A 141,045-nucleotide genomic window follows, 5' to 3' on the forward strand; every position below is an offset into this window, starting at 1 on the left:
TTTTTCCCTTAATATCTCTTAATATAAATAGACTCAATTACCCCACTAAAAAGACATAAAGTAAAAAACTGGATACTTAAACAGGACCCAACATACTACTGCATACAGGAAACCCACTATTGTGACAGAGACAGACACTACCTCAGGTTAAAAGGCTGGAAAGGAAATTCCAAGCAAATGGTTCCAATAAACAAGCCAAAGCAGCCATTCTGATATTGAATAAAATCGATTGTCAACATAAAGCAAGGAATAAAAAGTGAAGGAAGGGTACTTCATACACATCAAATGAAAAATCTACCAAGAAAAACTCCCTATTCTGAATTTTATGTTCCTATGCAAGGGACCCACATTCATGAAAGAAACTTTACTAAATCTCAAAGCTCACATTACATCACACACAATATTATTGGGAGACTTCAACACCCTACTCTCAGCAATGGACAGATCATGGAAACAGAATCTAAACAAATACACTGTGAAACTAACAGAAGTTATGAAACAAATAGATTTAACTGATATCTATATAAATTTTTACCTTAAAACAAAAGAATATACCTTCTTCTCAGCACCTCATGGTGCCTTCTCTAAAACTGACCATATAATTGGTAACAAAACAGGCCTCAACAGATACAAGAAGATTGAAATAACCGCATACAGCCTATCAGATCACCATGGACTGGACCTGGTCTTCAGTAACAACATAAACAATAGAAAAGCCACATTTAAGTGGAAGCTGAACAATGCTCTACTCAATGACAACTTGGTCAATTAAGAAATAAATAAAGAAATTAAAGACTTTTTAGAGTTTAATGAAATTAAGCCACAATGTACCCAAACTTTTGGAACACAATGAAAGCAGTGCTAAGAGGAGAACTCATAGATATGAGTGCTTAAAAAAGAACCTGGAGAGAGCATACACTAAGAGCTTCACAACACATCTGAAAGCACTAGAATAAAAAGAAGAAAATTCACCCAAGAGGAGTAGATGGCAGGAAATGATTAAACCCAGGACTGAAATCAACCAAATGGAAACAAAAAGAAGAATACAAAGAATCAACCAAAACAGGAGCTGGTTATTTGAGAATCTCAACAAAATAGATATACCCTTTGCCACTCTAAATAGAGGGCACAGAGAGAGTATCCTAATAAACAAGGTCAGAAATGGAAAGGGAGTCACAAGAGAAAATGAGTAAATCCAAAAATCATCAAATCCTACTGTAAAAGCCGAAACTCAACAAAACTGGAAAGCCTGGATGAATGGACAATTTTCTAGACAGATACCAGGCACCAAAATTAAATCAGAATTAGATTAATGAAATTCCATATCCCCTAATGAAAAAGAAACTGTCATTAATAGTATCCCCCCTCCCCCAAAAAACCCCTGGACCAGATGAATTTAGTGCCAAGTTCTATCAGACCTTCAAAGACCAAACTCAAACTATTCTACAAAAAAGAAACAGAAGGAACTCTACACAATTCCTTCTATGAAGCCACAATTATTCTGAGACCTAAACCAAACAAAGACCAAACAAAGAAAGAGAACTTTACAGCAATTTCTATATGAGCACCCATGCAATAATACTCAATAAAATTCTCTCAAACCAAATTCAAGAACGCATCTAAATGATCATCCATCATGATCAATTAGGCTTCATCCCAGAGATGCAGGGATGGATAATATACAGAAGTCCATCAACATAATCCACTGTATAAACAAACTCAAAGAAAAAAAACATGTGATCATTCATTAGATACTGAGAAAGTCCTAGTAAGAGCAATTAGGCAACAAAAAGAGATCAATGCGATATAGATTGGAAAGGAAGAATACAAGATTATACTATTTGCAGATTATATGACAGTATACTTAAGTCACCCCAAAAGTTCCACCAGAGAACTCCTGAACCTGATAAACAACTTCAGAAAAGTAGCTGACTATAAAGTGGACTCAAACAAACCAGTAGCCTTTCTCTACACAAAGGATAAGCAGACCGAGAAAGAAAATAGAAATATAACAACTTTCACCATATTCACAAATAATATAGGATACCTTTCCATGACTCTAACTAAGTCTCTGAAAAAAAGAAATTGAAGATATCAGAAGATGGAAAGATCTCCCATGCTCATGGATTGGCAGGATTAATATAGTAAAAATTACAATCTTGCTGAAAACAAAATATAGACTAAACGCAATCCCCATCAAAATTCCAACTCAATTCTTCACAGACCTAGAAAGAGCAATTTCCAAATTCATATGGAATAACAAAACACCCAGTATAGTGAAAACTATTCTCAACAATAAAAGAACCTCTGGTGGAATTACCATGCCTAACCTCAAGCTTTACTACAGAGCAATTGTGATAAAAACTGCATGGTATTGGTACAATGACAGGCAGGTAGATCAATGGAATAGAAATGAAGTCCCAGAAATGGACCGACACGTATAGTCCACTTGATGTTTGACAAAGGAGCTAAAACCATCCAGTGGGAAAAAGACATCCTTTTCAACAAATGGTGCTGGCTGTACTAGTGGTATGATTTAGAAGGATGCAAATTGATCCAAGTCCAAGTGGATCAAGGATCTCCACATGAAACCAGATACACTGAAAGTTATAGATGAGAACGTGGGTAACAGTGTAGAGCACATTGGCACAGGATTAAATTTCCTGAACAGAACACCAATAACCTATGCTTAAATAATCAAAAATTTAAAAATGGGACCTCATAAAATTGCAAAGCTTCTGTAAGGCAAAGGACAGTGTCAATGAGACAAATCTGCAACCCAGAGATTGGGAAAAGATCTTTACCAGTCAAACACAGGTTATAGGGCTAATATTCAATATATACAAATAACTGAAGAAATTAAAATCCAGCAACCAAATAATCCTATTTAAAATTGGTTACAGAGCTAAAAAATGAGTTTTCAACCAAGGAATATCACATGACTGAGAAGCACCTAAAGAAATGTTCAACATCATTAATCATCAGGGAAATTCAAATCAAAACGACTCTGAGATTCCACCTCACACCAGTCAGAATGGCTAAGATCAAAAACTGAGTTGACTGCAGATTCTGGCAAGAATGTTGAGAAGGAGAACACTCCTCCATTGCTGGTGGGATTTCAAGCTTGTACTACCACTCTGGAAATAAGTTTGGTGCTTCCTCAGAAAATTAGACAAAGTACTACCTGAGGACCCAGCTATACCACCCCTGGACATATACACAAAAGATGCTCCAACTGATAAGGAGGATACATTGGGGGTTTTCAGAGGGGAAACCTGTAAAGGGGATAACACTTGAAATGTAAAGACAATATCATATATATATGTCATATATATATATGATATATATATATATTGCTCTAGATGATATAACTCAGATCCCAATCTCACAATCATGGTTTGTACTCATTTATATGTGGATATTATATATAAAGTACATGGTACTTTCCAGAAAACCAAAGAAGCTTTAAAATAAGTCCCAAATGATGATGCTTGAATTTCTTTCACAAAGTGAAATAAAATAGACAAATAAGGCAGGTGAAGGAAGGGAACATGATGGTAGGAAGAAGGGGGTGGGGAGTTGGGGATGTTCATGACTAGGTATGGGAAGTTACAGAAGTGAGGGCCAGAAGGCTGGCATAATGAATGAAAATCAGCTTTTGAAATGGGATGGGGTTTGGGGCGCATTTTTAGGAGGTGCCAGAGACCTAGGATTGGGAAGGCACCTAAGAGTCTATGGGTTTGACTTTAGTTGGTACTCCTAGTGGTTGGTACATAGATTCTGAAATAGCCATTTCCTGTAAACAGTCCAGACACACAGTGATGTTATACAGACACAGGTGTACCCACAAAATTTATGACATGAAATTTGTCCTGTATAGGAGAAATGCAGAGACAAAGATGGACTAAAGATGAAGAGATTGGGCATCCAATAACTGGCCCAACTTGAGACACATCCCATGGGCATGTACCAGTATCTCACAATATTAATGATTCTTTGTTATGCTTACAGACAGGAGTCTAGCATAACTGTATTCTGAGAGGATCCTCCAAGCAGCTGACTGAAACTGATTCAGAGCCCCACAGCCAAAGACAGTTCTGAGCTTGAGGAGTCTCATGGAAGAGTTGGGGAAAGTAGTGAGGCTCCTGAAAGGGAGAGGAACTCCACAGGAACAGGAAGACTGACACAGTCAAGTAACTTGGATAATTGGGGTTTCTTGAAGAATGAAACAGTAACCAAAGAGGATATTGGGATTGAATCTAGACCCCTCACACACATAGATAGCAGATGTGAAATGTGGCCTTCATACAGATCCACCCAACAACTGGAACAGGAACAGTTCCTAAATATGTTGCCTGCCCGTGGATCCTGTTTCCAAAACTGGGCTGTCTTGTGGGGCATTTTGTGGAAAACATGCACCAAGCCCATCAGAAAATTAATGTGCCTGGTTTAGGAGATACCAAAGGAAAGGCCTTCAACTTCTCAAAGGAGAAGGGGAGGGATGATAGTGGGTTGGATTTTATGAAAGGAGACTAGGCAGTGTGAGGTAGCATTATGATGCAAACTGGGCAAATATATTAATTAACAGAAAAAAGGAGAAAGAAAATGAAAACTAGGACTTAGTTTTCATTTTCAGTGATAAAAAGCAAAATTCATGGGAAAAGAAGCAAGACTTTCTTTAGCATTGTAAATGCACCTGTATGCATGAGAAGCAAGTTTCATTGTATAGTATATTTTCCTAAGTAACATGCCAGCATTTGGGATTAATACATGTGGAAATAAGCACAAAATGCAGCATAATATATTATTTTTGTTCAGGTATTTTATTTTGTTCTAGGTCAAACACACATCTCCTTTTTCTACTAAAATTTGTGTCTGACAATTGACATTAAATGTGGATTATTAGCCCCATGGATTTGAGATAAAATGTCTAAAAATACCTCAAATAAAAAGAATTATTTTGTTCAAGATAGCAGCCCTATGAAAAGGAAAAGATTATCAAGAATATGTACTTTAGTATTATCTTTCATCTTCTAACACAGCAAAACTAAAGCAAATACTTCTTAAAATAATTTGAATTTTTGTGATTACTGGCTTCTGTTGTCATTTCTTATTTCCTTTCTCAAGGAGCAGAGAAATATGAAACAGTTTCTCTGCATCAGAGGCTCATCTGGATATGCAGCTATAGTATGAGCAGCAAAATATTGCACGGCAATCTAAAAACCTCAAACTCCATAGTGCTCATATTATACTAGTGGGCTGTATTGGTAATTCTGCAACCCAAATATGCCCCAGCAATGAAAGCACTACTCAATTAAAATGAATACAAACTGTGCACCTAGATTGGGCAAATCTACCAATTCACTACCATCTTTCCTATCTATGAGACCCCTTATAACTTGCAGTTTCTCCAGGCCATATGCTTCTGCTCTACTTTCCTTCATCCCTTCCTTCCTCCTCCTCCTCCATCCTTCTCTCTCTCTCTCTCTCTCTCCTCTCCTCTCTCCCAACCCTCCTTCTTCTCTCTCCTAAAATTCAGCTCCACATTCCCTTCCTCTGCTCATCACTAGCTATAGCCTTTATTTTACCTATTAAAATGGGAAAATGGTTTACAGGAAACCACCTGAGTGCTGACTCATCGCTTGTTCACAACCCTTCCCAAGAGAACAGAATTAACATCAAATTACATACAGCACTAAGGCTCTCGGCAACAGTTGGCCAAGAAACATGTTAAATGCATTCCACCAGAACATTGATGGCTGTTAGGAGAGTTATGAGGAATGTTTGTCACTTGGACTGTCATTTTCAGCAGCTGAATAGCAGAGAACAAGGATCCTTGGGATCCCTAAAGATCAACAGTAATGGAGAAAAGGTAGGGAAGCTTACAGCCAAAATTTGTTTGACACGTCTCAACCAGAGCCGAGAGTTCACAAAAGAAATGTGACAGAACGTACAAATACAGTCTAGAAGATAACAGGTCACAAATGTGACTACCAGCATCAGGATGGTGTGGGATGCTCTAGTCTCAGCATGAACTCTGAGCTTCTGATTGGGGGATTGAATATGCTGCAGTCTTTGGTGGTGTCTGTTCAGGAGAATCACCATGGAGACACTGCTCCAGATGATGATGCTGATGAACACCGCATCATGGGCAAATGACAAGATGTGCATGCCTATACTGAAACCAGAGGTGGAGCAAACCCATTTGTTTTTAGTATTGGTATCATTGTATGTTTTCTGAGGACCACTGACTTTCATTGGAATGTGAGCATTATTTACGACACTGAACAACCAACAACTATAACAAGTATACCTCACAATTTTGGGGGCTCTTCCATGGAGCATCACCCTACCCCAGGTACCAGGAGCAAGAGTGACAAACTGATAAGTGCTCAGAGAGCAGGTGGAGCACATGTTTGTACTTCGAGCCACCAGGCAAATGAAGTACCCAAGTTTACATTTTAGATCAGTTGGGGGCTCCTTTGGAACAAAAACTGTCATATTGTTTGGAAATGCAAAGAAGAGAATCAAGATATTGCCCACAGCCAAGTTGGCTAGAATGACTTTTATGGGTCTCTGTTGAGATCCATTCAAGATTGGAGATAAATTGTGAACAATCAGAAAAATGTTGACTGCAGTCCCAACCCCAACCTGGCAAAGCAAGAGGATCTGAAGAGCCACTTCCTCTGTGATTTTCACAGATTTATTCTGAAGCAACATGGAGACAACTTCATTGGACAACAGAATAGTGATTAGGTTGGCAGTGCTGGTTGAGTCTTCTCAAATCCTGACCTTTTAGATTTATTTGAAGTCATTTTCCCCAACGAAGGGCAGCTCTACTTTATCTGTATGGTCATGTTGACTGCAAACACTGCATGAACATTGATCCAGAATATCAACTTTACAACTATTTTACTTTGTCTTTCCTTATGATGGGTCTGTGTGTATGATGCAACACTATCTCTATTGGTCAATAACATGACCCACATTTTAACCCATATGGGATCTTCATATTTATAAATTAACATTTATAGACAAGCATGTATTTTTGCTTGGTTGGAATTCAGCATTTTTCCTCATGTTATAATAATGTGTTAAGAAGAACAAATTTGGTTTTTGATAGTTGGTTCTGGATCTAATGGTGTCTATTGACTTTTATGGCACTTTTTTCCTGTATTTCCTGTAATTCACAATAGCGAAATATTTATATACATAAAATAAAATAAGTATACCGCAAAATAATAATAATAATAGGCTGGAGAGATGGCTCAGCAATTAAGGGCACTGTTTGCTGCTCCAGAGGTCCTTAGTTCAATTTCCACCAACCATATGACATCGTCCAACTGTCAGTAAATCCAATTAAAGGGGATGTGGTATTTACTGCTATACCTGCAGGCAAAACACAAATTTTTGAAATACTAAATGAATAAAACTTTAAAGAACAAAATACAAATTTAATCGTTATAATTTTAAAAAAGAATGAAACTGAAGAATGTCCCCCTAAAATAATCCATCTAGTTTTAATAAATTTTTACAATCTTTACCATAATGATAGAATGCAAAATGATTCTGAAAATGTCACTATTATTCTGCTCACATAGAAGAAACTTGAATTACACATATATCATATATGTAGGATAAAAGTGTCTGGAACCCAAGCATATCATTAATTTATAAATATCTGAACTTTATCTATTTTTCTAAGGAATTAGGAATCATTAATTTATAAATATCTGAACTTTATCTATTTTTCTAAGGAATTAGGTGCTGTACACAAAACTGATTAATCTACAGTTTTTGTCATACACAACTGAAATCATTGAAACAATTACAGTTTAAGTGTTTACACACACAGATTCTTTTTTGAAACTCAGTTTCAGATAGATCATGTTTACTCTGAAACTTACTTTGTTTATTTTGCTGTCCATAGGAAAAAATAAGCCATCATCCTACATTTAAAAACCTGTCCTCTCACATATAGTCGTCAGGTGGAAGAAATTTTTCAATGAATCCTGAGCCATGGAATAGACATTTTTTACACAAAGGAAATGACTGACATGATTAGGTAAACTCTGGAGATAAAAAGGAAGTCATTCTAATGATTAATGTTGGTTCTACAAAACACCATTGATTGCATAAGTAATCTAGTCTAAGCAAAAATCTACAATTGCAGGAATCTCACCTACATTTATCAATGATGGAGATGCTCACAGGGATGAAGGCCTACTTCTGAGAGTTACTGCAGAAACAGAGTTCTGAATTCCACTCTGTTTGATGACCTTTTCTGTGTAACTATTTCCGAAGACAGGTCCAAAAGAAATCCTTACCTGCCACATATTTTCCATGAAGTGATTCACTGATCACTGACTGAGACCCACTATCAGAGCTCATGAAGAGACAGTGTGTGGCCCTGACATCACTCAGAGAGCCCATTACTGTGTTATCTGTGATATTATTTATTGTGTCTGTGTGGGGATGTTGCAATACCTCTAATGAAATAAAATACATTTATCCCCAGAGCAAATCATCATTTTCACTTTCTGGTAATTAAGGATGATGCCAAGAGTTTGTTAGATCTTAATGACTAGTCAAGTTTCCTTTAAAAGATCTAAGTTCTGAATTGATGTTGTCATCAAGAGTAGAAAGAAACACTCCAGAGGAGATCAAGAGATTTCTTACATGCATTTCCTGGGGGAGTGGGGGGTTGGTACATTGCACCATATGCTTTCCTTTTTGCAAAATCATGCTAAAATCAAGTACTTCCAGACAGACAATATGTGTCTGGAAATGTGATCTGGTGTCTTGTATATTCTCATGTACAGACAAGGACATTTTAGTATGACAAAGTGGGTTTTTAGTCATTCCAGATGAATTTGTAAATTGCCCTTTCTAACTTTATGAAGAATTGAGTTGGAATTTTGATGGAGATAGCATTGAATCTGTAGATTGCTTTCAGCAAGACAGTCATTTTTACTATACTAACCTGGCCAATCCATGAGCAGGGAAGAGGTTTCCATCTTCTGAGAACTTCAGTTTCTTTCTTCAGAGACTTGAAGTTCTTGTCATACAGATCTTTCACTTGCTTAGTTAGAATCACACCAAGATGTTTTATATTGTTTGTTACTATTATGAAACATGTCATTTTCCTAATTTATTTCTGAGCCTGTTTATTCTTTGAGTATAGAAAGGGTAATCTTTTTTAAGTTAGTTTTTGCTGCGGTTATCAGTTGTAGGAGTTCTCTGGTTGAATATTTGTGATCACTTCAATATACTACTATATCATTTGCAAATAGTGATATTTGACTTTTTACTTTCCAGTTTGGATCCCTTTATACTACTTTTGTTGTCAAATTGCTTTAGCTAGAAATTTAAGTACCATATTCAATATATAGGCAGACAGTGGGAAGCCTGGCTTTGTTCCTGATATTACTGGGATTATTTTAAGTTTTTCTCCATTTAGCGTGATGTTGGCTACTGGTTTGCTTTATATTGCTTTTACTATGTTCATGTATGGGCCTTGATTTCCTGATCTTTCCAAGACTTTTAACATGATGGGATGTTGAATTTTGCCAATTACTTTTCAGCACCTAATAAAATAATCATGTGGGCTTTTTTCTTAGAATTTGTTTATGTAGTGGTTTAAGTGGATAGATGTCCATATATTGAACTACATTTGGATCCCTGGAATGAGAGGATATGATATCCATGTACAGGTTTTCACTACTCTGCTGCACTTGGGGGAGCCCTATAGCAGTCCCAAAGTATGCTGGGATGGCTCCACACCCTATTGTGCAGTGCATCTAGAATTCTAACTGTAGTGGATACACTAGTTGTTAGCATTGGAAATTGTAGGTATAGAGCAAAACACAGAGAAATAACCTGATATTCTTGTTATAGCTTTTTCTATCTCTAATAGTCACGGCTACTCGTAAATCACTCCTGCTTTTTTATTAACTTAATAGGATTCCCAGAACATATTGATAACCATTACCCTAATGAAAAATGAGTTTCTATTCTTCCTTACTTGTGGTTATTTCCCCACCCCCAGGCTCTTTACAAAGATATCCATCACCAGGGTCTCCTCAATATTTAATGACAAAAATGCCACTCCCTAGAAAATGAACACCTCTGGTATCCTATTCAAGTGTTGTTCTATCATTTCTTCCAAATTAAGGACCTATATGCTATATGTTTTAGCTCTAAAAGAAATCCCTATTCCATTTAATCTTTTAGATACAATGTAAATTCTCTTAATTTGACTCCCTGGTTATGAAGTTTTTTCTGTCAAATTAGACACAATCCACTCCCCCCATTCATACTAAAGATTCATTTTCCCCTTACCAGCAACATGCCAGATCTCATAGTCCCCTTCCAGATCAGATATCTGATGGAAACTTCCTTGTTGATCAGACTGCCTCTACAGAAATGTTCATTGCCTCTGTTGAGCAAGCAGATAAATCCCATTCATATACAGAAACAAATATAAAATGGTTGCATGTCCCTCTGGCTCAGACTCAAAGAAGAATAAAAACATTTTCCTGTTGTGCATCCCTATTACTACGGAAACTTTACAAGCTATGGACACCAAACTCTGGACTCTCATACCCAATGCCCTATGGCAAATTGATATCATACCCATTCCCAATTCCATGGACAAAAATGTCTTTCTTATTTTTGATTCATACTACCATTCTATGTGGGCTATTGCTCAAATGAATAAAAAATCAATAAGGTAAATTCAACTTATGTTCTCCACCTTTGCCCTTATGGGCATTCTCCAACAGATAAAAACTGACAATGGCCCTGCTTTCTGTTCACAATGTGAAATTGCCCACCACACAGGGATTCTTGAACAACAAACAGAGCCAAGCAAAGGATAATAGAAAGAACAGCAAACCCTAGAATCTAACTTATAAAACAAAACAAAACAAAACAAAACAAAACAAAACAAAACAAAACATCCCACCTACCCACTGAACAAGATGGATCTTACTACCCTAAATCTATTTAACATTTACAAGAGCTCCAAACACCCTCCAATCTCCTTCCATTGGCATTTACCAGGAGTAATTCCTCCCATCTGGTACAATGTTAAGATACAATGGAATTTATTTGGAAGGTAGGAAATCCCCTCACACACACACACACACAAAAAAAAAAATGTGTAACAACTTTGGCTGTGTGTTTCCACAGAACCAGCATAGGCCTATTTAGGTTCCTACTATAAATGTCCAACATAACCACAACAACCAAGGAGATTTCCCAACTCTCTGTGGAGGCAGAGGATAAGCCATCCACAATAGAACAACAAGATCTCCTGGAAAGGCATCAATGATCTGTGTCTACTGCCAAGCCATGTACCCTCCTCTCTCTTCCCTTTCCTTTATTCTTATGGGTGTTTTTGTTATTCTTCATTCTAACACTGCTACTTCCCAGCTTACTTATATCCCTCTCAATATACACCACTGGAGATGCTTTATAATTGACTTAAAAAATATAAGAACACAGGACTCTCAGACCAGAATAGAGATCTCTCTATAACACAATTTCATCTACTCTATCCCCAGCTCTTTCCCTGTATTCCTTACTGAAACACAGGTGACTGCATGCAGGAGACCTTCATATATGGATCTTGCAGACATTAGGGATTAAAAATTGAATCCATTGGTCATGATGGTAACATGCTATCGAAACTTAAAACTCACATTCACAATTCCATTAGTGATATATGGGAGTAGTAATGTTGTCTAGGAATCATGAGTAATCACTGCCCCAATGGATACACTAAATAACCTGTAGCTGATCAATGTTTCTTGCCAGCCTTCACTTGCTTTCCAGTTGTTTTTTATCAACATTAACATCCTTCAACAGGAGGTCAAACCCAGAGGGAGATCCAAGCCACTTTCTGCTAGCTTCACTTGTGATGAACTTTTTACCATGTGATTATTTATTCTGATAGATGTATAAATGATGAGGGCAGATAAAGAAAAACAACCTTATTCCCCCCTTTCTAACCAGAATCCTGTTTTCTTAGATGACTCTCATATGAATCATTTAGAGACAATTTAGAAATAATGATTAAAATCACTTTTTAATGTGTCCCTTTTACTGCCTGTAACTTCAACTAGCAGGTTTGAAGTTAGAGCCCTGTAATTTCTGTGGAGATTGACAAAGGCTACTTACCTTAATCTCCTGCTGTCTTATGATGAGGTGATGAACAGTATCTCACCTAAAAGGAGCTCAGGCAGGTCAGCAAAAATAGGAAAGTGTCATAGACTTAAGATAGGTAAATGATTTTCTGGTTTTTTTCTTGTTTTTTTGTTTGTTTGTTTGTTTGTTTGGGTTGTTTTTTGGTTTTTGAGACAGGGTTTCTCTTTATATCCATGGCTGTCCTGGAACTCACTTTGTAGACCACGCTGGCCTCGAACTCAGAAATCCACCTGCCCCTGCTTCCTGAGTGCTGGGTTTAAAGGCATGCACCACCATGCCCAGGGTAAATGATTTATTGTTAAACAGTAGTTCCAAATAACTTGTAAGACCAAGTCTTACTCCTTGCAGATGTGTTTCCTCATTGACTGCCTCCAGAGGAACCAACACAAAAGAAGAACCACTGGGCCTGGCCCCTAGCAGCTGCAATCTCACCTTCATAAAAAAGGAAGAGGGATATGAAGCCAGAAAGCTTTAAGAATGGGAAAGTCAGTCCAGAGCAGGAATGAAGTTGAGTCATGTTCAACCCTAAAAATCTCATGATGTGTCTGGCAGATGTAGGACTGTTTCCTCCATGTTCTGTTTCTGGATATACATGCACATGTAGTCTGTACAACACCATATCTGTCATCGTTAAGTTAGTCACATAACCTGGTAGCCAGTTTTTAGATCAGACTTCCTATCTGATTTATGAAGACATGTCTAACCAGCATCTGGAATTCTTCTTTATGCAAATTAGGGATGCCTAGCACTTCAGCCTCTGCCAATGATATAAACTCACACAAACACTTACACAGTCCCCAATGTTTATATATTACTTGTTCACCCCAAAGCAAAAGAGTTGTTTCACCCAAAACTGTCTACAAAGATTATTATTTCCCTGTATTCATGTCAGTCAAGATCCTCCTAACTCATCCAACCAGATAAGGTTCGTTTATTCCAATACAGCCCAGTGCACAATGGTGATTGGATATGCTGAGGGCAGAAACCAACGCAGACTGATACTTCAGCTGCTACAAATCACAATCCAAATGTCAAACCCAATGATAACTTTGCTAAAAGCCATTAATATTCTATTGTTTAAAAATACATTTGGGAAGCCATCATTCCCTTAGGAACCCATGGAGGCCATGATCTCTACACTCACAGCAGCAGAGGGGTGAGCTACCCTGGCCTGGCTCTTTCTGAAATTGTAAGCTCTGCTCAGGTGTGCTCTCCTGTGCTGAGCTAGGGAAATCAGCAGCACAGTGGTGGGACCCATAGCCCAGTGACCCTGGAACCTCCCAGATATGTTAATAGGCACCTAAGTTAGGAGTTTCTTTTAGACCTAGTAAGATCTTGGCCAGACTGGTATGCATGCGGTCTCCCACTGTTAAGCCAGATCTGCTCACCTGTGAATGAGAACTAAGAGCCCTGGGTGATGAGGACAGGGGAGACAGTAGCAAAGGGTCCATGTCGGCACCAGCCCCAATCAACCTTGGGCATGAACTCAGCAGAGGGTTGCATGGTCCCCAGAGGACTCTCCACACAACAGGTGCCCTAATACACCCAGGATCTTGAGATCTCTGGTGAGTGGATCACAACATTTCTTCCAAGACAGTGGGGGGAGGGTTCTGTGCCAGCAGGAAGCATGCACAACCAGTAGCTCTGGATCCTTCTGGTTGGCTCCGTCCAGCCCAGGTCCACCTTGGGCACAAATTCAGTGCATGGTCCCATGGTCCCCAGGGGACTCCCCAAGCCACAAGTGCCCTAGCATGCCCATGATCTTCAGATCACTGAGGAGTGTTAGCCTCCAGAGAGGTCTCTGACCCGGGACTCAGGTGAGAGCACCATCTTGTATCCTGGGTCACTTGGAGACCAGTCCATGCAAGAAAGCACGTGGGGTACAGAAGCAACAGAGCTTATTTAACAGGGTCTCTTCTGGCCTTCATCCTCAGCCAGGAGACAGAGCTGAGACCCAGACCTCTGGGCATCTTCCCTGCTGGAGGAGAGTCGGCCTCCAAGGAGGGCTCTGTCCCTGGGACTCAGGTGAGAACACCATCGTGTATCCCAGGTCTCTTGGAGACCAGTCCATTCAAGAGAGCATGTGGGCCGCAGAGGCAACGGAGCTTCTTGAACAGGGTCCCTTTAGGCCTTCATCATCAGCCAGGAAGTGAATCTGGGTGCCAGACCTCTGTGCATCTTCCCTGCAAGAGGAGGGGTTGCCTGCTCTGACCACTGGAACACAGGAGAGAGTTGGACTTCCAGGAGTGCTGACAAAGCTGGCAGAATCACAAGAGGAACAATCTCCAGCCAGAGACAGCTGGAATATGTAACACCAGAGATTATCAGATGACAAAAGGCAAACGTGGGAATCTTACTGGCAGAGACCAAGACCACTCAGCATCATGGATGAGAACATCAGCAACAGAGTACGGGAGATGTAAGAGAGAATCTGAGGTGCAGAAGATTCCATGGAAGGCATGGACACAACAACCAAAGAAAATGCAATACGCAAAGAGATCCTAATTCAAAACATCCAGAAAATCAAAGACACGATGAGAAGACTAACTTGGGATAAAGAGTATGGATGAGAACGAAGGTTTTCAACTTGAAGGGCCAGTGAATACCTTCAACAAAATTATAGAAGAGAACTTCCCTACCCTAAAGAAGAAGATGCCCATGAACATGCAAGAGGCCTGCAGAACTCCAAATATACTGGACAAGAGGAGAAATTCTTCCTGACCCATAATAATCAAACCAATAAATGCACTAAATAAAAATGGAGGTTGAAGGCAGTAAGGGAAAAAGGTCAAGTGGTATACAGAGGCAGACTATTGGAATTGCACCAGACATTTCACCAGAGACTATGAAGGCCAGAGATTCCTGGACAGATGTTATACAGAGCACAAATGTTATAGGAGAGCACAAATGCCATCCCAGGCTACAATGCCCAGCAAAACTTTCAATTACCATAGATGGAAAGGCCGAAGTTTTCCATGACAAAACCAAATTCACACAATATCTTTCCACAAATCAATCCCGTCAAAGGATAATGAATGGAATAGTACAACACAAGGAGGGAAATTGTGCCCTAGAAAGAGCAAGAAGGTAATCTTTCAACAAACCTAAAAGAGGATACCCGCAGGAGAGGAATCCCCACTCTAACAATAACAATGGCAGGGAGCGACAATTACTTTTCCTTGGTGGCTTTTGATATCAATGGATTTGATTCCCCAATAAAAAGACATGGACTAGCAGACTGGCTACATAAGTAGGACAGGCAGATGTGGCAGCCCGCCTAGGGTTGAGTGGAAAAGATCTGGCAGACCTCCTGCATCCGCCTGCCCAGTGTATAGGAGGAACTCTGGTCAGTTGCAGGCTTTCTTCCCTCCTCCCTCCTTTCCCAGAAACCCCTTTAGTTCCCACAAAAGGGCATCCACAGTCATTAAGGAAACTGTACAGAAGCTCAGAGCACACAATGCACCTCACACAATGATGATGGGAGACTTCAACACCCCACTATCATCAAGGAACAGATCTTGGAGGCAGAAACTAAACAGAGAAACATTGAAATTAACAGAAGTTGTGAAGCATATGGATTTAACAGATATCTACAGAACATTTTATCATAAAAAGCAAGGATGAACCTTCTTCTCAGAACCTCATGATGCCTTCTCCAAGACTGACCACAAAATTGGTCACAAAGCAGGCCTCAATGGAAACAAGAATATTGAAATTATCCCATGCATCCTGTCAGATCACCACAGAATAAGGCTGATCTTAAATAACAGCATAAAAAATAGAAAGCCAACATTTTCATGGATGCTAAACAGCACTATACTCAATTATAACTTGGTCAAGGAAGAAATAAAGAAAGAAATTAAAGACATTTTAGAGTTTAATGAAGCCACAATATATTCAAATTGTGGGACACAATGAAAGTAGTTCTAAGAGGAAAACACATAAGTATGAGTGCCACCAAAAAGAAATAAGAGAGAGAATACATTAGCAGCTTGACAGCACACCTAAAATCTCTAGAACAAAGGAAAGCAAATTCACACAAGAGGAGTAGATGGCAGGAACTAATCAAACAGTGGAATGAAATACATGAAGTGGAAACAAAAAGAACTATTCAAAGAACCAACCAAACTAGGATCTGTTTTCTGTTTTTTGGGTTTTTTCTTGTTTTTTTTTTTTTTTGAGAAAATCAACGAGATAGATAAACCCTTACCTAGACTAACTAGAGGGCATAGGAACAGTTTTCTAATTAACAAAATCAGAAATGAAAAAGGAGACATAACAACATAACCTGAGGAAATCGAAAGCATCACCAAAACCTCCTCTAAAAGCCTATACTCAACAAAACTGGTAAACCTGGATGAAATGGACAATTTTCTAGACAGATACCAGGGACCAAAGTTAAATCAGGATCAGGTTAATGATGTAAACAGTCCATATAACCTAAAGAAATAGAAGCAGTCATTAATAGTCTCCCATTCAAAAAAAAAGCCCAAGACCAGATGGGCTTAGTGAAGAATTCTACCAGACCTTCAAAGAAGTCCTAATTCCAATTCTCCTCAAACTATCCCAATGAATAGAAACAAAAGGTACTCTACTCAATTCATTTTATGAAGCCACAATTTCTCTGATATGTAAACCACACAAAGATCCAACAAAGAACGAGAACTTCAGACCAGTTTCCCTTATGAATATCGATACAAAAATACTCAATAAAATTTTTGGAAACCGAGTCCAAGAACACATTAAAATGATCATCCATCCTGATTAAGTAGGCTTCATTTCAGGGATGCAGGGAGGGTTTAATATACAGAAATCCATCAATGTAATGCACTATAAAAACAAACTCAAAGACAAAAACCACATGATCGTCTCCTTAGATGCTGAGAAAGCATTTGACAAAATCCACCACCCATTCATGATAAAAGTCTTGGAAAGATCAGGAATTCAAGGCCCATACCTAAACATAATAAAAGCAATATATAGCAAACCAGTAGCCAACATCAAACTAAATGGAGAGACACTTGCAGCAATCTCACTAAAATCTGGGATTAGAAAAGGCTGTCCACTTCCTCCCTACCTATTCAATATACTACTTAAAGCCCTATCCAGTTCAATTAGACAACAAAAGGAGATCAAATGAATACAATTTGGAATGGAAGAAGTAAAATATCGCTATTTTCAGATGATATGATAGTATATATAAATGATTCTAAAAATTACAACAGAAAACTCCTAAACCTGATAAACAGCTTCAGTGAAGTAGCTGGATATAAAATTAACTCAAACAAATCAGTGGCCCTTCTCTACACAAAGGATAAACAGGATGAGAAAGAAACTAGGGAAACAATACCCTTCACAATACTCACAAATAATATAAAATATCTGAGTGTGATTATAACTAAGGAAGTGAAAGTTCTGTATGCTAAGAATTTCAACAGATTGGGAAAGGATCTTTACCTTTCCTAAATCAGATAAGGGACTAATATCCAATATATATAAAGAACTCAAGAAGGTGGACTCCAGAAAATCAAATAACCACATTAAAAAAAGGGGCTGAGAGCTAAACAAAGAATTCTCACCTGAGGAATACCGAATGGCTGAGAACCACCTGATTCAGCATCCTTAATCATCAGGGTAATGCAATTCAAAACAACCCTGAGATTCCATCTGACACCAGTCAGTATGGCTAAGATAAAAAATTAAGGTGACAGCAGATGCTGATGAGGATGTGGTGAAAGACGAACACTCCTCCAGTGTTGGTGGGATTGCAAGCTTGTACAACCACTCTGGAAATCAGTCTGGCGGTTCCTCAGAAAATTGGACATAGTACTACCGGAGGATCCATCAACACCTCTCCTGGGCATTTATCCAGAAGATGTCCCAACCGGTAAGAAGGACACATGCTCCACTATGTTCATAGCAGCCTTATTTATAATAGCCAGAAGCTGGAAAGAACCCAGATGTCCCTCAACAGAGGAATGGATACAGAAAATGTGGTACATTTACACAATGGAGTACTACTACTCAGCCATTAAAAAGAACGAATTTATGAAATTCCTAGGCAAATGGATGGACCTAGAGGGCATCACCTGAGTGAGGTAACCCAATCACAAAATAACTCCCACAATATGTACTCATTGATAAGTGGATATTAGCCCAGAAATTTAGAATACCCAAGATATAAGATACAATTTGCTAAACACATGAAACTTAAGAAGAATGAAGATCAAAGTGTGGACACTTTGCCCCTTCTTAGAATTGGGAACAAAACACCCATGGAAGGAGTTACAGAGACAAAGTTTGGAGCTGAGACGAAAGGATGGACCACCTAGAGACTTCCATATCTGGGGATCCATCCCATAATCAGCTTCCAAATGCTGACATCATTGCATACACTAGCAAGATTTTGCTGAAAGGACCCAGATCTGGCTGTCTCTTGTGAGACTATGCTGGGCCTGGCAAACACAGAAGTGGATGCTCACAGTCAGCTATTGGATGGATCACAGGGCCCCCAATGGAAGAACTAGAGAAAATATCCAAGGAGCTGAAGGGATCTGCAATCCTATAGGTGGATCAACAATATGAACTAACCAATACTCCCCTGGAGCTCGTGTCTCTAGCTGCATATGCATCAGAAGATGGCCTAGTCGGCCATCACTGGAAAGAGAGGCCCATTGGTTGTGCAAACTTTATATGCCTCAGTACTGGGGAAAGTCAGGGCCAAGAAGTGGGAGTGGGTGGGTAGGGGAATTGGTGGGGGAGCGTGTGGGGGACTTTTGGGATAGCATTGAAAATGTAAATGAAATAAATACCCAATTAAAAAAATAAAAAGTGAAAAAACAAAAACAAACAATAAAACTTGTAGTTTCAAGAATAATTTTGTTTAACTAGAGATCTGTTTATCCTTAATCTTCTACAATTAGTTGTACTTCTTTTTATCAGTTGGCATTCTTTATTGTGTGAGTAAATACTGTCATAATATATTAGCTTCATTACAACTTCAGAAAGTTAAAATGGTATGTTTTCCAAATATAACAAAAATACTACCTGTTTACATTTTCTTATTTATTTTGGAATCTACCCACCGTCTGTCACCTCATGCAGTTTTTAGTCCTACAAAATGTCTGTGATGATCCCATTATTCCTATTGTTTCAGAAGAAAATCCCATCTGAGGACAATCCTCTCCCAATGGCTTATTAAATTAGGTTTGTATGTATAATCTAAGCCTAGTGAATGAGGCTATTCCATGAGAATTTGAACTTAGAACTCAGACTGCAAATCAGTCTCTCTCAAGGACTCTTGAACTGCTGTGATAAGCAGAACCTCGAACAAAATTGATTTCTCTCTACTGAGCAGATTAGGATCCCCTAGGATTGTGTAAAATGGGATACTTGTAGAGAGCCTGGCACATGCTGGTTGGTGCCCATGGTTGTTATTTTTAATTTATTATTTATTGAGATAATTGTAGATCAAATTTTAGAAGAATGTAATCTGGAGTTAGAAAAAGATGAATTTGAAAATAAAAGGCCACCTTTATTTGTCTTTAACATGTGGTGATGACTTGAATAAGCATGGCTCTCACTGGCTCAAATATATGAATTTTTGGTCCACAGTTGGTAGAACTATTTGGAAAGGATAAGAAGGGATGGCCTTTTTGGAGGTGTGTCATTGGTTACATCTCAACATGTAAGCTCTCCAATACTGCTTCAAATCCATGCATACCTATCTGTTACCATGATCTCTTCAATGACGGTGCAGAATTTCCACCTGAAACCATAAGCTTCCTTCCATAAGTTGCTTTGGTCATGGTCTCTTAGTACAGCAGTAGATAATGAGTCATTGCATTTGTTTTATAATAACATTTATTTATATTGAAAGTATTTTGTAGTGTATCTATTTCCATGGAAAAAAAAACTTTAGTTAATATGAGTGTCTTATATGCACCCCACATACTTTATTATTTCTTTTCAACTTTTATTATTTTTGAGGAAATACATTATGTCTTATAAAGTTTATTACATGTTAGCATTATTAAAATTATTTCTAAATTTTGTTATGAGGTTACTTGATATCCTCTTTGTTAATAAATCTATGCTGTATAAAAACAAAACAGACTTCTTAGTCAAGTTTCATTGACATTGTCCCAGTGGAACTACTAGCATATGGAAACATGTGATGGTGTGAAATAATTCTGCAGCCTACATGATTTTAATAAACACTTCATTTTAAACCTTCGGGAAGAAAAAAGAATTTCAAGTCTCTGAAAAAAGACATTGAAGAAGATCTCAGAAGATGGAAATATCTCCCATGCTCATGGATTGGCAGGGTTAATATCGTAAAAATTTCTATCTTGCCAAAAGCAATCTACAAATTCAATGCAATCCCCATCAACATTTCAACTTAGTTCTCCACCTAGTAAAAAAGGGCAATTTGCAAATTCATCTGGAATAACAAAACCCTAGAATAGCAAAAACTATTCTCAACAATAAAAGAACTTCTGTTGGAATCACCATGCCTGACCTCAAGTTGTACTACAGATCAATTGTGATTAAAAAAAAATGCATGGTACTGGTAGAGCAACGGACTGGTAGATCAATGGAATAGAATTGAAGACCCATAAATGAACCCACACACCTATGGTCACACATCCGTAGATGGAGAAACCAAAGTATTCCATGACTTAACCAAGTTCGAACATTATCTTTCTATGAATCCAGCCCTTCAAAGGATAATAACAGAAAAAAACCAATACAAGGACGGAAACCGCACCTAGAAAAAGCAAGAAAGTAATCCTTCAACAAACCAAAAAGAAGACAGCCACAAGAACAGAATGCCAACTCTAACAACAAAAATAATAGGAAGCAAAAATTAATTTTCTTTAATATCTCTTAATATCAATGAACTCAATTCCCCAATAAAAAGACATAGACTAACAGACTGGCTACACAAACAGGACCCAACATTCTGCTGCTTACAGGAAACCCATCTCAGAGAAAAAGATAGACACTACGTCAGAGTGAAAGGCTGGAAAACGAATTTCCAAGCAAATGATCTGAAGAAACAAGCTGGAGTAGCCATTCTAATATCAAATAAAATTGACTTCCAAAACAAAGTTGTAAAAAAAAATGCAAGGAGGGGCACTTCATACTCATCAAAGGTACAATCTTCTAAGAGAAAATCTGAATTCTGAATATCTATGCTCCAAATGCAAGGGCAGCCACATTCATTAGAGACGTTAGTAAGGCTCAAACCAAATATTGCACCTCATATAATAATAGTGGGAGACTTCAACACAACACTCTCATCAATGGACAGATCGTGGAAACAGAAAATAAACAGGGACACAGTGACACTAACAGAAGTTATGAAACAAATGGATTTATCGGATATCTACAGAACATTTTATCCTAAAACAAAAGGATATACCTTCTTCTCAGCACCTCATGGAACCTTCTCCAAAATTGACCATATGATTGGTCACAAACAGGCCTCAACAGATTCAAAAATATTGAAATTGTCCCATGCATCCTATCAGATCACCATAGACTAAGGTTGATCTTCAATAACAACATAAATAATGGAAAGCCAACATTCACGTGGAAACTGAACAACACTCTTCTGAATGATACCTTGGTCAAGGAAGGGATAAAGAAAGTAATTAAAGACTTTTTAGAGTTTAATGAAAATGAAGCCACAACATACCCAAACTTAAGAGACACAAAAAAAGCATTTCTAAGAGGAAAACTCACAGCTCTGAGTGCATCCAAAGAGAAACTAGAGAGATCACACACTAGCAGATTGACAACATACCTAAAAGCTCTAGAAAAAAAGGAAGCAAATTCACCCAAGAGGAGTAGACAACAGGAAATAATCAAACTCAGGGGCAAAATCAACTAAGTGGAAACAAGAACTATTCAATGAATCAACCAAACTAGGAGCTGGTTCTTTGAGAAAATCAACAAGATAGATAAACCCTTAGCCAGACTCAATAGAGGGCACAGGGACAGAATGCTAATTAACAAAATCAGAAATGAAAAGGGTGACATAACAACAGATTTGAAGAAATCCAAAAGACCACCAGATCCTTCTACAAAAGGCTATACTCAACAAAACTGGAAAACCTGGAAGAAATGGACAAATTTCTACACAGATAAAAGGTACCAAAGTTAAACCAGGATCAAGTTAACGACCTAAACAGTCCCATATCCCCTAAAGAAATAGAAGCAGTCATTAATAGTCTCCCAGCCAAAAAAAGCCCAGAAAAAGATGGGTTTAATGCAGAGTTCTATGAAACCTTCAAAAAAGATCTAATTCCAGTTCTGCACAAACTATTCCACAAAATAGAAGTAGAAGGTACACTATCCAACTCATTCTATGAAGCCACAATTACTCTGATACCTAAACTACAGAAAGATCTAACAAAGATAGGAGACTTCAGACCAATTTTCCTTATGAATATCGATGCAAGAATACTCAATAATATTCTCGCTATCCGAATCCAAGAACACATTAAAACAGCCATCCATCCTGACCTAGTAGGTTTTATTCCAGGGATGCAGGGATGGTTTAATGTATGGAAATCCATCAACGTAATCCATTATATAAACAAACTCAAGGACAAAAACCACATGATCATCTTTTTAGATGCAGAGAAACATTTGACAAAATCCAACACCCATTCATGATAAAAGTCTTGGAAAGATCAGAAATTTAAGGCCCATACCTAACCATGATAAAAGCAATCTACAGCAAACCAGTAGCCAACATCAAAGTAAATGGTGAGAAGCTGGAAGCAATCCCACTAAAATCAGGGACTAGACAAGGCTGCCCACTTTCTCCCTACCTATTCATCATTGTCCTTGAAGTCAAATGAATAAAAATTAAAAAGGAAGAAGTCAAAATATCACTTTTTGCAGATGATATGATAGTATATATAAGTGACCCTAAAAATTCCACCAGAGAACTCCTAAACCTGATAAACAGCTTTGGTGAAGTAGCTGGATATAAATTAACTCAAACAAGTCAATGGCTTTTCTCTATACAAAGAATAAACAGGCTGAGAAAGAAATTAGGGAAACAACACCCTTCTCAATAGTCACAAATAATACAAAATGCCTTGGCGTGACTCTAACTAAGAAAGTGAAAGATCTGTATGATAAGAACTTCAAGTCTCTGAAGAAAGAAATTAAAGAAGATCTCAGAAGTTGGAAAGATCTCCCATGCTCATGGATTGGCAGGATCAACATTGTAAAAATGGCTATCTTGCCAAAAGCAATCTGCAGACTCAATGCAATCCCAATCAAAATTCCAACTCAATTCTTCAATGAATTAGAAAGAGTAATCTGCAAATTCATCTGGAAAAACAAAAAACCTAGGATAGCAAAACTTCTCAAGGATAAAAGAACCTCTCGTTGAATCACCATTCGTGACCTAAAGCTTTACTACAGAACAATTGTGATAAAAACTGCATGGTACTGGTATAGTGTCAGTCAAGTAGACCAGTGGAATAAAATTGAAGACCCAGAAATGAACCCACACACCTATGGTCACTTGATCTTCGACAAGGGAGCTAAAACCATCTAGTGGAAGAAAGACAGCATTTTTAACAAATGGTGCTGTCACAACTGGTGGTTATCATATAGAAGAATGGGAATTGATCCATTCCTATCTCCTGGTACTAAGGTCAAATCTAAGTGGATCAAGGAGCTCCACATAAAACCAGAGACACTGAAACTTATAGAGGAGAAAGTGAGGAAAAGCCTCGAAAATATTGGCACAGTGGAAAAATTCCTGAATAGAACAGCAACGGCTTGTGTTGTAAGATCGAGAATTGACAAATGGGACCTCATGAAACTGCAAAGTTTCTGTAAGGCAAAAGACACAATCAATAATACAAAAAGGTCACCAAAAGATTGGGAAAGGATCTTTACCTATCCTAAATCAGATAGAGGACTAATATCCAATATATATAAAGAACTCAAGAAGGTGGACTCCAGAAAATCAAATAACCACATTAAAAAATGGGGCTCAGAGCTAAACAAAGAATTCTCATCTGAGGAATACCGAATGGCTGAGAAACACCTGAAAAAATGTTCAGCATCCTTAATCATCAGGGTAATGCAAATCAAAACAACCCTGAGATTCCATTTCACACCAGTCAGAATGGCTAAGTTTAAAAATTAAGGTGACAGCAGATGCTGACGAGGATGTGGAGAAAGAGGAACACTCTTCCATTGCTGGAGGGATTGCAACCTTGTACAACCACTCTGGAAATCAGTCTGGCAGTTCCTCAGAAAATTGGACATGGTACTACCGGAGGATCCCGAAAAACCTCTCCTGGGCATATATCCAGAAGATTTTACAAGTAATAAGAAAGAAACATGCTCCCCTATGTTCATAGAAGCCTTATTTATAATAGGCAGAAGTTGGAAAGAACCCAGATGCCCCTCAACAGAGGAATGGATACAGAAAATGTGGTACATTTAACAATGGAGTACTACTCAGCTATTAAAAAGAATGAATTTTTGAAATTCCTAGGCAAATGGATGGACCTGGAGGGCATTATCCTGACTGCAGTAACCCAATTACAAAAGAACTCAAATGATATGTACTCACTTATAAATGGATATTAGGCCAGAAACTTAGAATACCCAAGATATAATTTACAATTTGCAAAACAAATGAAACTCAAGAAGAATGAAGGCCAAACTGTGGACACTTTGCCCCTTCTTAGAATTGGGAACAAAACACCCATGGAAGGAGTTACAGAGACAAAGTTTGGAGCTGAGACGAAAGGATGGACCATCTAGAGACTGCCATATCCAGGGATCCATCCCATAATCAGCTTCCAAACGCTGACACCATTGCATACACTAGGAAGATTTTGCTGAAAGGACCCTGATATAGCTGTCTCTTGTAAGACTATGTCGGGGCCTAGCAAACATATAAGTGGATGCTCACAGTCAGCTATTGGATGAATCACAGGGCCTCCAATGGAGGAGCTAGAGAAAATACCCAAGGAGCTAAAGGGATCTGCAACGCTATAGGTGTAAAAACATTTTGAACTAACCAGTATCCAGGAGATCTTGACTCTAGCTGCATATGTATCAAAAGATGGCCTAGTCGGCCATCACTGGAAAGAGAGGCCCATTGGACTTGCAAACTTTATATGCCTCAGTACAGGGGAACGCCAGGGCCAAAACGTTCAAATGGGTGGGTAGGGGAGTAAGGGGGAGGGTATGGGGGACTTTTGGGATAGCATTGGAAATGTAAATGAGGAAAATACCTAATAAAAATTTTTATATATTGAAAAAAAGAAATGGGATAGGGCTTAGGGGAGAATCTTTAGGTGGTGCCAGAGACCTAGGATTGGGAAGCCTCCCAAGAGTGTATGGGTTTAACTTTAGCTGGTACTCCTAGGGGTGGGTACATAGATTCTGAAATAGCCATTTTCTGTAGCCAGACCTGACTCACAGTGAAGTTATAAGAATACAGGTATACCCACAAAACTTATGACATGAAATTTGTCCTGTATAGGAGAAATGCAGAGACAAAGGTGGACTAAAAATGAAGAGATGGGGCATCCAATAACTGGGCCAACCTGAGACACATCCCATGGGCATGTACCAGTAGCTCATAAAATTAATGATTCCTTGTTATGCTTACAGACAGGAGGATAGCATAACTGTCTTCTGAGAGGATCCACCAAGCCGCTGACTGAAACTGATTCAGAGCCCCACAGTCAAAGTTTGGCCTGAACTTGAGGAGTCTCATGGAAGGGTTGTGGAAAGTATTGAGGCTCCTGAAAGGGAGAGGAACTCCACAGGAAAAGGAAGACCAACACAGTCAAGTAACCTGTATAAGTGGGGTTTCTTGGAGAATGAAACACTAACCAAAGAGCATAAAGGGATTGAATCTAGGCCCCTCACACACATAAATAGCAGATGTGAAACTTGGCCTTAATATAGATCCCACCAACAAGTGGAAAAGGAATAGCCCCCCAATGTGTTGCCTGAAGTTTATCCTATTTTTCTAACTGGGCTGTCTTGTGGGGCCTCTTTGGGAAAACATGTGCCAAGTCTAGCACAGACTTAATGTGCCAGGTTTGGGAGATACCAAGGAAAGGCCTTCAACTTCTCAAAGGAGAAGGGGAGGGGTGATAGTGGGTTGGACTATATGAGAGGAGACTAGCCAATGTGAAGCAGCAATGGGATGTAAATTGAGTAAATAAGGTAATAAATGGAAAAAAGAGAAAGAAAAAGAAAACTAGGAACTTAGATTGGATTTTCAGTGATAAAAAGCAAACCTTCCTGGGAAAAGATGCAAGACTTCCTTTGGCAAAGTAAATGCACCTGTATGCATGAGAAGCAAGTTTCATTGTATAGTATTTTTCCTAAGTAACATGCCAGCATTTGGGACTAATACATGTGGAAATAAGACACAAAATGCAGCATAATATATTATTTTTGTTCAGGTATTTTATTTTGTTCTAGGACAAGTACACATCACCTATTTCTACTAAAATTAGTGTCTGACAGTTGACAATTAAATACGGGTTATAAGCCCATAGATTTGAGATAAAAAATGTCTGAAAATTCTTCAAATAAAATGAATTATTTTGTTTGAGACAGCCACTTCATTAAAAGAAAAAAAAATAATCAAGAACATGGACATTTGGATCTAATTTGATCCTCCATCACATCAAAAATACAGCAAATACTTCTTGAAATAATTTGAGTTTTTGTGATTACTGGCTTCCTTTATCATTTCTTGTTTCCTTTATCAAGGAGCAGAGAGATGTGAAACAGTTTCTCTGCATCATAGGCTCAACTTGATATGCAGCTATAGTATGAGCAGCAATGTATTGCATGACAATCTAACCACCTCAAACTCCATAGTACTCATATTATACTAGCGGGCTGTTTTGGTAATTCTCCAACCCAAATATGCCCCAACAATGAAAGCACAACTCAATTAATATGAATACAAGCTGTGTACCTAGATTAGCCAGATCTACCACTACAGTACTATCCTCTCCATCTGAGACCCCTTATAACTTGTGGTTTCTCAAGGCCATGTGCTTCTGCTCTGCTTTCCATCCACCACTTCCTGTGTCATCCTCTCTCTCTCTCTCTCTCTCTCTCTCTCTCTCTCTCTCTCTCTCTCTCTCTCTCTCTCTCTCTCCAACCCCTCCTTCTTCTCTCTCCCAACATTCAGCTCCATATTTCCTTCCCCTGCCCATCACTAGCTCAAGCCTTTATTTTACCAATCAAGATGAGACTGTGGTTTACAGGAAATCACCTGAGTTCTGACTCATTCCTTGTTCATAGCCCCTCCCCTATTTGTAACATCAAATTACAAATAGCACTAGGGCTATCCTCAACAGTGGGTTAAAAAAGATTTTAAACATATTCCAAGAAAACGGAATATTGATGGCTGTAAGGAGAGTTATAAGGAATGTTTGTCACTTGGACTGTCATTTTCAGCAGCTGAATAGCAGAGAACAAGGATCATTGGGATCCCTAAAGATCAACAGTAATGGAGAAAAGGTAGGGAAGCTTACAGCTAAAATTTCTTTGACACGTCTCAACCAGAGCCGAGAGTCCACAAAAGAAATGTGAAGAAAACTACAAATGCAGTCTAGAAGATAACAGGTCACAAATGTGACCACCAGCATCAGGATGGTGTGGGATGCTCTAGTCTCAGCATAAACTCTGAGCTTCTGATTTGTGGATTGAATATGCTGCAGTCTTTGGTGGTGTCTGTTCAGGAGAATAACCATGGAGACACTGCTCCAGATGATGATGCTGATGAACACTGCATCATGGACAAATGACAAGATGCGCATGCCTATACTGAAACCAGAGGTGGAGCAAACCCACTTGATTTTAGAATTGCTATCATTATGTGTTTTCTGGGGACCACTGACTTTCATTGGAATGTGAGCATTATTTAAGACACTGAACAACCAACAACTATAACAGGTATACCTCACAATTTTGGGGGCTCTTCCACGGAGCATCACCCTACCCCAGGTACCAGGAGCAAGAGTGAAAAATTGATAAGTGCTCAGGGAGCAGGTGGAGCACATGTTTGTACTTCGAGCCACCAGCCAAATGAAGTACCCAAGTTTACATTTTAGGTCAGTTGGGAACTCCCTTGGAATAAAAACTCTTATATTGTTTGGAAATGCAAAGAGGAGAATCAAGGTATTTCCCAAAGCTAAGTTGGCTAGAATGACTTTTATAGGTCTCTGTTGAGAACCATTCAAGAATGGGGATAAATTATGGACAAACAGAAAAATGTTGACTACAGTCCCAACCCCAACCTGGCAAAGCAAGAGGATCTGAAGATCCACTTCCACTGTGGTTTTCACAGATTTATTCTGAGACAACATGGAGACAACTTCATTGGACAATGGAATAATGATCAGGTTAGCAGTGCTGTTTGACTATTCTCAAATCCTGACCTTTCCAAGTGATTTGAAGCCTTTTTTCCCCAAGAAGATACTACTTTATCTATATGATCATGTTGACTGGAAACACTGCATGAACATTGATCCAGAATATCAACTTCACAACTATTTTACTTTGTCTTTCCTCATGATGGATCTCTGTGTTTAATGAAACACTATCTCTGCTGGTCAACAACATGACACACATAACATAGTATGGGCTCTGCATATTTATAAATGGACATTTATAAACAAGAGTGCATTTTTGCTTGACTTGAATTCAGCATTTTCCTCATGTTATAATAATGTATTAAGAAGTACAAATTTGTTTTTGGAAATGTGGTTCTGATCTAATACCATCTATTGACCTTTATAACACTTTTTTCCTGTATTTCCTGCCATTCATGCCAGCAAAGCATTCATACACACAAAATAAAATAATTATATTTTAAAACATATAATACAGGGCTGGAGAAATGGCTCAGCAATTAAGGGCACTGGTTGCTGCTCCAGATGACTTTAGTTCACTTTCCACCACCCACATCACAGCTCACAACTGTTAGTAAGTCCAATTAAAGGGGATGTGGTATTCTCTACCATACCTGCAGGCAAAACACAAATGAATAAAGAATTAAATAAATAAAAATTTAAAGAACAAAATACAAATTTAATAATTATACTTCATAAAAAATATGACTGAAGTACTTCCCCTAAAATAATCCATTTAGTTTTGATATTTTTTTTACATTCTTTACCATATTGATAGTATGTAAAATATTTCTGGAAATGTCACTATTATTCTGTCCATATAGAAGAACCTTGATTTACACATATATCATATATGTGGGACAAAAGTCTGTGGAACCCAAGCATATTATTAATTTATAAATTTCTAACTTCATCTGTTTTTCTAAGGAGTTAGGTGCTGTACACATAATTGATTCATCTGCAGTTTTTTTCATCCACAACTGAAACCATTAAAACAATTACAGTTTAATTCTTTGCACACAAAGACTTTTTGAAACTCAGTTTTAGAAAGATCATGTTTAGTCTGAAACTTACTTGGTTTATTTTGCTGTCCATAGGAAAAATAAGCATTCATCTTACAGTTAAAAACATGTCCTCTCACATATACTCGTCAGATGGAAGGAATTTTTCAGATGAATCCTGAGCCATGGAATACACATTTCCTTAGACTAAGGACATGACTGACAACATTAGGTAAACTGTGGAGACAAAAATGAAGTCAATCTAATTATTAATGTTGGTTCTATAAAACACCATTAATAGCAGAAGAAAGAAATGAAGTCTAAGCAAAAATCTACAATTGCAGGAATCTCACCTACATTCATCAATGATGGTGATGCTCACAGGAATGAAGGCCTGCTTCTGAGTGTTACTTCAGAAACACAGTTCTGAATTCCATGCCCTTTGATGAACTTTTCTGTGGAACTATTTCCTAAGACAGATCCAAAGAAATCTTTACCTGCCCTATATTTTCAATGAAGTTGTGTGCTGATCACTGATTGAAGCCAGATATCAGAGCTCATAAAGAGACAGTGTCTGGTCCTGACATCACTCAGAGAGCCCATTACTGTGTTACCTGTTGTATTATTTATTGTGTCTGTGTGGGGATGTTGCAATACCTCTAATGAAAGAAAAAACGTTTATCCCCAGAGCAAATCATCATTTTCACTTAGTGGTAATTAAGGATGATTCCAGGAGTTTGTTAATGATTAGCCATGTTTCCTTTGAGAGATTCTGAATTGATGTTGTCATCAAGAGTAGAAAGACACACTCCAGAAGAGATCAAGAGATTTCTTACATGTATTTCCTGGGGGGCAGGCGGCAGTGCATTATACCTTATCCTTTTCTTCTTGCAAAATCATCCTAATATCACATTCTTCCAGATGGACCATCAATATGTGATCTGTAGTCTTGTATATTCCCATTTATACTCAAAGACTTTGTAGTGTGACACACTGAAAAATTGAAGCCCATGTTTCCTTTGTAAGTCCTTGGATTATTCCAGTATCTATTTGTTTTCAGATAGATCATGATTCATTTTATGAGAAACTCATGGAGAGTTATTAGAAGCATAATAGACTGTGAGGTTTTTTTCTATGTATTTTATAGGTACTAAATGAATTATTCACATATAGGCAAGTATAGTACTAACTAGTAATCAATTAATATTGAGAATTAGCCATTTTTGTTGTAGCTGTATTCACAACATTCATGATATCAAAAGACCTTAAAGATCAATCAGGTGATGTATGGATAATGATAGTATATTATGTATATATCATGGAATATTATTTATCTGTTAAGCAAAATGAAATTATGAAGTTTGTAAGTAATGGATGGTTGAGAAGTCATCATTCTGCATCTCGTAACCCACAACTTAATACAAACATTTCTCGTAAAAGGAACTTTTATTTGTTTCAGGTAACAGTCATGCTTCTGTCTGTTACACTAGGCATTGTTATGGAAACTTCCAGCCTTTATACAGTCTTATCTAGGCCTAGAATATTTAAGCCTCTGAGACTTACTGCTTTTGCTGTTCTTCTTGTTCTTTGTGCTTTTTTTTTTTTTTTTTTTTTTTTTTTTTTTTGTTGTTGTTTCAAATCAACCATTCCAGCTCAAATTTCTCTTCAAACTGATTTATTCAATCTTGTTTCTCCTGAATTACTCTGTCTGGCCTCAAACTAAATCGGATAATATATTCTAATCTTCAGGCTTCTCATTTTCTGTCTCATTCTGTCTTCACCTATGTCTAACATATTCATTGTTTTTTTTTTCAATTTTTTTATTAGATACTTTTTCATTTACATTTCAAGTGCTATCCCAAAAGTATCCTTTACTCTCCACACACTCGCCTCCAATACCCACCCACTCCCACTTCTTGGCCCTGGCATTCCCCTGTACTGGGGTATATAAAGTTTGCAAGATCAAGGGGCCTCTCTTCCCAACGATGGTCAACTAGGCCATCTTCTGCTACATATGCACCTAGAGATATGAGCTCTGGGGGTCCTGGTTAGTTCATATTGTTGTTCTACGAATAGAGTTGAAGACCCCTTCAGCTCCTTGGGTACTTTCTCTAGCTCCTTCACTGGGGGCTCTATGTTCCATCCTATAATGACTGTGAGCATCCACTTCTGTATTTTCCAGGCACTGGCATAGACTCACAAGAGATAGCTACATAAGGGTCCCTTCAGCAAAATCTTGCTGGCATATGCAATAGTGTCTCTGTTTGGTGGCTGATTACGGGATGGATCACCAGGTGGGGCAGTCTCTTGATGGTCCATCTTTTGTTTCAGCTCCAAACTTTGTCTCTGTAACTCCTTCCATGGGTGTTTTGTTCCCTATTCTAAGGAGAAACGAACTATCCATACCTTGGTCTTCCTTCTTATTGATTTTCTTGTGTTTTGCAAATTGTATCTTGGGTATTCTAAGTTGCACTTATCAGTAAGTGCATAGCAAGTGACTTCTTCTATGATTGGGTTACCTCACTCAGGATGATATCCTCCAGATACATCCATTTGCCCAAGAATTTTATAAATTCATTGCATTAATAGCTGAGTAGTACTCCCTTGTGTAAATGTATGACATTTTCTGTATTCATTCCTCTGTTGAGGGATATCTGGGTTCTTTCCAGCTTCTGGCTATTCTGGGTTCTTTCCAGCTATTATAAATAAGGCTACTATGAACATAGTGGAGGATGTGTCCTTATTACCAGTTGGAACACCTTCTGGGTATATGCCCAGGAGAGGTATTGCTGTATCTTCTGGTAATATGTCCAATTTTCTGAGGAACTGCCAGACTGATTTCCAGAGTGGTGGTAAAAGCTTTCAATCCCACCAGCAATGGAGGAGTGTTCCTCTTTCTCCACATCCTCGCCAGTATCTGCTGTCACCTGAATTTTTTATCATAGCTATTCAGAGTGGTGTAAGGTGGAATCTAAGGGTTGTTTTGATTTGCATTTCCCTGGTGATTAAGGATGTTGAACATTTTTTCAAGTGTTTCTCAGCACTTTGGTATTCATCAGTTGAGAATTCTTTGTTTAGTTCTGTACCCCATTTTTACTGGGGTTGTTTGAATTTCTGGAGTACAGCTTCTTGATTCTTTGTACATATTGGATATTAGTCCCCTATCAGATTTAGGATTGGTAAAAATATTTTCCCAATCTGTTGGTGGACTTTTTGTCTTATTGACAGTATCTTTTCCCGTAAAAAAGATTTTTAATTTTATGAGGTCCCATTTGTCAATACTTGTTCTTACAGCATAAGCCATTACTGTTCTGTTTAGGAATTTTTCCTCTGTACCCATATCTTGGAGGCTTTTCACCACTTTCTCCTGTATAAATTTCAATGTCTCTGGTTTTATGTGGAGTTCTTTGATCCACTTAGACTTGAGCTTTGTACAAGGAGAAAAGAATGGATTAATTCACATTCTTCTACACGATAACCACCAGTTGTGCCAGCATCATTTGTTAAAAGGGCTGTCTTTTTTCCACTGGATGATTTTAGCTCCCTTGTCAAAGATAAAGTGACCATAGGTATGTGGGTTCATTTCTGGGTCTTCAATTCTATTCCATTGATATACCAGTCTGTTGCTGTACCAGTGCCATGCAGATTTTATCACAATTACTCTGTAATACAGCTTGAGGTCAGGCATGGAGATTCCACCAGATATTCTTTTATCATTGAGAAGAGTTTTTGCTATCCTAAGTTTTTTGTTATTCTAGATGAATTTGCAAATTGCCCTTTCTAACTCAGTGAAGAATTGAGTTGGACTTTTGATGGGGATTGCATTGAATCTGTAGATAGCTTTTGGCAAGATAGCCTATTTGACTATATCAATCCTGCCAACCCATGAGCATGGGAGATCTTTCTATCTTCTGAGATCTTCTTCAATGTCTTTCTTTAGAGACTTGAAGTTTTGATCATACAGATATTTCACTTTCTTAGATAGAGCCACACCAAGGTATTTTATATTATTTGTGACTATTGTGAAGGGTGTTGTTTCCCTAATTTCTTTCTCATAATGTTTATCCTTTGTGTAGAGAAAGGCCATTTATTTGTTTGAGTTAATTTTATTACCAGGTACTGCAAGTAAGCTGTTTATCAGGTTTAGGAGTTCTCTGGCGGAATTTTTAGGGTCACTTATATATACTATCATATCATCTGCAAATAGTGAAATTTTGACTTCTTCCTTTCCAATTTGTATCTCCTTGACCTCCTTTTGTTGTCTAATTGCTCTGGCTAGGACTTCAAGTACTATATTTAATAGGTAAGGAGAAATTGGCAGCCTCCTCTATTCCTTGATTTTAATGGGATTGTTTCAAGTTTCTCTCCATGTAGCCTTCTGTTGGCTACTGTTTTGCTATATATTGCTTTTATTATATTTAGATATGGGCCTTGAATTCCTGATTTTTCCAAGACTTTTATCATGAAGTGGTATTGAATTTTGTCAAACACTTTTTCAGCATCTAAGGAAATGAACATGTGATTTTTGTCTTTGAGTTTGTTTATATAGTGGATTATGTTGATGGATTTATGTATATTAAACCATCCATGCATCCCTGGGATGAAGCCTACTTGGTCATGATGAATGATCATTTTGATGTGTTCTTGGATTCAGTTTGCGGGGATTTTATTGAGTATTTTTTCATCGATATTCATAAGGGAAATTGGTCTGAAGTTCTCTATCTTTGTTGGGTCTTTCTGTGGTTTAGGTATCAGAGTAGTTGTGCCATCATAGAATGAATTGGGTAGAGTACCTTCTGTTTCTATTTTGTGGAATAGTTTGAGAAGAACTGGAATTGGGTCTTCTTTGAAGGTCTGATAGAACTCTGCACTAAACCCATCTGGTCCTGGGCTTTTTTTGGTTGGGAGACTATTAATGACTGCAACTATTTCTTTAGGGAATATAGGAGTGTTTAGGTAATTAATCTGATCCTGATTTAACTTTGGTACCTGGTATCTCTCTAGATATTTGTCCATTTCATCCAGGTTTTCCAATTTTGATGAGTATAGCCTATTTTTGAAGGATCTGATGGTATTTCAGATTTCCTCAGGATCTGTTGTTATGTCTCCCTGTTCATTTCTGATTTTGTTCATTAGGATGCTGTCCCTGTGCCCACGTGAATGTTGGCTTTGTGCTATTTATGTTGTTTTTGAAAATCAGCCTGAGTCCTTGATGATCTGATAGGATGCATGGGATAATTTCAATATTTTTGTATCTGTTGAGGCCTGTTTTGTGACCAGTTATATGGTCAGTTTTGAAGAAGGTACCATGAGGTGCTGAGAAGAAGGTATATCTTTTTGTTTTAGGATAAAATGTTCTGTAGATATCTGTTAAATCTATTTGTTTCATAACTTCTGTTAGTTTCACTGTGTCTCTGCTTAGTTTCTGTTTCCAGCATCTGTCATTTGATGAGAGTGGGGTGTTAAAGTCTCCCACTATTGTTGTGTGAAGTGTAAAGTGTGCTTTGAGTTTTACTAAAGTTTCTTTAATGACTTTGGCTGCCCTTCAATTTGGAGCATTGATATTCAGAATTGAGTTCATCTTGGAAGATTTTAACTTTGATGAGTATGAAGTGCCCCTCCTTGCATTTTTTGATAACTTGGGGTTGGAAGTCGATTTTATTTGACATTAGAATGTCTACTCCAGCTTGTTTCTTCAGACTGTTTGCTTGGAAAATTATTTTTCAGCCTTTCACTCTGAGGTTGTATCTGTCTTTTTCCCTGAGATGGGTTTCTTTAAGGAGCAAAATGTTGGGTCCTGTTTGTGTGGTCAGTCTGTTAGTCTATGTCTTTTTATTGGGGAATTCAGTCCATTGATATTAAAAGATATTAAGGAAAAGTAATTGTTGCTTCCTGTTATTTTTGTCGTTATCATTGGGATTCTGTTCTTGTAGCTGTCCTATTTTAGGTTTGTTTAAGGATTACTTCCTTGATTTTTCTAGGGCATAGTTTCCGTCCTTGTATTAGTGTTTTCCCTTTATTATCCTTTGAAGGGTTGGATTTGTGGAAAGATATTGTGTGAATTTGGTTTTATCATGGAATACTTTGGTTTCTCGATCTATGGTAATTGAGAGTTTTGCTGGGTATAGTAGTCTGGGCTGGCATTTGTGTTCTTTTAGATTCTGTATAACCTCTGTCCAGTGGAAATGTGACTGTTTAGATCATTAATCTGATCCTGATTTAACATTGGTCCCTGGTATCTGTCTAGGAAGTTGTTCACTTCATCCAGGTTTTCCAGTTTTGTTGAGTACAGCCTTTTGTAGTAGAATCTGATGATGTCTTGGATTTCCTCAGGATCTGTTGTTATGTCTCCTTTTTCATTTCTGATTTTGTTAATCAGGACACTGTCCATGTGCCCTCTAGTTAGTCTGTCTAAGAGTTTATCTACCTTGTTGATTTTCTCAAAGAACCAGCTCCTTGTTTGGTTGATTCTTTGAATAGTTCTTTTTGTTTCCATTTAGTTGATTTCAGCCCTAAGTTTGATTATTTACTGCCATCTACTCCTCTTTGGTGGATTTGCTTCCTTTCATTCTAGAGCTTCTAGGTATGATGTCAGGCTGCTGGTGTGTGCTCTCCCTAGTTTCTTTTTGGAGGCACTCAGGGCTATAAGTTTTCCTCTTAGGACTGCTCTTCTTGTGTCCCATAAGTTTGGGTATGTTGTGTCTTCATTTTCATTAAACTCTAAAAAAGTCTTTAATTTTTTTTATTTCTTCCTTGACCAAGGTATCAAGTGGAGTGTTGTTCAGTTTCCACATAAATGTTGGCTATCTATTATTTATGCTGTTATTGAAGATCAGCCTTAGTCCATGGTGATCTGATAGGATGCATGGAATACTTTCAATATTTTAGTATCTGTTGAGGCCTTTTTTGAGACCAATTATATGGTCAATTTTGGAGGAGGTACCATGAGTTACTGAGAAAAAGGTATATCCTTTTGTTTTAGGATAAAATATTAGTAGATATCTGTTAAATCCATTTGTTTCATAACTTCTCTTAGTGTCTATATGTCTCTGGTTAGTTTCTGTTTCCAGGATCTGTCCATTGGTGAAAGTGGGATGTTGAAGTCTCCCACTGTTATTGTGTGAGGTGCAATGTGTGCTTTGAGCTTGACTAGTTTTTTTAATGACTGTAGCTGCCATTGCATTTGGAGTATAGATATTCAGAATTGAGAGTTCATCTTGGTAGATTTTAACTTTGATATGTACAAGGTGTCCCACCTTGTCTTTTTTGTTAACTTTGCATTGGAAGTCTATTTTATTCGGTATTATAATGGCTACTCCAGCTTGTTTTTTTGTACCATTAGCTTGGAAAATTGTTTTCCAGCCTTTTACTCTGAGATAGTGTCTGTCTTTGTCCCTGAAGTATGTTTCTGGTGAGCAGCAAAACGTTGGGTCCTGTTTGTGTAGCCAGTCTATTAGTGAGTCCATTGATGTTAAGAGAAATTAAAGAAAAGTAATTGTTGCTTCCTGTTTTGTTTTTGTTTGTTTTTTGTTTTTTGCTTTTGTTTTTGTTTTTGTTTTGTTAAAGTTGGCATTTTGTTTTTGCAGCTGTTTTCTTTTTGGTTTGTTGAAGGATTATTTTCTTGCTTTTCTAGGGTGTAGTTTCCTTCCTTGTGTTAGTGTTTTCCCTTTATTATCCTTTGAAGGGCTGGATTCCTGGAAAGATATTGTGTGAGTTTGGTTTTATCATGGAATACTTTGGCTTCTCGATCTATGGTAATTGAGAGTTTTCCTGGGTATAGTAGCCTGGGCTGGCATTTGTGTTCTCTTAGGGTCTGTGTAATATCTGTCCAGGATCTTCTGGCTTTCATAGTCTCTGGTGAAAAGTTTGGAGTAATTCTTTTTTTTTTTTTTTGATTTTTAATATTTTTATTACATATTTTCCTCAATTACATTTCCAATACTATCCCAAAAGTCCCCCATAGCGCCCCCACTTCCCTACCCACCCATTACCATTCTTTTGGCCCTGGCATTCCCCTATATTGGGGCATATAAAGTTTGCAAGTCCAATGGGCCTCTCTTTCCATTGATGGCCGACTAGGCCATCTTTCGATACATATGCAGCTAGAGACAAGAGCTCCAGGGTTCTGGTTAGTACATCATGTTGTTCCAACAATAGGGTTGCAGATCCCTTTAGCTCCTTGGGTACTTTCTCTAGCTTCTCCATTGGGAGCCCTGTGATACATCCAATAGCTGACTGTGAACATCCACTCCTGTGTTTGCTAGGCCCCGGCATCGTCTCACAAGAGACAGCTATATTTGGGTCCTTTCAGCAAAATCTTGCTAGTGTATGCAATGGTGTCAGCGTTTAGAAGCTGATTATGGGATGGATCCCTGGATACGGCAGTCTCTAAATGGTCCATCCTTTCATCACAGCTACGAACTTTGTCTCTGTAACTCCTTCCCTGGGTGTTTTGTTCCCAATTCTAAGAAGGGGCACAGTGTCCACACTTTGGTCTTCATTCTTCTTGAGTTTCATGCGTTTATCAAATTGTATCTTATATCTTGGGTATCCTAAGTTTTGGGCTAATATCCACTTATCAATGAATACATATTGTGTGAGTTCTTTTGTGATTGTGTTACTTCACTCAAGATGATGCCCTCCAGGTCCATCCATTTGGCTAGGAATTTCATAAATTCATTCTTTTTAATAGCTGAGTAGTACTCCATTGTGTAAATGTACCATAATTTCTGTATCCATTCCTCTGTTGAGGGACATCTGGGTTCTTTCCAGCTTCTGGCTATTATAAATAGGGCAGCTATGAACATAGTGGAGCATGTGTCCTTTTTACCAGTTGGGACATCTTCTGGATATATGCCCAGGAGAGGTATTGCTGGATCCTCCGGTAGTACTATGTCCAATTTTCTGAGGAACCGCCAGACTGATTTCCAGAGTGGTTGTACAAGCTTGCAATCCCACCAACAATGGAGGAGTGTTCCTCTTTCTCCACATCCTCGCCAGCATCTGCTGTCACCTGAATTTTTGATCTTAGCCATTCTGACTGGTGTGAGGTGGAATCTCAGGGTTGTTTTGATTTGCATTTCCCTGATGATTAAGGATGTTGAACATTTTTTCAGGTGTTTCTCTGCCATTCGGTATTCCTCAGGTGAGAATTCTTTGTTCAGTTCTGAGCCCCATTTTTTAATGGGGTTATTTGACTTTCTGGAGTCCACCTTCTTGAGTTCTTTATATATATTGGATATTAGTCCCTTATCTGATTTAGGATAGGTGAAGATCCTTTCCCAATCTGTTGGTGGTTTTTTTGTCTTATTGATGGTGTCTTTAGCCTTGCAGAAGCTTTGTAGTTTCATGAGGTCCCAAATGTCAATTCTCGATCTTACAGCACAAGCCATTACTGTTCTATTCAGGAATTTTTCCCCTGTGCCCATATCTTCAAGGCTTTTCCCCACTTTCTCCTCTATAAGTTTCAGTGTCTCTGGTTTTATGTGAAGTTCCTTGATCCACTTAGACTTGACCTTAGTACAAGGAGATAGGAATGGATCGATTCGCATTCTTCTACATGTTAACAACCAGTTGTGCCAGCACCATTTGTTGAAAATGCTGTCTTTCTTCCACTGGATGTTTTTAGCTCCCTTGTCGAAGATCAAGTGACCGTAGGTGTGTGGGTTCATTTCTGGGTCTTCAATTCTATTCCATTGGTCTATTTGTCTGTCACTATACCAGTACCATGCAGTTTTTATCACAATTGCTCTGTAGTAGAGCTTTAGGTCCGGCATGGTGATTCCACCAGAGGTTCTTTTATCCTTGAGAAGAGTTTTTGCTATCCTAGGTTTTTTGTTATTCCAGATGAATTTGCAGATTGCACTTTCTAATTCGTTGAAGAATTGATTTGGAATTTTGATGGGGATTGCATTGAATCTGTAGATTGCTTTTGGCAAGATAGCCATTTTTACAATGTTGATCCTGCCAATCCATGAGCATGGGAGATCTTTCCATCTTCTGAGATCTTCTAGAATTTCTTTCTTCAGAGACTTGAAGTTTTTATTATACAGATCTTTCACTTCCTTAGTTAGAGTCACGCCAAGATATTTTATATTATTTGTGACTATTGAGAAGGGTGTTGTTTCCCTAATTTCTTTCTCAGCCTGTTTATTCTTTGTGTAGAGAAAGGCCATTGATTTGTTTGAGTTAATTTTATATCCAGCTACTTCACCGAAGCTGTTTATCAGGCTTAGGAGTTCTCTGGTGGAATTTTTAGGGTCACTTATATATACTATCATATCATCTGCAAAAAGTGATATTTTGACTTCATCTTTTCCAATTTGTATCCCTTTGATCTCCTTTTGTTGTCGAATTGCTCTGGCTAGGACTTCAAGTACAATGTTGAATAGGTATGGAGAAAGTGGACAGCCTTGTCTAGTCCCTGATTTTAGAGGGATTGCTTCAAGCTTCTCACCATTTACTTTGATGTTGGCTACTGGTTTGCTGTAGATTGCTTTTATCATGTTTAGGTATGGGCCTTGAATTCCTGATCTTTCCAAGACTTTTATCATGAATGGGTGTTGGATCTTGTCAAATGCTTTTTCCGCATCTAACGAGATGATCATGTGGTTTTTGTCTTTGAGTTTGTTTATATACTGGATTACGTTGATGGATTTCCGTATATTGAACCATCCCTGCATCCCTGGGATGAAACCTACTTGGTCAGGATGGATGATTGTTTTGATGTGTTCTTGGATTTGGTTAGCAAGAACTTTATTGAGGATTTTTGCATCAATATTCATAAGGGATATTGGTCTGAAGTTTTCTATCTTTGTTGGGTCTTTTTGTGGTTTAGGTGTCAGAGTAATTGTGGCTTCATAGAATGAGTTGGGTAGAGTACCTTCTGTTTCTATTTTGTGGAATAATTAGTGAAGAACTGGGATTAGATCTTCTTTGAAGGTCTGATAGAACTCTGCAGTAAACCCATCTGGTCCTGGGCTCCTTTTGGTTGGGAGACTATTAATGACTGCTTCTATTTCTTTGGGGGATATAGGGCTGTTTAGATCATTAACCTGATCTTGATTCAACTTTGGTACCTGGTATCTGTCTAGGAACTTGTCCATTTCATCAAGGTTCTCCAGTTTTGTTGAGTACAGCCTTTGGTAGAAGGATCTGATGGTGTTTTGGATGTCTTCAGGATCTGTTGTTATGTCTCCTTTTTCATTTCTGATTTTGTTAATTAGGATGCTTTCCCTGTGCCCTCTAGTGAGTCTGGCTAAGGGTTTATCTATCTTGTTGATTTTCTCAAAGAACCAGCTCCTTGATTGGTTGATTCTTTGAATAGTTTTTCTTGTTTCCACTTGGTTGATTTCACCCCTGAGTTTGATTATTTCCTGCCGTCTACTCCTCTTGGGTGAATTTGCTTCCTTTTGTTCTAGTGCTTTTAGGTGTGTTGTCAAGCTGCTAATGTGTGCTCTCTCTAGTTTCCTTTTGGAGGCACTCAGAGCTATGAGTTTTCCTCTTAAAAATGCTTTCATTGCGTCCCATAAGTTTGGGTATGTTGTGGCTTCATTTTCATTGAACTCTAAAAAGTCCTTAATTTCTTTCTTTATTCCTTCCTTGACCAAGGTATCATTGAGAAGAGTGTTGTTCAGTTTCCACGTGAAGGTTGGCTTTCTATTATTTATTTTGTTATTGAAGATCAGCCTTAGTCCATGGTGATCTGATAGGATGCATGGGACAATTTCAATATTTTTATATCTGTTGAGGCCTGCTTTGTGACCAATTATGTGGTCAATTTTGGAGAAGGTACCATGAGGTGCTGAGAAGAAGGTATATCCTTTTGTTTTAGGATAGAATGTTCTGTAGATATCTGCCAGATCCATTTGATTCATAATTTCTCTTAGTTTCACTGTGTCCCTGTTTAGTTTCTGTTTCCATGATCTGTCCATTGGTGAAAGTGGTGTGTTGAAGTCTCCCACTATTATTGTGTGAGGTGCAATGTGTGCTTTGAGATTTACTAAAGTTTCTTTAATGAATGTGGCTGCCTTTGTATTTGGAGCATAGATATTCAGGATTGATAGTTCCTCTTGGAGGATTTTACCTTTGATGAGTATGAAGTGTCCCTCCCTGTCTTTTTTAATGACTTTGGGTTGGAAGTCAATCTTATCAGATATTAGAATGGCTACTCCAGCTTGTTTCTTCATGCCATTTGCTTGGAAAATTGTTTTCCAGCCTTTCATTCTGAGGTAGTGTCTATCCTTTTCTCTGAGATGAGTTTCCTGTAAGCAGCAAAATGTTGGGTCTTGTTTGTGTAGCCAGTTTGTTAGTCTATGTCTTTTTATCGGGGAGTTGAGTCCATTGATATTAAGAGATATTAAGGAAAAGTAATTGTTGTTTCCTGTTATTTTTGTTGTTAAAGTTGGCATTTTGTTCTTGTGGCTGTCTTCTTTTAGGTTTGTTGAGGGATTACCTTCTTGTTGTTTCTAGGGCGTGGTTCCTGTCCTTGTATTGGTTTTTTTCTGTTATTATCCTTTGAAGGGCTGGATTCGTGGAGAGATAATGTGTGAATTTGGTTTTGTCGTGGAATACTTTGGTTTCTCCATCTATGTTAATTGAGAGTTTGGCTGGGTATAGTAGCCTGGGCTGGAATTTGTGTTCTTTTAGTGTCTGTATAACATCCGTCCAGGATCTTCTGGCTTTCATAGTCTCTGGTGAAAAATCTGGTGTAATTCTGATAGGCTTGCCTTTATATGTTACTTGGCCTTTTTCTCTTACTGCTTTTAGTATTCTATCTTTATTTAGAGCATTTGTTGTTCTGATTATTATGTGTCGGGAGGTATTTCTTTTCTGGTCCAGTCTATTTGGAGTTCTGTAGGCTTCTTGTATGTTCATGGGCATCTCTTTCTTTAGATTTGGGAAGTTTTCTTCTATAATTTTGTTGAAGATGTTTGCTGGTCCTTTGAGTTGAAAATCTTCATTCTCATCCACTCCTATTATCCGTAGGTTTGGTCTTCTCATTGTGTCCTGTATTTCTTGGATGTTTTGAGTTAGGATCTTTTTGCATTTTACATTTTCCTTGATTGTTGTGCCGATGTTCTCTATGGAATCTTCTGCACCTGAGATTCTCTCTTCCATCTCTTGTATTCTGTTGCTGATGCTGGTATCTATGGTTCCAGATTTCTTTCCTAGGGTTTCTATCTCCAGTGTTTCCTCATTTAGGTTTTCTTTATTGTGTCTACTTCCCTTTTTAGGTCTAGTATGGTTTTGTTCATTTCCATCATCTGTTTGGATGTGTTTTCCTGTTTTTCTGTAAGGACTTCTACCTGTTTGATTATGTTATCCTGTTTTTCTTTAAGGATTTGTAACTCTTTAGCAGTGTTCTTCTGCAATTCTTTAAGGGATTTTTGTGCTTCCTCTTTATTGTCTTCTGCCTGTTTAGCAGTGTTCTCCTGTATTTCTTTAAGTGTGTTATTAAAGTCCTTCTTGAAGTCCTCTATCATCATCAGGAGATATGCTTTTAAATCCGTGTCTAGCTTTTCCAGTGTGTTGGGGTGCCCTGGACTGGGCGAAGTGGGGGTGCTGGGTTCTGATGATGGTGAGTGGTCTTGGTTTCTGTTAGTAAGATTATTACGTTTACCTTTCACCATCTGGTAATCTCTGGGGTTAGTTGTTATCGTTGTCACTGTTTAAAGATTGGAGCAGAAGCTGTGTTCCACTCACCAGCAGTCTCTAAATCCTGCGGCGGGGGTCGTGGATAGCTGACGGTACCCCGGTGCTGGTCCAGCCGGAAGAGGCCTGTGGTCCTACTCAGGCCGGTTTTCTGCTTCCCTAACTAATGCAGTCTCAGGTCCCGCGCAATTGGATTGGAGCAGAAGCTGTGCTTCACTCACCAGAAGTCTTAAGATCCTGTGGCGGGTGTTGTGGGTAGCTGGTGAGTGTCAGCTGACCCTGCGCCCCAGCTGCCCCGGTGCTTTTCTGACCGGAAGAGGGTTGTGGACCTATGTAGGCCGGATTTCTCTCTCCCCAACCAGAGCAGTCTCAGGTCCCGCGTGATTGGACTGGAGCAGAAGCTGTGTTCCACTCACCAGCAGTCCCAAAATCCTGCGGCGGGGGTCGTGGGTAGCTGGCGGGTGTCAGGCAACCCTGCGCTCCCGCTACCCCGGTGCTGATCTGGCCGGATGAGGCCTGTGGCCCTACTCAGGCCGGTTTCTGCTTCCCTAACTAATGCAGTCTCAGGTCCCGCGCAATTGGATTGGAGCAGAAGCTGTGCTCCACTCACCAGAAGTCTTAAGATCCTGTGGCGGGTGTTGTGGGTAGCTGGCGAGTGTCAGCCGACCCTGCGCCCCAGCTGCCCCGGTGCTTTTCTGACCGGAAGAGGGTTGTGGACCTATGTAGGCCGGATTTCTCTCTCCCCAACCAGAGCAGTCTCAGGTCCCGCGTGATTGGACTGGAGCAGAAGCTGTGTTCCACTCACCAGCAGTCCCAAAATCCTGCGGCGGGGGTCGTGGGTAGCTGGCGGGTGTCAGGCAACCCTGCGCTCCCGCTACCCCAGCGCTGATCCGGCCGGATGAGGCCTGTGGCCCTACTCAGGCCGGTTTCTGCTTCCCTAACTAATGCAGTCTCAGGTCCCGCGCAATTGGATTGGAGCAGAAGCTGTGTTCCACTCACCAGCAGTCCCAAAATCCTGTGGCGGGGGTCGTGGGTAGCTGGCGGGTGTCAGGCAACCCTGCGCTCCCGCTACTCCGGCGCTGATCCGGCCGGATGAGCGTTTGGAGTAATTCTAATAGGCCTGCCTTTATATGTTACTTGACCTTTTTCCCTTACTGCTTTTAATGTTCTATCTTTATTTAGTGCATTTGTTGTTCGGATTATTATGTGTCTGGAGGAATTTCTTTTCTGGTCCAGTCTATTTGGAGTTCTGAAGCCTTCTTGTATGTTCATGGCCATGTCTTTCTTTAGGTTTGGGAAGTTTTCTTCTCTAATTTTGTTGAAGATATTTGCTGGCCCTTTAAGTTGAAAATCTTCATTCTCATCTACTCCTATTATCTGTAGGTTTGATCTTCCCATTGTGTTCTGGATTTCCTGGATGTTTTGAGTTAGGATCTTTTTGGATTTTGTATTTTCTTTGATTGTTGTGTCGATGTTCTCTATGGAATCTTCTGCACCTGAGATTCTTTCTTCCATCTCTTGTATTCTGTTGCTGATGCTCGCATCTATGGTTCTAGATTTCTTTCCTAGGGTTTCTATCTCCAGAGTTGTCTCCCTTTGCATTTTTGTTGTTGTTGTTGTTTATTGTTTCTACTCCCCTTTTTAGATCCTGGGTGATTTTGTTCAATTCCATCACCTGTTTTGTTGTAGTTTCCTGTAATTCTTTAGGGGATTTTTGTGTTTCCTTTTTAAGGACTTCTACCTGTTTAGCAGTGTTCTCCTGTATTTCTTTAAGTTATTAATGTCCTCCTTAAAATCTTCTACTGCCATCATGAGATATGATTTTAAATCTGATTCTTACTTTTGGGTGTATTGGGGTATCCAGGACTTGCTGTGGTGGGTGTACTGGGTTCTGATGATGCCCAATGGTCTTGGTTTCTGTTAGTAAGATTCTTTTATTTGCCTTTCACCATCTGGTAATCTCTGGTGTTATATGTTCTGTCTCTGGCTGGAGCTTGTTACTCCTGTGATTCTGTTAGCCTCTGTCAGCACTCCTGAGAGTCCAATTCTCACCTGAGTCACAGTAGTCAGAGCACTCTCTACACATAAGGTCTCCTCTTGCAGGGAAGTTGTCCAGAAGTCTGGAGCTCAGATCCACCTCTTGAGACCTGAATTCAGAGCCCTCCCTAGAGGCTGACTCTCCTCTGGCAAGGAAAGTGCCCAGGAGTCTGGGTCTCAGCTCCACCTCCTGGCTAAAGATGAAGGCCCAAAGGGACCCTGTCCAAGAAGCTCTGTTGCTTCTGTCGCCCATGTGCTCTTCAGTGGTCATGACATCCTGGGTGTGCTAGGGGTCCTGAAGCGTGGAGAGTCCTCTGGGGCTTTAGGCGCCCTTCTCTGGGTTCATGGGCTGGCCCCGACCAGACAGAATTCCAGCCTCTGGTCAGGCAGGGTTCCTTTGTCCCTGTTCCTGCTGTCACAAGACCCTCCGGGATACTTTGGAGTTGATGTTGCATTCCACTCACCTGGATCCAGAAGTCTTGGGTATGCTAGGGGTCCTATGGCATGGAGAGTCCTCTGGGGCCCTTGGCACCCTCTGCCAGGTTCATGCGGAAGAGTTGGTGTGAGATTATTTAATTCTTGTTTTTCCATTATTGTAGTTACACTTCTTGGGTTGCAATTTGCCTTCTTTTTATTTCTGGGTTAAGAATATATGTTTTAATTACTTATTCTACTTATTTACATTCCAAATATTGCCCCTCTTTCTAGTCTCTGTTTTGTAGAATTCTTCTCCCATCCTCTATTTCCATTGCCTCTGAGATGTTGACCTCCTGTGTATCCCCCCCACCCTGGGGCATCAAGTTCCTAGAGGCACATCTTCCCCCACTGAGTCCAGATAAGGCATCCCATATGTGACAGAGACCTCAGACCAGTCCATGTATACTCTTTAGTTGGCTGTTCAGTTTCTTTCTTTCTTTCTTTCTTTCTTTCTTTCTTTCTTTCTTTCTTTCTTTTTTTTGTGTTTTTTTTTGTTGTTGTTGTTGTTGTTGTTTTTTCAAGACAGTGTTTCTCTGTGTAGTCCTGGTTGTCCTGGAACTCACTCTGTAGACCAGGCTGGCCTCGAACTCAGAAATCTGCCTGCCTCTGCCTCCCGAGTGCTGGGATTAAAGGCATGAGCCACCACGCCCGGCTGGCTGTTCAGTTTCTAGAAGCTCCTAGTGGACCACGTTAGTTGATACTGTTGATCTTCCCATGAGGTTGCCACACCTTTCAGTTCCTGAACTGCTTCCTCTAACTCTTCTGTAGGGAACCTCAACCTCTGAAAATGGTTGGCAGTATCTGCATCTACCACAGTCAGCCTCCAGGTAGACCCTCCCAGAGGACAGCCATTCTATGCTTCTGACAGGAAGCACAACATAGCATAGTTGGGGAATTTTCAGGGATTGGTGCCTACCATGGGATGTAATCCTAGTTGGGCTGATCACTGGTTGGCCATTCCTTCAATCTCTGCTCCACTTTTGTCCCCACATTTCATTAGGCAGAAGGAATTTTTGGTCAAAAATTTTATAAGTGAGTTGGTGTCCCCATCCCTCCACTGGAAGTCCTGTCTGACTACCAGAATTGGTCTCTTCACTTTCCATAACCCCACTCTTGGGCATTTCAGCTAAACTAAACTACATTAGTATCTGGAGTCTTCCCCTACCCCAGGTCTCTGGGACTTCCTATAGGTTCTCCACACCCACCAACCCAGGCAAATACATATTTCCACTCATTCTCCTGGACCTCTGGGCCTCTCTGACCTTCTCTTCTCATACCTGATACTGCCCCTGCTCTCCTCTCCCTCCCCTTCCCATTTCCTTCCCCTCCTTTTTACCACCCAGATGACTCTCCTTCTGTCTCACATGACTACTTTGTCCTCCTTCTATGTGGGACTTTACTCACCCTTACTTGGGCCTTCCCTCTAGGTTAACTTCGTAGGTTATGTGGGGTATATCATGGGCATTCTATATTTTATAGGAATATCAGGTTATCAGTATTTTCTAGTTCCATCCATTTGCCTGAAAAATTCATGATATCCTTGCCTCTAATAGCTGAATAATATTCTGTTCCATAAATGAACCACATTTTCTGTATCCATTCTTTGCTTTGAGGAACATCTGGGTTGTTTCTGGTTACTGGCTATTACAAATCAGGCTGATACTAATAAAGTGGAACACATATCAGGTAGAAATAGTTCCAGTTTTCTGGGTGGTTGTACAAGTTTGCAATCTTACCAGCAACGAAAAAGTTTTCCCATTTCTCAATATCCTCACCAGCATGTGCTGTCACCTGATTTTTTTTTTTTGAGCATGAAAATGGAGCAGAAATTTAATTCTATTTTTATATTACTCATTCCATTCACTTACATCTCAAATGATATCCCAATTCCCAGTTATGCCTCCACATGCCCTCCATCCCACATCCTTGAGTTTTTGATCTGAGCCATTTTGATTTGTATAAGGTGGAATCTCATTCTCATTTTCATATTCATTTCCCTTATGACTAATGACATTTCTTAGCAATTCAAGATCTTCTATTGAGAATTTATTGTTTATCTCTGTACCTCATTTTTAAATTGTATTCTTTGGGTTTTGAGAGTGTTTGTTTTGTTTTGGGATTTGGGTTTTTGTTTGTTTGTTTTGGGTTTTTTGGGGGTTTTTTTTGTTTGTTTTTGTTTTTTTGTTTTTGTTTTCTAGTCTAACTTCTGTAGTTCTTTATATATTCTTAATAATAGCACACTGTCAGATGTAGGATCAGTGAGGATCTTGTCCTAATCTGTAGGCTGTTTTGATATATTGACAGTGGCTTTTGCCTTCCAGAAGATTTTCAGATTCAAGAGGTCCCATTTATCACTTGTTGATATTGGAGCCTGAACCACTGCTGAGCTCTATTATGGTGCTTAAATCAAATAGGTCTATCTTAGTTTACTCTTTCTATATGCCTGCGGCTTTTAATATCCTGTCTTCATTCCCCGTGATTATTATTTAGATTATTGCCACGGCACTCCAGTGGAGTCAGCCTGTCAGGCAGAAATGCCTAAAAGCTGTTCACGAGGAAAAGAACTTCAAGGAGGCTCTCCTCCTGGGGTCTGACAAAAGCCAGTTCTCCAGTTAGGTCAGTTTGACAGGCAAAAGCCTGGAAGCGCCCACGAGGAAAAGAGTTCCATGAAAATTCCCTCCTGGGGTTTGGCGTTTCCCCTAACCCATAAAATTAATTTTCTGCTCCCGCATTAGTCTAATGTATGGATCCACGTGTTCTCTATTTAGTATTACCTTATTGTTAATGCCATTTTAAGATTGTATTCTGAATTAGCTAATGCCACTCCCAGTGTTCCAAGATCCCAGATAGCAGCAGGGAGCTTAACCCATTCAGTAACTAATTAAGCACTACAATAAAACAATAAAGCACTAGCCATTAACTCACTAGCCATTAACTCAGCTGTCTGCAGAAAGAGACTAAAAGTCTCACTGAGATAGAAATATTTACTACAAACTACATTCCACACCAGAGCAAATTGATATACTATCCTGATAATGGGAATTCTCCAAACTAGATAAGAATTAACAAGGCCTAGAGAATTTCAGGGTCAGTGACATTACATTATTCTTGAGGCCTGTCAAGAGTTAAACCCCCCCAGAAGCTATTAACAATAAAGTGTGAAGCTCTTGCCTGGCACAGGGCTGATCCGAAGCAGGGTGATAATCTCTAGAGTAAACATTTATCTGATTCCTTTTGAAGTCACTCCTCTTGCACCTGGAAAACTTCAATGTGCCCTATTCTGTTACTCTGTATTATAAAAAGTCTGAGTCTCAACCAGAAAATTACATTCAGATTCAACACCTCTCTTGCGTGTGTGTCTCTGTCTCTCACTTCATCCTAAGCTTTGCCCACCTACTCTAGAGACTCTTTTCCACGCAGGCACAGGGGCCCAGAGGGTCTGCGGCAGATTATTAATTTGTAAGTGGTCTTTTTCTGGTCCAATTGATTTGCTGTTCAAGATTCTTATGCCTTTACAGCCATTGCCTTCCTTACCTCAGAATATTTTCTTGTATAATGTTATTGAATATTTCTTTTGGACCTGTGTGATATGGTTCTTCTTCTATTTTTATTATGCTTTTTAAAATTTAGAAAATATCTTATTTGTTCTTTATTAATTATATTTTTATTAATCATTCCATTTATTTACATCTCAAATGATATCCCACATCCACATTACCCCTCCACAGCCCACCATCCCACAATCAACTTCTGCCCCTTCACATTTGCATCTATGAGGGTGCTTCCCCCACCCACTCACCCTCTCCTGTCCCACCACTCTAGTATCCTCCTATGCTGGGGCATCAAATCTACATAGGTCCAACAGTGTCCTGTTTCATTGATAACAGACATTGAAATCCTCTGCTACACATGTATCTGGAGCCATGGATCCCTCCCTGTACACTCCTTGGTTTGTGGTCTAGCCCACTGGAGTACTGGGTGGTAGAGACATATGACACTGTTCTTTTCATTGGGGTTGTAATCCATTGTGTTCCCAATTTCCTGGGTGTATTTTTGTCAGAATTTTTTAGATTTATAATGTTTTACCAGTGGATCTGGGGTTATTATAACTATTAGTATTTATTATATCTTCAATGCCAAAGAGTCTCTCTTCTGCTTCTTGCATTTTATTGGGGATTCTTGTATCTGAAATCAAATTGCAGAAATTGACTAATGAGCTTTGGGAGCAAAAAAAAAAAAAAAAAAGGTGTCACATACAGGGAAGAACAGCTATTCTGAAATGTACCAATCTCTGTTAGAAAGAGCTGTGAGTCAGGCTCATGGGAAAGTGCAAGATACTTCTGACATGTTAGCCTTTCCTATAGCTGAGATAACTGATCAGCAAGATAATAGGGTCAGACAATACAAGAATTTGGAGTTCAAGGTGATAAAGGAGTTAAAATCAGCTGTTGCACAATATGGCCCTACAGCTCCTTTCACACAAGCATTATTGGATACTGTCATGGAGTCACATTTAACCCCCCAAGACTGGAAGACTCTATGTAAGGCTACTCTGTCAGGAGGAGATTTCTTACTTTGGAATTCCGAATGGCAAGAAGCCAGTAAGAGAACTGCCACTCTGAATGCTCAGACAGGGAATCCAGACTGGTATATTAACATGCTTTTAGGAAAAGGTCAATATGAAGGCAATGCTAATCAGATTGGGTTTCCTGTTGGAGTATACACGCAGGTTGCTATGGCTGCTCGCCAGGCTTGGAATCAGTTACCAACTAAAGGGGATCTTGGCAGAAGTTTAGCCAGCATTCAGTAGGGTCCTGGTGAGTTTTACCAGGACTTTGTAGATAGGCTATTGAAAGCAGCCAGTAGAATTCTTGGAGATTCTCAAACGGGAATTACTTTCATTATGCAATTGCCTTATGAGAATTCTAATGCCATGTCGCACCTCTATTCAGCCGCACAAAGGACAGACAGACTTAGCGAGATATATCCGGCTTTGTGCAGAGATTGGGCCATCATATAATCAGGGTTTGGCCTTGGCCACTGCTTTGCAAGGAACCACTGTGTAAGCAATGCTTTCACAGAAATGAGGGAATAATGCATGTTTTAAGTGTGGAAGTTTGGGTCATTTTAAAAATGATTGTCCTAAGAGTAGAGGTGCCGAGAGTCGGGAAGCAGGCTGTGCTCCAGGAAGCTGCTGCCCATCCAAAGAAATCCGTTTTTGAACTTGTCAGAGCAACCCCACGAAGTGCAGGATTGGACCTCTGTTCCACCACCCACGCAGTATTAACCCCAGAATTGGGAGTTCAAACTCTACATATAGGAGTTTTTGGACCTCTACCCACAGAAACTTGTGGATTTCTTTTAGGACAAAGCAGTTCTATTGCAAAAGGTCTGCAGATTTATCCAGGTGTTATAGATAATGATTATGAGGGAGAGATTAAAATCATGGCTGCTTCCCCTCATGGTATTATAACTTTACCTGCTAATCAAAAGATTGCTCAACTTGTCTTAGTTCCTTTACATCTGCTACCATCCAGATTTGTTAAGAATAAGAGGACAAAGTGGCTTTTGTTTCTCTGATGTGTTTTGGGTTCAATCTATTACTAATCAGAGACCTAACTTTAAATTGATAATTGAAGGAAAAAGCTTTGAGGGACTACTAGATACTGGAGCTGATGTAACAATTATTAGAGGACAAGATTGGCGTTCAACTTGGTCTTTGTCTGATACACTTACTCACCTTCAAGGAATTGGTTATGCCAATAACCCAAAACACAGCTCTAAATTGCTAATCTGGAAAGATGAGGAGGGCAATTCAGGACAAATTCAGCCGTATGTTATGTCAAATTTGCCTGTTACCCTATAGGAAAGAGCTCTCTTGTCACAGACAGGCATTATAATGTGCAGTCTGAATGAGTCAGTGACTAAGCAGATGCTAAGACAAGGATTTTTGCCCAGTCAAGGGCTAGGAAAGCAAGGACAAGGTATTAAGACTTTTGAAAGTTCTAAACCTTACTCTACCACAAGAGGCTTAGGGTATTTTCAGTAATGGCCACTATCTTGCCTGCATCCCATGCTGATAAAATTCAATGGCTTAATGATATTCCGGTGTGGGTTGATCAGTGGTCTTTACCTAAAGAGAAAATAGAAACTGCCTCTTCGCTAGTGCAGGAGCAATTACAGGCAGGACATTTAGTAGAATCTCAGTCTCCTTGGAATACTCCAATATTTCTTATCAAGAAAAAATCGGGTAAATGGAGATTGTTACAAGATCTAAGAAAGGTTAATGAAACCATGGTACCTATGGGAGCTTTACAACCTGGGCTTCCATCTCCAGTAGCCATTCCTAAAAGATATTATAAAATTGTGGTAGATTTGAAAGATTGTTTCTTTACTATTCCTTTACATCCTGAGGATCATGAAAGATTTGCTTTCAGTATTCCTGCTATTAATTTTAAAGAACCTATGAAGAGATATCAATGAACAGTTCTTCCTCAGGGCATGGCTAATAGTCCTACCTTATGTCAAAAGTTTGTGGCACAAGCCATTCAGCCTACGAGACAACAATGGCCTATGATCTACATCATTCATTACACAGATGATGTCTTAATGGCGGGAAAAGACCCTCAAGACTTGCTTTTATGTTATAGAGACTTACAACAGGCATTAGCTGATAAAGGACTACAAGTATCTCCTGAGAAGGTACAGACTCAGGATCCTCATAATTATTTGGGTTTTAGACTTACAGATCTAGCTGTTTCCCCCAGAAGATAGATATTTGCAGGGACAGCTTAAAGACTTTAAATGATTTTCAAAAATTGTTAGGTGATATTAATTGGCTTCGCCCCCACTTAAAGCTTACTACAGGAGAATTGAAACTTTTATTTGATATTCTTAAAGGGAGTTCTGACCCTACCTCCCCTAGATCTTTAACCTCAGAAGGATTGCTGGCCTTACAAGTAGAAAGAGCTATTGAAGAACAATTTGTTACTTAAATAGATTACTCTCTGCCTTTATATCTGTTAATTTTTAATACAATTCACATGCCTACAGGATTGTTGTGGCAAAGGGCTCCTCTAATATGGATACATTTGAGGATATCTCCTAAATGTACTATCCTGCCATATTATGAAACAGTAGCTCAGATGATCATACTTGGAAGAAAGCAGGCACTAACTTATTTTGGGAAAGAGCCAGATATCATTGTTCAGCCTTATAGTATAGATCAAGATACTTGGCTGAAGCAGCACAGTACAGATTGTTTGCTTGCTCAAATAGGATTTATAGAAACTATAGATAATCATTATCCTCAAGATAGGCTGATAAAGTGTTTAAATGTACATGAGGTGATATTTCCTAATATGACCTCTTTACAGCCTTTGTATAATGCTCTTTTGATTTTTACTGATGGCTCCTCTAAAGGATGAGCTGGATATCTTATGAATAATCAACAGGTAGTCATAGAGACTCCTGGCCTCTCAGCTCAGTTAGCAGAGCTGACAGTGGTATTGAATGTTATTCAGTCTGTAAATGATGCTTTTAGTATATTTACTGATAATTTATATGTTGCACAATCAATTTCCTTATTGGAGACTTGTGGTACGTTTAACTTTAATACACCAGCAGGATCTCTATTTTCACAATTGCAAAACATCATTCTTGCCCGAAAACATCCGTTTTATATTGGTCATATATGAGCTCATTCTGGTCTTCCTGGACCTTTAGCTGCAGGCAATGATTGCATTGACAGAGTTCTAATAGGAGAGGCCTTAATTTCAGATCCTGTTGCATTGGCTAGACATGATCATGATAAATTTCATCTCTCTAGCCATACCTTAAGGCTCTGACACAATATCACTAAAGATCAGGCAAGAATGATTGTAAAACAATGCTCTAAATGTATTACATTATCTCCAGTTGTGCATTTAGGAGTTAATCCACGAGGTCTTATGCCCAATCACATTTGGCAAATGGATGTAACTCATTATGCATAATTTGGAAAATGAAAATATATACATGTTTGTGTTGACACTTGTTCAGGATTTCTTTTTGCTTCTTGATATATGGGAGAGGCCTCAAGAAATGTAATTGATCATTGTTTACAAGCCTTTAATGCTATGGGATTGCCTAAAGTCATTAAGATAGATATTGGGCCATCCTACACTGGCAACAATTTTATTTCATTTTGTAAGGAATTTGGTATCAGACATAAAACTGGAATTCCTTATAACCCATGGGACAAGGAATTGTTGAACATGCTCATTGCACTCTGAAAAATTGGCTTTTAAAAACAAAACAGGGGCAATTATACCCCCCCCAAGGTCACCAAAAGCACATCTTACTTTTGTCTTATTTGTTTTAAATTTTTTGCAAACTGACTTTAAAGGTCAGTCTGCAGCAGATCTCCATTGGAATCCAGTTACTTCCAGTTCTTATACCATTAACTAATACATGGAATGGTCCAGACCCTGTTTTAATTTGGGGAAGAGGTTCTGTCTGCGTTTTTTTCACAAAAAGAAGATGGAGCGTGATGGCTGCCTGAAAGATTGGTTCCTCAATTTGACACAGATCTTGGATCTTCTAGTAAGTATGATTCCAATCTTGATGATGGCTAAAAATCTTTTTTAGCTGGAAGAGTTAATTTGGAGCACAGCCTCCATTTCCAGAGAATTTGCAGCCTTTCTGTTGATTCTCAAAATCACCTCTCCTACACTGGGAGGTCAGAGTCTAAGCTTAATCATTGCTAATTTGCAGCGAAATAGAGTACCTGGACATCCCCAAAGAAGTTTTTATCCTGTTGTTTTTCAACTGTCTTGACCTTGTTTTTCAGGCAGGTCAGTCAACACATCTTACAGCCTGTTTTCAGAAAGTGTACAGCCCACCTCCAGCAAAAGCAAGTGGTAGAAATTCATCAATATGAAGAAGCATTTTAAGTATATATTGCAGCTTTGGTCTGATTTGGGAACAAGGTGTGCTATGAGGGCCGGTCAGTCAATGACAGGCAACCAGATTTCGGAACTATATCAATCTAAGACAGAGGTATATGCCAAGAGGCCGTGGTTTATTAATAACATACCACAGAGCCATGTTTGTGCAAAATAAACACAAACAAGCTGCATATATTCTCCTTGATGGATAAGAATAGTTCGGGAAAATCTGAGTCCCCAAGCCCAGCATGGCCGCCAGCCACCATAACTCCCAGGTAGGACTATGGAGCATGAATAAATTTTATGCCTCAGTCCAGCTAATTTTTATTATATATTTATGGAGGAATTGTAGCCTCCCTCAGCCTTGAAGCAGGCTGATCCAGACTTTGACCTTGCTGCCACTAAGGAGATTACCTAGGGTAGAGCCTTCTGACCTTGATGGCTCTATTTGCTTGTCACCAAGACTCTGCTTCCTGCTGAAAGGTCCTTGAGACATTCCAGAGACACACCCTGTAGATTGCCTATGGGCTAGCTCCAGGCACCAAGAATGGGCTGTTGGGGTATGGGCCTACCCTCTTTATAAGCACGGACTCTCAGTAAACTTCAGAGGCTTTGAACAGAAAGGTTTGTCTTGGCCTCATTCTTTTCTCGAGGTCTGATCTCTTTCAGCCCCAGCACACCTTTCAGGGAAGCCCAGTTCACGTGGCTGCAGGCGGCTACAATAAATGAAAATTGGGTGTTATTTCTTGAGATTTTTAGTTTTCTTAATAAAAGTTTTTAGGCCGGGCGTGGTGGCGCACGCCTTTAATCCCAGCACTCGGGAGGCAGAGGCAGGCGGATTTCTGAGTTCGAGGCCAGCCTGGTCTACAAAGTGAGTTCCAGGACAGCCCGGGCTACACAGAGAAACCCTGTCTCGAAAAAAATAAATAAATAAATAAATAAATAAATAAATAAATAAATAAAAGTTTTTAGGTATGAATCAAATGGGAAAAATGATTTTTTAGAGTTTAAAAGGCAAAAAAAACAAAGAAAAAAAAAAAAAAACCTCACCAAATTAGACAAGCTGTTGGAGAAAGATAATGAAAGAAAGGTAATGAACAAGTAATTGAAAAAAGCTAGAATCCTGAATTTAGCCCATGTGCCCTTTAGTCATAGAGGGGCAGTTAGCACCCAGAATGGAGGGAAGACTTGGAAAAAGCCTGAGCAATGCTAAGTGTTAGAGCAAGCATACTTAGAGCAGAGATAGAAAACAGAGTATATCAGAACAGCTTGGCTGTCCTCTATAAAAGGTTGTGCTAGCGGGCATGAATGCAAAAAGTAAGTATAGTATTTGGATAAACAGATAATTATTCTACTCATCTATTTAGCATGACTTATGATGAGCCCACATTCCAGGGGGTAACTCTTCCTTTTGAGACACAATTTCTTGGCCAGGCAATTGACCCTTAAAACTCTAAATTTGAGTCTCCAAGCAGATCAAAGATTCTACTTTCTTCAGTATAAATTTTTATATTTTCTTGGACATAACTATTACTCTAGTCTTCTCCATTCTAAAGTGGAAACCCAGAATTATTTCAGAACCACATCAGGTATTAACAAACCCAACCACGTCTGGCATCTTTGATCTCTGAAGTAGAGGTTATTGCCAGAATCCCAATAACATTCCTGGCTTTTAGCAAAGAAAAAAAATTGTTGTTTTCTTTTTTATCTATTTATTAATACCTGTATAGGCAATATGTGTTCCCTGTACTCATCTATCTCATCTGAATAGGTACTTCACCTTCAGTGGTGTTATATACCTGCTAAGGGATTAGGCAGAACGAATGAAACCTGGCATCACAAGCCAATAGAGACATGTTCCTCACAAGAGCCATCTCTTCTGCCAGTAGGCCAATCTGTAGTTGCAAAATGTGGATGGCTTGGTAAAGATGTTGATTTAATACCTCCTGTGCCTGCAGCACCTCATCTGACATAGAGACGTTGACATTATCCACTGTAGCTGCTGTCTGGGTCAAGACAACTGTTGTCACCGCAGCAATGCCTGCAATGATGGCAGCCATAATATCCAAATCCCTTTTATCTTGGACTAGGGGATGTGAGTCTGGGCCATTAGGATTATGGCATGAAAGTGAGTAGTATTTGCCTCAGGCACCCAAATGGCAGCTGGTTCCCTCATCACAATGGCCATTGTTGAATACTACATCCAGCGAGTGGTCAGGACATATTTTCTTTAAAGCAGTTAAGGCTATCTCTGATACTGAAGGTACTGATAATCAGAACAAAAAATGGAGTCAGACACAGATAGTGGTTCATTCCAGCCAACGTGGCTGCCAATGGCCACATTGACAGGGGTCACCCCATTGCACATTTTTACCAACTGATTTTTTTGTAAATATGTCCCATTAAAGAGACTTCCATCTTTTAGGAAAGTAACAGGACATAGATCAAGACAATTAGAGGGTCCACATAGACCCTGGTTGCTCATAATGGGGTCATATCATAATTGAATGGATCCCTGTTAACATAGGAAGTAAAATTGGAAGCATTGTGTGCAGTGAACTTCCAAAAGCCAAGTGTGAGGTGAGATGACAATATCGAGTAGTCCCTTGTAAATATTATACTCAGTGAAGGCTGGTAGTGTCCCCAATGGTTAGGCAATCACTTGAAAATGGACATTTTATATGCTTGGGGAATCCTTTAAGATATATTATTTTTTGAATATTAAAATATATTTATTTATTTATTAAACCTAAATTTACACATGAATGTACTACAATGCATATAGTTTTTATTCTTGAGATTCATGGGAGTGTTTCACTACTTTTTACTTACCATAGCCACATATCTGATACAGTTATTTGTAAATTCAAGAGCCACATTTTATAAAGTTTAATCTGAAAATCGATGGTGTTAATGGATGGTGATAATAATCTGTCATACAAATTAAATAATAATAAATTAATTCATTTGTAATCTAAAGATACATCTTCAGAACTTTATTTTTACTTTTTGGAGATTGTTATTTTATGTGTACAGATATTTTGATTGTTAATATGTCATTATCTAATATTCATTCAGTGCCCACAGTGGCCAGAAGTGTGTTGGATTCCCTGAAACTGGAGGTGAAGTTGGTTGTTGGACAGCATGTGGCTGCTCTGGGTCCTTTAAAATGAGTCAGAGCTCTTAACACTGAGCCATCTCTTTTGATCCCAACCTTTCATATTTCAAAACACAACCTCTTTGCTAAAGTTTTGAGAGTTAGAAATCTTAAAGTAACTCAAGATTTAGTCACTAATTAATTTAGTGAAGTGAATTAGTGAAGTGAATTAATTAGTGAATTAGTGAATTATGAAGTGACTAACTTGAAATTTAGTCACTCATATCAACATATTAAATCTGCTAAAAATTTTTGTGGAAACTTAAGGCAGTTGAAATATCCCGAGAAAAAGAAATTTGGGATAAAATATGTTATTACATATCAAGAAAAAAACTGGAGAAAAATTTCGTCAAAGCCTAAGAGTATGACAAAATAAGAGACCTTGCTTTTTATTTCACAATATGAGCCACCATTGAGCATGGTTCTTCCTCTCCCAGTAATTAGCCAATTCCTATTCAGGGAAACATAGGTTCACTATTTCTACACTTACAGAGTACTTCTAGAAACATGTTGTACAGAACACCGGAAAACATTAATTAGTTCCATGTTTTAAGCCCAGAGGAAAGTAATATAAAACATTTATAGTACCCATGAAAAAAATGCAAAAGACTATTTTCCATCTTCTATAAGGATTAAATTTGTTTTAAGATGCTTAAAATACCTCCTCTTGTTCTCACAGACAAGATTTTAAAAACTTGATTATTTACTTGTATAGTCCTGAGTTGGAAATAACCTGTTTTTAAATGTTAATTTCTTCTACAAAAGTTTGTTTTATATTCAACATGCCTAATATGTTCACACCATTTTATATTCGACTGGCATAAGTGGTGAGACTCTCAAACCATTCTATATCAGAACTAGAATTTCAAAAAAGAAAAAAAATAAGTGCAAATTTTCGGGTTTTCTAATGAAAGAAGATGGAATTGGTTGTGGGGAGAGCAGATGTTAAGACTATAGATAAGGAAGGAAAATACATATATGTCGTTAACAGTTCATCAATTTAAACAATTTATTAGCTTCTACCAAGACATGATAATCTTACTCTTTTCTATAATGAAGTTCTGTTTGTCAAGGAAGCAAAGTATTTTAGATGGTCTTACAGGAATGTAATCATTGGCAAATTCAGAAATATTTCATTGTTATTGTTTGTTTTATAATCATAGGAAAAAATAGGGAGTCTGTTTGCAGATTGGGAAATAATGAAACTTATTATTCAAGCCAAGAAACCCTCATGAGAGGAATAGTTAATAATCATATCAGACAACACATGTAATGTCGAACTAATGCTGCAATACAAATTATATATATTCCCCCACTGGTAAGACTGAATAAAGAAAGGAAATTTGAACAATAACACAGAAGGTAAAATGCAACCCAACAAGTTAAAACATTCATGAAGGATCACTGCAACAAGGATTAAACAATACATCACAAACAACAACACAAAGAATGATCCACACACTCGTATAATCACAAACTTGAACATCCCATGACTCCCTCTGGCAAGATGCTCAGTAAGACACTGTGCAAAGCTAAAATTGAAAGGGAGCAGCACCTAGAAGGGTGGGATACACCTTTAACCCAAATGTGTGGTTTTCATGTCTAAGTGAAGAATTGCGTACGTTAAGACATTTATGTCTATTTTATACTGTGAAACACTGGGATTGTGAGATTTAGAATATTATCCTAATTAGATTTTCTGTTGCTGTGGAGAGACACCATGACTATGACAACTCTTATAAATGAAAGCATTTCATTGTGGGCTTTACAGTTTCAGAGGTTTAGTCCATTATCATCATGGTAGCGATCATGACAGCAAACAAGCAGGCATGGTGCTGGAGAAGAAGCTAAGAGTTCTACATCTGGATCAATGGGCAGAAGGATGAGAGAACCACCGGGCTGGACTTGAACTTCTGAAACCTCAAATATCACTGCCAATGACATAGTTTCTTCAACAAGGACAGAAGTCCTCCAAATAGTGCAGCTCCCTATGAGCTGAGGGTGGCATATTCAAGCAAACTATCACAAATATCATAAGCTAAATAATTTCATTGTTATATAGTTTCAAAGCAGCATGACCTAGAGGCAAAGGAGTTGATTCAGGCAATACAATGGCTTACCCTGAAGAATGAGTGCTAAATATTACATCTCTGATTGGAAAGGCTTTCCCAATACAAGTGGTACAAAACTGAAAGAAAAGGCTTCCCCAATGGAGATGTTGCAGCTTGGAGGGGGAAGGTTTTTCTCCAATGGAAGGAAACAGGTCCAAGGAGAAATGTATCCCATCATTTGAGAGAAAAAAATATAGAAGTCACACCACACAACAAACCTCATACAAGAGATTTACTATGAGAGAAGCAAGAGGGTGGCTGCCTCTGGTAGGGTGTGACAAATCAGGGGACTGAGGAGGCAGGCTTGAGTTTCTTTAGGAGAAGTTTTCTAAGGTGGAGATTTTTATGGTGGGGATTGGATGGATTTCAATGCAAACTTGGGCATTTTCAAACATGGAGATTAGTGAAGTTTGGTGAGTTTTCAAACCTGGAAGTGGGTTCAGATGTTTTAACCATACAATGAGGAAATGGAATTAATGCAGAAAATATATCAGGAGGAAAATACTGTTCAATCTGGAGATTTTATTCAATTAAATCACACACACACACACACACACACACACAAGCATACTATAAACTTCTGACCTTGAGAGCTCAAGACACAACAAAAGTTAGTGCTCCTTATTGAAAATGTGTTCTTTTTAAACACTTGTCACATGTTGTGGCCTAGCTGAGGGACAATTTTGTCTAAGGTAAAAAGGCTTACCACAGCTATAAACGGTGCAATAAGGGGGACATGGTGGAGGAGTGCACATACTCTGTACAAGCTCAATGATCAAAGCCTAAATGGAGGCTGTTAGGAATGTAATTGGGCCCACACCAGGGTCCAAAGGATGAGTAGCAACAACCCATTTATGGATATCTTTATTCCTTATGGCTTCCACAGCATTGTGAATAGGTACATTAAAATGGATATAATCTCCTTAAGATGGTGCTCTACCCTGCTATATTTCTTAATCGAAGGTCTTCATACCATGACTGAGCTGAAAATTAGGTTAGAATTAATATGGAATACAATCTTAACAATACTCTTGAAATGCTTACTGGCCATGAGGAATGCATTAAACTTGTCACTCAGGCCACTATGTGACTTCATGCTTACTTTACTCAAGTGGACAATCTTACCTTTTAGGCCCTTAAGGCCTGCACCCCTCAAGACTTCTCTGCTTGCTTTGACAACCTTGTCCAACAGTTTTAGAAGTCCTTCACAGACTTCCTCTGCCATCTGACTGAGGCAGTAGAAAGGCAGGTTGATGCCGACTGTACCTGAGATATGCTGTAAACAGCTAAACAAGAAAAAAGACTCGCTCTTATTGTCTTTCTCTTATTCTTGCTCCCTTGCTCACCCTCTCTCCACCTTCCCTTACCCCTCTCTCCACATGGCCATAGCTGGCTTCTACTTCCCTTCCCTCTCCCTCTCCCTCTCCCTCTCCCTCTCCCTCTCCCTCTCCCTCTCCCTCTCCCTCTCCCTCTCCCTCTCCCCCTCCCCCTCTCCCTCTCCCTCTCCCTCCCCCTTCTCTCTCCCCTCCCTTTCCACAATAAACACCTTAAAACCAAAAAAAAAAAGGAAAGAAAAAAGAAAAGAGGCTCAAACTAGGGTGTTTGAATCTCATTTAAAAGAAGGAATAAAATAGCCATTGGAGGATAGAAGAGAGAGCAAACTGTTGGGAGAGTGAATGGAGTTGGAAATTGGAGTATTTAGGATGAGAGATAGGGAGTTATGGAGTTATAGGAGAGATGGCTAGATGGCCATGAGAAACAATGTGAAATAATGGAAACCTGTAACTGGTGAGAGTGTGGGTGCAGAACATCTCAAGGCCAAACAGAGGCCTGGTATAGGAGAGGTGCCCCAAGATCAACGAGAGTGACCTTAAAAGAGACTCATAATATCAGGTATCTGAAACCTATAGACAGGCAGAAATTCCAATCCATCCACAAACATTCAGCCTGTAATTTATCCTGTTTACAAGAAATCCTGGGATGGAGATGGAGCAGAGACTCAGGGAATGGCCAAACTAAAACTAGCCAACTAGAGACCTATCCCATAAGCAAGCACCTATTCATGACATTATTATACTCTGTTATGCTTGCAGACTGGAGTCTATCATAGCTGTCTTCTGAGAATATCCACCCAGCAGCTGACTTACACAGATGAAGACTCCCACAGCCAAACAGGAAATGGGTCTTGGAGAGTCTTATGGAAATCTTGGAGGAAGAATCAAAGGCCCTAAATATGAATTCCACAGGAAGTCAACTAACCTGGGAGTCTCAGAGACTGACCCACCAACAAAATATCATACATAGGCTGAACTTTGGACTTTACACACATATGTAGTAGATATGTAACTTGGTCTTCATTTGGGTCCTAAACTGGAGCACAGGCTATCCAAAATATGTTGCCTATCTGTGGGATGTGTTCTATCTGTGATGTCTTGTCTGGTTTCCGTGAAAGAGGATTTGCCTAAACACATAGAGACTGGATGTGCCCTGGTGGAGGTACCAGGGGAATAGCATCACTGTAGAAGAGGAAGTCAAATGTGGGAGGGATGGTGGGGGATGCCTCGGAGGTAGGGAAGTGAACAGGGTGCAAAGGAAATCATTAAAAAAAAAAGAGCAATCCCAAATTTCAGGTATTACCCACCTCTATCACCCCAGATAAATTTTATGTACTTAAAAAACAAAAACAACAAAATACTTCATTGAAATGCTGGTGGGATGGTATTAGTGGATAGATGTGATTGCAGTTAAGCCTGTCTATATAAATTTAATCCTGGGCATCTACATGGTAGATGTGTGATTCAACTACTGGAATTATCTGCTAATATCTACATGAATGTTATGGCACATGCACCATTATCATATTAATGAGTGTAATTTTTAAGTGGAAGAGAGGAAGGGAGGGAAGGAGGAGAAGGAGAAATGAAGGAGGGGGAAAGAAAATTGAAGAAAGAATATGTGAATTGTGAGAGAGAAAGTAAAATTAGCAGTGTAGGCAAACATGTGGATAGAACCAATGGGGAAGTGAGACTTTACTACACAAGCAGTAGATTATATGCATGCAGGGTCTGCTGGAAGCTCTAGGGAATAAAGCCAGGGACATGGGATAACAGCTAGTAGAAGATAGGATGACAAGTGACAATTCGTAATTTCAAGAGCAAAATAAAATAGGGGACTTGACATAGCCTAAATGAATTTGAGATCATTTTATATCTTCCATAGTTTTGGACTGCTTATATTATTTTGGAAGCTTTATGAATGTGAAGTAAAAATCACCAGTTCCATTTGTGTATGGTGCCAACATAATATTGTTCCAACCATAGCAAAGAGTAAAAAAGAGGTGTTTGGGAAAGACCACAAAGATGAATGCATTCTGAGAATTATATTTTTCAAAGGTAACACAGGATTCACAAGCTATTGCCATGGATCTAGTAAATAAATGAACTCTGACCATGCAACAGAGTTTACAAAGCTCCTTTTGTTTCAGGAATATTGTTTTCAAAACAATATTTTATCAACAGAGAATGTGGCTCAATGTATGAGCTACCTATTATCACATCACGTTCTAACTTTGTTTCTCTTTCTCGTGTTTGTAACTACTAAGATAATACAAAAGTGTGAAACCTGCTATAGTTCACATGAAAATATCATATCATTTGTAAATAGTCTATGAATTGTCTAATAGCAGCTCTAAGATATTTTTTGAACCAATATTAAACTGTTAAAACAAATACTAATTTTTGCATGTTTAACATTGTTAACTTAAATCATAAAAATTAAAGAGTAAAGATTCTAAAGCAATAAAAACAATCATGAAAACAGGCAGAAGAAATTCAAAAAGGCAAATGGGTAAAATATAACATGGTAACCTTTGTTCTTTTTAATGTATAAAAGTAAAAAATAAAGGTAAGAAAAAGAGACTTATTTATTTTATGTGTATAGCTATTTTTACATGAGTCAGAGCACCTCATGTGCAGTGCTCATGGAATCCAGAAGAGAGCATCAGATCCCCTAAATCTGTGGTTATAAATATTTGTAAGCTGCCAAGAAGGAGCTTATACATTGGCCACGGAACTTGGTCCTTGTGCGTGAACAAAAACCGATCTTAACTAATTTTTTTTTAATATTTTCCAAGTTATTCATATCAAGGCTAGATGAGGTAATCTCCTTCTTCATGGTTCTCTGATCATCACCTAATGCTGTCTGTGTGTCTGTGCCTCTGCATCCATCATCAACTGGAGTAAGCTAATCTTATAACTGGGCTAGGGACCAATCTATGAATATAGCAGAATATCATTAGGAATGACTTCATTAAGGTTTTGCTAGTAGTGTCTATATCTTTGGGCTATCTGGTATCCCTTTCATGGTCACACAGGCATTGTGAGACATGCACTTCTTGTGTTGGTGCCAAATTAGACCAGTCATTGGTTGTGATTGCTGTAAGCTGTGAACCACCATTGCCCCCAGCACACCTTGAAGCAAGGCAGATTGTAGATGGAAAGTTTTGGGGCTGGGTTGGTGATACAGTTCCACTACTGGAAGACTTGCCTGGTTACAGAAGAAGGAGAGAATCCTTCATAACCTGGATTCCTAACTAGGGACACCCTCACAAATTCAGAAAGTTTCCACTGCACTACATTTCCACCCCACACTGCAAATGCCCCCAAATTCCTGACATCTCTATTCCATACTTTCTCTCTCCATCCCATCCTACCTTGCCTGATACTTTACGCTTTCCTTCCCTACTAATGCCTAGTTCACATCTGAAATCTATTCCATGTCCCCACCTACCCTAAGGTACATTTGTGCATCCCTGGTAAAACCATTCTTGTTACTTAGCCTGTTTGTGTTTCTGCTTTGTAGCATGATTATCTTTTACTGAACACCTAATAACAGCTAATAACAGCTAATAAGTGAACACATACCATGCTTATCTTTCTGGGTCTGGGTTAACTCCTTCAGGTTGATTTTTTTTCTAGTTATAACCTTTTTCTGAAAATTTAATTTTTATTAGATATTTTCTTTATTTACATTTCAAATATTATTCCCCATTCCTGGTTTCCCCTCTGAAAACACCCTTTACCCTCCCCCATCCCCTGATCATCAACCCACCCACTTCCACTTCCTGGCCCTGGCATTCCCCTACATTGGGAAATAGAGCCTTCACAGAACCAAGGGCCTCTCCTACTGTTGATGACTTTCTAGGCCATCCCCTGCTTCATATGCAACTGGAGTCATGAGTCCCACCATGAGTACTCTATGGTTAGTAGTTTAGGCCCTGGGAGCTCTGGGGGTACTGGTTAGTTCATATTGTTTTTTCTCCTATTGGGCTGCAAACCCCTTCATCTCCTTAGGTCCTTTCTCTAGCTCTTTCATTGGGGACCATGTGCTCTGTCCAATGGATGGCTGTGAGCATCCACTTCTATATTAGTCAGGCACTGGCAAAATTTCTCAGGAGACAGCTATATCAGGCTGTCAGCAAGTACTTGTTGGCATCCACAATAATGTCTGGGTTTGGTGATTGTTTTGGGGATGGATCCCAAAGTGGAGCAATCTCTGGGTGGTCATTCCCTCAGTCTCTGCTCCACACGTTGTCTCTGTAACTCCTTCCACGGGTATTTTGTTCTCCCTTCAAAGAAGGATCAAAATATCTACACTTTGGTCTTCCTTCATCTTGAGTTTCATGTGGTTTGTGAATTGTATCTTGGGTATTCCAAGCTTCTGGGCTAATATCCTCTTATCAGTGAGTGCATATCATGTGAGTTCTTTTGTGAATGGGTTTCATCACTCAGGATGATATCCCCCAGATCCATCCATTTGCCTAAGCATTTCATAAATTCATTGTATTTAATAGGTGAGTAGTACTCCATTGTGTAAATGTACCACATTTTCTATATCCAGTCCTCTGTTGAGGAACATTTGGGTTATTTCCAGCTTCTGACTATTATAAATAAGGCTGCTATAAACAGAGTGGAGAATGTGTCCTTATTACATGTTGAAGCATCTTCTGGGTATATGCACATATTGCTGGATCCTCAGATACTACCATGTCCAATTTTCTGGGGAACTGTCAAACTAATTTCCATAATGGTTGTACCAGCTTGCAATCCAACCTACAGAGTATTTGTGATAAAAACTGTATTATATTGGTACAGTGACAGGCAGGTAGATCAATGGAATAGAACTGAAGACCCAGAAATGAACCAACACACCTGTGGTCACTTGATCGTTGACAAAGAAACTAAAACCATCCAGTGGGGAAAAGACGGCATTTTCAACAAATGGTGTTGGTTGAACTGGAGTTTAACATGTAGAAGAATGCAAATTGATCCATTTTTATCTCCTTGTACAAAGCTCAAGTCTAAGTGGATCAAGAACCTTCACATAAAACCAGATACACTGAAACTAATAGAAAAGAAATTGGGGAATATCCTTGAGCACATAGGTACAAGGGAAATTTTCCTGAACAGAAATACCAATAGCTTATGCTCTAAGATCAATAATTGGCAAAAGGGACCTCATAATATTGCAAAGCTTCTGTAAGGCAAAGGACACTGACAATGTGATAAATGGGCAACCAAAATATTTGGAAAAGATCTTTACCAATCCTACATCCGATAGAGGGCTAATATGCATAGATCCAAATAACTCTATTAAAAATGGGGTACATAGATAAATAAATAATTCTCAATTGAGAAATAATGAATGGCTGAGAAGCACCTAAAGAAATGTTCATCATCCTTAGCCATCAGGAAAATGCAAATGAAAGCAACCCTGAGATTCCACCTCACACCAATCAGAATGGCTAAGATAAAAACTAAGGTGACAACAGATGCCGTCAAGGTTGTGGAGAAAGAGGAACACTCCTCCATTGCTGATGGTATTGCAAGCTGGTAAAAACCACTCTGGAAATCAGTTTGGCGGTTGCTCAGAAAATTGAAAATTTCATTATGTCTTCTTGTAACAGCTGTGAAATAATCTATTGTGTATATGTACCATATTTTTTATCCATTCTTTAACTGAGGGATCTAAGAAAATGTGGTGCAGTGGAAACTTTATGGAATTTATGACAGATATGGGCGATGTTGTTTCCAGCTTCTAGTAGTGTGACTAAAGCCACTGTGAGCGGGTGATTGGATAGCACTTTCACAGTACTTGTATAGCTGAGTTATAATATATCTGTTCCCAGTTCTCTTTGGAAATACCACGTTAGTTTCCATTATGACTGTACAAGCTCCAACTGCCACCAACAATAGACTACTTACCTGCTCCACATCCCTTGCACAATGAACTTTTCTTTAGTTATGGATCTTAACCATTCTTACAGATGCAATAAGGAGTATCAAAATAATTTTTTCTCTATATTTTTCTGATGGCTAAAGATGTCAAACATTTCTTCAATATTTCTCAGTCATTTAACATTCCGCTATTGAGAATTTTCAGTTTATATTTCCATATGTAATTGGGTTGTGTGTTATAATACCTAGTTTTCAATTTCTTAATGTATTTTGGAAATGATCCCTCTATTGGATATGGTATTGGTGAAATCTTTCATGTTCTTTTTGCTGTTCTATAAACCATTTTAATAACCATTCATCAGAAAAAAATTTCTTAAGATGATTCAAAGAATGTTTTCAGTATGTGTGAGAAATAATATATTGTGAAGTATTTTTTCTTGCTCATCATAGCAGGATTTAGGATGAATGAAACTAGACCAAAGGAGAGGTAAAAAGATACTTTTTTTTTCTTTTGCTTTGGTATTGCATATTGGTCTATGTGAAGTATAAAAGCATTTTTTCTTCAATAAAATTTAGATTAGAAATATGGCAATTATATGCTAATACATCTGCATTGTTATTCTCACACAGAGGAGATAAAATGTGTAGAAACAAGTCAAATAATAACAAGTATGGTTTTGTTCAGACAGCTCAGGAGGTACTGGCCAGAGTTTATTGGGAAAGTAGAACACATTCAGTGTATTTGCTTCATAAATCAAAAGTGAAACCTTGATGTTATAATTGTGAATATTCTTCAGCTGATGTAAGAGGAGAGGTCAAGGACAAGGGCTCAGTGTCATGGGTTGGACAGGAACTCCCTCTTTACTCAGTGCTACGATTGGTTACATAGCAACTGCACTACCTCAGCAGGAATAGTGCTGGAATTATAGCAGTGAGCCACCATACCTGGTTCATAAAGACATGTTAAACATATATTTATTCAGTAGAATTTTTCAACAGTGTTAATAAGCTGTCTTAAGGGCTTGTTATTTTAAATGACTGGCTTTCTATAGTTGAAGATCAGAGAACAAGGATAACTAGGATCCCTAAACATCAACAGCAAGGGAGAAATAGTGGGGAAGCTTGAAGATAAAACTTTACCTGCATGCCTCAACCACCTATGGGAGTCTACAAAAACAATGTGAAGAATAAAGCAAATACAGTGTAGAAGATAAAAGCTTACAAATGTGACCACAAGCATCACAATGCTATGGGTTGCTCTGATCTCAGCATAACCTCTGTTGCCTTGATGGGGAGGGAAAATGTACTGCAGTCTCTGGTAGTGTCTATACAGGAGAAGTACCATGGAGACACTGGCCCAGACCATGATGCTGATAAATATGGCATCATGGGCAAATGACAAGAACACAATGCCGACACTGAAGCCGGATGTAAAACAGACCCACTTACTTTTAATGCTGGTTTTATTATTTGTGTTCTGTGGACCACTGACTTTGATTGGAATGTAGACATTATATAAGACACCAAACAACCAACAACTACCACAGAAATAGCTTATGACCTTGGGTCTTCTTCCTCTGACCATCAGCTTACCAAAATTGCCAGGAACAAGAGTGACAAACTGATAGGTGCTCAAGACACAGGTGGAACACAAGTTTGTGCTTCTTGCTACCATGTATACGAAGTACTCAAGTTTACATTGAAGGTCATTTGGTGGATTCCTTTGAGCAACAAACACATTGTTTGGAAACACAGTCATGAATAGAATTAAGATGCTGGACACAGCCATGTTAGTACAAATCACTTGTTTGGGTCTCAGCTGACATTCATTCAAAAGTGGAGAGAAATTATGGACAAACAGAAGGATGTTAGCCATAGACCCTATCCCAAACTGACAAAGCAACACAATCTGAAGTGCCACTTCCTCAGTGGTTTTCATGGCTTCATTCTGAGAAGACATTGAAAGGCTTCTGTGCCAACTGGAGGGGTGACCACGAAGGACAGGCCTGTCCTCAGGACTCTGGTCTACTGTCCACACTTATCAGTTGATCTGGGATGATTTCTTCTAGTCAGAAGGGAGACACTACTACATTCCATTAGATAATCTTTGCCTGAGAACACTGCATGGATATTAACTCAGAATATGATTTTGTGCCACTGAATTCCTCTTATTTTGAGAAGAAACTTATACAGATGTTGTAACTATTTCTCTATTGATCAACAACATAATGACATTTTGACACAATACAAGCTTTACAGGTGAATTCGTGAAAAGTGAAAAATTAGAGTATACTGTTCAATAATTAGAATCCAATCATTCCTCATATGATTATATATGAAAATAACATTTATATGCAACCAATAAAATTTCATAAATGAATAAAGTAGCAAGAAAACAAAGTATCAAATTTTCAGAAAACCAAAATGGGAAAATATAAAATATTTCAAAAGAGTCACTAGTTTTCTTATCCCGTACATAAGCCTCAATTTATACATACAGTCTGTATATTGGAAACATTTCTGGGGACTAAATAATATTATTTATTCATAACTTCATGAATCTTGCCTCTTTTATTATGGAATCAGATGCTGGAGGTGTGTGAATCATACTCAGCTTCCCTCAGCTACTCTGAAATACATTAACACTGTCACACTTTAACCCATGTACACACAGATTATTTTGAAACTCGGATTTGAAAGCTTGTGTTTTGTTTTCCATAGGAGGAATCAGTTTCAATCCATTCACTGGATGGATTGTTAGGTAAAAGCATACATTAAACACCTATCTATAGATCTCTTTTTTTCTAATGAAATAATGCAAGGAAATGCTTACCTGCCCCTTAGTTTCTTCTTAATGCTATGAAGGTTAATGCAGGTGAGCCCAGGTTGCCAGACCTTATAAAATAACAATATAGATGAATTTAACAGCCTACAGAGAGTCAATTACTTTGTCATTTGTGGTAGCACTGGAATTGTCTGCATGGAGACTTTGGGATATCTAAGATGAAGGGATAAATATTTATCCCCAAGACAATTCACCACTTTTACCTTCTAATGGTTAATGATGATATTTGCCAGTTGGCTAGATACTAATGAGTAGCTGAGCAGAAGATAGGAAAAGTTTTCTAAGTTACCTAGGGGAAAACTTTTGGAAGTTCTGTACTCTGTTGCAGTCAGAAATTGAAGAATGTACTCCAGGGTGAATAAATGTATTTGTTTATTGCATTTTCATCAGGTACACTCTACAGCACTGTGGCACTCTTCTAAAATCCTCCTGACAACAAGGAATTTCATAAGGACCATCAACATGTGATCTAGTGTGTGGTGTTTGCTATGGAGTAATTTTACTCCACCTATTCCCTCATGTTGCACAAGAATGTTTAATATGTCAAATTACCCCCTGACACCAAGGTTTCCCTCATAAATCCTAGGGTTATGGCAGTGTGCTTTTGTCTGGAGGTAGATTGTGGCTTGTTTTCTGATAAGTCAAACTATAGAGCCTTGGGTACATGCAAAGCCTACTAGCTGCTGCTAGATTTCTAGAAAATCTGCAGTGTAAGAATCAATTCTGGTTACACAGGACAGGCGATGGATAGAACAAGTCATTAAGAGATAAATATAACCATCAATATTTATTGCAACTCTAGTTAGAATAGACAAGAAGTAAAAATAACCCGGGTGCTTATCAACTGATGATCAATGAAATGTGGGGCACTTACAGATCAGAATAGCATCAGTTGTAAAGAATAATATACAAAATCAGGAGGTAAATAGTAGGGCAAGAAATAACCAGTGTGTGAGATTTCCCAGAAACAGAAAGACAATTATCTTTCCCAGGGAAGGTATAAGGACATCCACCCACCCCCAAATTTTGACAAAAAATTTATCCTCTCTACAAGAAATGCACAGACAATGTTGGAACAGTGGCTGAGGGAAAGGCCAACCAACAACTGGCCCAACTTGAGATCTATCCCATGGGCAAGCACCAACACCTGACACAATTAATGATAATCTGTTAGGCTTGTAGAAAGCAGTCTTGCATAACTGTATTCTGAAAGACTACACCCAGAAAGTGATTGAAACAGAATCAGGAAACTGGAGTCAAACATTGGATGAGACTTGGGGAGCTTATGGAGGAGCTGACAAGAGATTGAGGGACCTAGAATGAAGAGGAAGTCCACAGGAAGACCAACTGAATCAATTAACCTGGACACTTAGGGGCTCTCAGATGCTGAGCCACCAAAAAAAAAAAAGAGTATTTATTCATGGGATGACCTAGTATCATGGCATATATGTAGCATATATGCAGCTTGGTCTTCACTTGGGTCCTGAACAACTGGAGCAGAGGCTATCTGTAAAGCTGCTGCCTGTCTATGGAATACATTGTTCTACATGGGCTGCCTTAGTGGGGGGGGGGGGGTAGGGAGGGACTGAAGAGAGGTAACTGGGAGGCAGGACAATGATCAGGATGTAAAGTAAGTACATAAATGAAAATAAAATAATTTAAGAAAATAGACATCAAAAAACAAAACAAAACAAAAACAAAAAAAGAGATTTCTCAACAAAGGAATCTCTAATGACCAAGAAGCACTTAAGGTGTTCAACATCCTTAGTCATCAAGAAAATACAAGTCAAAATGACTCTGAGATTCTATACTCTGCTTGTCAGAATGGCTTACATTAAGAAGCTCAAGGAACAGCTTGTGCTGTGAGGTTCAGGAGCAAAGAGAACACTCCTTTCCTGCTAGAGGGTGTGAAAACTTGGGCAACTATGAATATCATTAGCAAGGTTCCTCAGAAAAATTGAAAGCAATCTACCTAAAAACCCACTTCCACCTGGTTGTATACACAAAGGACCCTCAGTCCTACCAGAATGATGCTCACTCAGCTATGTTCACTGCACCCTATTCATAAAAGCCAGAATCTTAAACTAAACAGGTGTCCTGAACAGAAGAATGGATAAATAAAATGTGGTACATTCATATTAAGAACACTATTCACCCATTAAATCCATGGATTTTGCTGGCAAATGAATGGAAATAGAAAGTATCCTGATTGATGTAACCCAAGCCCCAAAAGGCACACGTGGTGCGTTTTTTCTCATAAGTACATAGAAGCCATAAAGTAGATAATGTCCATGCTACAATCCACAGACTGAAAGAAGCTGAGTAACAAGGAAGACCTAAGGGAAGATGTTTGAGTCTCACTGAGGAGGAAAAAATAGATATTGGAAGTTAATGGAGAGGGGGAACTGTGTGGGAGAGAGTGTGGGAGGGGAGCATAAGTAACCAAGTTTGGGGAGGAGAGAATCAGAGAGAATTGGGACTGGTGAGGAGGGGCATCTCTGGATGAAACCAGGACAAAGGAAACACCTAAGAACTTATAAGGGTGACCACAGATAAGGCTCTTATCAATAGGAAATGTGAAACCTGAAACAGACACCTGCAGTAACCAGGACAGGTTGTCCTTGGTGGACACAAACTTACCCACAAAAATCCTCTAACTACTCTTTGTTCAGTCTCCAGCTGTCCAGACCAATACTTCTATACTGTACTTTTCCATGGTGGTGATGGGGTGGGGATAGTCTACCTTAGTTTATAATATTAACTATGTGATTGGGCTTCGAATGCCCAGATAGAGGGGCTAGCACACCTCCCAAGCTAATATCCTACCCTCTTTGTCCAACTTGTCTCTCCTTTTCTATTTCCCACCCTGCAGTTACAATTATCCAAATGTGACACCATTATTTCCTAGCCTGCAGGCCTGGCCCTCCCATCCTGATTGGGTTTCAGGTGCCATTTGTGTTGTGCTTCTCCTCACACCCCTAACTTTGGCCCTCTATAGCTTTGGTTGGTAGACCTCTATGAGGGCCTGGAAGCCTTAGGCATTGGTCTCTAGGCCCAGAGAAAGGCTAGCAGAGACAACACCCACTCAGAAGGAGAACAAATATTAGGGGAATGGGTTAAGAACACAGAAATACTTGAAATGCCTTGAGTGGTTGGTGTTCCACGGGATATGCATTGGTACAACCCAGCAGTCCCCAGGTTGGAGGAACCTTGAAAGGATGAGCTTCCCTGGGCCCCTCACTAAGCTGGAATCCATTGGCAGCCTGTGCATGGATGTTCCTTGTGGGTTTGCCACCTCTGACTTGCCTCCTCCTTCCCTCTTGCTTTGCAGTGGACATCCTCATCATGGATGATGACAATGTTCCCAACTGCCCTCTCCCATATCAAGCTGTCCCCAACCCAGTCTGCACCTCCTCCTTGGCCCCTGCCGCAATCGTAGCCACCAGCTCCCTACATCTGCACTGACTGGGAAAAGGCTAAGCTTCACAGGTTGCAGCACCAATGCATGCACACAGGTAAGTGTCCCAACTCTTGTACCACCTGCAGCAAGACCTTCTCGCAGTGCTTGCACCTGGTGCAGCACAGGAGCATCCACACAGGCAAGAAGTCATTTGCCTGTTCAGAGTGCTGCAAGCACTTTAGCTGCAGCTCCAAACACACACAGCACCAGTACATCCACAAGGGCAAGAAGCCTTATACTTAACCCAACTGAGGTCTCAGCTTCACACAGAGCAACAGCCTAGCCAAGCACCATCACTTCCATGGTGGTCGAAAGCTCTTCATGTGCCTGAGTTGAGGCTATGGCTTCAGCCAGCCCAAGAGCCTGGCACCCCACCTGCAGTTGCACCCAGAGCTGTCAGGGCCAGGTGTAGCAGCTAAGATGCTGGAGGCCAGCGTGTAAAGCACCAGGGCACCTGATAAGGCCACAGCAGCAGAAGTTAAAATTGCAGAAGGTAAAATTACGATCCCAGCAGGCAATGGCGAGGACATCATCTTGGTGGGGATGGTGCTGCAGCGCTCTGGCCAGGGTGGGGACGTGGGCAACAGGGACACAAATGTGCAGGGCGCTGGCACCTAAGCCATACATGTGCATGGAGTGCAGGAAGGGCTTTGGGCACAGGGCTGGGCTCCTAGCCCACCAGCTTACTCAGCACGGGGACAGGCTAGAGGGCTAAAGGGTGCGGAGGAACCTGTGCACATCTGCATGGAGTGTGGTGAAGGATTCCTGTACCATGCTGCAGAGACACAAGAAGATTCATGCAGTTGGGTTACCTTCAGTTTGCAGCAACTGCAGACAGAGGACCAACTGACTGCTGTGCTGTGTGCAGGGAGTCAGGGTGGGGAGGCTTTTTAGGGATGGAGATGTCCAGGGAGGGGGATGGACAGGGCTCCTTGGGTTTGGTGGAGACTACAAGTGAGCAAGACCACAAGGGATGTCCAGAGAGAACCAGACTGAAAGCAGTGGTCTTGTCTCTCTTTCCTTCCTTCATGCTGTTCTGGGTGTAAGGGGACCCACAGGACTGCCCTACTGCCTGGGGGAGCTGCCTTTTGTAGGTTCCTAGTCTGAGAGCCAGAGACTGAGAGAACTGCAGGATCAATTGGCACTAGATGCTTAAGGGAAAGTCCACCCCTACTACAGGTCTCAGGCTGCTGTGTCCTAAGGAATGGAGGGAATCCTGGCTTTATGTATTGAGAGGGTCTTTCTTCCATTCTAGAATTCTCTCTTAATCATACTGTTTTGACCCCTTTCATCCAATATTATCTTTTCTGCCCCATGGGTCCTTATTAATTTTCTAGCCGAAGCCTTTGCTCTTCCTCCTGGATTTGCAGTAGCAGAGATGTGAAGTAGCCTCCTCTTCCTAGCATGGTCTTATTGGGAGGATGGGTGCTTTTTTCCCTGTCCTGGCAGTGGAAGAAGGGATGTTGGACAATAAATAACATTATTCAGTTGTCCCAGCACTGCCTGTTTCTTGAGTTTGGGATGGAGAAGAGAGAATGATTAAATGGAGCCATCTTCACTTTGGTGCACACAAGTGACAAACACTAAATGAGGGGTGAGCATGTTGGGCCCAGGGTGTCCCAAACCAATTCCAGAAAGAGACATGTTTACCAAGGAGTCCCTTGCTGACCTGGTAAAAGGTCACTGTTGAGAAGGTTGTTTGTTCCTGCTGGAAAGGGGATGGCTTATGGAGGACATAGAAATAGCACACCCCTCCCTGGTCCATGCTCTCATCACTCATAAGGCATATATCAGCATTCTCTGCAGAGCAAGCCTTATCTTGATGACTGCTACTATTCAGTAAAGCAGATCAGAGGAGGAGGAAGAGGAAGAGGAGGAAGAGGAGGAAGAGGAGGAGGAGGAGGAGGAGGAGGAGGAGGAGGAGGAGGAGGAGGAACATGGAGTAGATTTTTAATCCAGTACCCAAATGAGAGCAGGATGTTGGCAGTTGCTGTGGCATGCTTTGATCCAGATGCTGCTCAGTGCCAGTCCAGTGCATGCCCCAGAACCCCTGCAGCTGCAGGATCAGAAGGGACCTCCAGCGTTAGAGTTTCTTGGGCACACAGTCCCCAGCTCAAATAATTTGAGAACATGCCAGATCCAAGTTTTTTTTTACTATGTAGAACAGTACTTGAAATGTTTCTTGATGCCAATTCTCCCCTCCCCCTTCCTTGTGCCTCTTGGAAGACTTGAAAATGGCACACAACCCCCCTCCCAAACCTGTTCCCAGCTAGACATGCAGCCATATTCTCCATAAAGCAGGCTGAATAGGGTGGGGTGATGCTGTCCATTGATGAAGTGGACAATGGAAGGAGGAGGAGGAAGAGGAGCATGGACAGCTGAGATATAGACTTCAATTTTCTGAACTTGTTTGGCCATGAAATCTTGATTCATTCATAGAGCATCTTGGTGCTGGTGTGGTAAATTCTGCCACCATATGATGCCTTCGCCCTGACTGAGAGCTCTGGCCTAGGTCTCCCCCACTCAGTCCTCAGGCATCCTAGTCTCTTACCCACCTATGCCCTGCTAGGAGGAACTGTCCCATTTTTCAGCTAAGGAAACAGGTCAGAGGAGGCCAAGTGTAGCGCCCAGGTTCTCTCAGTAGAGGAATAGCAGATATTATATTCCCAGCTGTTGACTTAAAAAAAAATTATGTGCATGCATTTTCATGCGGTAGTCAGAGGACAATCTGCAGAAATTCTCTATTTCTGGGATAGAAAATTCCAGATGTGGATTCTGGGATCAACCTCTGATCATGAGTCTTGGAGGCAGGTGCCTTTCCCTGATAAACCATCTCATCAACTCATGTAGACTGTTTTCATGGATACAATTATTATGGGAGCTGTGCTGAGAATTTGGGCAAAGAATTGGTGTTTGGTCACAGTATTTTTTTTAAGTTATGGAGGAAATGCTACCAACTCTTCCCAATAGTAGCTTTCAGAGTCCTTAACTCATCATCTTTTGACATACTCAGTACAATAACTAGGCTTAGTTTTTGTAAACAGAATTTTTTGAGACATGGTATCACATAGTTCAAGCTAACCTGAAACCTGCTGTGTGGTTGATGTCCTTCATCTGATCCTCCTCCCTCCCTTCTCAGTGCTGAGACTACATAGTGTACCACCTCACTCAGCTGAAAACTGTGTTTCTGGGGCCAGAGAGATGGTTCTGTGGTTAAAATCACATCCTGCTCTTGCAAAGAACCTGGGCAGTTCCCAGCACCCACATGAATTGCTTCTAATTCCAACTCCAGTATACCTGATGGTTTATACGATCTCTGCAGGCACACACACACACAGAGAGAGAGAGAGAGGGAGAGGGAGAGGGAGAGGGAGAGAGAAGAGAGAGAAGAGAGAGAAGAGAGAGAAGAGAGAGGAGAGAGAGGAGAGAGAGGAGAGAGAGAAGAGAGAGAAGAGAGAGGAGAGAGACTTGTTTCAACATGACAAATATATTCATACTTTTAAAATATTTCCCTTCCTCTACCACCTTTCCTTCCACCTCTCCTTAGTTTCTTTGCTCTACAAATAGTTCCCCCTTCTGCTTTCATGCCATACACTCGTAGAAACACATCTGGTTTGTGTGTATGAGAAAACAGCACACTAGAGGGTTTATTGGGTGAAAGTCCTTGCCAAAGAAGCCTGGCAACTTGAGTTTACTCCCTGGAATTCACATGGTGGGAGGAGACAGCTACCTTCTAAAAGGTACCATCTGACCTGCATGTGAGCTGTATCATACCCATGACTGTGAGCACCCCAACACATTCACACACAGTAACAAGTTACTCTTTCAATGTAAGCATGCCCTACATAACCACCTTTCATTTACATAACTGTCATCTAGTAGCACCCACCATCTGTTACCTGGCATCCACATATGAACTGTATGTCTCCAGTTTACCCCACCTAATTGTCTCCATTACTGGGGATCCAATCCAGGACCTGAGGCAAGCACACTACCTCTGAGCCACATCCTCAGTCTCCATCTACCTTCTCTTTATCATCTAAGTTTCCATAAACTGCATTTATCTGTGATTGTCTAGAGGGTACACATCTCTTAATCTCTCTTCCTCTCTACCCCTTCCCCACTCTCCTTTCCCCTTCCCTATTCCAGCCCTCAAACTTGCTACATAGCAGTGGGTAACCTTGAACTTCCGATCATCCTGCCTCAACCTGCTGAGTGCTGGGATCACAAAATTTGCCACTCTGTGGTTTTTAAGTGATGTTAGGGATATCCACAGCTTTCCACATGCTAGGTATGTAAGCTACCAACTAATCCACAAGCTCCACTCCCATCACTCCTTTTAATAGCACCCAAACATGTGTGTGGATTTAAGTGGTTCAGTTATTATTCGTTTCTGACTCCCTGCTGCTTATCAATGCCACTTCAGGAACCCATCCCCATAAAAGGAGCATGTGCATTCATGTTCTGCTCCTAGAAACAAGCTTTTCATTCTCATTAGAGGAGACTTGGTAGGGTAGTCAGGTGACTACCTGACTCTAAGGCTTTCTTTTCAAAACAGGCTGTCATTATGTAGGCTCTGCTGTCCTGGAACCCACTTTATGTGCCACCAAGTTGTACTGCCTCCCAAGTGCTTGGAATAAAGATGTGTTCCACTACACATGGAAACTTGTGCTTTCACAAGTAACAAGCCTAGAACATTCTCTGGCTTCAGAAATGCTGTTTGCATTATGAGGCTCCAAAAAAAAAAAAAAAAAGTGGTCGGAGGCCCATGGGAGCGGCTGAATGCTTCCCTGGTGCTCCAGGGATAGCAATGGCATCCAGAGTAGATTTCCCGACTCTGAATGATGGCTTTTCCATCTACTCTATGGGAATGCTCAGGCACCCCATGCCTCAAAATCCTTGAAAGATGGGTATAAGCTACCCACATCTTAGGTGTCATGAAGGTCTGTACATGCATGCATCACAGGAGCACAGCAAGGAGATGGTCCAGAGGGGTGAAGAGTCCATTTTTCATGTGTGGTATCTATGTGTGTATATGCATATTTTCGGACGCGTGTATACATATGTGTGGGTCCCCATGCTTCTGTGTGAATGTGCACATGGAGCCATTTCTCCCTTCAGTTGATTCTGTGAGAATATTTTCTTTCTCAATCTCCCAGCACTGGGATTACAAGCATATACCCACACCTGGCTTTTTATATGGGTTGTGTGTATCAAGTTCAGACACTCATGCTTGCATGATAAGCCCTTTACTGAGTCACTGCCCCCCATCTCATCTCTGCCCTTACGCCACACCCACATGGATTGATGATGTGACCTCAATGCTTTTCTAAATGCTGTGTTTATTTCATTCCCACTACATCCTCCGAGGTGAGACAAACATTTCACAGATACTGCAGTGCTAGGACGTGAAGGAGAGGGGACTCATGTCTTCAGTTTTCCACCAGTTTCGGTCATCTTCATCAATAGCATACCAATCACCATCAATCACCACGTGGGGCTTGACAAACTGCACTTCCTCCAGCTGTCTTCTCACTCGGGCATAGTACTCCTGCTTCCACAGGCTGGGAAGAAAGAGATTTCATGCTAGGACCTACTGTCCTGGAAGCCATATCAAGACTACAACCCTTTTTGAGAACTCTCAATGAACATAGTACATCACTCCACCCCCATAGATTAAAAAGTCTAGGGAAGGGACTTCCAAGGCCCCAGCCCTAATGGAAGAAGGAGAATCACTTTCATTTCTTTGAAGACCTGGTAGGTTTCTCATGCTCCAGGGAATGACACCATACCCCTGTGCCTATGAACTTCAATAGTTGGAGGCAGTGGGTTATTAAACTAATTTAAAAAATTAAGTTGTGAGAGAGATATATTGGAGTACCATGGGAAGATCTGGAGGAAGTAGTGGCAGGTGTATATCATCAAAAGATGTGATATGGATGTATAAAAGTTTCAAAGAGTAAGCACATTATTTAACAAAATAAAAGGACTGGGGAGATGAGCTCAGTTTATGAAGTACTTGCCATGAAAGCATCAGAAACTGCTTTTAAACCACATGGAAAAGCCAGGCTTCCAGGCTGGAGAGACAGCACAGTCTGAGGTCAAGAGCACTGGCTGCCCTTCCAGAGGACATGGGTTCTATTACCAGCACCTACACAGCAGCTCATAACCACTAGGCCCAGAGGAGTGGCTGGCCTCCGTGGGCTTTGCATACAAGTAGTATATAAACATACATTCAGGCAAACATTCACACCCATAAATTAAAAATATCTAAAACATAGAAACAAAACATAACCCAAGCTGGGCCAGGTGAGGTTGCATACAGGTTTAATCCCTCAGGTAGATCTCTGTAAGTCTGAGGCCAGGCTGATGCCAGGGCAGCCAGAACTATACAGTGAGATTCTGTCTTAGACAAAACAAAAAACAAACCCATCATGCAACGTCCAAGACGGATAGATACTCTGAGACCTCTCAGGTTAACCCCTTGGCCTTCACATATACCGGCACACATATGCATGTGAGCCACAGAATCCACACATATAATAGTAAGTCCTAAATGCACAGGGATCTACTCTGTGTTGGGCCTTGTCCCAGATTTGAGGCACAGTGATGGGCAACGGCAAGGACAAGGGTAAGGCAAAGTCCCACCCATTCCAGTCCAGGAGAAGGGTATGCAAGGATTTAAATTGCTGCAGAGAAATCCCATTTTGCCTGTAACAAATAAATTGGTAAAAATCTAGGTCTGTAGCCGGGCGTGTTGGCGCACGCCTTTAATCCCAGCACTCGGGAGGGGAAAAATGTGTGTGTGGGGGTGGGTGTATGGATGTGTTCCAGGTGAAAGTTGGGGGGTGGGTCGGGGACCCAGAGAGGGAGGAAGGGGGGAAGGAGGAGGGAAGGGGGCACATGTGTGGGAGTGCAGAGTTGAGGGGGAAGAAGGGAGAGAAAGGGAGAGAGAAGGAGAGAAAGGAGGAGAGGGAGAAGGGGAGAGGGACAACAAATACAAGCAAGAATGCAGAGAACAGAGGCCAGCATTGGGTGCCTTTTCCCCATCACTCTTCACTTTGAGACAAACTCACCAAATCCAGGGCTTGCCAATAGGCTAGGCAGGCTGGCTAACCTACAAACTCCAGCATCTTTCTGGTCTCTGCCTCCCTAGTGCTAAGACTGCAGGTATGTGCACCACCACAGCTGGCTTTTATATGGGTTCTAGAGACCAGCACTCAGGTCCTCAAGCTTGTGTGGGAAGCACTTTACAGGAGGAACAATCCCCCCAAGACTGTACCAATTGCTAAGTCCATTCTCATCACTGTGCATTGTAGCTCATTGTTACAGCTGGCTCTTTTAAACAACATTCTGCCTTTTGCTCTTGTTTGTGCGTGTACCTTGTAATGTACTTATGTAAAGATTGCCAACCTCACTCAGCCAGAATTCCCAACCCTCCATTCCCTCCTGTCTGTCTTCAATGATACTCCATCCCTATAAGTCACTCCTGGGCCTTTTGCACTTATATCCATGTGCTGAAATTTTCACTTTGGATAAATCATGGCTATTATCTGGAGAACTTACTCACCAGTCATTTCACCATCAGCCTCACCTGGGCTGCTTGCCCAATCTTCTCTAGCCAAATTATTTGTTTTTATTTTTGGAGCAGAGTCTTGTTACACAAGAATACCTGGTCCAGAATGTACTAGGTATGCCTGACTTCAAACTTGCAGCAATCTTCCTGTCTCTGCTTCCTTAGAGGCAGGACTACAGACACGCACCACCTTGCTCAGTGCTTCACCCAAATTACTTTCTTGGATTATAAGTATACTTGGGCATGTGGGATGGCTCAATGGATAAAAATACTTGATGGCCAAGCCTGACAACCTGAGTTTTATCCCCAGAATCAAGAAAGAGAAAACTGACTTTTTCAAGTTGTTCTGACTCCACATATGCACATAAATAAATGTTAGTATTTTTAAATGTATGTGTATGTGTCTATATGTGCCTATTTCTACTATGCACTTGCAGTGCCCAGAGACCTGGAGAGGGTATTAAAACACGAAAACTCAGATATAGGCTGTTATGAGCCACCAAGTGTGCTCTGGGTACTGAACTCAGTTCCCTTGCAAGATTAGCAAATCTTTAAAGTTATCTAGCCATTTTTCCAACCCCATTTTAACCCACTCCATTTAATAATGAGTGGGAGGCACCATTTATCAGGACTCAGGAACTCACCAGTGGCTACTTTCAATATTTAACATGCATGACAAACTTGTCTATTTTTGATTGAGGTAGGGTCTGAGATTTATGCTGTCCTAGAACTCACTATATGTAGTCAAAAATGATCACTTATTTATGGCCTTCCTTTTGTCTTAAGTCTGACAAGGACTACAGTTGTAGGTATGAGTCACAACACTTGGCAAAATTAACCATCTTAACTATTTGGATGTATTAGTGGCATTACACACATGTAGTGCTACCACCTTCTTCATAACTCTCCCATCATCTCAAACTGAAAAGCCTGTAGATGATAAATATCAACTCTAAATTTTCCATTCCCTTTTAAATTATTTTGGCAGTGCTACAGATGGAACCCAGGACTTTATATATGCGGAAAAAAAAGGGCTCTTCTCTGGAGTTTTAAGCCTCTAACCTTCTTTGTTGTATCCTTTAGCAACTTCGTCTTTCTGTCATGATGAGTCTACCACCTAGGAATTTCATATGAATAGTATCACACAGCATTTGCCTTTTGTGACTACTGACTTCACTTAAAGTCATTGTGGTTTATTCATGTAGGAGCACACATCAAACTCCCTTTCTTGAAAACTGCCACTAAGAACATATATGTACACATGTTTTTTGAGACAGGGTCTCACTGTGTAACCTTGGCTGTCTTGGAACTTTCTCTGACAGTGGTTATCAACCTGTGGATCCAGAGCCTCCCAACTTGGGGGCTCACATATCATAATAGTAGCAAAATAAGTTATGAAGTAACAACAAAATGATTATATGGTTGGGGGTCACCACAACACAAGGAAGTGTATTAAAGGGTCACAGCATTAGGAAGGTTGAAAACCACTGCTCTGGATAAAGACAGTTGCCAAGCCACGGTCTCAACTACTTTCAATTGCTTCTGTTTCTCCAATTAACGTGTCAGAGTGCCTGAGTTTATGTCTCAGGAGACAATTTGGAACTTACCCAATTATCCACAGGTTAGAGACAGGGCTTTGGAACGCAGAGCACAGCTTCAACATCCCTGATGTACTGAAGTCATTCTTCACCAGATTTAGGCTGTTCAGGTGAGGGTTGCAAGAGATGGCCAATGACAATGCCTCACAGCATTTGGAAGTCAACCTACATGCCCCCAACCTACCAGAAGACCAAGAAGGAACCCATTAATGATGGACCCTCCACTTGGCTGGCCTTTAAGAGTTCAACCACGTGCTTACAGGTGAGAGGGACTCCATGCAGAGCCTGACTTAATTGCTCTTGGAGAGAGCCCAACATTCTCATTTCTAAGTTCTGGTTCTGGCTCTGATTGCTGCTGAGTACCTCAAAGTGCCTTTGTGAAACAGCCCAGCTACACTGAAATCAGGAATATGACAAGAAATACAGAAACACTTGCTGATACTGCGCCAAATACTCAGTAGGGTGGGGAGCTTCATGAAGTCTGGACATGCTCATGGTACAAAGTTGCATGGGTACTGCTCTTGTTGAGGGCGCTCTTAAGAGATTATCACACCTAGGAGGTCAGAGCTTGGAGACCATGACATAGGAGATAAAGCTGAAGACTTTAAAGGTTTAGGGTTTTAGGAAAATGGATGAAACTGGCAGTTAGCATAGGAAGTGAAGTCAGGCAGATCTGGAAAGTCAAATATTGCATTGTTTTCTCTTGTTCGTGGAACCCAGATTGTAAGTAGGTACATAAAGTCATATGTAGATATGATGTACATATATACATAAATATACGCCACTAAAGAAGATGTGAAGCTGATTCTAGGGGAATGAAAGCAAACTAATAGGGTGGGAGGGGAGGGGTGTGAGAGGGGAGGGATGGAGGGAGGGAAGGAAGGAGGGAGGGAAGGAGGGGGAGAGAGAGAGAGAGAGAGAGAGAGAGAGAGAGAGAGAGAGAGAGACACTTGTCAATGTATATTATATACTTGTGTGAAAGTGTACCTGTGAAACCCAATACTATGTAGGATGAATGTATGTAGTAAAAATTTAGGACTTTATCCTAAGAGCAGCATGCCAGAGAGAATATCATTAACAAGGGGCACCGGAACAATTAATCAGAGACTAAAAGCATCTGCTGCTCTTGCACAAGACTTGGTTTGGCTCTCAGCTCCACACCAGATAGCTTACAGTTACCCATTAACTTTGGCTCCAGGAGATCTGATGCCTTCTCCTGACCTCTCCTGTGGGTACAAGCATGCATGTGATGCAACTAGAGATGCAGGCATGTGCGCGCAAACACACACTTATACAATAAACTTTAAATGAAAAGATCAAGTGACCATGGAGCTGGGCATGGCAGCACACTCCCATAATCCTTACACTGAAGAGGCTGAGACACAAGGATTGTAAGCTTGGCCTGCATGGAGAGACTCCACCTCGAAGGGGCGAGGGCGAATCAGTTGATAATGGTATTATCAGATACTTTAAAAGTTACGATTATTTGTTCTGTGTATATATGCATGTGGGGGGGGGGGTCAGATGAGAACTTATAGCTTGTTCTCTCCTTCAACCTAGTGATAGAATTCACATTGTTGGATGCCTGCTGAGCCATCTCACTGGCCCATAATCTAGTAATTAGATAAATTAGTTTTATTTCTATTTATGTCTGTTGTGTGATTGTGTGGGAGTGTATGAGTGCATGTGTGAGTGTGCACACATGCACACTCATGAATTAGATCTCACAGAACTCAATGTAGCCCAGGCATCAGACCCAAGATGATCCTCCTTCATCCTCTTGTGTGCTGGAATTACAGGTGTGAGCCACCGTACCTGGGTAGGACTCTGGTCTAACAGACTCCCAGGTGGATGACATGATGACTAAAGTCTTAAGAACCACCACTGTTCCTGGTTGTTCTGTATTCATTCTTCCTGCTCAATTAAATGTGCTGGACCACCAAAGTATTAGTTTCTGTATTTCCAGCACCAAGGGCGAAGTTCAATGAGCATCTATCTGAAGGTTCCCCACTTGAAGATCAGGAACACCCAGACCCATGACCCCGAGGTAAATACTGTATGACTTTATGAAGTCATTAACATGACAACAGCACCCTGGTTTCATGTTCAGGTCCTCTCACCTTCACTAAACCCAGCCCCTCAAAGAGGTGATCCCAAGAAGTTACCCAAGTCTCCTCAGGGAGCTGCTATTTTGCTTCAGTCCCTCGCACAGGGTTATGACTCCTTTGTCACCCAGGGCGTTGTGACCAAGATCCAAACTTTTTAAGTGCTTGGTTGTTGTGATCATACAGGCCAGGTCCTCGCAGCAGTTCTGTGTGAGTTGGCAGTCCACTAGTCTGCAAGAGACACAGAGGACCCACATCTTCAGTGGGGAACAAATACAGCAAGAGTAACATTCGCAAACACTCAGCACATATGCCTTTATTTCCTTTTAATAGAATGTCTTGGGGTCAGTGAGAAGGCTCAGTGGATAGAGGTACTTGCCACCAATACTGCTGACTCTAGTTTGATACCCTAGATTCACATATGGTCGAAAGGGAGAACTGTTTCCTGCAAATTGTCCTCTGACCCTGTTGCAATAAAGGCTCTCACCCAAAATTAAATATAATTTAAATAGAGATGGTCTTTATTCTCTGTGGTGTACACATGGGTGCATATGTGTATGGGAGTGCAGGGGTAGTCACATCTGTGCACATGTGTTTGGAGGCCAGAGATTGGCCTCAATACAATCAACAGAAACACTTCATTTCCGTGTACCTTAAGCTTGCCATTTTAGAGAGACTTGCTGGCCAGTGAGCCACTGGGATCTTTTTGGCCCTCCTTCCCTAATGCTGGGTTTACAGGCTCATGTTGGAGGCTTTTATGGGGATTATGTGAGTCTGAATGCAGGTCTTCATGCTTACTCAGCACGTTCTGTATCCAGGAAGCTAACTGCAGTCCCAAGAGGTAGCCTTTCTAACCTATTCTCATGAATGGTACAGAGTAGATGTTATCCTGGGAGAGGGATAGCAGTGGGGAAGAAAATGCAGTGGTTGAACAGAGGCATCTTTGAAAAAATAACTTGTATATCAATTGAGTCTCAGATACAGAAGGGGCCAAAGTTGTCCACAGGCTGAGAGACAGGCAAGGACTGAAGAAGTAAATTTTACTACAGAATGCCAGGACAGAGAGGAAAGGACACAGAAACTCATTGTAGTATACCAACAGAAGCTGGGATTTCCCAAAGAAGTGGAACCTTGTGCTTCTGTTGTAGAGTGGGGTGAGTGGAGAGTGACACCACAAGAACAGCTAGATGGTCGGAGTCTATTTTATATATCCCTGCCTGTCCTAGAACTCACCATGTAGAAATCATGTGGCCTCTCAACTCAGAGGTCCTCCTGCCTCTGCCTCCTGAGCGCTGGGATTAAAGGCATGTGCCACTATGCCTGGCTGCTTGAGTTTGATAATTCAAAGATTCTCAAAAATTTTGTACTAAACCCAGACACCCACGAAAATTTAGTATCACATTGATGCCCACAAGGGAAAAGTCTTACATCTAACTTCATGTGACAGCTCATGGCTATAACATATCTGCACTTGAAGCTCTGTGTGAAACCACTTTTACACTCTATGTTTAAGGAATGTATGAAATATAAATCCTCTTTACATTTAGATTTTGGGGCTAACCCTAGGGTTGGGGGTGTAACTCCGTAATAGAGCACCTGCCTAGAATCCCTCAGTGAGAGCCTGGGGAGTGTGGCTCAGTAATAGTGTATATGCATCGATCTTGGTTGCACTCCTGGAGTACCTCAAACAGCACCCCACTCAAAAAAAAAAATCTCTGAAGCCATGAACAGATTTTAGGGATCAAGGATGACTGAGAACTACTTTTGCCTTGGGGTCCCTGTTCATAGTAATTCCTTCTTTCCTTCAACTCTGTGAACTCAGCTCCTCACTTATCTATCTACTGTGACGGCCAGGAAGAGGAGTACTTGACCCTAGAGTTGGTTTTTGATTCTCACATCTCCTTATCCATCTCTTGCTCTCCAAAAACCTGGCAGCAGAGATGACCCTTAACCCCCACTGTTCACTCACTCCAGTTCTTTAAGGTAACAAGTAGGTTCCTTTAAAGCTTCACACAGTAGCTTCATTGCATCATCCCCTACAGGGTTCATGGTCAGGCTCAGGTGCGTCAGCTTTGTGTTGTTTGCAAGTCTCAATGCCAGGAAGCCGTAAGCATCACCTACAATGTTGCAGTGATTCAGTCTGTGGAGACAAATGGGAGAGAAAGATCACCACTGTTCTTTCCTATGACCTTGGATAAGAGACTCCTCTTGGTCTCAGTTTACCCTTCTGTAGGATGGGACTCCTATTTATATTGCCCATTGCTGTCAGCCTCAAGTGGAGGTGATTAAAGAAGTTGGTAGTTACTAGCCTTAGGCCATACTGGAAGAGTCTCAAACTGACCAGGCTGGCAAGATGGCTTAACAGGTTAAGAGTGCTTGCTGTCAGAGCCGGGCGTGGTGGCACACGCCTTTAATCCCAGCACTCGAGAGGCAGAGGCAGGCAGATTTCTGAGTTTGAGGCCAGCCAGGTCTACAAAGTGAGTTCCAGGACAGCCAAGGCTACACAGAGAAACCCTGTCTCGAAAAACCAAAAAAAAAAGAGTGCTTGCTGTCAAGCCCGAGAATGTCAGCCTGAGTTCGTTCTCTGGGAACTACATGGTGGAAGAAAATAACTGACTCCTACCATCTTATATGGGTAGGCCACCCATATGCCTGCTGTGCAGGCACACACACAGGCACATGCATGTACACACCCTCTGAACCTCTAGTCCTCCTGTATTTTTAATAGGATGAAAATATTAATTTTATTGTATATATGTGGGACTGTACTTATGCTATGGTGCATGAAAGGAGGTCAGAGGATAATTGGTTCAAGTTGGTTCTCTCTGTCCCACTGTGCAATCACAGGGATCACATTCAGACTGTCAACCTTAGCAGCAAGTGCCTTTACCTACTGACCCATCTTGCCAGCCCCTATTTATATATTTTTTGAGACAGGATCTTCGGTAGGCTAGGCTGGTTGGGAACTCATTTTGTTGATGAGGATAACCTAGAATTTCTACCTCCACGTCCTGAATATTGTCATTACAAGTAAGCGTGACTCCATGCAGCTAAGCTTATATCCTTTAACAGACTTCCTGGATTATTCAGACATGCTGAACACATTTTCACATTTTTGAAATGAAGGTATGTGCATCAGCAAGGATGTGCCACAGGACCACTTGTGAGACTCAGCTCTCCTTCCATTATATGGGTCCTGGGGATTGAACTCAGGTCATCAAGCTTGGCTGCAACTTCCTTTACCAGCTGCCTCATATGTTTTATTCACAAGAAGTTATTAGTGGGCTAATTATTAGTGGGCTAATTTAATTCCCTTAAAGCAAAGGGAATGAACAAGAAGAAGCACCCCACACCCCCAACCAGAATAAACAGCTTGCGTTAATCAGTGTTAACAAGAATTTCATTCTTTGTCAGACTTAAGATTTATGGTTGAAGGTAACTTAGTTTTTAAAACATTTACATGGGACAAGTGTTACACAGCAGCTGAGGAGAATGTCTTCCCACTGTGGCCTGCACAAGTGGTGCTCCTAGGAGCTTCCAACACCATGTATCTGTGGTCTTATCCCTGAGCCAACTGCTGCCTCCTAAAAAAATATTTTCCTAGGTACGTGTCCATGTGTGCATGTGTGTGTAGGCCCTTGACAGTTGTTCCTCAAATGAGATCACAAGTCTCATGAGGCTACATAAGATCCTGCTCTCAGAAATCTCAGGCTGGAAGGATGACTCAGTGGGTAGACTGCCTCTTAGACAATTGTCTAACCTGTGTCTGGATCCCTAGAGTCCAGCACATATCTGTATCCCTGCACCATGAATGGTAGATGGGAGTGCCTTAAAGCAAGAAGGTTGGCTGCTGGTGTTTTCCTTGATGGATCTCCACCACCTGATTACACTGAGGCAAAGTATCTTCCTTGAACCTAGCTAGCTTGCCGATTTGGCTAGTCTGGCATATGCAAACAACAGAGAGCCCCAGCTCAAGAAGGTGGAAAGTGAGACTCAGTGGCCAAGGCTGACCTCAGTGTGGCATGCACATTTCTGTACTCACATGGATGGGTGTCCCACATGTGAATGTTCACCCCCTCCTTGATACACCAACACCCCAACTAGAAAGTGACTGCAGTATTGCTAAGCACCAGGAGGCTAGGACATCCCTTGTGATGTTCTAGATAACACTTGTCAGGCACAAGCCACTGTAGCTGGATCCACAGTAGACATGAAGGAAAGCATTGTTCCATGGAAAACACAAAGTCAGAGTTGAGTGGCTGATGAAAGAACAATCAAAGATCCCAGGAAGAAAAGCCTGTGTCACCAGGAATAACAGCTTCAGACTGGGCAGTCAAGGATACTTAGGGAATACAGCTCCACTATATTTGAAGGAAACCTTTTCCACTACAAGAAAACAAAGACAGATAGGATTTACAAGGACAGAGCAAAGCACAGAAACAGAGAGGGACAGGACTCAGCCCAGATGGCTACCCTACACCTGTGTATTCAACAATATCTGTATCAAACATTACAAAAAAAATGCTGTGCCTGAAATAAACATATAAAGCAGTTTTGTGGTCCATATTCAGTAATACGACTACATACCATATATACTTCACTTTGTCATTAGAAGGCATAGTGTGTGCAGAGAAATGTGTACAGGATATTGCAAATACACCATCTTATATTTTTGAAAAATACCGTAGAACTTGAGATGACTGGGTAAAGTTGTTTGCAAGAGGACCTGAGTTCACATCCTAGGAATCCATAGACATGCAGGTCAGACTTAGTGACCTCCTATAATCTCAGTGGTTCTGAGGCAGAGATAGGTCCACTGAGCTAGCTAGCTGGGATAGATGAATTAACAACTGGGTTCAAGCTAGATTCTAGACAGAAAGTGACTGAAAACAGCAAACATTCAGCCTCCACATGCACACACATCTGTACCCACACACATACACATCCTCTTAACCGCCTCTCCCCATAAACATACACAAGCAAATTATAAAACAAAGGTTGTGTTTGGAAAGAATCTTGAGGGCTGGAAAAACAAAACAAAAAATCGGCATAGTGGGTAAAGGGGCTTGCAGCCAAGCCCAGTGATTTGAGTTTGACCCCCAAGACCCACAGGGTAGGAAGGAGAGAACCAACTCCTGCAAGTTGTCCTCCCAACCTACATGTGAGTGCTGTGGCATTTGTACTCATCCCTGTATATAATCATGTAATAAAAGCCCAGAATCATCTTCAAAACATATACACAAGTAGCAATATCAAAAAGGTTTCATACTAATGAGAGTCAAAGAACCGGAGCCCTAAACATACTGGGAGTGCTGAGAGGAATATGAGCCTATGAACCGCCCCCAAGGCTCACATACTTGAACAATTGGTTCCCCCGTTGGTAGTGCCCCCTAGGGAGACTGTGGAACCATTAAGAGGTGGAGCCTTACTGGAGGAAGTGCACAGCTGGAGGTGGGCTGTGGGGGTTACAGCCTCATCTTACTTCCTGTTCTGCTTCCTACCATGTGTTTAAAAAAAAAAAAATGTGCTCAGCGGCTTCCTGCTCCTGCCATTTTGTTTTTCCTGACTACCGCCACGCCATCCCCATGGAGCTGGAATCCCTCTCTCTGGAACCACGAGCTAAGACAAACCACAACCCCCTTTCTTCTTAAAGTTACTTTTTGTAAGGGTGTTGCATCACAGCAATACAAAAGTATCCAATACACTGGGGGAAGCTGCTTCCACTGTACCGCATACCGTCACTCTAACTCCCACACACCAACCTCCCACCCACATCTTTCCCTTATAGAACACACACACCTATTCGTCTGAAAGCTGTGATGGCCTCCCAAAGAAACTAACCAGACTCACATCAGCCGCTGGAGAGCACATTCTGGATTCCTCAGGAACTGACACAGCTGTTGCACTCCTTCAGTCCCCAGGCTGTTGTTTGACAGGCACAGGTGAGTCAAGTTCTGGTTGCTGAAAAGGGCTGAGACCAGAAGGTGGCAGCTCTCAGGTGTGAGGCCACAGCTGTCCAGTCTGCAAGGAGAACCCCATAACCCCAGAGAAAACAATGAGGTCCATTCTTGTTTCCCTCCTCTGAACTTGCATTCCAACATTTATTATGGTACTACTCATAACAGCTAAACTATGGAACCAACCAAAGTGTCCAGCAACAGAATAATTTATATGGAAAATGTATATACAGTTAATGGAATATTAATGGAATATTTTTCCAGCCTTCACAAGTACGATAGTTGCCATTTGTAGAGAAATGGAGGCAACAAGAGACAAGCATATTAAGGGAATCAAGCCAATTTCATTTGTGGTTCCTAGACTTAATTTTTTATTATTTAAAAATGTTTATGTGTATTTGTGCAAGTCTGTATATATCTATCTGCATGTTATGTGAGTGGCCGAAGCGGGGGCTAAATTCTCTGGAGCTGGAGTTACAGGTGATTGTGAGATGACCGATGTGGGTATTCAGAACTCTGGAAGAGCATCAAGTGTTCATAACTGCTGAGCCATCTCTCCAGCCTCACACTTTTAAAAAGTGGATTTATTATGTGCCTGCATGGGGTACAGTGTGAGGGTGAGTACAGGAGTACATGAGCATGTACACGCACATGTGCACATAGAGAACAACTGAAAGGAGTCACTTTTCACTATGTGGGTTCAAGTACTAGGCTAAGATTGCCAAGGCCTGGTACTGATCCCGCCAGCCAGCCCATGATTTTATGTGCACATACAATTGTATACATATAAACATCAGGAAAATAGAAAAGAATGTGTCCGGAGAATAAAAGGAGATAGTGGGTGGGCACATGGGTGAGAGAAAGGAGAATATCTGTGCATGAGTGTTATGTTAACATACAGGATGTGCATGTATAGGGGCTGGATGGATAGCTCAATGGTAAAGAGAGCTTGCTGTTCTTCCAAAGGGCTTGAGAGTTCAGTCCCCATAACCTATACTGAGTGGCTCACAACTACCTGTAACTCCAGCTCCTAAGGATCTTATGCCCTCTTCTGTCCTCCCCAAGTACTGCACTAACACACAGACACCCACAAAATAGAGATCTTAGTAAGCACACACAAAAACATTCATTGAAACTTTCTTTAACTACTGAGCCATCTCACTGGCCTAGGATTTCTTTGTTCCTGTCCATCTCACTGAATACCACTATGAATCTATGGGAGGAAACTCCTATGTGTGACAATAGATTATGTAAACTGTTTGATTACATATTTGAAGTAATTGACATATTTGCCAATGCGAAATCTATTTGATTACCTCATACTTAGCCATTCAAAGGAAAGCTGTCAGACTAGAAAACAAAGCTTTATAGACCCTTTCTCATAAGGCTGTGGCCAAACTAACCACTCCAACAAACCTGAATTCTTAAGATGGCCTGTTGCATGTACCTGTTATTCAGTATCACTAATAGTGAATAAAGAAATCAGCTGGATTGGTCCAATGTCCAGAAACCACGTTGACATTGTCATTTCTTCTGTTTCTGGCCTGTAAGATTTTTATTTATGTGTGTATGTGCATGCAGGTGCAGTGCCTACAGAGGTCAGAGGAGGGCACTGGAGCCCCTTGAAGCTGGAGTAACAGGTAGTTGTGAACCATCTAATATGGGTGCTTGGAATCCAATCCAGTGGCAAGTGCCTTTAAGTCAGAGCTATCTTTCCAGCCTTGCTTCTGGCCTCTAAAGGGCGACTTGTACTGTGTGTTTTCGGTGACGTTAATTAGAGCTATGACAGGTGCCAGCACACAGCTCTGAATGGTGACTGTGGATCAGAGTTTCTGTTTTGCCCATTGATAATAGTTCATCCGTGAATGAGTGACTTAGCCTAAACTTGCCTCCTTGCTTACCAGTGAGACTAAAGATGGAGCCACTCCATAGCTGTTTGGAGAAGGCAGGCAAGCAGGCACTGATAAGAGCTGGTAAATCTCATTTCAATTTAAATGGTGGTTTCTACAATTATTACCTCTTCACTCTCCTCTCTGCACACAGGATAAATGGACAGTAACAACTGGCCCAAGTTTCCATGTGGAAGCATGTCTATAAAACAACATTCTTAGACTTGTCTCTTCTCTGTTGGCTCCTTTGTCTCCCCAGGTCAGAGTTATCTGGCATTCAAGATGATCCCTCTGTTAGGACCCCTCCTCCTCTTTTGGGCATGTGTAGTGTATGCATGTGTGTATATTTGTATGTCTGTGATTGCACATGTATGCGCAGGTGCAAATGTCTCTGCACGCATGCTTGAAGCCCAAGGTTGACATTGGGTATCTTCCTTGCTCAATCTCCATCTTTTTATCGAGGCAGGGTCTCTCTGACTGAACCCAAGGCTCATCAGTTTGTCTAGTCTGAGAAGCCAGATTGCGCTGGAGATCCCCTCTTCCTCCTCAGTGCTGTATGTAACCCACCAAGCCCATCTAGCATTTACAGGGCTTCTGGTGATCTGAACTCTAGTCCTCATGCTTGTACAGGGCTTGTTCAACAGTCATCTCCCCAAAACTTCTTTCTGGTTTGTGTTATGTGTAATAGAGAGGAAGGGGAAGAGCAAGGGAGGGGGAGAGAGAGAGAAGGCAAGAACTCATTGTGTAACCCAGGCTGACCTCAGACTTGCTATGATCCTTCTTTTTTAGCCTCCTGGGTTCTAGTCATATACAACTATACCCTGTTGGGTATTCTAACTATATAACTGTGCCAACCATGTACATGCTCTGCTTTGGGCTTGAACAACCAAGAAGAAAGTCATTGGTCACTGAACAAGTGGATAACTATAACTGTGGAGTCAAGTGTGAACTAACCCACTTGGCTCATATAGGTGTCACACTCTAAAAGAGCTTTGTTAAGACATAGGTCTTTGACTGATACCCACTAGGCTCCCTTTCAACAGAAGGGCTGCCATGATTGAGTGAATGGGGTTTCTTGTATGTCCCAACACCAGGACATTCCCATGAGGCCATAGCTACCATCCTCATTCTGGAGAAACACTCCCCAGCCCCACCCACCTCTGGGGCATCTCAGATGCAATAGAGTCATGGGATGAGAGGAAGGGAAACTCACATCAACTTTTGCAGTGGACACGTTGAGCTACTCAAGGCATTCCCAAGGGATATCATGCTTTTTACTCCCACTGTATTTTTGGCCAGGCTGAGACACTTTAGGCTGGAGGATGAAATAAGAAGCGTGGAGATCATCTCATAGCCAATGAGGGTTAACTCACAGGAATCCAACCTGAAGAGAGAGGCAGCACAAGATTATTTTCTTGTCCCTCTTTGGTAACCCTCTCTCTACTTAGCTCCTTAGGAAATGGAAGGGACTGCTCACACAAAGTTTTACTTCTCTCTTCCTTATAGCAGCTCGTCAACACTGTCAACCAGCACACCACACCCCCATAGATGCAATACGCCATCTATATTTGCCAAATGGAAAAGAAAAGCATGGGCTGGCAAGTTTTCAGTGGATAAAGGGGTCTCATCACACATACTGAAAACCTGAGTATGAACCAGGACCCAAGTGGTACAAGGAGAGAACACATTGCTCCGAGTTGTTCTCTAACCATACATGCTACATGTGTGTGTGCGCACACGCACACACACACACACATCTAATTTAAAAAATAAGCAAACCAAAGTGTCAGCTCCTTAACATGTCTTGATAGGGAACACTTCACAAGATGGCCTGTGTCAGCTCTCATTGAGAAAGTTCACCGTAGTTACATAACCATTCAAAAAAATGCCTGAGGTTACCTGTGACCTTCTTTTTGAGACAAGGCCTTGTGTTAGCCCAGGTTAGCCTCCATATTGCTAAAAAGCTGAGGTTGATCCACTCCTTCTGCCCTTACCTCTGGAGCACTGGAATTATAGGTTTAAGCACTATGCTTGGATTTGTGCACCTATGGGGACTGAACCCTGTGCTTCTTGTATGCTCTATGATGAGCCTGTTACCAGCTGAGCCTTTCTACCCCTACCATTTTACCACCCTCCACTACTTTTTCTAAAAACAGGCTATCTAGCTAGACAAAGCAGGTTGGCTTCAAACTTGCCATCCCCATGACTCAGCAACAACAGTGTTAGGTTACAGGTATATACTCGTTTTATATTTCTTAATGTATATGTGTGCACACACATGTGCCATAAAGGGCATGTGGTCAAAGGACAACTTTTAGGAGTTCCTGTTTTCTCTTTCTTCCCTCCCTACCCCCCTCTCCCTCTCCATCATGGGGGGTCTGGGAATTAAACCCAGGTCATCAGGCTTGGTGGCAAAATCCTTTATCCCCTGGTCCTGTTTTAAGTGCTTACAAAACACTGAATTTTTATAAACATAGATGCAATATTTATACCATAAAAATTTGTTTGAAATGTTCAATTTGTTGGCATGTAGCCCATTCTTTTGTCCTGTCTCCCATCCCTACTATAGCATTGCCAAATCACTATGGCCCCCGCCTCCAGAACTTATCCATTTCTAACTCCCTAGAGCAGTGGTTTTCAACCTTCCTAATGCTGTGACCCTTTAATACAGTTTGTGTTGTGATGATCCCCAACCATAAAGTTATTTTGTCACTACTTCATAACTAAGTTTTCTACTATTATTGAATCACAATGTAAGTATCTGATACACAGGATAGCTGATAAATGAGCCCCAAAGGGTTCACTGTGGGACCGTGAACGGCAGTCTGGTTTCTGGTTGAACTAGGGTTGAAACCCCAGTGACCCCGCAGGTGACCCCTCAGGGGATAACCATGGAAGAGACAATAGGCATTTTGGCACACTCCTGAACACCAGACCCCTGACATGAGGCTGCAGCTCTCCATAATAATTCTGCGGCCATCAGTCACATAAGGTCAACACCCCAAGCCACTCCACAGGTAGAGGACATGACCACAGACCACCTAGCCTCAAGACAGATCTCCATTTTGATGAGGCACTTAAAGGTCTGAAGAGCTTAGCTAATAAACTCCCCTTCCCAGACACTTCTCCCTGCAAAACATTTTACCTCAGGCCTGCCCTGAGAAAGTGGGGTACAGTTTTTATTCATTGCCACTCTCCACCATGACAATAAATGTCTTTAAAACATGGACTGTCTCTTTTCATTGGGATTCACTGTGAGAAGCAATGGAGCAGGCCTTCATCTAAAGAGCCAGCCACCAAGTCTCTTGCACAAAGCCTTTCAGTGCTCCCAGCCATGATTTCCACCAAGCCAAGCCCCCATTGAGCAAGCCAAGGACTCTCCTTCCCACAGGACTCAGCCAGAGCTCTCCCCTCTTTTCCTCTTTGGCCCTGGGCTAGATCCAGCCCATGGGTCCCCAACTCCATTCTCAGCTCTTCTGCAGCTCCCAGTGGTGTCTGGTTGCCCAAGAGTCTGAGAACCTAATGGCTCCAGCCTCTGTGCAGGCCTGGGGATTCCTGAGCCAGCTCCAGCAGTCCCAGAGACTTCAGACTATGCTCCCCCACCTTTGGAGTAGTGTCCAGCGTCTTCACATAGCCAACACCAGCCCAGCACTAGCAAGGGGTAAGCGTACTTCATAGCTGAACTGTATTAAAGGGTCACGGCATTAGGAAGGTTGAAAACCACTGCTCTAGGGAGTTAGAAATGGAGAAGTTCTGGAGGCGGGGGCCATAGTGATTTGGCAATGCAATAGTAGGGATGGGAGACAAGACAAAAGACTGGGCTACATGCCAACAAACTGAACATTTCAAACAGATTTAAGACTCTTGTCTCCCACTTCCACTAGTAGCCAGAGCCCTGGGGCAGAGTGGATGCAGGCCACCTTTTAACCCCCAGTTCATCACCCACAAGTTGCTGTATTTTTCAACTTCCTGGAAATCATTCCAAATTTCAAAGTAAAAAGTCACACACTCACCTCAGAGTCTCCAGGGAGCACTTTGGATGTTTCAGTGCTTCACAGGCTAACTTCATGTCATCATCCTTCATGGGAGTGTTCCCTAGATTGAGGTACTTTACGTTTTGATTGCTAAAAAGGAGCTGCCAGAGATATTTCAGGCCAGACACTACCTCTGCACTCTTAAACCTGTAGAAGTGGGAGGAGGTGAGAGAGAGAATGGTCATATTTAATTGTTCATTTAGTTATTAATCACATTTGATCAATAACACTCTTCTGTTTACCCATCTTGCCAGCTCTCAAAGCTGTAGCTCTTTGCATACCGTTTGTTTCTGAGACAGAGTTTCTGAGACGTAGCCTATACCGTGTGAAACTGTTACTCGAGTGCTGGGACTGCGTCCCTGTGTGAACACTCCTGTCAGTTAAGTTCGCCATTTCTGAGATGGGCTCTAATTTATCCTAAGCTGGTCTCGCACTCACTATGTAGCTGTGGATGATGCTGAACAGCTTTTTAACAATCTTAAAGGTTTTTGTGCGCATGTGTATTCGGTACCCATGGAGGCCTGCAGAGGGCAATAATAGCTCATCAGAGCTGGAGTTACAGGCTAGGAACCCAACTCTGGTCTTCTGCAAGACGCTACTGACCTTGGACTTCAGGTCCACCTGCCAGCACTGCCCCAAGTGTTAGGATTATAGGCTTGTGCCCTCATGTATAGTTTACGTGATTCTGGTGGTTGAAGTCTGCCTTACTGCATGCCAGACAAGAATTCTACTTACTAAGCCACTCCCCTCAGCTCTATTTGCCTTTAATTGTACAGCACTCCACAAAGTGCCAAAGGCCCTAGGAACAGGACATTAAGCAATCCTGTTTTTGGAGAGCTCTCTCCAGAGTGCTGGTTCTCACCTTTCCTAGTGCTGTGACCCTTTCATAATTCCTCAATGTTGTAGTGACCCCCAACCATAAAATTATTTTCATTGTTACTCATGGCTGCAATGTTACTATTGTTATGAACTGTAATGTAACTATCTGATATGCAGAGTACCTGATATGTGACCCTCATGAATGGGCCATTTGATCCCCCAAAGGATCACAACCCACAAACAAATGAGAACCATTTGTTTACAGGGATACCAGATAGCATCAAACACAAGACTTTGCTTCATTACTGGGTGTGGCCACACCTACCTGCTGTCCCCATTTTTGTTGTTTTGTCTTGTTGGTTTTTTTTTTTTTTTTTGTCAACTTGATAAAGCTAGACTCTGGGGAGGATGGCACACCTGAAGGGCATTTTTGGTTAATTAATGATTGATGTATGAGGGACCAGAGCACTGTGGGCAGTGCCACCCCTGGACAGGTAGTCCTGTGTGTATAAAAAAAACAGGCTGAGCATTCAATTGGGAGCAAGCCAGTTAAGTAGCATTCCTCCATGACTTCTGCAGTTTGTACTTTGACTTACCTCAAAGACACAATATGACCTGAGAGTTATGGAAGAAAACTTTCTCCCCATGTAGCTTTTAGTCATTGTCTCAGATGGGGTTTCTATTGCTGTGATAAAACTCCGTCACTGCAGCTTGTAGTCTATCATCTAGGGAAGTCAGGGCAGGAACCCAGTGTGCATTAGCAACTGAGAACTTGACCAGCCCCAAGCTGGATGCCATGTGGATTTTCCCTGGCTTGGGAGGACAAGTTAAAGAGTGAGCTTCTTAGCCGGGCGTGGTGGCGCATGCCTTTAATCCCAGCACTTGGGAGGCAGAGGCAGGCGGATTTCTGAGTTCGAGGCCAGCCTGGTCTACAAAGTGAGTGCCAGGACAGCCAGGGCTACACAGAGAAACCCTGTCTCGAAAAACCAAAAAAAAAAAAAAAAAAAAAGAGTGAGCTTCTTGTCTAAAATAGAGCTGGGGATTTATCCTCCTTCCCCAAGACACCTGGCATCTGTAGCAGGCTCAGATTTGTATTAGTGTTACAGCGTGAGGCTGACTCTCAAGGGTAGTGTTTCTTACAACAGGTCAGATCCCATAGCCTGAGGCAAACAGGCCATGTCCCTTCCTGTAGCTCTCACTGGGACAGAGGTAAATGGTCTATGCTGTGACTTGACAGCTCTCAATTGGGTTCTTCATGCTCCTTGTCACATATGCTAACTGAACTAAATCATGTGATGGGAAACTTCTTACTACTCCTAAAAACCAAACTTCTATGTTTTGGGGATTTGGTCCAGAGACTCCTCAGAGGGATTTGCCAAGATGTGTTAATGAAGGGATTGCCGTCCTTTGACGCAAGCCCAACATCCTTCTTGGGATGACTTGAGCATACTCTCTCATTAATGTGTATGTGTGTGCATGACTGTACATGCACCACATACATGCCAGGGCCCATGGAGGTGGCAAGAGGAAACTGGATTCCCTGGAGCTGGAGTTAGAGAGGCTGTGAGCTACCATGTGGGTGCTGGGAACAGTGCCTGAGTCCTCTGCAAAAGCAGCTGATCCACTAACCACCTAGCTATCCCCTCTCACCCCTCTACCTCCTCCTCTCTCTTAATAAAGCTGCTCTCCAGGGTTTAAAGGAAAATCTCTCCATTTTAAAGGCCTCATCATGTTTGGATCTCTCTCCATTGTATTGTTCCTGTAAACTCTGCTCTTCCTTCCATCGAACTGCCTCTTCTGAAGGGAATCACGTCAGCTTCTTCCCAGACTGACTGCTGTTACCCCTGTTGTATTTAACCATTAGCTGGTCACATATTTGTACAGTTTTAGAGTTATCAAAGAGTGATCAAGGAACAATATAAATCATATAACTTGAACAATTACCTCATGTTATATTATTGGCCCCAAAGTCCTCCTCTCCTGTTCTTCCTTTCTAACCAATTCCTACTTATATTTCAAAATCCACAGTAATGAAACTCGCCTCAAACCCATGTATCTCTTTTTAGAAGGTCTTTTGCTCAGCTCCCATTTCATGCTTCTGGAGACTTGGTTCATGCAAGAGATCTTTTATAGCATTTATCCTTTCAGAATAAATCTCCCCAGGGTTTACAGAAGAACCTTGCCTTGGCAGGATAAGCCCCGGCAAAGACTGCTTACCCCAGGCTGGGTAGCACTTACGTCAGCTCCTGTATTTTGCAGGACGGATTCCGCAGCTCGAGGCACAGTATCTTCATGGCCCATTGACTCAGGATGCTGTCACCCAAGTCCAGCTCCTTCAAGTTCCGGTGGTTGCCAAGCACAGAGCAGAAGTTTCCCCACCACTCCATGAGGAGGGGCTTACATTGTGTCCTGTGTCAGTGAGGGGAAGAAGTGAGAGAAAATATGATTGAACAGGTAGATTTGAACATGAGTGACTGCCACAGCAAGGCCAGCCACAGGAGGGAGACTAGACTGTAAGGGAGCACGGGACAGCTGAGGAAATAAAGCCAGCTCAGTGGAAACTACCTGGTACATGATCTACAGGATCAGCCCTACAGTCAGACTCCTTTGATACTTCAATATTCCCCGGGGATATGCTAGACCAATCAGAGGAGCCTTCAGTCCTTCCAGTCATCTGTTGACTTAAATTCTAGCTCACTAATGGTGAAATGGTATGGCTGTGTTGTATGGCACTAAAAAATGATTGTATTTTTAAAATTGTGTAACCGTGTGCATCTGTGCATGAGTCTGTGCATGTATGTGTCTGTATGTCTGTGTGTCTGTGTGTTGTCTTCATGTCTCTGTATCTCTATATATGTGTTCATGGAGGCCAGAGAAAGGCATCAAATCTCCCTGGAGTTGGAGTTATAGGCAACTATGAGCCACCCAAAGTGATGCTAGGAACCAAATCCACATCCTCTGGAAGAACAGTAAGTGCTCTTAACTACAGAGCCATCTCTTTAGCTTGGATTTTATTTTTTCTCTGGAGATATGATCATTCCATTTCCATCTTGGAGTAGATGTTACCACTTCCTGTTAGTTATGGCAACTACCTGGACAAAAACAGTACAGGAAAAGCCAAGTATATGGTAAAGGAAGTGTGTCTAATTTCTAGTAGTGGCAAGAGGAAGGTTACAGGACCCCTGACATGAGACTCCAACTCTGATTCCTTGTCCTCCCTCAGCTACAAGTGATCTTGGAGGATGCTAGAATATACATGGAAGTGGATAATTGAAAACATGTCTCCATGACAGCTCCCATGAGGACATTATCTATGTGAGGTGGGACTTTGCTGTGAGGCCTGAGTACCTGAGATCAAACCCAGAGAACTCTGCGGTGGAAAGATCTATTACTGCTAGTTGTTCTCTGATCGCCACGCATGTCATGACATGCACACATCTGTGCACACACACAGAATAGACAGCAGACACACACACACACACACACACACACACTAAAATGGAACCTTGTTTAAAAACAAAATTCTCCAGAAGTAGATAGTGGGATGGTCATGACACCTGAGACTGGGAGGAGGGGAAAGGAAACTCAAAGAGTCAATCAAAATGAACAAACTTAGATCTGCACATTGTGTTTTAATTATTATATTGTGATTAATGATATTAACATGTTTCATATATACTTACAATTGCTAAGTGATCTTAAAACTTGAACATCGATCCTTTCTCTGTAACCAGCTTACAGAGATGAAGGTATTTTATTATTAAAAAAAAATTAAATTTTGGGCTGGAGAGATGACTCAGCAATTAAGAGCACTGACTGTTCTTCTAGAGGTCCTGAATTCAGATCCCAGCAACCACATGGTGGCTCACAACCGTCTGTGATGGGATCTGATGCCCTCTTCATCTGGTGTGTCTGAAGACAGCTACAGTGTACTTGTATATAATAATTACATCCTAAAAATATTTAATATTATTTTTCATTTATGTGTATTGCAAGTCATGTGCCTAGGACTATGTGCATAAAATGCAGGTGCCTGTGGAGGCTAAAAGAAGGTGCTGGAGCTCCTGGACATGGAGTAGTAGGTAGTGAGACACTCCACTGGGTGGTGAGAACCAAAATCTAGATCTCTGGAACAGGAGTGCATGCTCATAATCACTGAGTCCTCTTCTGCCTACTTTTGTCTGTTAATCTGTCCATCATTCTGACTATCAGATTTTGGAAATGATGGGCGCCAAAGCTGCTGCCAATCTCTAGAAATTGCCTTTTAGAAGGGAAAGGCTGGAGCCTGGTATCAGCCAGAGGATAACTTGTCCCCCTAGAAAGCAATTCCACACAGAGCAACCCACCTTGCTAGAGAGACTGGAGTCCAGATGACATGGCAATGATGGGTAGGGCTCATGCACTTCGCTCAGAACTACTTAAGACATGCAAGTCCCTGAACTTGTAATGTCATGAAGTGACAAAAGATAGGCTATGGGGAGGGGAGTCAAGGTAGACCTATTGACCTTTGAACTCTGCCCCTCTTTCTACTGTGGCCTCATTGAATGATTCTATTCTGCATTATTAATTTGGCTGTTCTAATAGGCTTAGTGGTAGAACCTAGGTTGACACGTCTGTCACCCGAAGTTCTGGGATTGCAGGTATGTACCTAGTCTATGTGGTGCTAGGATTGAACCCCAGGCTTCATTCATGCTAGGCAACCACTCAACTGGCTGAAATATATCTACCAGCTGAGCTATATCCCCAGAATGGTACTCCGTTTTAAAAGGGCTTTTCCTCTAGATAATGGCAAACTAGACTCAGGTCAAGTCCCGTTAGTAAGGAGTCATCTTTTAAGTACCTTCTAGTATCCAAAATATTTCCAAAGGTCATGTCTAAGCATAGTAATATACAAAAATCACTAACTGGCTTTGGATAAAAATTATCTGATACTCACTCCTGGAGAGTAACAACAGGGCACAGCTCGAGAGTATTATCTACGGAGAGGAGGTCTCTGATATCCACCCGGATTGCCTTCAAGTTCTGACAGCGCTTGAGACAGTAGGAAGAGACCTTCAAGTCCATCTTCTGGTTAATCAGCAGCCACACTTCTTGGAAGCGGTTGAGAGCCCTGTGAACAAACTCTTCATCCTGAGACTCAAACAGACAATAGAAGGCATCCAGGGTGTCCATCGGGCTGGTGCCATTGACCTGCTGACCTATCAGAGAGACCCAGTGTTGGAGCTTCTGCTGAACAGTTGCAATCACGGGACATTCAAACAGAACCTCCAGAGTCTTCAAGATATCCTTGTTCATGAGGCCAAATAAGAAATGCTTCATCCCGAGGAGGTGAGTGTCATCGGTTCTCTTCACCTCCATGATGCTCCTTTGGTTTTCAATGAAGCAAAAATGCTGATTCCATTCCCCCAGCCCTTCTAAAACATAATATAAGGCAGCAAAGAAATCCTGCAGGCTGAGGTGGAAGAAACTATAACACTGCTCACTGTTATGGCCAACCTGGAGAAGGATGTTCATGTGAAAGAGGGCCAAGATCTCAGACTCCTTTAGGCTATAGTTCTTCAGGTCATCATCATAGAACACCGACCTCATGGCCCACACTCCTTCAGCTGCCATCATGCACAAACCCACTAGAGTAATTTGTTCTTCCTGACTGAGAGCGCTCTGGGAAGGCCTTCTCAAGGTGAGCTGGTGGAACACCCACGTGGCATACAAACCAGTGAGAGTCTGGCAGGGTAGGGTGCACCTCTTTCCCAGTTTCTTCTGTAGCTGTAGAGCCTCACACACCAGGGAGCACACAGAGGGGGCCTGGCATTGGTCAAACAGCTGGTGATTTTCTATCAGAGAATGGAAGACTTGCATTCTCTCACACTCATTGGAGATGTTCTCGAGGACCAGCTGAGATCTCCTTGATGCAGACAGTCCTTCAACCAGTATATAGAGGGGGGACACAACCATTGACTTGAGTTTTTGTAAGCCTGTGTTTCTGGTGGTAATGATGAGAAAGGACTGGGGTAGGAGGGCCTTCCTCAGGAGGCTGTACATCAGGATGTATATGGGCTGTTCATCCTTCCAGTTGCTGGATAGTGTCATATCATCATGTTGGAGGACAGAGTCCATATCATCCAAGCCATCTATGACAAACAAGAGTCTTTCTGGTTGGGACATGATCTTTGTCACTGGTGCCCAGGAGTCTGGCCACTCCTTAGCAATCAGCTGTGCCAAACTGCTCTTCTCTGTCCACTTTATTTCTCTAACAGAGAAGAAGATGACATACGACATTTTTTGGAAGAGTTTACCCTGTGCCCAGCCAAGAACAATACTTCTAGCCAAAGCTGACTTCCCAACTCCTGGTCTTCCATGTAGGATAATGGTGTGAGGCTGGAAGGTTTTCTGGTATGGTTTAAAAGCATCAGACAATAATTTCATCTCTGGGCTGTCATAGTGTAGATCCACACTTGTGTCGAACTTAGCTATCACATGGGCCTTGTAGTCTTGTAGGTAACCTCCATTATCTGAAGTCAGATAAGAGGACATAAGAAAAACTGAACAAAGTCTTATTTTTAGTGAAACTGACATGTATATCTGCATCATGAGTATAATTAACAATGGCTTAAAACATCTCAAGACAGATGGGAGGAAATCTGAATGGATTTATCATAAAGAGATAGGGGAAGTTTAAGGTGATTAATATGCTAATTGCTTTTAATTGACCACAAATATATTTATAATGAATCAAAATATGTTGTACTGAATACATACAAATATGAGTTGACACACACTCTTTGGTTTTAAGTCAGATAGCTATATACAATGTTCTTGCTACTTCATTACCTGTTTTGAAAGAAGAGGTTCATAACTCAAGTTGGCCTCAACTTTGCTATGTAGACAACAATGGCTTTGAACTTCTGATCCTCCTGTCTATGTCCCAACTCCCAGGACTACAGGTGTGAACCACCATGCTTAGTTTTATGTTGCACTGAGGACTGAACCCCATGGCTTTATGCATGTTAGAAGACACTCCACCAACTTAGTCATATCCATAATTCAGTCTAGCTTCTTCTGAGCCATGTTTTTCTTATGAAATCCATGTAGACTGGGCTATCGTTGACTAGTAAGCTGTAGAGACTTGCCTTTCTCTCCATCCCATCTGTGACTATAAGTACACTGCCATCATACCCAACTCTTTATGCTACTCTGGGGTCCTAAACTCAGTCCTTCATGCATACAAGATCTTAATCTCTATTTGCTGAATTAGACCAATGCATTATCTTTATATTGAACATTAGCCATGCTAACATGTTTAGGTTTGCATAGAGTGTCAGAAGGCAGCCTGCAGTTGAACCTAAGACTACCTGGCTTTGCTCCCCCCCCCCACCTACAGACTTAATTATTACACCCATGCTCCAGACTGCCAAATAAATCCTTTCCTTTCCAACTTACTTTTTAGTTATGGTGTTTTAATGTAGCAATAAAAACCCTGATGACAGATATAAATTTCTTTAACAAGGTAGTTTTGAATTTCTTTAACAAGGTAGTTTTGAACAAGTGACATGACAATGATACTATTTGCACCACAGTGCCTGGCCCATAGTGAATGGCTCAAGATGCCATCAATATTTATATTTAATAGTATAGATTCCAGTCAGGCAGAGGTGGTGCACAACTGTAATTCTATCACTCAGGAGGTAGAGGCAGGTGGATCTCTGCAAGTTTCAGGTCAGCTTGGTCTACAAAACTGGTTCCAGGACAGAAACCCTGGTCTTGAAGCCTTACTCCTACAAAATAGCATGGATTCGAATTTAGAGGGCACTTCAAAATATCAGTTTTTCAACATGGATAAATACAGGACCCATTTGCAGTCTAGACCAGTGGTTCTCGACCTTTCCAAAGCTGTGATTCTTTAATCATGTTGTAGTGATGCTCCAACCAGTTATTGCTACCTCAGAACTATACTTTTGCTACTCTTGTAAGGCACAATATAAACATCTGATATCTGATATGTGACCCCTGTGAAAGGGTTGTCTGACCCCCAAAGGGGTCGTGACCTACAGGCCTAGAGTCATGGCTCCCAGCATTGCCTCCCATCAGGCTCTTGAAGCAAAGTGGGATGCAGTTTGGACTCTTGTCCGAGGTGGTCAGATCCTCAGTTCTACTAAGCAAGTGTACAATGTAAATATCTCACCCAAGTCCTATCACTGCTTTTAATCACTGCCTCAGTGAACATCATATGCTTAGAGCTGGATTAACCACTAATGAAGAAAGAACAAGGGAAAAATCCCACTAGTGGGGAAATAGAGAGCAGCTTGCTCATGCAATGCATTAGGGCTTCTAGGTCTTGTGAATATCATATGCCCCAGTACAGGGGAATGCCAGGGCCAGGAAGCAGGAGTGGGTGGGTTGGGGAGCACGGCAGGGGGAGGGTTTAAGGGGGCTTTGGGGATAGCATTTGAAATATAAAGAAAATAACTAATAAAAAATAAATTGAAAAAATTGTAGGTGTAGGGAGCATTTTCTATGAGTGTATGTATGCATGCATATGGTATGCATGTCTGGTGTCTGAAAAGGTCAGAGGTAGCCTCAAATTTCTAGGAACTGGAGTTATAGATGGTTGCAAGCTGCCCAATGAGTGCTATGGATTGCACCCCAGACCTCTACAAGAGCAGCAAGTACTCTAACCATGGTACTATCTCTCCAGCTCTACAATGGAATGTATTTACTTATTTTTCACTATGTAGACTTGAATGGCCTGGGACTTACACAGATCCACTTTCCTTTGCCTCGAGTGCTGTGATTAATAATAGAATATTGCAAGGCAACACAAGGAATGAAAAAATAATGATATTTACAATGGATTTTGTTTTTTCTGAGACAAGGTTTCTCTGTGTAGCTCTGGCTGTCCTGGAAGTTTCTCTGTAGACCAGGCTGGCCTCAAACTCACAGAGAGCAACCTGTCTCTACCTCCTGAGTGCCGAGATTGAAGGTGTGAGCCACTACCATCTGTCTATATTAATGGAATTCTATTTATTCAGTAAAACAAATGGAATTGGCAACTGCCATTAGGCAAAATGTGCCAGACTCAGAAAGACAAATAATGCTTGTTTTCTCCTCTATTTTGTTTATCAACACACACAAACATACATACCCCATAAAAGTAGAAAGATCTTGGAGAAAGGGAGAAGAAATCTTGAGTAGAGGAGAAAAGGAAAAAGAGGGTGACAATGCATGTGACATGAGAGCAGAAGGTGAGCTATGGGGTGGAGGGCAGAGGCTGGAAGTGGAAGATGATGACAAATTAGAAGAAACTACATAGGCGATGACACAGTGGGTCTGGGGAGGTGGCTCAGTGGATAGAGTCACTTGCCTTGGTGTTAAACCCCTAGCACCATATAAACTGGATGTGTTCTACATCCAGCCTGGTCTACAGAGTGAGTTCCAGGACTATACAGAGAAACCCTGTCTCAAAACAGCAACAACAACAAAACACACACACACACACACAACTGGAATTCTACCACTCAGGAGCTTTAATTGTTCAAGATCCTCCTCAACTACATAAAGAGTTTGAGGTCAGCCTAGAATACATGAGGTCCTGCCACTGCCTGAGGATCCATCATCAGTTACTGGTTGGTGGGGAAATGATACTTTCTTCTGAGGTATATCCACTGGTAAGGTGCCCATGCCTCTGTAATTAACCTTTCTCCCATGCTCGTGTAAGCAACTCAATTAACACATTGGGTGACCACAAATCAAAGCGGAGGTAGGAATAGCTGTACAAAAATATCAAAGGGAGGCCGGGCAGTGGTGGCACATGCCTTTAATCCCAGAACTTGGGAGGCAGAGGCAGGCAAATTTCTGAGTTCGAGGCCAGCCTGGTCTACAGAGTGAGTTCCAGGACCACAGAGTGAGTTCCACGACTATACAGAGAAACCCTGTCTCAAAACAGCAACAACAAAAATATCAAAGGGAAACTCGTTATATATAATCTATGGTAGTAAAACCACTAAGAAAAAGAACCAAATTCTCATTGTTTGCTAATTTGAAACCTAATAAAATCTCTAAATTTTATCAGTGTGGTTAACTACTCTCAGCTGTGTTAAGAACTAGTCAACCTTGGGCTTGGGCTTGTGTTGTCAGTTTGCTGGATTTATGGGTTATTTGAAATTTCCATAAGCTGAACCCCAACAGAAATTGCAGTGAGCCACATGGCTCTGTCTGTGAGGTTTATCCCCATGACTCACAGGGAAAGTTCAGGCAGAGACACTAGTGAGACCAGGACCCTACACTTCTATCTAAATTCCTTACGTTGCTGTCACTGAGCCTCCCTATAGACTGACCACAAATAAGAATTTTAGTCACCTTCTTTATCTGCCTCTGTCACTTCATCATCTTCCTTAGATTGTAAGGTTTCTGGAAAAGGGAAGAAAAAACCCAACCAACATGATTTTGCTTCCTGTACAAAGCAAAGATACAATATTGTGAACTACCTTCATTCTTAGGGAACAGGGGATAGGGAGGAGAGCTATGAATTGCTCTCCTCTGTACATGATACAGCTGTTGGCCACATGAAAGCATGCAGCTAAAGCTATCTGTGCAAGATCAAGACACTTAAAAGTTGCACCAGAGAGGAAGTGTCAGCATTTGGAGTCACTTCTCTGTAGAAGCATGTCCTCTACTTGGCTGTCAAGGCTCTGTGTGTACATGCCAGTAGACAGGTCCATGTGCATATTTCTGTGCACATGTATGGGCCAGAGTTTGACATTTTCATGTCTTTCCCAGTTACTCTCAAATCTTAATGTTTAAAGATGTCTTGAATCACCATGCTTGACCTCCAGCTGTACTACAGAGCAATTGTGATAAAAAACTGCATGGTACTGGTACAACGAAAAACAGGTAGATCAATGGAATAGAATTGAAGACCCAGAAATGAACCTACACACCTATGGACACTTGATCTTTGACAAGGGAGCTAAAACCATCCAGTGGAAAAAAGACAGCATTTTCAACAAATGGTGCTGGCACAACTGGCGTTTATCATGTAGAAGAATGCGAATTGATCCATTCTTATCTCCTTGTACAAAGCTCAAGTCTAAGTGGATCAAAGACCTGCACATAAAACCAGAGACACTGAAACTTAGAGGAGAAAGTGGGGAAAAGCCTCGAAGATATGGGCACAGGGGAAAAAAATTCCTGAACAGAACAGCAATGGCTTGTGCTGTACGATCAAGGATCGACAAATGGGACCTCACTGTCAATAAGACAAAAAGGCCACCAATAGATTAGGAAAGGATTTTTACCAATCCTAAATCTGATAGGGGCTAATATCCAATATATACAAAGAGATCAAGAAGCTCAACTCCAAAAATTTAAATAACCCCATTAAAAAAATGGGGTACAGAGCTAAACAAAGAATTCTCAACTGAAGAATACCGAAGGACTGAGAAGCACCTGAAAAAATGTTCCACATCGTTAATCATCAGGGAAATGCAAATCAAAACAACCCTGATATTCAACCTCACACCTGTCAGAATGGCTAAGATAAAAAATTCAGGTGGCAGCAGATTCTGGCGAGGATGTGGAGAAAGAGGAACACTCCTCCATTGCTGGTGAGATTGCAAGCTGGTACAGCCACTCTGGAAATCATTCTGGCGGTTCCTCAGAAAATTGGACATAGTACTACCAGAAGATCCAGCAATTCCTCTCCTGGGCATATACCCAGAAGAAGTTCCAACTGGTAATAAGGACACATGCTCCACTATGTTCATAGCAGCCTTATTTATAATAGCCAGAAGCTGGGAAGAACCCAGATGTCCCTAAACAGAACAATGGATACAGAAAATGTGGTACATTTACACAATAGAGTACTACTCAGCTATTAAAAACAATGAATTTATGAAATTCTTAGGCAAATAGATGTATCTGGAGGATATCATCCTGAGTGATGTAACCCAATCACAAAAGTCACTTGATATGCACTCACTGATAAGTGGATATTAGCCCAGAAACTTAGAATACCCAAGATACAATTTGCAAAACACATGAAACTCAAGAAGGAGGAAGACCAAAGTATGGATACTTCGTCCCTCCTTAGAATGGGGAACATAATACCTATGGAAGAAGTTACAGAGACAAAGTTTGGGGCTGAGATGAAAGGATGGACCATCCAGAGACTACCCCATCTATCCCATAATCAGCCACCAAACACAGACACTACTACATATGCCAGCAAGATTTTGATGAAAGGACTCTGAAATAACTGTCTCTTGTGAGGCTATGCCAGTGCCTGGCAAACACAGAAGTGGATTCCCACAGTCAGCTATTGGATGGAGCACAGGGACCCCAATGGAGGAGCTAGAGAAAGTACCCAAGGAGCTGAAGGGGTCTGCAACCCTATAGGTAGAACAACAATATGAACTAAACCAGTACCCACAGAGCTCGTGTCTCTTGCTGCATATGTATCAGAAGACGGCCTAGTCAGCCATCATTGGGAAAAGAGGCTCCTTGGTCTTGCAAACTTCATTTGCCCCAGTACAGGGCCAAGAAGTGGGAGTGGGTGGGTAGGGGAGCAAGTGGGGGGGGGGAAGGGTATAGGGGACTTTCGGGATAGCATTTGAAATGTAAAGAAAGAGACTATCTAATAAAAAATTGAAAAAAAAAAAAAAGAAAGAAAGAACACTTTACCTGTATGTATGCCCTTGTAACCTGTGCCTGCTGAAACCACAAGAGCGCAGGATCCCCTGGAACTGACTTACAGATATCAGTTGCCATGTGGAAGCTGAAAACTGAACCTGGATTCTCTAGAAAAGCGACCAAGTGATCTTACCCTCTGAGCTGCCTCTCTGGTCACCAATCTTAGTTTTGGAGAGTCTCACTAAACCTGGATCTCACCATGGTTTAATGGGCTGACCAGACATCACCAGAGGTCACCCTGTCTCTGCCTCCTTGGTAGTGGTATTATAGCCACATGCTCCTCCCACCAGAATATTTAGAGGATTGAACTTTGGTTCTAGTGCAGGAAACATTTCTTTAACTATTTTATTGTCTTTTCGAGATTCAACCTTAGTAACACCAATGTACCCAAACACAGATGCAATTTAATGCAGTCAATATCAAGAGCCTCACTGATCATTCCTCAAAAAGAAGTTGTCAAGGAGCTATTAAATTCATGATAGAATCAATGGAACCAAGAAATCCCTCACCTCCAACCTTGTAGAAAAATATAAAGAGCCATATACCCTGAAATAAACATTAAAGCCAGTGGGGATAGTGGTAAGAGGATAGACACAGATATCAACTGGGGCTGAAGCACTCAACATTATTATCTAGTAAATTTGAAAGGATTGTTTGTGTATATACGGTATGAGATATATCATAGGTTTCAAGCATGTGTGTGCATATTGCTATGGATATGAGAGATAAACCTTAGGTTTCCCTCCTCAAAAAAAAATTCACTATTAAAGACTTATTTTTAACTTGTAATTACATGTTTATGTGTGGGTATGTATCAGAGTCTTGTGCCAGCAGAGGACAGAGGTGTTGCATTTCTTGTACCCAGAGTTACACATAGTTCTGAGAATCTGATGAGGATGTTGGTAACCAAACTCCAAACCTGAATGCACATACGTAAGAATTCAAAGGACTAATCTTAAGATAAAAACCTACAGAGCATGTGGCTTTAACTGTGCCCATCTTTACACCCCACCCTGTTGGCAAACCTGATGTCTGCTCCGGCTCTGATCCTTGGTCATTCAGGATGGATTTACTGTCATCTTCTGAAGAAAACATTGTGCTTTCTGCAACAGAGAGGGAGAGTGAGTAAGTCAGTCTAATTGTCGCAGCTTGGTATGAGAATACTTCATGTCCAAACTATATAGAGGATTAAGACAAGTAAGTGCCTGCTTAGATTATGTTCCATATAGTCTGTGATGTTGGGTCCTTTGCCTCACAAGTTCAGTAAAACAGTCGGCATAGGCAGGCAAAGATGCTCCTCCCATTTGCAACCTATAGCATGCATTCTACACTAGTTCTTCTGAGTGCCTTAGGATAGGTGTGACTATGAGGTGCTGGGTTGTAGGCATTAAGGGTTGTCCTTGGTTAGTCATCTCAATGCCTTCAAATTTCAGACCTGTGCTAGCAGCTTGCTATTAGAATGTAATGAGTTTGTTAGTAAAACTTGTAATTACAGTTGTCTTCGGTTTTGTGTGCGCCAGCAGAGGACAGATGTGTGGGATTTCATGGAGCCTGAATTACATGTAGCTCTGAGAACCTGATGTGGATAACCAAACTCCGATCCTGCATACACACATAATAAAATTCTGGGGTCTTCTCGTGAGGCTAAGCCAGTGCCTGGCAAATACAGAAGTGGATGCTCACAGTCGTCTATTGGATGGAACACAGGGCCCCCAATGGAGGAGCTAGAGAGGTACCCAAGGAACTTAAGGTGTCTGTAACCCTATAAGAGGAACAATATGAACTAACCAGTACCCCCTGAGCTCATGCCTCTAGCTGCATATGTAGCAGAAGATAGCCTAGTTGGCCATCATTGGGAGGAGAGACCCTTTGGTCTTGCAAATATTATATACCCCAGTACAGGGGAATGCCAGGGTCAGGAAGCAGGAGTAGGTGGGTCGGGGAGCAGAGTGGGGGTGTGGGGAGGTATAAGGGACTTTCAGAATAGCCCTTGAAAAGTAAAGGAAGAAAATATCTAATAAAAGATTGTTTTTAAAAAAAAGAATTCTGGGGTCTAATTCCTCAGATCAAAACCAATAAAATGTTTATTTAAGTATACCCATCTGTACACCCAACCCAGCCTGCAAACCTGACGTCTGTTCCACTTCTGATCCAATGTCTTTCAGTATTGCTTTACTGACATTTTCTGAAGGAGACATTGTGCTTTCTGCAACAGAGAAGGAGAGTAAATAAGTCAGTCTAATTGTCGCAGCTTGGTATGAGAATACTTCATGTCCAAACTACATAAAGGATTAAGACAAGTAAGTGCCTGCTTAGATTATGTTCCATGTAGTCTGTGATGTTGGGTCCTTTGCCTCACAAGTTCAGTAAAACAGTCGGCATAGGCAGGCAAAGATGCTCCTTCCATTTGCAACCTATAGCATGCATTCTACACTAGTTCCTCTGAGTGCCTTAGGATAGGTGTGACTATGAGGTGCTGGGTTATAGGCATTAAGGGTTGTCCTTGGTTAGTCATCTCAATGCCTTCAAATTTCAGACCTGTGCTAGCAGCTTGCTATTAGAATGTAATGAGTTTGTTAATAAAACTTGTAATTACAGGTGTCTTCGGTTTTGTGTGCACCAGCAGAGGACAGATGTGTGGGATTTCATGGAGCCTGAATTACATGTAGCTCTGAGAACCTGATGTGGATAACCAAACTCCAATCTTGCATACACACATATTAAAATTCTGGGGTCTTCTCGTGAGGCTATGCCAGTGCCTGGCAAATACAGAAGTGGATACTCACAGTTGTCTATTGGATGGAACACAGGGCCCCCAATGGAGGAGCTAGAGAGGTACCCAAGGAACTTAAGGTGTCTGTAACCCTATAAGAGGAACAATATGAACTAACCAGTACCCCCTGAGCTCATGCCTCTAGCTGCATATGTAGCAGAAGATAGCCTAGTTGGCCATCATTGGGAGGAGAGGCCCCTTGGTCTTGCAAATATTATATACCCCAGTACAGGGGAATGCCAGGGTCAGGAAGCAGGAGTAGGTGGGACGGGGAGCAGAGCGGGGGGGGGGGGGTATAGGGGACTTTCAGAATAGCCCTTGAAAAGTAAAGGAAGAAAATATCTAATAAAAGATTGTTTTTAAAAAAAGAATTCTGGGGTCTAATTCCTCAGATCAAAACCAATAAAATGTTTATTTAAGTATACCCATCTGTACACCCAACCCAGCCTGCAAACCTGACGTCTGCTCCTGCTCTGATCCACTGTCTTTCAGGATTGCTTTACTGACATTTTCTGAAGGAGACATTGTGCTTTCTGCAACAGAGAAGGAGAGTAAATAAGTCAGTCTAATTGTCGCAGCTTGGTATGAGAATACTTCATGTCCAAACTACATAAAGGATTAAGACAAGTAAGTGCCTGCTCTGATTATGTTTCATGTAGTCTGTGATATTTGGTCCTTTGCCTCAAAAGTTCAGTAAAACAGTCGGCATAGGCAGGCAAAGATGCTCCTCCCATTTGCAACCTATAGCATGCATTCTACACTAGTTCTTCTGAGTGCCTTAGGATAGGTGTGACTATGAGGTGCTGGGTTGTAGGCATTAAGGGTTGTCCTTGGTTAGTCATCTCAATGCCTTCAAATTTCAGACCTGTGCTAGCAGCTTGCTATTAGAATGTAATGAGTTTGTTAGTAAAACTTGTAATTACAGGTGTCTTCGGTTGTGTGTGTGCCAGCAGAGGACAGATGTGTGGGATTTCGTGGAGCCTGAATTACTATATGTAGCTCTGAGAACCTGATGTGGGTAACCAAACTCCAATCCTGCATGGACACCCATTAGATTTCAGGGTTATAATTCCTCAGATCAAAGCCTATAAAACTTGTGGCTTTAAGTGTACGCATCTTTACACCCCTACCCAGCCTGCAAACCTGAAGTCTGTTCCACTTCTTCTGGTCCACTGTCTTTCAGGTTTGCTCTACCGTCATTTTCTGAAGGAGACATTGTGCTTTCTGCAACAGAGAGGAAGAGTTAATAAGTCAGTCAATCTAATTACTCGAGCTGTCTAATCTACAGAGGGATTTAAGGCAAGCCTCTACTTAGTTCATGCCCCTAGTTGTCTGTGATGTCAAGCCCTTTCCCTCAGAAGTACAAAAGCACCATTCTCAGAGACCATCCCGTGAGAAAACGAGCCCTTCACAATCTCCCTAATAGGCCAAATGGCCCCGTGCTAGGAGTTGGTTATCACTCACTCCTCCCTATTCCCTTCCTGGCACCAGAGGCTGTAAAAGCTGAATTATAGTCCCCTCTCCCCTATCTCTTCCTGAACTCCCATGCAATCCAAGGACACGAGTTAAGCCTGAGCCTGGCCTGACACCCAAGGCTGTCAAGGAGGATCTATGTTCCGGAGCTAAGATGCAGAGTGCCCGCCGCCTGACTTTAGCTCTCATGTCAGCAGATTCCCACTTCTTTATTCTTTATAAAATTCCCCCTCGACCCCTCCCTATTCCCTGAGATGTATGCTTTAAAACAAGGCACCTCAGCCTAATAAACGAGACCTTGATAGGTACCCTTCTTGGTCTCCTGCCTCTCCTTCCCTTCCTCCCATTTCCTTCCAGGTTTGTGGTCCCCCTTGCACCCAGGAATAACTGAATCCCGCAGGACAGGATACAGCATCAGAGATAGGCAAAAAGATAGCCACCATTTGGAACAGAACACATGCACCCTGCACTAGTTTTCTGTGTGGCATAGCTTAGGTGACACAATGAGGTATTGGTCACAGGATTTAAGGGTTAGTTCATCTTCATTAGTCTACCTCAATGCCACCCAATTTCAGAACTGTGTACATACCTATTCGCTTAATACTTGTAATTAGAGCTGTCTTCAAGTTTGTGTGTGTCATGTGCGTGCACAGGTGTCAACCATGGTCTCTTTCCTCTGTAGGCACCTACTTGTTTGTTTGTTTTTTTAATTTGTACATGTCTATGTGTGTATGCATGTGCCCTTTCAGGCCAGAAGAGGACAGCAAACTATGTGGAACCGTTTTTAAGGGAAGCTCTCAGCCATGTGAATGTGGGTTCCTTGAAGGAACATGACTTTGCTTCTTGTTCAAAGAAGAGATACCATTTTATCAGCTCCCCCACCCTTAGGGAACAGAGGATAGGAAGAAGAGCTGTGAACTGCTGTTCCCTGGACATAATACAGCTGTTGGGCACATGAAGACACTCAGCCATGGCTACCTTTTTCAATATCAAGACACTTAAAATTGAATCAGATTGGGTAGTGGCTCCTGAGGAAGTGTTAGCATTTGGAGTCACTTTTCTGTTGGAGCTTGTCCTCTGCTTGGTTATCAGAGCTCTCTCTGTGTGGACAAGCAAGTCCATGTGCACATTTGTGTGCACACATATGGACCAGAGTTTGACTTTCCATGTCTTTCTTGCTCACTCACAATCTTAATGTTTAAAGAGGTCTATATCTTTAAGAATGCCTTGCCTGCCCTTGATATTGCAAATTTCATATGCCCCAGTACAGAGGAATGCCAGAGCTAAGAAGTGGGAGTGGGTGGGGGGGGGAGCAGGGCGGAGGGAGAGTATAGGAACTTTGGGGATAGCATTTCAAATATATAAAAAGAAAATATCTTTAAAAAATTTTTAAAATGCCTTGCCTGTATGCATGTCCCTGTAACCTGTGTAGGCTATGCTCGCTGAGACCACAAGAGGACAGATTCCCTGAAACTACTTAAAGATATAAGCTCGCAAGTGGTAGCTTAAACCTGAAACTGGGTTCTTCAGAAAAGTGGCCAAGTGATCATCTTCCAGTCTCTGTTTTCTCAGTGGTGGTATTATTGGCACAACCTCTTTAGCAGGCATATTTAGATAGCCTGGCAATTGAACTCTGGTCCTCGAGTGCAGGAAACCTTTCTATGACTGGACAAGCCTCAAGATACAACCTTATTAATAACAGCTTTATACACAAACACAGATGCAACTTCATGCAGTCAATATAAAGAGCATAGCTGATCATTTACCTCCAAGAAATTTGTAAGGTTATTTTAAAATTCATGACAGAATCATTTGAACCAAGAAACCCTATCCCCCAAAACTTGCTGACAAATACAGTAATATACCCTGAAAGAAAACATTTAAGTAGGGAATAGCTATATGAGGACAGGCATAAAGAACAGTCCACTAGGGCTCAGAAACCCAAATAACCCTTCCTGACATCTACCTCGACACTGTATAAGTATTCATGTACATATTTGTGTGGTATGCAATCAGTCTTAAGTGTGTGTGTGTGTGTATGTGTGTGTGTAAATGTGGGTGCCAGAAATCAACCTTAGGCTTCTTTCCTCAGAAAATATCCACTACTAAAACAAAGACTTATTTTTAACTTGTAATTACATGTCTATGTGTCGTATGTATGAGCCATGTGCCAGCAGAGAACGGAGGTGTTGGATTTCTAGGGTCCGAGCACTTATATGTAGCTTTTAGAACTACTTGTGGGTGCTGGTAACCAAACTTCAAAACTGCATGCACATACATAAGAATTCAAAGGTCTAATTCTTCAGATAAAAATTTATAGAGCATGTGGCTTCATGTGTACCCATCTTTCCACCCGACCCTGCTGGCAAACCTGACGTCTGCTCCTGCTCTGGTCCTTGGTCTTTCTTGACTGATTTACTGTCATTTTCTGGAGAAGTCATTTTTCTTTCTGCAAGAGGGAGGAAGAGTGAATGAGTCAGTCTCATTATCCTCTGCTTGGTATGAGAATGCTTCATGTCCAAACTACATAAAGGATTAAGGCAAGTAAGTGCCTGCTCAGATTACGTTCCATGTAGTCTGTGATGTTGAGTTCTTTGCCTCACAAGTTCAGTAAAACAGTCGGCATAGGCAGGCAAAGATGCTCCTCCCATTTGCAACCTATAGCATGCATTCTACACTAGTTCCTCTGAGTGCCTTAGGATAGGTGTGACTATGAGGTGCTGGGTTGTAGGCATTAAGGGTTGTCCTTGGTTAGTCATCTCAATGCCTGCAAATTTCAGACCTGTGCTAGCAGCTTGCTATTAGAATGTAATGAGTTTGTAAATAAAACTTGTAATTACAGGTGTCTTCGGTTTTGTGTGTGCCAGCAGAGGACAGATGTGTGGGATTTCATGGAGCCTGAATTACATGTAGCTCTGAGAACCTGATGTGGATAACCAAACTCCAATCCTGCATGGACACCCATTAGGATTCAGGGTAATAATTCCTCAGATCAAAGCCTATAAAACATGTGGCTTTAAGTGTACACATCTTTACACCCTCACCCAGCCTGCAAACCTGACTTCTGTTCCTCTTCCAATCCACGGTCTTTCAAGATTGCTTTACTATCTTTTTCTTGAGGACCCATTGTGCTTTCTGCAACAGAGAGGAAGAGTTAATAAGTCAGTCAGTCTTATTACTCGAGCTGTCTAATCTACAGAGGGGTTTAAGGCAAGCCTCTGCTTATTTTATGCCCCTAGTTGTCTGTGATGTCAAGCCCTTTGCCTCTGAATTATAAAACCAGCAGAGATAGGCAGTCAAAGATGCCCACCATTTGGAACCTAAAAAGTGCATCCTGCACTAGCTTTCTGTGTGGCTTAGTAGGTGACACAATGAGGTGCTGGGTCACAGGCACAAAGGGTTAGTTCATCATCATTAGTCTATTTCAATGCCTTCAGCTGTGTACACAGCTATTCCCTTGATACTTGTGATTAGAGCAGTCTTCAACTTTGTGTGTGTTCATGTGGGTGCACAGGTGTCAACCATGTTCTTCTATAGACACCTACTTGGTTTTTTTAGGAAAAAAAATACGTTTTTTGTACATGTTTATGCATGTATGCATGTGCCCTTGCAGGCCAGAAGAAGACACCAAACTCTGTGGAACCATTTTTAAGCTCTGAGCCACGTGAATGTGGGTTCCTTGAAGGAACATGACTTTGCTTTTTGTTCAAAGATGAGATACCATTTTGTATCAAATCCCCCAACCTTTAAGGAACAGAGGATCGGAAGGAGATCTGAACTGTTTTTCTCTGGACATGATAAAGCTGTTGGGCAAATGAAGCCATGCAGCTTTCGACACCTATGCTACATCAAGACACTTAAAATTGCATCAGAGATTGGGTAGGGGTTCCTGAGGATCTGTTAGCAGTTGGAGTCACTTTTCTGTGGGAGCTCATCATCTCCTTGGTTGTCAGAGCTCTCTCTTTGGAGACATGCAAGTGTGCAAGTCCATATGCACATTTGTGTGCACATACATGGACCAGAGTTTGACTTCATGTCTTTCTCAGATACTCTCAATCTTTATGTTTAAATATTTATCTTTACTTAACAATGCTTTGCCTACCTATAGAGTGGGAAAAATTCTTCACAAACCCCTTATCTGATAGAAGACTAATATCCAAAATATATTTAAAAAAAAACACTCAAGAAGCTAACCACCAAAAAAAACTAATCAACATGATCAAAATATGGATTACAGAACTCAGAATTCACGGCAGATGAATCTTGAATGGCTGAGAATCACCTAAAGAAACTTTCAAAGCCCTTAGTTATTAGGTACTTGCAAATCAAAATGACCCTGAGATTCCACCTTACACCAATCAGAATGGCTAAGATCAATATGTGACAGCCATGAGAACACTCCTCCACTGCTACAATCCTTCTGGAAATCATTCTGGAGGTTCCTCAGATAATTGATCTACCTGAAGGCCAGCTATACCACTCTTGAGAATATACCCAAAAGATTCCCCACCAGGCCACAGGGGCATGTGTTCCACTATGTTCATAGTGGCCTTGCCTCCAATAACCAGAAGCTGGAAACAACCCAGATGTCCCACAACAGAAGAATGGATACAGAAAATGTGATTCATTTACACAATGAAATACTACTCAGCTATTAAGAACCATGACATGCTGGGTTTCCCAGGGAAATGGATGGAACTAGAAAATATCATCCTGAGGGAGGTAACTCAGATTCAAAAGGACATGCATGGTATGTACTCACTAGTAAGTGGATATTAACCAAAGGAAAAAAGTACAGCATATCTGAGATAGAATCCACAGAACTCAAGAATCCACAGAACTCAAGAATGTTAACAAGCTGAAGGGCCCAAGTAAGGATGCCTCAATCCCAGTTGGGAGGGAGAAGAAAGCAATCACAGTAGGGGGGAGGGATGGAGGGAACTGGGTGGAAAAGGGAACTAAGAGCAGAAGAGGGGAACATAATCAGGTATTAGATCAGGGAAAAGGACTGAAGCCCTGAGGGCCAACAGAAAGAATGGAAAGAGGCAACCTCAGCAGGTAGGAGGTAGAGGGACCCTCCAGAATGTACTAGAGACCTGGGAGGTAAGAGACTCTCAGCAATCAAAGGGAGGGAATCTTAGATGAAATGCCCTACAGAGGGAGAACTTGTAAAGCTCACCTCCAGCACAAAGAAGGGCATCAAATGAGAGAGGGGATTGCCATCCCATAGTCAGAAACTCTGACCCATAATTGTTCCTATCTGAAAGAACTGCAGGAATGAAATGGAGAAGAGGAGCCAGAGGAAAAGAAGGTCCAGTGACAGGCACAAAGTGGGATCTAGCTCAAATGGAGGCTCCAAGGCCTGACAATATTACTAAGGCTATAGAGCGCTCACAAAGAGAGACTTATCATGACTGCACTCCAAAAGACCCAACAAGCAGCTGAGAGAGTCAGATGCAGATATTTACATCCAACCCATGGACAGAAGCTGCTGACTCCTGGTTGAATTAGGAAAAAGCTGGAAGAAGCTGAGGAGGAAGAGGAAGAGGGGGAGGAGGAGGGGGGAGAAGGGAGGAGGGGCGAGGGGGGAGCGAGAGGAGGGGGGAGCGAGAGGAGGGGGGAGCGAGAGGAGGGGGGAGCGAGAGGAGGGGGGAGCGAGAGGAGGGGGGAGCGAGAGGAGGGGGGAGCGAGAGGAAGGGGGGAGCGAGAGGAAGGGGGAGCGAGAGGAGGGGGAGCGAGAGGAGGGGGAGCGAGAGGAGGGGGAGCGAGAGGAGGGGGAGCGAGAGGAAGGGGGAGCGAGAGGAGGGGGAGCAAGAGGAGGGGGAGCAAGAGGAGGGGGAGGAAGAGCAGGAGGACCCTGTAGAAGAACCAACAGTCTCAACTAACCTGGACCCCTGAGATCTCTCAACACTGGGCCACCAGCCAAGCAGCATACATCAGCTGATATGAGGCCCCCAACACATATACAGCAGAGGACTACTGGGTCTGGGTTCAGTCAGAGAAGATGCACCTAACCCTTAGGAACCTGGAGGCCTCAGGGAGTGGGAAGGTATGGTGGGGTCGGGGATAGGGAGGTGGAGCCATTCCAGTGAAGACAAAGCAGGAAGGAGGTATGAGATGTGAAACAGTCAGAGGACTGGGAGGGGGATAAAATCTGGAGTATAAAAAATAAGATTAAATAATTTTTTTTAAATTATGCTTTGCCTGTATACATGTCTCTGTAACCTGTGTAGGCTATGCCTGCTGAGACCACAAGAGGGCAGATTTAATTTACAGTCTTCTTCATTCATTCATTAAACATAGTCCCAAATAATCTATTGCATGATTGAAAAAAAATACATTTTCTCTTTATATAAAGCTTTAATCCCAGCAGAGGCAGGCAGATCTCTGTAAACTCAAGTCCAGTCTAGTCTACATAGAGAATTCCAGGCCAGTCAGGACTGCATAGTGAGACCCCATCTTAAAAAGAAAATACTCAAATTGAATATAAGAACACATAACAACAACAAAAAAAAAAATCATCCATCATGACATGAGGTCCAGGGATGGTTCAATATACAAAAATTTATCAGTGTGATCTACCAGATAAATGAATTGGGGGAAAAACATGATTACCTCATTATATGCTGAAAAGTCCTTTAACAAAAAGCCAACACACCCTTCATGATAAAAAAAAAAAAAAAAGTTGAAGATGACAGTCCCCCAGAGGACTCTCCACTCACCAGGTGCCCTAGCATGCCCAGGATCTTAGGATCACTGGTGAGTGGACACAACATCTGTTCCAACACAACTGGGAGTGTCTGGGACCAGCAGGAGCAGGGACACTGGAGCCCTGACTGACCAGTGGCTTGGGTTCCCTCCAGTAGGTGCTGATCTACCTTGGTTTCGAATTCAGCAGACAGCCCCAGAGGAGGTACCACTCCCAGGCGCTCTAACATGCCCAGGATCCCGGGAGCTTGGTCACACAAGTATCTCCGGGTCTAAGAGGAAGCTTGACTGCCAAGAACTCTGACACACCCAGAATCTCAGAATCACAGGAACCTGGAATCACAGGATCACAGAGAAAGCTGGACTCTGAGGAGTTCTGACTCAACCAGGATTACAGAAGGACAGGTTCCAATCAGATATAGCAAGGGCAGGGAGTACTTCAGATAATCAGATTGTGGGAGACAAGCATAAGAAAAAAAAGCAACAGAAACCAAAATTACTTGGTATCATCAGAACACAACTCTCCCACCGTAGCAACTCCTGGATATATCATCATACTAGAAAAGAAAGATATGGATCTATATCATCATACTAGAAAAGATATGGATCTATATCATCATACTAGAAAAGATATGGATCTATATCATCATACTAGAAAAGATATGGATCTATATCATCATACTAGAAAAGATATGGATCTATATCATCATACTAGAAAAGAAAGATATGGATCTATATCATCATACTAGAAAAGAAAGATAAGGATCTATATCATACTAGAAAAGAAAGATATGGATCTAAAGTCATTTTTCATGATGATGATAGAGGACTATAAGGACATAAATAACACTTAAAGAAATAAAGGAGAACACAGGTAAACAAGTAGAACCCCTTAAAGAAGAAACACAAAAATCCCTTAAAGAGTTACAGGAAAGCACATCTAAACAAGAGAAAGAATTGAATAAAACCATCCAGGATCTAAAGATGGAAGTAGAAACAATAAAGAAATCACAAAGGGAGACAACTCTGGAAATAGAAAACCTAGGAAAGAATTCAGAAGCCATAGATGCAAGCATCACCAAGAGAATAAAAAAGAAGAGAGAATCTCAGGTGCACAAGATACCATAGAAAACATTGACACAACAATCAAAATGCAAAAATATTCAAACCCAAAACATTCAGGAAATTCAGGATACAATAAGAACAAATCTAAGGATAATAAGTATAGACAAGGAAGATTTCCAACTTAAAGGGCCAGTAAATATCTTCAAAACTGTAGAAGACAACTTCCCCAACCTAAAGAAAGAGATGCCTATGAACATATAACAAGAAGCCTACAAAACTCCAAGTAGTTTGGACCAGAAAAGAAATTCCTCCTGTCACATAATAATCAAAACACCAAATGCACAAAACAAAGAAAGAATATTAAAAGCAGTAAGGGAAAAAGGTTAAGTAACATATAAAGGCAGACCTATCAGAATTACACCAGACTTCTCACCAGAAATTATGAAAGCCAGAAGATCCTAGGCATATATCATACAGACCCAGGAGAACACAAATGCCAGCCCAGGCTACTATAACCCAGCAAAACACTCAATTACCATAGATGGAGAAAACAAGGAATTCCATGACAAAAACCAAATTTACACAATACCTTTCCACAAATCCAGCTATTCAAAGGATAATAAAGGGAAAACTACAACACAAGGAGGAAAACTATGCCCTAGAAAAAGCAAGAAAGTAATCTTTCAACAAACCTAAAAAGAAGATAGCTACATGAACAGAATTCCAACTCTAACAACAAAAATAACAGGAAGCAACAATGACTTGGCCTTGATATCTCTTAATATCAATGGACTCAATTCAACAATAAAAAAGCATAGACTAACAGACTGGTTACATAAACAGGACCCAACATGTTGCTGCATACAGGAGAGCCACCTCAGTGACAAAGACAGACACTAACTCAGAGTAAAAGGCTGGAAAACAATTCTCTGAGCAAATGGTCCCAAGAAACAAGATGGGGTAGCCATTCTAATATGGAATAAAATCAACTTTCAACCGAAAATTATCAAAAAAGGACACACACTTAATACTCAAAGGTAAAATTTACCAAGATGAACTCTCAATTATGAATATCTATGCTCCCAATGGAAGGGAATCCATATTCATTTAAGAAACTTTACCAGAGCTCAAAGCACACATAGCAACATACACAATAATAATGGGAGATGTCAACACCCCACTCTCATCAGTGGACAGATCATGGAAACAGAAACTGAAAAGAGACTGTGAAACTAACAGAAATTATAAAACAAAAGTATTTAACAGACATCTATAGAACATTCTATCCTAAAAGAAAAGGATATACCTTCTTCTCAGCACCTCATGGTACCTTCTCCAAAACTGACCATATAATCAGTCACAAAACAGGCATCAACAGACACAAGAAAATTGAAATAATCCCATGCATCCTATCAGATCACCATGGACTAAGGCTGATCTTCAATAACATAAAAAAAAAAATAGCCCACATATGATTGCAAGCTTGTACAACCACTCTGGAAATCAGCCTGGCAGTTCCTCAGAAAATTGGACATAATACTACCGGAGGATCCAGCAATACCTCTCCTGGGCATATCCAGAAGACGTTCCAACTGGTAATAAGGACACATGTTCCACTATGTTCATAGCAGCCTTATTTATAATAGCCAGAAGCTGGAAAGAACCCAGATGCCCTTCAACAGAAGAATGGATACAGAAAATGTGGTACATTTACACAAGGAGTACTACTCAGCTATTAAAAACAATGAACTTATGAAATTCCTAGGCAAATGGATGGACCTGGAGGGCATCATCCTGAGGTAACCCAATCACAAAAGAAGTCACTTGGTATGCACTCACTGATATGTGGATATTAGCCCAGAGACTTAGAATACCCAAGATACAAGATACAATTTGCAAAACACATGAAACTCAAGAAGAACGAAGACCAAAGTGTGGACACTTTGCCCCTTCTTAGATTTGGGAACAAAACACCCATGGAAGGAGTTACAGAGACAAAGTTTGGAGCTGAGACAAAAGGAATGACCATCTAGAGACTGCCATATCTGGGGATCCATCCCATAATCAGCTTCCAAACGCTGACACCATTGCATATACCAACAAGATTTTGCTGAAAGGACCCTGATATAGCTGTCTCTTGTGAGGCTATGCCAGGGCCTGGCAAACACAGAAGTGGATGCTCACAGTCAGCTATTGTATGGAACACAGGGCCTCCAATGGAGGAGCTAGAGAAAGTACCCAAGGAGCTAAAGGGGTCTGCAACCCTATAGGTGGAACAACAATATGAACTAACCAGTACCCCCGGAGCTCTTGTCTCTAGCTGCATATGTATCAGAAGATGGCCTAGTCTGCCATCATTGGGAAGAGAGGCCCCTTGGTCTTGCAAACTTTATATGCCTCAGTACGGGGGAACACCAGGGCCAAGAAGTGGGAGTGGATAGGTAGCGGGAGTGGGGGGGGGGCGGGTATGGGACACTTTTGGGATAGCATTTGAAATGTAAATGAAGAAAATACCTAATTAAAAAATAAAAAATAAATACATTTTTAAAAAATAGTCCACATACACATGGAAGCTGAACAACACTCTACTCAATGATAACTTGGTCAAGGAAGAAATAAAGAAATTAAACAATTTCTAGAGTTTAATGACAATGAAGCCACAATATACCCTAACTTATGGAACACAATGAAAGCAGTCCTAAGAGGAAAACTCATAGCTCTGAGTGCCTCCAAAAAGAAACTAGAGAGAGGATACACTAGCAGCTTGACAACACACCTAAAAGTTCTAGAACAAAAAGAAGCAAATTCACCCAAGAGGAGTAGATGGCAGGAAATAATCAAACTCAGGGCTGAAATCAACCAAGTAGAAACAAAAAACTTTTCAAAGAATCAACCAAACCAGGAGCTAGTTCTTCAAGAAAAATCACCAAAATGAATAAACCGTTAGCCAGACTAACTAGAGGGCACAAAGACAGCATTCTAATTAAGAAAATCAGAAATGAAAAGGGAGACGTTATCAAGAGAATTTGAGGAAATTCCAAGAAATCAGATCCTACTACAAAAGCCTATACTCAACAAAACTGGAAAACCTGGATGAAATGAACAATTTTCTAGACAGACTCCAGGTACCAATATTAAATCAGGATCAGACTAATGATCTAAACAGTGCCATATCCCCTAAAGAAATAGATACTGTCATTAATAGTCTCCCAACCAAAAAGTCCAGGACCAGATCGGTTTAGTGCACAGTTCTATCAGACTTTCAAAGAAGACTTAATTCCAATTCTCCTCAAACTATTCCACAAAATGGAAACAGACGGTTCTCTACGCAATTTGTTCTATGAAACCATGATTACTCTGATACCTAAACCACACAAAGACCCAAAAAACAAAGAGAACTTCGGATCAATTTCCCTCATAAATATCAATGGAAAATTACTCACAGTGCAAAAATTCTCCCAAGCCAAATCTAAGAACACATTAAAGCAATCATCCTTCATGATCAAGTAGGCTTCATCCCGGGGATGCAGGGATGGTTTAATATATGGAAATCCATCAATGTAATCCACTATATAAGCAAGTTCAAACACAAAAACCACATGATCATCTCATTAGATGCTGAGAAAGCATTTGACAAAATCCAATACCCCTTCATGATAAAAGACTTGAAAATTTCAGGAATTCAAGCCCCATATCTAAACATAATAAAAGCAATATACTGCAAACTAGTAGCCAACATCAATCTAAATGGAGAGAAACTTGAAGTAATCTCACTAAAATCAGGGACTAGACAAGGCTGCCCACTTCCTCCCTACCTATTCAATATAGTACTTGAAGTCCTAGCCAGAGCAATTAGATAACAAAAGGAGATCAAGGGATACAAATTGGAAAGGAAGAAGTCAAAATATCACTATTTGGAGATGATATGATAGTATATATAAGTGACCCTAAAAATTCCACCAGAGAACTCCTAAACCTGATAAACAGCTTCAGTGCAGTAGCTGGATATAAAATTAACTCAAACAAACCAGTGGCCTTTCTCTACACAAAGGATAAACAGGATGAGAAAAATAATTTGGGAAACAACACCCTTCACAATAGTCACAATATAAAATACCTTGGTGTGAATCTAACTAAGTAACTGAAAGATGTGTATGATAAAAACTTAAAATCTCTGATAAAAGAAATCAAAGATGATCTCAGAAGATGGAAAGATCTCCCATGGTCATGGATTGGCAGGATTACGATAGTAAAAATGGCCATCTTGCCAAAAGCAAGATGGCCATTTTTGGGGGATTCAATGCAATCCCCAAATTTCCAACTCAATTCTTCAAGAGTTAAAAAGAGTAATTTCCAAACTCATCTGGAATAACAAAAAAAAACAGGATAGCAAAAACTATTCTCAACAATAACTTCTGGGGGAATCACCATACCTGACCTCAAGCTGTACTAGAGAGCAATTGTAATAAAAAACTGTATTGGTATTGGTACAGTGGCAGGCAGGTAGATCAATGGAATGGAATTTAAGACCCAGAAATGTTCTCACACACCTATAATTACTTGATCATTGACAAAGGAGCTAAAACCATGCAGTGGAAAAAAAGGCAGCATTTTCAGCAAATGGTACTGGCTCAAATGGCAGTTAGCATGTAGAAAAATGTATATGGACCCATTCTTATCTCCTGTCCAAAGCTCAAGTCCAAGTGGATCAAGGACCTTCACATAAATCCATATACACTGAAACTTATAGAAAAACTTAAAGAGAAAGTGGGGAAGTGCCTCAAACATATGGGCACAGGGGAAATTTTCCTGAATAGAGTACCAATGGTTTGTAATGCAAGATCAAGAATCAACAAATGGGACCTCATAAAATTGCAAAGGTTCTGTAACGCAAAGGACAAAAAGGCCACCAAGAGATTGGGAAAGATCTTCACCAATCCTACATCCAACAGAGGCCTAATAGCCAATATATACAAAGAACTCAAGAGGTTAAGACTCCAGAGAAACAAATTACCCTATCAAAAAATGGGGCAGAGAGTTAAGCAAAGAATTCTCAACTGAGGAATACCAAATGGCTGAGAAGCACCTAAAAAATGTTCAACATACTTAGTCATCAGGGAAATGCAAGTCAAAACAACCCTGAGATTCCACCACACAGTCAGAATGGCTAAGATAAAAAACTCAGGTGACAGCAGATGCTGGGGAGGATGTGGAGAAAGAGGAACACTCCTCCATTGCTGGTGGGAATGCAAGCTAGTACAACTGGATATCAGTTTGTTGGTTCCTCAGAAAATTGGACATAGTATTATCTGAGGACCCAGCTATACCACTCCTGGGCCTATACGCAGAAGATGCTCCAACATGCAATAAGGACACATGCTCCACTATGTTCATAGCAGTCTTATTTATAATAGCCAGGAGCTGGCAAGAACCCAGATGTCCCTCAACAGAGAAATGGATACAGAAAATGTAGTACATTTACACAATGGAATAATACTCAGCTATTAAAAACAATAAATTTGTAAAATTCATAGGCAAATGGATGGATCTTGAGTATATCATTCTGAGTGAGGTAACCCAGTCATAAAAGAACACACATGTTATGCACTCACTTGATATGTGGATATTAGTCCAGAAGCCTGGAATACCCACAATACAATTCACAAACCACATGAAACTCAAGAATAAGGAAGAACAAAGTGTGGATACTTCAATCCATCTTAGAAGGGGGGAACAAAGTGTGGAGTAGAGACTAAAGAAATAACCACCTAGAGACTGACTCACCTGGGGATCCATCCCATTTACAATCACCAAACCCAGACACTGTTATGGACGCCAACAAGTGCTTGCTGACAGGAGCCTGATATAGCTCTCTGAGAGGCTCTGCCAGTGCCTCACAAATACAGACGTGGATGCTCACAGCTGTCCATTGGACTGAGCACAGGGTCCTTAATTAAGGAGCTAGAGAAAGAACCCAAGGAGCTGAAGGGGTCTGTAGCCCTATAGGAGGAACAAGATGAACTAGCCAGTACTCCCAGAGCTCCCAGGGACTAAACTACCAACCAAAGAGCACACATGGTGGGACTCATGGCTTCAGCTGCATATGCAGCACAGGGTGGCCTAGTCAGACATCAATGGTAGGAGAGACCCTTTGTCCTATGAAGGCTATATGCCCCAGTGTGGGGAATGCCAGGGTCAGAAAGTGGGAGTGGGTAGGTTGGTGAGCTGGAGGAGGGGGGAACGGATGGAGGGGTTCAGAGGGGAAACCAGGAAAGGGATAACATTTGAAATGAATAAAGAAAATATCCAATAAAAAAAAAGACTTAAAGATAAGGGATACAAGGGACATACCTAAATACCATGAAAGCAATATACAGTAAGCCGACATCAAATTAAATGGAGAGAAACTCAAAACAATTTTACCAAACTCAGGGACAAGAAGAGTTTCTACTTTCTTCATATCTATTCAATATTTTCCTTGAAGTTCTAGCTAGAGCAACAAGAAGTTGGAAAGGAAGCAGCTAAAATATCATTATTTGCAAATGATATGATAGTATACATAAGCAACCCCAAAATCTATCAGGGAACTCCTACAGCTGATAAATGCTTCCAGCACAGTGGCTGGATACAAGATTAACGAAAGAATCAGTAGCCCTCTTATATACAAACAATATATGGATTGAGAAATATCATGGAAACACCACCTTTCACAATAGCTACAAGAAATATAAAATATTTTGGTGTAGTTCTAACCAAGCAAGTGAAAAACCTGTATGACAAGAACTTCAAGTCTTTGAAGAAAAAAACTAAAGATATAAGAAGATGGAAAGATCTCCCCTGCTCATGGATTAGTAGGATTAATATAGTAATAATGGCCATCTTACCAAAAGCAATCTACTGATTCAATGCAATATTCAAAAATTCCAACACTTCTTTACAGACCTTGAAAGAATAGTATTCCGTTTCATATGGAAAAACAAACCTAGGATAGCTATAAAAATCCTTTACAATAAATGTAATTCTGGAGGTGTCATCCTTCCCTTATTTCAAGCTTTACTACAGAGCTATAGTAATAAAAGGCACATGGTATTGGCATAAAAACTCATAGGTTGATCAATGGGATCAAACTGAAGACCCAGACGTAAAAATGCAAAGAAGAATGCAGATCCATATTTATCACCCTGCACAAAACTCAAGTCTGAGTGGATCAAAGTTCTCAACACAATATGCTGAACCAGATAACGTGGGGAATAGCCCCAAACACGTTGGCACAGGAGACAACTTCCTGAACAGAACACTAATAAAAGGCACACGCAATAAAATTAATAAATGGAACCTCATGAAACTGAAAACCTTTGGTAAGACCTAGGACACTATCAATAGAACAAAATGGCAATCTGTAGAATGGCAAGTTTTACCAACTCCCCATCTGAAAGAGGGCTAATTTCCAAAATATAAAATAACTCAAGAACTAGACATTAACAAACCAAGTAATTCAATTAAAAATGATGTGGAGATCTAAACAGAATTCACAACAGAGGAATCTCACATGGCCCAAAAAGTCTTAAAGAAATGTTCATCATCTTAAGTCATAAGGGAAATGCAAATCAAAATGACCGACATTCCATCTTACACCTGTCAGAATAGCAAAGATAAACACTAGTGACAGCTCATGCTGGTGAGATGTGGAACGAGGACGACACACTTCCATTGCTGGTGGACTGTAAACTGGTACAGCTACTGTGGAAATCAATATGGCCATTTCTCAGAAAATTGGAATCAACCAATCTCAAAAGCCCAGAAATACCATTCCTGGGCAGAGAGGAAAAACAAGATCAGCCAAGGAGCAGGTGTCACTTTTGAGTAGCAGGAGTCAAGGGTCTGATGGGCCAGGTGTGATGCTGCATACCTTTTAATCCCAGCACTCAGGAGGCAGAGGCAGGTGGACTGCCTCTGAGAGTTTGAAGTCAGCTGGACTACACAACTAGTTTCAGAACAACCAGAGAAAAATCAAAACAAAACTAGTTGTTTTAAAATATATATATATATATATATATATATATATATATATATCAAGTTGAAAGGGAGACAGATTGCAGAGCCTTGAGACACGGAGAGAGGTAGTAGGGGGTAAATAGGATCAAAACACACAGCAGACATATGTAAAATATTCAAAGAATAAAATCATTAAAGAGTGGCTGTACTTTTAAAGTTGAAGACAGCAGATGAACTAAAGCAGCAGCCCTCAACCTTCCTATTGCTGAGACCCTTTAACAGAGCTCATTTTATGGTGGCCCCCAACCATAAAATTTTTGTTGCTTCTTCATTAACTATAATCTTGCTACTGTTCTGAATCCTAATGTAAATATCTGTGTTTTCCAATGGCCTTAGGTGACCCCTGTGAAAGGGTTGGCTTCCAAAGGGGTCACAACCCACAGGTTGAGAACTGCTGCACTCGAGTTTAAAATGTTTGCATGCAAAAATTTCTTTATATCTAAACCCAAAACTACTCAGATGAAATACAACTTAACATCAGAAATTTTCTTTCTCTAAACAGGACCTCATGTATCGAAAGCTGGGCTTGCACATGATATGGAGCTAAGATTATATTTGACCTTCTGATCCTACTGCTTAATTACAAGGTAGAGGCTCAAGACAAACTCTCAATTGTATCACCAGTCCAGCATCTCCATCTAATAGTTCGAACAAGACAACTTACAGGAATTCAACTCACTCCCTTCATTCTAAAAATATGAATTAAAGGTCACTGAACTTTAAAAGCTCCCTCGGGGGAATAAACAGAAGTGTGCAGGCTGGTGAGATGGCTCTGCATCCCCCCAATACACCCCCTAACAAAAACAAACTTTTTAAAACAATGAATTGGAGCTAGTAAATTTGAGACATAGGATAAAGAATACCTTCACACTTTGAACTAATCCATAAAAATGGCCAACAGTTCAACTTCTTAAAATAAGCAGAGGATTGAGCCGCCTGAACAACTATCTGTGGCTTCCAACTGAATTTGACATCATTATTAAGGATCCTGGGGATTTTTTTGACATACCAAGCTGAGAGTATCTTTGATGCTGCATTAGACAAAGCTGCTGTGGCCCCCTGTGAAGAGGAGCCACTATTTCACTGGAAAGGGAAACAGTATCACTCCCTTAGGGAGCTGGGCAATACTTAAGTCTTATAAATGCAAATGTGACAACCAGCCTTGCTGAAAACAGCAAACACTATTTAGGACTTGATCAGTGACACCTGAGTTCACTCAACCCTGAAGAGGCTCTGCACCCTTGCAACACACAGCAATTAACAGAAAGAGGAACCTCTGGCGTCAGAAGCTAAATAACCAAATGCAGGTGAGCAGAGCACCCCTGGGCTACATACACCTGGTAGAGGGCATAGGGAAAAACAAGCCCAAGATAGGATGTGTTCTGAAAACTAATTTTAACCACCATTTTAGTAGATACTACTAGAAATAAACACTTTTCACCAAGACGGTTTATCCATGCTTATATGTGAAGGAGCAATCCACTGATCATCTTGACCATCCAACACTGATGCTGGCTAGTCAGAGCTGAAGGTCAGATGTGGGCAGTAGCTCACACCTGTAATCCCCTGACCCAGGGAGGGGCAGGGTGGGTTCTGTGTTTCACACAGCACCTTGTCTGTAAAAGCCAAAACAGATGAGACCAAACAAGAACCAAAGTGAAACCTAACGACCCCCTGGAAGGCTAGAAGAAGTAAACTTTTTCCCATGCATCACTCTGTAGAAAAAATTTACGGAGAAAAAAAAAAAAAAAAAATATATATATATATATATATATATATATATATATATATATATATATATATATAGCTGGATATGGTGGCGGCAAGCCTTTAATCTCAGCACCTGGGAGGCAGAGGCTGGTGGATCTTAGTTCCAGGCTAGTGGGGCTAGAAAGACCTGAAAAAAAAAAAAAAAAAAAAAGGCAAAACAAAAGATGAGCACAATTTAAAGGGTTAGAACTTCCTAGAAAGTAAATATGGAGATGGAAAAAGCTAAACAGGAAAACAAATCTCCCAACCAAGTGGTGAAAGGACAAAATTCTTACTGTGAAATCTAAACGTTGCTATATTCCCAGGATTTGAGTTAGATATGTTTGCATCTTGCCCTGGGCAATTCCTCTGAAGGGTTGAAGAAACTGGAGAACCAAGAGACTAAGCTCTTGGGTAAATACATTATCAGTGTGGAAGGCAAGTTGTTTTTGGTTTTTTTTTTTTTTTCCTTCTTTTTTAAAGAAAATAATCAACAAAATGTCCCAGAGAGGAGACTGTTTGCTGGGGTTTTCTTTTGTTTTGGAGGAGTGTTTACAGGATCTCATTTAATTTCACATTAACCACTTGAAAAACTGGAATTTGGTCCTTTTATTCAGGTCCCAAAGTTGATGTTCAGGGAAGTCAAAAACTATGTCTTGGGCTAAAGCACTTTAGAACATTCCCGACTCTCTAATATATCAGAATGGAAGCATCAACTCCCCCAAACCAAGACTCAAGAGGGATTCAGCTGAGAGCTGTTGAGTAAATCTGAGGGTAGGAGGGGGTCAGGGAAGTGCAAGCAGCTGAGGACTGATTTTTGAAAATCAGTGTACAAAAAAAAAAAAAAAAAGAAAAAGCAAAGTGCAAACAACCCCCCCAGCAATTTTGCCTATCATTCCACTCTCATTCCTGCTTCCCACCATCCCCGTCTCACACACCGTTTATCCTCAAGTGTCATATTCCCAATCATATGATTTTTTTCATTATTTATTTACTTTACATCCCGATCTGAGCTTGCTCTCCCTTCTCTTCTCCCAGTCCCCATCCCTATGTTCCTCTGCTTTTCTCCTTAGAGAAGGGGAAGCCTCCCATGGATACTAAGCTGCCCTAGGATATCAAGTTAAAGTAGGACTAGATGCATCTCCTATGGAAGCTAGACAAAGCTGCCCAGTTAAGGGGAAAGGAATCCCAAAGGCAGGCAACAGAGACAGCCCTTGCTCCCGCTCTTAGAAGCAGAATGATTTGATAGAAACAGCCAAGACTGCGGGGCCTAATGGGTAAAAAGACCTGCCACCAAGCCCGAGGACCCAAGTTTGATCCCCAGAACCCACTTTGTGGAAGGGGAGAAGCATCTTTTGCATGCTGTCCCCTGACCTCCCCAAGGTGCCATACCGGAACCTGCACACAGAGAAAAAGCAGAGCTTCAAATCTAACCCTCTTTCAAACTGGTAGAAGCAATCTGCCGCTTGCTTCTGTAGGTAAATAAATGACCCCTGACTCAGTTTCCTCATTTGGCAACTGCAACTCACAATCTTGCAGCTCATATAGCATCTCACCGACCACAGTCAGTAATTTATGAGCCACCCAAGTAACACAGCAATATCCACACTCCCACAAAATGTGGCCTAGACATCGGCGCACCCTAGGTTTCTATCATTGTGTCCTCTGCTCCCTATCTAGTGCTAACATCCAAGTCTGGGAAAGGTGAGGGACCTTCCTAAATGACCCTGAATACATACTTTCTCAGATTCGCTTATTTTAAAAATAAGATAGGGGTGACTATTTTTTTCCTCCTTAGGAATCTTTGCCTCCTTAGCTCTCACTGGTCTAAAGAGAAAGGGGTTGGGGAGGGAAGGGTGGTGGAATTTTCGTGCATATTAACTGGCCTGAAAAAGAGGTTGTAGCTAGTGAAGAGAAGGCAACCAAGAAATCCAGGTGGGAATAAGACAGAAATTACCCAGGAGCTCACCTCTAAGTGCAGATCCTACTTTCTGCAAACCGGTGACCACCGCAAAAAGAGAGCCAATTCTGTCTCTACTCCACACGCGGCTGATAGCTTTTGAGGACTCTCAGCTAGCACGAGCTTAGTGCCCATTGGCTGCAAGTTCTGAGTAGCCCTTCCCCGGTAGACTGGAAACAGCTGCGCCCAATACTGGCAACCAGCCACTCGACCTGCAGCTGCACAGGGGAGGTTCATCCTCTCTTACCGCCCCTCCCCTTAATTAGATTGTATTCTTAATATATTTTAGATTAGAAAAATTAAAATTATGTGTGTATGTAAGCCAGGAGAGGGCATGGGATCGCTTGAAGTTGCATCAGGCTCTTGTGAGCTACCTAATACGGGTGCTTAGTCCTCTGCTAGACTCTGTGCTCATAACCAGTGAGCCGTCTTTCTAGCCAAAGACCCTTCTTCCTGTCAGGTGTAGTAGGACCTAGCACAACTCCCACCTGGTGTTGCTGATATAGATTCAGGGTCCTTACATTTTAAAAGTTTAGCCAGGAAGTAGTCGTTGGCATTTAATTTTTAAAAGAATTTTTACTACAAGCTGACCCATTATAATTCTATGTATGTATGGCTTCCAAAAAAAGAAATTAAATATATTCACTGTGGAATGACTATGTTAAGCTACATATCATTTTAAATGTTTTGGGGGAGAATTTGATATTTAGAAAATTTTAAAATCTTTTGGGGGTTGGGAGTTGGGAAGGTAGCCCTGGCTGTCCTGGAACTAACTCCTTAGATCTGGATGGTCTTCAACTCAGAGATCTGCCAGCCTCTGGAGTACTGAGTTGAAATATAATTTGTGTGTGTGTGTGTGTTCACCTTATTGTTTTTGTTCATTTGTTTTTTGAGACAGGGTTTCTCTGTGTAGCCCTGGCTGTCGTAGAACTCACTCTGTAGACCAGGTTTTTCTGGAACTCAGAGTTCAGCCTGCCTCTGCCTTCCGAATGCTGAAACTAAAGGCAGGGTCCACCATGCCCATTTCTTATTTATTTTTTTAAAAGAATTTATTTGTTTTTATTTTATATGTATGAACGTGTTCTGCCTGCATGTGTGTCTGTGTACCATGTGTGTGCATGGTACCCATGGAAGCCAGAAGACTTTAAAATCCCCTGGGACTGGAGCCATCGATAGTTGTGTGAGTTACCACGTGGGTAATGGGAACTAAACCCAGGTCCTCTGCAAGAACAGTGAGTACTTAACCACTGGGCCATCTTTACAGCATATTACATATACATATATACATAATTTTTATGATTTTACAGTCCAGTCATTCTGCCCTCCCATAGTTCCTCATCCTATTCCTCCGCCCCCATGTCTCCAAGAGGACACCCCTCCCCCCAGCCAGGCCTTCCCATCCCCTGGGCCCTCAAGTCTCTTGAGGGTTAGGTGCCTGTGTCTTCCCTCACTGAGGCCAGGCCAGGCAGTCCTCTGCTGTATATGTGTAGGGGGCCTCAGACCAGCTAGTGTATGCTGGTTGGTGGCTCAGTATCTGAGAGATCTCAGGGGTCTGTTTTAGTTGAGACTGCTGGTCCTCCTAAGGGGTTACCCTCCTCCTCAGCTTTTTCCAGCCTTTATCTGATTCAACCATAGGGATCCCCAGCTTCTGTCCATTGGCTGGGTGTAAGTATATGCCTCTGTCTCAGTTAGCTGCTTGTTGTCCTCTCAGAGGACAGCCATGCTAGGTTCCTGTCTATAAGCACACCATAGTATCAGTAATAGTGTCAGGCCTTGGAGCCTCCCCTTGAGATGGATCCCAAGTTGAGTCCGTCACTAAAACTCCTTTCCCTTCATCTCTTCTCCATTTTTGTACCTGTAATTCTTTTAGACAGAAACAATTCTGGGTCAGTTTTTGACAGTGAGACGGCAACCCCATCACTCCACTTGATGCCCTATCTTTCTATTGAAGGTGGACTCTACAAGTTCCCTCTCCCCACTGTTGCACATTTCACCTAAGGTCCTCCCTTTGAGTCCTAAGAGTCTCTCACCTCCCAGATCTCTGATACATTCTACAGGGTCCCTCTACCTCCCACCTCCCACCCCCAGAGGTTGCATGTCTCCATTCATTGGGCAGAACTTCAGAACTTCTCTCCTGTTCCCCCTCCAATACCTGATCATGTTCCCCTATTCTCCCCTCTCCTCTCCCACCCAGGTCCTTCCTTCCCTCTGCTTGCTATGATTACCTTCTTCTCCTTCCCAAGTGGGAGTGAAGTATCCTCACTTGGGCCCTTTGGCTGGTTAACCTTCTTGAGTTCTGTGGATGGTATCCTGCGTATTCTGTACTTTTTAAGCTAATCTCCACTTATTGGTGAGTATATACTATGCATGTCCTTTGGGATCTGAGTTACTTCACTCAGGATGATATTTTCTAGTTCTATCCATTTGCCTGCAAAATTTCATGATATCCTGGTTTTTAATAAATGAATAGTATTCACTGTGTAAATTTTCTGTATCCATTCTTCGGTTGAGGATTATCTGGGTTGTTTTCAGCTTCCGGCTATTAGAAATTAGGCTGCTATGAACATAGTCGATCACGTATCCCTGTGATATGTTAGGGCATCTTTTGAGTATATGTCTAGGTGTGATATAGCTGGCTCATCAGGTGGAAATGTTTGCAATTTTCTGAGGAACTACCAGATTGATTTCCAGAGTGGTTGCACCAGTTTGCAATCCCACCAGCAATGGAGGAGTTTTCCTCTTTCTCCACATCCTCACCAACATGTCCTGCCACCTGAGGTTTTGAGGTTTTGATCTTAGCCATTCTGATTGGTGTAAGGTAAAAATCTCAGGGTCATTTTGATTTGTATTTCCCTAATCACTAAGGACTTGGAACATGGGTTGGATGGTTGCTTTATTTGTTTGTTAGTTTGTTTGTTTGTTTTGTTTTGTTTTGGAGGTTAGCTTCTTGAGTTCTTTATAAATTTGGGTATTAGCCCTATATTGGATGTGGGATTAGTGAAGATTTTTTTTCTCCAATCTGTAGGTTGCTTTATTTGTTCTACTGTGTCCCTTGCCTTTCAGAAGCTTTTCAGTTTCATGAGGTGCCATTTATCAATTCTTAATCTTACAGCCTGAGCCATTTGAGTTCTATTTAGGAAACTTCCCAACCACCACGTGCCCATAAGTTTGAAGATCTTTCCCAATTTCTCTTCTATTAGACTCAGTGTATCTGGTTTTAAGTGGAGGCCCTTGATCCACTTGAACTTGAACTTTGTGCATAGTAACAAATATGGATCAATTTTAATTTTTCTACATACCGATTGCCAATTAGATCAGCACCATTTATTAAAGATGCCTGCTTTTTTCCAATGTATATGTTTTGCTTCTTCGTCAAAGATTAAGTGTCCATAAGTGTGTGGGTTTATGTCTGGGTATAAAATTCTATTCCACTGAAACACCTGTCTGTCTCTGTACAAATATCATGTGGTGTTTTGTTGTTTGTTTTTTTATCACTATTGCATTGCACTACACCTTGAGGTCAGGGATGGTGATTCTCCCAGAAGTTCTTTTATTGTTAAGAATAGTTTTCGATATCCTGGATTTTTTGTTTTTCCATATGAAATTGTTTTTTTCATGGCTTTGAAAAATTGTGTTGGAGTTTTGGTGGGGATTGCATGAGCATGGGAGATTTCTCCATTTTCTGGGGTCTTTAATTTCTTTCTTGAGAGACTTGATGTTCTTGTCATATAGATCTTTCACTTGTTTGATTAGAGTTACCCCAATATATTATATATTATTTGTGACTATTGTGAAGAGTATTGTTTCCCTAATTTCTTTCTCAGCATGCTTATCATTTATATAAAGGAATGCTACTGGTTTGTTTGAGTTAATTTTATATCCAGCCACTTTGCTGAAGTTGTTTATCAGCTGCAAAAGTTCTCTGGTAATATATTTGGGGTTGCTTATGTATACTATCCTAGCATCTGAAAATACTAATACCTAGACTTCTCCTTTGCAATTTGCATCTCCTGGATCTCCTTTTGTTGTCTTATTGCTCAAGCTAAGACGCTGAGTACTATATTGAATAGATAGGGAGAGAGTGGGCAACCTTGGCTTATCCCTGATTTTAGTGGGATTGTTTTAAGTATCTCTCCATTTAGTTCGATATTGCCTTTTGGTTTGCTATATACTGCTTTTACTATATTTAGGTACGGGTCTTGAATTCCTGATCTGTCCATTACTTTTAACATGAAGGTGTGTTGTATTTTGTCAAAGGCTTGCTCAGCACCTGAGGTAATTATGTGATTTTTTTCTTTGAGGTTGTTTATATAGTGGATTACGTTGATGGATTTCCGTATATTGAACCATCCCTGCATCCCTGAGATGAAGCCTATTTGGTCATGATGGATGATCATTTTGATGTGTTCTTGGATTCGGTTTGTAAGGATTTTATTGAGTATTTTTGCATCGATATCCATAAGGAAAATTGGTCTGAAGTTCTCTTTCTTTGTTGGATCTTTGTGTGGTTTACGTATCAGAGTAATTGTGGCTTCATAGAATGAATTGGGTAGAGTACCTTCTGTTTCTATTTTGTGGAATAGTTTGAGAAGAGTTGGAATTAGGTCTTTGAAGGTCTGATAGAACTCTGCACTAAACCCATCTGGTCCTGGGCTTTTTTTGGTGGGAGACTACTGATGACTGCTGCTATTTCTTTAGGGGAAATGGGACTGTTTAAATTATTAATCTGATCCTGATTTAACTTTGGTACCTGGTATATGTCTGGAAATTTGTCCATTTCAACCAGGTTTTCTAGTTTTGTTGAGTATAGCCTTTTGTAGTAGGATCTGATGATGTTTTGGATTTTCTCAGGTTCTGTTGTTATGTCTCCTTTTTTCATTTCTGATTTTGTAAATTAGGATACTGTTCCTGTGCCCTCTAGTTAGTCTGGCTAAGGGTTTATCGATCTTGTTGATTTTCTCAAAGAAACAGCTCCTGGTTTGGTTGATTCTTTGAATAGTTCTTTTTGTTTCCACTTGGTTGATTTCAGCCCTGAGTTTGATTATTTCCTGCAGTCTACTCCTCTTGGGTGAATTTGCTTCCTTTACTTCTAGAGCTTCTAGGTGTGCTGTCAGGCTGCTAGTGTATGCTCTCTCTAGTTTCTTTTTGGAGGCACTCAAGGGCTATGATTTTTTCCTCTTAGGGCTGCCTTCATTTGTGTCCCATAAGTTTGGGTATGTTGTGGCTTCATTTTCATTAAACTCTAAAAAGTCTTTAATTTGTTTCTTTATTTCATCCTTGACCAAGGAATCATTGAGTGTTGTTCAGTTTCCATGTGAATATTGGCTTTCTAATGTTTATGCTGTTATTGAAGATCAGCCTTAGTCCATGGTGATCAGGTAGGATACATGGGATAATTTCAATATTTTTGTATCTGTTGAGGCCTGTTTTGTGACCAATTATATTTTGGAGGAGGTACCATGTGGCGCTGAGAAGAAGGTATATCCTTTTCTTTTAGGATAAAATGTTCTGTAGATATCAACTAAATCCATTTGTTTCATAACTTCTGTTAGTGTCCATGTGTCTCTTCTGTTTCCAGGATCTGTCCATTGGTGAGAGTGGTGTGATGAAGTCTCCAACTATTATTGTGTGAGGTGCAATGTGTGCTTTGAGCTTTATTAAAGTTTCTTTAATGAATGTGGTAGCCTTTGTATTTGGAGCATAGATATTCAGAATTGAGAGTTCATCTTGGTAGATTTTACCTTTGATAAGTATGAAGTGCCTCTCCTTGTCTTTTTTGATAACTTTGGGTTGGAGGTCAATTTTATTCGATATTAGAATGGCTACTCCAGCTTTCTTCTTTGGACCGTTTTCTTGGAAATTTTTTTCCAGCCTTTCACTCTGAGGTAGTGTCTGTCCTTTTCCCTGAGGTGGGCTTCCTGTAAGCAACAAAATGTTGGGTCCTGTTTGTGTAGCCAGTGTTTTAGTCTATATCTTTTTATTGGGGAATTGAGTACATTGATGTTAAGAGAAATTAAAGAAAAGTAATTGTTACTCCCTGTTATTTTTGTTGTTAAAGTTGGGATTCTGTTCTTGTGGCTGTCTTCTTTTAGGTTTGTTGAAGGATTAATTTCTTGCTTTTTCTAAGGTATAGTTTCCATCCTTGTGTTGGTGTCTTCCCTTTATTATCCTTTGAAGGGCTGGATTCGTGGAAAGATATTGTGTGAATTTGGTTTTATCATGGAATACTTTGGTTTCTCCATCTATGGTAATTGAGAGTTTTGTTGAGTATAGTAGCCTGGGCTGGCATTTGTGTTCTCTTAGGGTCTGCATAACATCTGTCCAGGATCTTCTGGCTTGTATAGTCTCTGGTGAGAATTCTGGTGTAATTCTAATAGGCCTGCCTTTATGTTACTTGACCTTTTTCTCTTACTGCTTTTAATAGTCTATCTTTATTTAGTGCATTTGTTGTTCTGATTATTATGTGTCGGGAGGAATTTGTCTTCTGGTCCAGTCTATTTGAAGTTCTGTAGGCTTCTTGTATGTTCGTGGGCATCTCTTTCTTTAGGTGTGGGAAATTTTCTTCTACAATTTTGTTGAAGATATTTGCTGGCCCTTGAAGTTGAAAATCTTCATTCTCATCTATTCCTATTATCCGTAGGTTTGGTCTTCTCATTTGGTGTTCTGGATTTCCTGGATGTTTTGAGTTAGGATCTTTTTGCATTTTCCATTTTCTTTGATTGTTGTGTCCATGTTCTCTATGGAATCTTCTGCACCTGAGATTCTCTCTTCCATCTCTTGTATTCTGTTGCTGATGCTCGTATCTAGGGTTCCAGATTTCTTTCCTAGGGTTTCTTTCTCCAGCATTGTCTCACTTTAGGTTTTCTTTATTGTTTCTACTTCCCTTTTTAGGTCTTGGATGGTTTTGTTCAATTCCATCACCTGTTTGGTTGTATTTTCCTGTATTTCTTTAAGGACCTCTACCTCTTTAGCAGTGTTCTCCTGTATTTCTTTAAGTAAGTTATTAAAGTTCTTCTTGATGTCCTCTACCAGCATCATGAGA

General features: G+C 40.9%; 4 protein-coding genes, 1 long non-coding RNA gene and 1 pseudogene across 5 annotated transcripts; 1 reads left to right on the forward strand and 5 right to left on the reverse strand.

Moving 5' to 3' along the window:
* Nucleotides 1-5,805: 5,805 nt before the first annotated feature.
* Nucleotides 5,806-7,231, reverse strand: LOC147003441 (vomeronasal type-1 receptor 4-like). The gene has a single exon (XM_085841012.1). The coding sequence runs from the start codon at nucleotides 6,718-6,720 to the stop codon at nucleotides 5,806-5,808; it is 915 nt and encodes a 304-aa protein (XP_085697138.1). The 5' UTR covers nucleotides 6,721-7,231.
* A 20,428-nt stretch (nucleotides 7,232-27,659) lies between these two features.
* LOC147003442 (vomeronasal type-1 receptor 4-like) lies at nucleotides 27,660-28,607 on the reverse strand. The gene has a single exon (XM_085841013.1). It carries the CDS (start codon nucleotides 28,605-28,607, stop codon nucleotides 27,693-27,695), a length of 915 nt encoding a protein of 304 aa, XP_085697139.1. The 3' UTR covers nucleotides 27,660-27,692.
* Nucleotides 28,608-29,239: 632 nt separating this feature from the next.
* LOC147003443 (uncharacterized) lies at nucleotides 29,240-30,248 on the reverse strand. Its single transcript, XR_015047765.1, has 3 exons — nucleotides 30,011-30,248; nucleotides 29,727-29,890; nucleotides 29,240-29,266 (listed from the first exon to the last, which is right to left on the reverse strand). It is a non-coding gene; the product is annotated as an uncharacterized LOC147003443 (long non-coding RNA).
* Nucleotides 30,249-68,280: 38,032 nt separating this feature from the next.
* LOC147003444 (vomeronasal type-1 receptor 4-like) lies at nucleotides 68,281-70,101 on the reverse strand. Its single transcript, XM_085841014.1, has 2 exons — nucleotides 70,084-70,101; nucleotides 68,281-69,336 (listed from the first exon to the last, which is right to left on the reverse strand). The coding sequence occupies exon 2, from the start codon at nucleotides 69,208-69,210 to the stop codon at nucleotides 68,281-68,283; it is 930 nt and encodes a 309-aa protein (XP_085697140.1). The 5' UTR covers nucleotides 69,211-69,336; nucleotides 70,084-70,101.
* A 3,333-nt stretch (nucleotides 70,102-73,434) lies between these two features.
* LOC147003445 (uncharacterized) lies at nucleotides 73,435-74,405 on the forward strand (annotated as a pseudogene).
* A 4,551-nt stretch (nucleotides 74,406-78,956) lies between these two features.
* Nucleotides 78,957-117,593, reverse strand: LOC147003446 (NACHT, LRR and PYD domains-containing protein 5-like). Its single transcript, XM_085842470.1, has 16 exons — nucleotides 117,524-117,593; nucleotides 116,838-116,915; nucleotides 114,137-114,217; nucleotides 113,449-113,526; nucleotides 112,349-112,426; nucleotides 111,246-111,323; nucleotides 107,890-107,940; nucleotides 102,470-104,045; nucleotides 99,772-99,942; nucleotides 96,694-96,861; nucleotides 93,894-94,064; nucleotides 90,685-90,855; nucleotides 86,804-86,974; nucleotides 84,895-85,065; nucleotides 82,739-82,909; nucleotides 78,957-79,119 (listed from the first exon to the last, which is right to left on the reverse strand). Exons 1-16 carry the CDS (start codon nucleotides 117,591-117,593, stop codon nucleotides 78,957-78,959), a joined length of 3,447 nt encoding a protein of 1,148 aa, XP_085698596.1.
* Between the last annotated feature and the right edge of the window lie 23,452 nt (nucleotides 117,594-141,045).

The sequence above is a fragment of the Mus caroli genome, unplaced genomic scaffold (genome assembly GCF_978045245.1).
Source record: "Mus caroli unplaced genomic scaffold, Mus_caroli_1 scaffold_8, whole genome shotgun sequence".
NCBI classification, from domain to species: domain Eukaryota; kingdom Metazoa; phylum Chordata; class Mammalia; order Rodentia; family Muridae; genus Mus; species Mus caroli.

Coding starts and splice junctions, on each gene's coding strand:
- LOC147003442 (XM_085841013.1), bottom strand. CDS start 28,607: ATGTTGTCTCAGAATAAATCTGTGAAAACCACAGTGGAAGTGGATCTT.
- LOC147003444 (XM_085841014.1), bottom strand. CDS start 69,210: ATGTCTTCTCAGAATGAAGCCATGAAAACCACTGAGGAAGTGGCACTT.
- LOC147003446 (XM_085842470.1), bottom strand. CDS start 117,593: ATGGGTCCTCAAGAAAAAGATAGTAAAGCAATCTTGAAAGACCGTGGA. Junction 114,218..116,837: donor AGAGCAGGAGCAGACGTCAG/GTTTGCCAGCAG, acceptor TCTCTGTTGCAG/AAAGCACAATGTCTCCTTCA. Junction 90,856..93,893: donor TGTCCACTGCAAAAGTTGAT/GTGAGTTTCCCT, acceptor TTCTCCTTGCAG/ACTGGACAGCTGTGGCCTCA.
- LOC147003441 (XM_085841012.1), bottom strand. CDS start 6,720: ATGTTGCTTCAGAATAAATCTGTGAAAATCACAGAGGAAGTGGCTCTT.